Here is a 144,083-nt window from a genome sequence, read left to right as displayed (position 1 = left end):
TACAAGGACTGACCATCCATGATATCAAAAGTATAGTTTGAAACATGTTTTGAGGCTATACTGTGTTTGTTTACAATTACGTTGTTTATAAACAGAGGGGTAAAACAGTTTATAATTTGAGTTCTGATGGGGTACGACAGATGAACTTAGCTCACCGACCCACTGAGCACACGTCTAATTTTGATTTACATTTGGTTGAGTTGCCAACTAACGTGAGTTCAACGTGAAATCAACCAACCATTTCACAATGTCATTGGATTTAGGTTAAAAGCTGTGTGAAATTAAATTCCCATACGTTGATGCCTTTTTTAGGTTGAAATGACGTCGAAACGGCATTGATACAACCAGCTTTCGCCTAGTGGAGAGTCATCTGTAGGTTATATTCTTCAAAAATCACATCGCTAATTTGAAAGTTTAAAAAAATGTATCTAAGAAGTGTATCTAGAAGTGCTGCAGTGTAACTAATATAACTAAAGTGTAACCCACAAGGTTCCATGATTGGAAGATTTTAGAAAATGCTTTCGAGTTAATTAATAGCAATGACTGTATCATAGAGCAAGGCAGGAGGAGAAGCCCAGGGAGAGACATGTATGCAGGAGGTCATAGAGGGAATCATGGAACAAGAACAGGAATATTGGGACAGGGTCACAGAAACGTGGATTTCTGAGGGGCAATGGGGGCCGAAAAAGAGGCAGAGGAGGTTTGAAGAGAATGAGGAAAGAAGAGGTCGGTTTTGAATCTGGGGAAGATGGCGTTAAAAATGGAGATGGGATGTCGAAGAAGATTGGTGTCGAGTGCAAACGGAATGAGAAGACGGTGAATGAGGGCGAGTTAAATGAGGTGGAAGGTGTGGTGAAGAGCTCGGAACCCGAGCTTGGCATCGTTGAACATGATAAAGAAATCAACGACAACGTCGTGTTAAGATATATTAGTTATTCCGTTAGAACTTTTTTGTTGCTGACTTTAATGGTCATGTCGCAGAAGTGTGTAGCAGGGGTGGTCGGAAGTGTGCAGGAGGGCATGGGACAGAGGATTGTGTAGTTTCAGTGGATAAAGTTGTGTGTGTCAACTGTAGGGGCGCCCATGTTGCTGGGGATCGGAAGTGTCCGGTGCGAGAGAGGCAGGTTGAAGTGGCCAGAGTCAGAGTAGTGCTGAAGGTTTTGTATGCTGAGGCAATGAAGAAAGTAGAGGAGGATGGGTCAAGGGGGAGGGATGCTGAGAGGATCCCAGTGAGCAGTATATTTGAGGGAGTGATTTATGCTTCAGTAAGGTTTGCTTCTTAGCGCTCATAGCAATGGTTATCAACTGTACTGCAGAAATGGAACGTAAAATCACAGAATATAGATGTTGTGGTGGCAGCTGTAGAGAAGTACTTTGGTATATCAGATTTGACTTCAGAAGAGTTACAGGGTGTCTTGAAGGATGGTGTCCCGTCCTCCCAGGCCGGTGCAGGAGCAGATAGTGTCAAAGTAGTGGAATGGGGTAGTGGGTTTTTAATGAGTGTACGTGGCAGCTGCAGAGAACTACATGGGTGTATGAGATTTTACTACAGAAGAGTTATAAGATATTTTGAGATTTGTATTTCTGGGAAATAGTGGTATATACTGTAGGTTTGGTGGTACAATTTTTGATTTTTTTCACCCTATTTTATTTTTGTATCACAAATATAATGTGATTGAACACACTACCTCACAGAAGGTGGCGACATGCACAAATAAAATGTGCTAATTCCATGTTGCCAAAGAAGAAGAACGTTTCATGATTCCTTGAGTGTGTATAGGCTGTGGGCTATACACACTCACTTCCTGGTTTGAGTCACTTCCTGGTTTGAGTTGATATAGGATGTGGGTGTGTCAGGTAAGGGGGAGCCATTTTCGACTGCATGCGGTAGAGAGAATATTTGTGACAAGAAAACAGTTAGTAGTTTAAAGGTTAAAGGCCTAGTTTTCTAACGCCATACAAGTGAGACTTTTCTAAAAGACTTAAAAGAGTCTAGCTGACTTCTAAGGATTGAAGTTTGGAAGGCGATTTCTAAGACTAGCCCAGTGTCTCGATTTGGATCTCCTTCTAGCAGTATAAAACTAGCCCACAGTGCAACTTATTTACCAACTTGTGTCTTTGCCTGTTTGATGACGCTTTTCCCACTTCGGAGGGTATATTCGGACAGCTCTGATAAAGAATGCCTTGTTTGCATCGCTGAGTGGTGCTTCCTTGTCCACGAGGCTGATTAGCTAGGACAAACAGGTGTGAAACACAGACAGGTGTGCGAACAAAGTGGGAACACAACATGGAATCCATGTTTGGTTTTGATTTGGAGGGAGGTGGTAGCAATTAACAATTTGATTGAATTATTTCTTGGGCACTGCTCAGTGATGCAAACATACATCTTCCTGATCTTTGACTTCCTTTTTAGACTGAGTACCTGCCCCACAAAATGTTACTGCAGAGGCCTCGTGTAGCCTACATGCTAGCGTGAATTTGTTTCCTTTATCTTCGCTCTTTGTCTGCATTACTTAGAAGAAGAGGATATCAAATACAGAGGTTCAAATCTGGGCCGTAAATTCATTGGGGCACAATGTCGCAAAACGATAAAAAAAATGTTGTGATAGGAAAGCGTAAATGAGTGTTTCTTATTGGACAAGTTCAGATAATGCCTCCTCGGTTTCGGCCCATTTTCTTCCGTTTCGTGTTGAGCACCACCCATGATTCTCTCCTGACTTGAGACTTCTAGCTCGTTCCCGTCCTAATCTCTTTTAATCTGGGGGGCGATGGAGAAAAGCAACAGAGCCTGCTGTGTCAACACTCCAACTCGAGCATCTCAAGCCTCGCATCAGGACACACACGTTGATGTGTTTACTCCTCTTTATGCATGCGAGAAAAGACCGAGATGAGAGAGGGGAAGACCAGGAGGGAGAGAGACATGGGGTGGTGAGTAAAGACAGGCGGAGAGAGAATGGAAGGCAGGGACACACACATGGGTGTGTTTGCGCCTCTCGTGGTGTCACGAGAGAAATTAAGAGAGAGATGACAACAGGCAGGTAAGGGGAAAGATAGAGAAGGAGAGCACTGAAAGAGAGGTGAGGGTCCAAGAGAGATGGAGGGTGAGGGAATGCACTGTATGCGCAAGTTTGACGTCCCAGTGCCAACCCGGGACGCGAACCCTTGTCAACAACGGCTCGGTACTGCAGGAACTAGCATGCTAACCGTTACCCTACCGAAGACACACTGCAGGGACGTGCTAGTGAAACTGCAGGTACAGCCAGGTGTTTAAGTCTAATTTACAGCTCATAGAAATTGAAGCATCCACCGGGGGCCATATGTGCTCAACACCCTGTGTGCACATTCAAAACTTAAAGCTATGCCAAATACACCGTGTGGACGTTCCCATTCTGCTCTTCTGTGGTCTTTTATTTGTTGTTTCCGCATTTAAAAAAAATAAAAAAATAACAATAATAATCTCAACTATGCCATTGTATGATGATAAAATAGACTAGCAGCCTAGCGATAGATTTACGTCCTCTCCAGGGGGTGGACATGTACATCAAGCTGCCTGCCTTGTGGGTCATTCTGGCTCGGGCCAAGGACTTGATAATGATAATAAAATGGCAATTTCAATTAATTAGACCTAATCCCTGTGTTGTTCTAGCCCAGAACGACTAGCACACCTGATTCAACCAATCAACATATCATTAAAGCCGTTTAATAGTTGAATTGAGTGTGGTAGTTCTGGGCTGGGGGGTACTTGAGGTGACTTTGTCACAGGAGTAAAAGTTCCAATGCTAAAGTAAACAAAGCATTGGGGACATTCAGAATCAGAGGATAGTGGACAGCGTCAGTCTTCCTCTTTTTGCGTCCATTGTTTCCTCGTTTCATTCATTGAGGAAACAGGCCATTCCATTATACCCAGTGGTGCTGCCAGTAGGCCAGTCTGGCGATCTGGTTGTGTGTCTGCCTGTTTCGGAAATAACCAGAGTGTGGTTGTAATGTACTAATGAACAGCTGCCACTGAATTTCAACACATACACACTTACTCTGCCCCAACCCTGTCACACACACACACATGCACATGCATGCACACACATGCGCACCCACGAACACACATACACACATTCATTCATTCCTGAGACTGTTTGGCTGAACCCTGACTTGGCAACCACCTGCTCTTACAGAGAACAAAAACAATGCATTAGATCCTTTTTTGACACATTCTATCTAACCCGTCTCATTTCACTTCAGCAATGTTCCTCTGATGTTGTCTCACAATGTTCCTCCTAGGAGCCACACGTTGCCAGGTTGGAATGTTTCCTGGCTGACATTCGGGAAGTCTTCTTAACAATTCAAACGAAGGATATGCTCATCTGGACATACTACTCCGACAGTTCATCGTCGCAAATATAAAATCTACTCTTAATTGCTTTGCCATTTGAATTAAAGGTTAAATCAACAAAAGAGTTCAAACGGCCTCAGTCGGAGGCCATGATAATCTGTGATGTTTATTGATACCTTGCATAATTATAGGCTGAAACCTTGGCATAGATAATACATGAAAACTCATGAACATAGATTTATAGTAGATTGAAAAAATAACAAATCAGAGGATGTAAGAATAGCGTTGAAACATATTATTCATGTCATAGGCTAATGTTCCAGTTAAGAGCCAGCGAGAGAGAAAGTGTGTGGGAGTGTGTGCGTGCATACGATGTGCATATCTGCATACGTGACGTGTGAGCGAGGCCGACCGAGAAAGAAAGACAGAAAGAGAGAGAAAGAGACGGAAGAGACGGAAGAGGGGGAGAGTAAGAGAGGATAGGAGAGGGCAATGAGCTGGATGCGATGCCATCTGACAGGTCCAGCTGGGAGGCTGCCCGCCCCACAGCACCACAAACTGGTCAATATGGGGGCCAATTACTGGCTGCCTGCGTGACCACCGTGGCATGGCTTCGTCAGAGCTGCCCACCCCTCTCCTCTACCGCCCCCCCCCCCCGAAAAATCACTCCCACCATCTGTGCAGACCAGCAACAACCTCTATTCTATACCCTCCCATGCACATAATACACTGTATACACACACTCCTGATGTATAAACACACACAAATATCACAGGCACACGCAGCGTACCTGCGATATGGTCCACACGTGTCCACCCCATCAATACGAAGACACTTGACAGAATGAACTTACATGGGTCTACGATATTGACAGCTTAATCGGACTGAATTGGGAATCTGAGATATGCAGGCTGAGGTGAAGTGGCACAATAATGTTGAAGCACACATGGTATGGGTATACTGTAGCATACAGGACCACACACATGGTATGGGTATACTGTAGCATACAGGACCACACACATGGTATGGGTATACTGTAGCATACAGGACCACACACATGGTATGGGTATACTGTAGCATACAGGACCACACACATGGTATGGGTATACTGTAGCATACAGGACCACACACATGGTATGGGTATACTGTAGCATACAGGACCACACACATGGTATGGGTATACTGTAGCATACAGGACCACACACATGGTATGGGTATACTGTAGCATACAGGACCACACACATGGTATGGGTATACTGTAGCATACAGGACCACACACATGGTATGGGTATACTGTAGCATACAGGACCACACACATGGTATGGGTATACTGTAGCATACAGGACCACACACATGGTATGGGTATACTGTAGCATACAGGACCACACACATGAGAGAACTCCCCGCGTTGTCTCCTGTGAGCGTTTGAGCATTTGAGAGTCACACACCTCCATTGTGCACTGATGCAGTGGAATTCTGTTCCTCACTGGGCACTGGGCACTGGGCGTGGCGTACAGTCTGGCAGAGTGAGATGGCCGGGCAGGCGGATGGGCAGAGCTGAGGAGGCAGCCAGTACCCACTGCGGAGGAGACTGACCTCTGTGGGTGTAGTCAGTCTCAATGCAGTGCCCATGTCGTTTATATTGGTTTAATACTTCGTACTAACTTTATACAGTTTATTTGTGTGTGTGTGTGTGTGTGTGTGTGTGTGTGTGTGTGTGTGTGTGTGTGTGTGTGTGTGTGTGTGTGTGTGTGTGTGTGTGTGTGTGTGTGTGTGTGTGTGTGTGTGTGTGTGTGTGTGTGTGCGTGTCTCACACAGGAGGGGCATATGGGCCGGAGTATCCACAGGAGGCATTGCTTGAGTGATGATGGTCTCATGACAAGATATTGTCACTCACCTTTTACTATTGAAATTGTGATTTCGACTACTTATCCGTTTTAGAAACCAGAGGCATGTGCTGCATATGTAACCTAGCATATGCCTCTTCATTATGACGACTGCTCTTTTACATAGCAAGCTAAATGTGGGATAGATGTTTTGTGCTTCGAAGGTATTATGAAAATGATTAACCATAGTGATAATTTAGCGCCGAGATTATTTAATCCCAAAATAATTAAGACATTAATCCGACAAATGTTTAATCTGATAAATTGAAATAAAACTACACAGATGGGGAGTGTGCATTTTAAATCCAATTTGGAACGCAGTGTCCCAATCCTCACGTGGCGTAATTTCAGTGGATCACGGATAGAGTGACCGATTAGTGAAAATTGGCAGCAGTTGCAAAATAGTTAGTTAGGCCAGATTAAAACAGGTCTATTCGCTGAAATGAATACGTTTTGTTTCTGGATAATGACAATTTTAACGAAATTATACAAGCACACAGTTACTTATGCCTGTACATGTATAGGCATTTTCGTTTGGGTTATTTTGCTGTCATCTGGCTTCAGGTGTAAAACTAAAAACACGTTTATTTAGTATAAGGATTAGGCTACTAGAGATGTGTCATTCCATTAATCAATATTCTCTGGAACTAGAATAAAGTAAGCCCACTTAGTTACCTTATAGTCTATCCACTCACATTTTCTTAGTTATCTCCTCTCAAAAGTGTATCGCACCCTGCTTATAACTATATATATATATATTACTGGTTTGGTATTATATTTCATACCTTTAGTTATAAGCAGGATGCGATACACTTTTGCTTAAAGTAATTATAACATCTAATTTGGTTCCCACAAGGGCTGGTTAAAAACAAATGAATGGTTTTATAATGACCATATACGTTTTATTGGTAGGCCTAGATCTACACCAACATCAATATAGTTGATAATTAATAGCAAAGATAATAATCATATTACATATTGGATGTCAGCAATAATGTATTATTATTTTAATCATTATGAGTATCCTATTCGTATTTGATCTGTTTCTCTGCAAATCTTCCGGCTTCCTTGTTTATATCACTTTAACATTAATATCAGTTAATGTAGGTCTAATTTATGTATTTAAAAAAAAAACTTGATATTTTGGTTATGTTAACCTGTCATGAAGGCTATGCACAGCAAAATGGGGTTGGTTGTATTTTATCAGGCCCCATAGGCCTACTGAGAGAACCCCATATGGCTACGGAACACATCTCTTTCTCCCTTTCAGAAATTCCCAGACAACTATTCTGCCGTTTACAGTGAAAGGTGCAAGGACGTCATTTTTTTTTTTTTATAATTAAAAATTAAAATTAAGGTCACTTTTGTTCGGGAACGCGCACATGAACCATTCTTAAAGCCTATAACGTTTGAGAATAATGAACAGATGCCGCTGAATTAGGAAAGAAATACTCGCCCCTCCCAGAAGTACCACTTTGGCCGGGCGCGCTGGCTGGCACGTGGCACAGCTGGCAGAGCCAGGGCGAGCTCCTCTTCCCGTGCTTAGCCTACTGGTGCTGAGACATTTAGCGTTTTGGCAGCGGTCGCCACCACCCAATGCCAACCACCCGCCCCCAAAACTGTATCCTACCATTACAGTTAAAGTGAAGGGATAGCACAAAAAGGGGTGCACGCCCCGCTCCTTCCTTATGTGTCCTATATGGTCCGACCTTCACCCTCGACCGTGGAATGAATCTTCACTTCACTGAATTCCAAATGACGCCGACCTTCACCCTCGACCGTGGAATGAAACTTCACTTCACTGAATTCCAAATGACGAGACCGTTATAGAGTATTTGTTAGAAGCTAGCCCCAGGCATAGGCCTATAGGTTGCGGTGGCTATCGAAATGATAGTTGAGTTCAGCATTTAGCCCATAGGATAGGCCTCAAGTTTAGATTCAAATTGGTCGGGGCCTCTTTTCCCAGAGCCATATCATATCGTTAAGATCGTTAGAACCGTCTTGTGGTGTATCATTAGTGGCCTGGCGGATCTGTTTCCCAGAGCTTTCGTCATTAACGTTGCTCTTAAAAACCTTAGCACATCTACGAGTGATCCAGACCAGTCCTAGACCAGCCAAAGTGCATCGTTTTTTTTGTTGCCATTCCGCTTCTTTTTATTCACAGAAGATCTCTGCTAAACATAGAATCGATATGTTTAGGCTGTTATTCATGTGACTGACCGCCGATAACTTCACAAGGAAGTTGACAACAAATAAAAAGTGGCCAGAGTGTTTGCCAATCTTACAAACAAGTGAAAGATACAACGAAGCTTCAAATGAAAACCGATATGACTGTTTTCAAAGAGAAATAGGCAACATGGGAATGTGTATTTCAATCATATTGTTCGATTTTGCCAGTAGGCTACTCTCTGTCATTTTTTAATCAATATGTTTCATGATGTGTGACAATATCTGCGTAATAATATGACAAATCTGTGATTTAGTGCCCTAATATTAGGTAAGCATAATAAGACGCCTCAATATTTGCAGCCATAGGTGGTTATGTCTCTCTAGGAGCTGATCCGTCGTCAGTATCCTGGAATCAATAGTGTTCAGGTAAGATTTTCTTTTCTTTCGATCCCATCAGAATCGACACATGGTGTAAAGACGCACTTAAGAGAACGTTCTCTCTCTCTCTCTCTCTCTCTCTCTCTCTCTCTCTCTCTCTCTCTCTCTCTCTCTCTCGACGTGCTTGTTTGAGAAACACTTCGACATTTAACACTTAGTAATTAACGAAGCAACTGGTACGATCATCATAATGCTCACATCGCAACTGGGAAAGGAGGCCCAGGTCATTAGGCTGGCAATATTGTTGTAATTCATCGCAGTTTGATATTTTTTTTCACTTTATACGACTGTAAGTTGGGGAATGTATAAAGATAACAACATACTTTAGATAGGCCTATTGAAATCACACCCTTTCATTCGCGACCTAATCAGCGTGCAACCTGTGGCCCGCCGCACGCCCTTCTCATTGTTGAGGACGTTCAGTGAATTCTTCTCAATAGTGAAAGGTGAAAGGCACATCGACGACAAGTATGCCTGTAAATATGGTTATTCTATAAAGTCATTGTAAATGAATATAATTAAATTACTATTCATATCTGTTGGTGGGAGTGCGATATTTTTGTTTGGTCCAGACACTTACATTTGAGGACCTGCCAATTTGTAGCATTGCAAGCTGTTTTCTCGAATGTGGTGGGCCTTTGCCTCGCCAAAGTGCCTTTGACCCCTCTGATGTTAAAACGCTAAAATATTAGGCACGAAAAAATATATGTTTTGTTTCAGGCAAATATAATTTTCCAGAGGTAGACCGAGGCGAGCTCTCACACATAGGCTACTAAAGGCTATTGGACTTCTTATTTGATCGTTTTAATGCCTGAACAGGCCCACATTTGCCTGTTATTTCAGGCCATTATTTTAGCATGTATCACCTCTATTTATCTGCATATTCTGAGCAATCGGACTATTGTATTTGATATAAACAAATAAAATAAAAACTTTAGGTGCTAGATTTTGAACAGAAAATAAGTTACAAAGAAATATATCTGTGCAACACAGTCTATTAGGCTAATTATTCCCTTTTTGTTTAAGGGGCAGTCCTTGATGGGCCAGACCCCTCTTCGTGCTCCCCAGTGCCCGCTGCTTATCATACGGACGGACGGTGGAACATATGGGTCCCGGGGCAGCGGTCCAAAGTGACGGGTCCTTTCAGTAAGTCAGCACCGCTGATAATATTAAATCCAACATGCTTATAAAGGACTAACCATCTACAAACACACATGGTTCTATGCTGTAAAATGGGAATATTGTAAGCAATATTATATCATTCGCATTGGCCACCACATTTCTAAAGAAAAATATAGCCTACATGTTGTCATAAATGTGTCTTGCATTTGTTATCTCGGCGAGAATGCTACGTTTTTAGAAGCTGAGCATGATGTTTAATTTTGTTCAAATAAAATTATTCGTTACAACTGGTGTTAAAATATATATAATCCATAAAATACAAGCATTTCGCGGCACCTGCTTTAACATCTACTGATCTGTGTATGCGACAAATAAACGTTGATTAGATTTGACTCATCTTATTTTCAAATATGCAAATAAACGTAGGTCTGCAATGAATTGCATATATTAAATTAACTGGGGAAATAAGTTTGTTTGAAATATATTAAACATGTGTTTTTTAAAGTTTTTTTGTTATCCCTAAACCAAAAATAGTAGAGGAAAGGCGTAACATTTCTCCACATCTATATGCTGAGAGCAATTTGCGACATGTCTTTATGTCCCATAAAGAAAAGATAAACATGAAAAAGGCGAAGGGGGGCATTAGGCAGCTGACCAAGTATTGTAATGTGATAACGTTTAGAAATAAATATTGGGTTGAGTTTGTTTTGCAGTAGGTCTAATAGTGTAGCAATTTCTCGTCTAACACTAGGCTCCAAGTATATATCATAGGCCTATCAGCCATTTTTCTTCCTCGACTCAATCAGTTTCCTATTTCATTTCCTCTCCTTAAATGATCCAAAAATGGTACTTGTTCTATTTTGTTCCCATCATAAATGTGTGTTATATGATTAATAGGCTACTATCATTTATATCCCATGTCGTATCATCGTGTAGCCAGACCACATTGATTCTAAAATAATCATCATATTGGAACTCAAAGCCTAAATTAAGCATTAGTCAAATTTCCATCGGTCAACTTATAAGTAACTTAGTATGGCTTCTCTAGTTTAGAGGGATAGGCATATACAATTTGGCGATTAACCGTATTTAGAATGCGGCGAGTGGCTCAAAATTGGTACCAAAATTAGTTCCAAGAAAATTGAAAGTTACACGGACAGTCTCCATAGCTATAGGTTCAGGCGTGAATCGGGATGTTTGTGAATGCTTATTTGCCTGAGAGCAATTGACTTGTAAGTGGTCAAATTAAAAGATTAAGCCACAGACAGTATACAAAAATGTGTCTAACTGAATAACGTTTACATATGAAGGGTTGGTCGAATCTCTCGTTCATTAAACTTGAGGGGGAAAACACAGATGGCAAAAAAAAACTAGATGAAAACGAGGTTAGACTATAGGCCTATTCCTTAAACAGGGATTTCAAGTTTGGTCAGTTGAATGATAAATTGTTATTCGTTTCAATAATGGATTTGGAAACGAATCTGCTGCAGAAAGTGGTTGTTGTCACTGAAATAATGTTTTGATTAACTCAGTTCTTATGAATTAGTCTACTCACGTGGAATACCCTGTGTACCCCCAAATCATTTATTTGGGACGATACCATTATGGAGCCCTTGCCCTTCAGTTTACCCCACCCCGCAATGTATCAAGTCAGAAATAACTTCTTTGGTCAATCACCGCATGTCAGACAGTTATAAAATATCGTTTTATTTTTTTTTCATCATAGCATGTTTCGTTCATGTAGGCCTATACATCATTTGTTTTGATTGCACTCATATTCTGCATACAGGTCGACATTTGATTGGAGATATTGATTTCTGACACACCTTAAAATGTACATGATGATAGTTCAGGAATGACATCAATAAAACAGAGGACCAACATTGACAATATAGGGCTTTTTCTCTCAATTCCTGCCACCTCATCTCCCATCCTCTAAAAAACCTCATCCAGTGTCAAAATGGGTAGACTATTAATACCATTAGGATTGTCATTTGGGTATTTAGGGGTCCGCTAGGTTTGTTCGGGTTTTGGAGGATTCAGTTGTGAAAGAAGGCGTTCAGTTCCTCGTACACGGGCGCCCTGTCATGGTGTAAGTGAACGTCATGAAACGGCGGCGGCACGTTTTCAGAGTGCGCGGAACCGCTGCGCGCTCCTGAGGGGCCGAACGCTAGGCCGTGGGCAGCAGGTGCCCGAGATGCAGACAGTCCAGAATAGTGCATAGCATAGTGATAGTTCCTGTCTGCATCCGGTGACACAGACTCCTGTTGCCTCACGGAAAAGTTGCCGTTGACGCACACAGGCGGACTGTGATGGCCCTCGTAGTCAGGGCTGTTGTACTCCGGGGAGACGGCCCCTGGGTAGACCGCGTCGCCATAGCCGTAGTTATGGGTCCTCATATGCCCACTGGAGCCGGGTTGGCACTGAGGGCTAGACAGACGGGGACACGGGTAGGAGTAAGGGTGCACGGAGAAAGAGGAGTTGGGGACATGGAACCGGGCCCCGTCAGGACACTGCTCTGTCAAGAAGTTCCGAGAGTTGAGCTGCAGACAACCAGCAACTAGATTCGTGGTGGGCTGGGATAGGCCCTTGCACAGTGTCTGCACGTAGGATACCACATCTGGCCTTTTACCGTTGCGCAATATCTCTCCGAGCGCCCAAATGTAATTCTTAGCCAGTCTCAGCGTCTCTATCTTGGAGAGTTTTTGCGTTTTGGAATAACATGGGACTACTTTACGCAAATTGTCCAGTGCAGAGTTCAAATCGTGCATGCGCGTTCTCTCTCGTGCATTGGCTTTTTGACGCCGCACTTTGGAGCGCTCAATCCTTGCTGGCGTCATCTTGCGTTTCTTTGGGCCGCGCTTTTTGGGTTTGTCTCCCCCCTCGTTCTCATCCCCGCAGTCCTCATCGTCGACGTCATCGTCGTCGTCGTCGTCATCCCCAGCCATCTCGGACTGATCCCGGCTGCTTCCCTCTCTGGCGTCGCCGTCATCCAAGTCGTCGTCTTCCAGGTGACCCAGGTCGTCCTCCTTGGTTTTGGAGTCCTCGCCCTCGCTGTCGTCCACCCAACCCGAGAGCTTCTGGACATCCGGCAGAACCTCGCTGAATAGCCTTGTCAACATGGTGGCACTGGAAAACATCGCAAGACAGATGAGAACTAAAGGCCTAGAGAAGCAGTTTCAGACAGTGCATAGGTGTATAGGCTATGTATTATCCGAATATAGATTTTTGTTTATACAAATGTTGATTTTGATTGACAGACGAGATGCAACAAAAAAAGTAAATGGATTGAATAAAAATACTGTGAGAGAATAAGGGTTATAGGCATATAAGCTATAATAGTTGAATGCAAAGTTCTAAATTCCTTTAGACCTAAGTGTGCACTTGAGCCAACTTCTATAGGCCTGTAATATAATATGCCAATGTAATAATAAGAATACAATGTATTTGCATAAAAACAATACTTTTAGACATCTTGTTCATTCATAAGTGTAAAATTACTTTGATTACTCGTCAAAAATAACATATTATTAAATATTTCAATCTTAGTTGCCTAATTAATTTTGTTCGTCCTGTAGGCTAATTAAAGTTGTGGGCTAACAGCTGTAGCCTACATTCACACATTTGGGGGGTTTCTGTTGCTATAGAGGGGCGACAGACGCGACCCAACGAAAGCTCTTCCCCAATTCCCCGTGCACGTGCCTTGGCGTGCCCTCTCACAGCATGTTTCTGCGGTGCTGGTCCTATTATAAGGTCCCATGGGTCACATTGGGCGTCGGGTAGACCCATTCACCCCATTCCGCATCCCCCCACTATTTCTGGCCACATTCCAACACAGGCAGAATAAATTGTGGAATTTTCAAATATACTCATATATGAACGCTAATTTCTGATAATAGTCACGCTTTACTTAATTGTTATTTGCATTAAGTTAGAACCATTTCCACGCATATGTGACTATCAAGCAGATTCCGTTTTCAAAAAGATTTGTGGAGGAGGGTATCAGGATTGGGAAAAAGAGGATAAAATCAGCTGGGGAAAACTACGCTAAGAGTTAGGCCTAATTACAATTAACATGTTAATTATGTGTAAGAATACAGATTTTCTACTGATCGAAATAAATAGAAAATCACGATGCTCCTCAATGAATTGATAGACTGAAAAGTAATTCTACTTCAAAACAAGAAGCTTCCATTTCAACTGATTTATTATATTGGTCTTGTCACAACAGGCTCCAAGTCCACAATACATCATGCCAAATAAATTCATGAATCTATCAATCTATTTGAGATAAATCATTCAACCTTGATATTAGAAAATAGTTCTTAAATCACTTTTAGAGCTCCAAATATTGTGATCATGTTAAGAAAAACGTAATGCCTCTTGTAGATTAATGAGCCCAGCTGTGCATGTTAGTGCGTGGATTTATTTTTCTAACCATATAAGTACAATGTAATTAACGCAAACCAATACCTGTCAATTAACCTACATGTAACTCTATAGAGAATCACTCCCATAGTGCTCTGCATGGACACACACACACGCACGCACGCACGCACACACACACACACACACACACACACACACCATGGTTTCCTTTTATTTCGATTTTAGGTTCTGTCCCGAAATGTCTACATTTCAAACGGAGATAAGATTTGAGGGTCTTTAAAGTGTCCCAACCCCCTCTCAAAGCAAATGACACTGCTCCATCGATACGCCTGCGATATGAGTAGAATAATGCGTGTAGATCTTTAGGAGAATGTATGTCGAATTGATAGTTTATTAAATGCTTAGCTAGGTTATTAAATACAGTCTTCCGCGCTGTGGGATCAATCCCCTCCCGTGTTCGCATTAAATGATAGCTCCAATAAAGAAAGAGCTGGGAGCAGGATTAAATTGTATCTTTGATTAGATCTGCCACACTAGATAGGAGATAAAACAACGAGGAGAGCAGCCTTATATCGCTGAACAATATAATTCGATTAATGCCCAAGATAATCAGTTGTTTCTCTAACGATCAATTATATGAAATAACAAATGTTCCATTCGACATTTGTGTAAATTCTCTCGTTGGTGTTAATTCCATAATTCGTTTCGGACCATCCCAAAATATGCAACCTACCGCCGTCTTGGAGCTCGGTGAGGGGCGAAAGCGCGTTTGTTTACACCATCTCCGGGTGGCCAGTCCAAGTCCACACCCCTCCTGCACGGACACTCCAATAGGTGCGGCTGTAGCCTAGCTTGATGCTTCTTCGCTGTGCTATCCCTACCCCAAACGCACAGAGACAGTAGTGTGGCATCCTCTACCAGGGCTGGGTGGGTTACATACCAGTTATGATGCCAGGCCATATGGCTGGCACGTCATTGGCAAGAGCCATCACATGAGCGCGGGTGATTGACATGCGCCCGCATTCACAGAGATTGCATTCCCGAGGGAAGAGGGATTCGCCATCTGTCACTGCGCTCGCGCTCACACAGCCAGAAAGAGAAGGAGAGGCAATGAAAATGGAAGGAGAAAGAGAGTAACAAAAACGGAGAGAGAGAAGGAAGGAAATGTTCTCGTTTGATGTCGTTTTGAAGACCGATTTCACTTCTATCACAGCATAACAATCAATGGACACCCATTTATTAATCTATTTAGGCCTAGCTATGAATTTAGGCTAAATAACAGGGATTTTATATATCACTGCTTCTTAAAATCAGATAAAATATAGAATCAATGTGAATTGAACACCAAACCAAAGAGTAAACCATATTGACCACCAAGGTACAATTACTTAAATTAGTCAATTGAACCAAGATAATCAGGGCTGTGCTCTGAGAGAGCCCCCTAGCTTAGAGATACCCACACGCCTGGCAGGGCTAGTGGGCATGGATACTGATGGGTGGTGCCCAAGGTGACACAGACAGACTCACCAGAGTGCAGATGGAGGACAAGGTGGAATGAAAGAGGGGCAAAAAGAAGACTGAGCCAAGATGGAGCGAGAAGTCGACCATTCTGTCAGCGTTGTCACTCAATGACAGGGCACTTAGAGACTGATGTGTGGCTTTAATTTCTCATCGCCAATGCAGTTCATTTGAAGAATATATATTGAGAAAAGATTAAGATCTTCAATAGCCACGCATTCTTTGTGATCGTTCAAACTCTGAACCGGGCAGGGCATCCATCTTGAATTGGGGAGGGAGACATGCGAACCCAGGTGTCCAATATGTGGCAGCATGCATGGCGTAGTGAGTGAAAAAACAATGCAACAATAGCTCTATTCATTTCAATGTGATAATATTGTATGTGCTGTGTTGTATTAGCCATGGCCTATATACTTTTCATGATAGCATGTCACAGAGCATAATAAATAAGAAGCATCGATGCAGGACACTCAGGAAGTGCTACGCTAATGTTGACATGAAATATTTTCAAAGGAAATCATATGAATGCCAAAATGATCTGGTTTATAGCTATTGTCAAATGTTCTCAGATACAGGCTTTGAGGACCACAGCACTGCTGGTTTTCAATCTTCCCCTCTATTATGGGACTGATACAGGCCTGTATGGAAAACCAGGTGAGTGGACCCTGGACAATCAAAGACATTCAATCAATCAATTAACGACCAGACAATAAGGACATAGAGCAGTACTGCAGACCACAAGGCTGGGAGTCCAGAGCAAAAAAGAAAAGAAAATGAGAAACCTGTCCACAGCAGTGTGTCTAGATCCAGATGCTGGTTTTGGCAGGAATCACTAAGTATGGAAAACAAGTGACATGTTGTTAATCTATACTCTTCAATGGGGAAAGAACCAAATAAAGCGAAATCAAGCTTGATCGTCTTTTATGACTAGTGAGCATTTCTTATGCTCCAGGACTCCCTGGAAAACAGTGGCAATTGTTACTGAGTGGACCATCCTGGCTAAATAACTCAAATCAAATGAAACGATGAATGCTTGTTTTAGATACTTGGGGTAGGCCTATATCTGTCCTGGTATATATATATATTAATTCAGTCTGCCCAAAAGTGGATTACTCTGCGGCTGCCAGCTTTAGGATACTTTTTCTTAGAATAAAATAGAATATATACTTCCTTGTCCATTTGAGAAATTGCATAACCAAACCTCCTCAAATATACACACATGGGGTGGCACAGGGTCAGCCACAGAGCAGCACTCAAGGATGTAGAGCAGTTTCAGTGCTTAAGTGCCTTGCTCAAGTCCACCACGGCAGGAGATGGTACATGGTATCTGAGACCAGCAGCCCTCAGGTTCCCAGAGTTCAGCTTTTAAGCTCGGTCCTTTAATTTTAAATTTTTAAACATTTATTTAACTAGGCAAGTCAGTAAGAATAAATTATTATTTTCAATGACGGCCTAGGAACAGTGGGTTAGCTGCCTGTTCAGGGGCAGAACGACAGATTTGTACCTTCTCAGCTCGGGGGTTTGAACTTGCAACCTTCCAGTTACTAGTCCAACGGTTAACCTCTTGGCAGGTGGTTCTCAACCTTTTCTGTTCCGAGGCCCTCATAAAATGCTTTCAGAAAATCTGGGGAACCCCTACTTCAGAGATGACATTTTTATGTAAGAGTAAATTGTGATCGGTATTCGTTGTCAATATTCAAAATATCAAAATGAACATAGCTTTTAATTTGGTTATACCTGTTAAACAGTACTCTCCTATCAAATGTGAGATATTTCAGGCTTACTGCTGTTATTTTCTACTTGTTAGTTTTCTACCTGGCTTTTCAGAGACCACCTGAAAGCTCTCTGAGGCCCTCTTGGGATCCTAGGCCCCCTAGTTGAGAACCTATCCTGCAAACCCATTATCACCAACGCTAAAATAAGATACAGTTGATGTCGGAAGTTTACGTACACCGTAGCCAAATACATTTAAACTCAGTTTTTCCACAATTCCTGACATTTAATCCTAGTAAAAATTCCCTGTTTAAGATCAGTTACGACCACCACTTTATTTTAAGAATGTGAAATGTCAGAATAATAATAGAGAGAATGATTTATTTCAGATTTGATTTCTTTCATCACATTCCCAGTAGTTCAAGAAGTTTACATACACTCAATTAGTATTTAGTAGCATTGCCTTAACTTGTTTAACTTGGGTCAAATGTTTTGGGTAGCCTTCCACAAGCTTCCCACAATATGTTGGGTGAATTGTGGCCCATTCCTCCTGACAGAGCTGGTGTAACTGAGTCAGGTTTGTAGGCCTCCTTGCTTTCACACGCTTTTTCAGTTCTGCCCACAAATTTTCTATAGGATGAGGTCGGGGCTTTGTGATGGCCACTCTAATACCTTGACTTTGTTGCCCTTAAGCCATTTTTCACAACTTTGGAAGTATGCTTGGGGTCATTGTCCATTTTGTATGAACCATTTGCAACCAAGCTTTAACTGATGTCTTGAGATGTTGCTTCAAAATATCCACATCATTTTCCTACCTCATGATGCCATCTATTTTGTGAAGTGCAACAGTCCCTCCTGCAGCAAAGAACCCCCAAAACAGGATGCTCCCATCCCTGTGTTTCATGGTTGGGATGGTGTTCTTCGGCTTGCAAGCCTCCCCCTTTTCCCTCCAAATGTAACGATGGTCATTATGGCCAAATAGTTATATTTTTGTTTCATCAGACCAGAGGACATTTTCCAAAAAGTACGATCTTTGTCCCCATGTGCAGTTGCAAACCGTAGTCTGGCTTTTTTTTATGGCGGTTTTTGAGCAGTGGCTTCTTCCTTGTTGAGCAGCCTTTCAGGTTATGTCGATATAGGACTCGTTTTATTGTGGATATAGATACTTTTGAACCTGTTTCCTCCAGCATCTTCACAAGGTCCTTTGCTGTTGTTCTGGGATTGATTTGCACTTTTCGCACCAAAGTGTGTTCATCTCTAGGAGACAGAACACGTCTTCTTCCTGAGTGGTATGACGGCTGCATGGTCCCATGGTGTTTATACTTGCATACTATTGTTTGTACAGATGAACGTGGTACCTTCAGGCATTTGGAAATTGCGCCCAAGGATGAACCAGACTTGTGGATGTCTCCAATTTTTTTGGAGGTCTTGGCTGATTTCTTTTGATTTTCCCATGATGTTAAGCAAAGAGGCACATAATTTGAAGGTAGGCCTGGAAATACATCCACAGGTACACCTCCAATTGAAGCTTCTAAAGCCATGACATAATTTTCTGGAATTTTCCAAGCTGTTTAAAGGCACAGTCAACTTAGTGTATGCAAACTTCTGACCCACTGGAATTGTGATACAGTGAATTGTAAGTGAAATAATCTGTCTGTAAACAATTGTTGGAAAAATGACTTGTGTCATGCACAAAGTAGATGTCCTAAACGACTTGCCAAAACTATAGATTGTTAACAAGAAATGTGGAGAGTGGTTGAAAAACGAGTTTTAATGAATGCAATCTAAGTGTATGTAAACTTCTGACTTCAACTGTATGTGGCGCTAATAGTCTATGACTCTAATAGCCTATGAATGCATTAAAGTGTAATATGCCAGTTGGTGTTCACTGAGTATACCAAACATTAAGAACATCTTCCTAATATTGAGTTGCAGAGCTCCTCCCCTTTAGCCCTCAAAACAGTCACAATTCGTCAGAGCATGGGGTCTACAAGGTGTCAAAACCGTTCCACAGGGATGCTGGCCCATGTTGACTCCAATGCTATCCCACAGTTATATAGAGTTGGCTGGATGTCCTTTGGGTGGTGGACCATTCTTGATACACACCTGGAAACTGTAGAGTGTGAAAAACCCAGCAGCGTTGCAGTTCCTGACACAAACCGGTGTGCGCTGGCACCTACAACCATACCCCGTTCAAAGGCACTTAAATGTGTTGTCTTGCCCATTCACCCTCTGAATGGCACACGTACACAATCCACGTCTCAATTACCATAAGGCTTAAAAACACTTCTTTAACCTGTCTCCCCTTCATTTACACTGATTGAAGTGGATTTAACAAGTGACATCAATAAGGGATGATAGCTTTCACCTGGATTCACCAGTTCATTCTACGTCGTGGAAAGAGCAGGTGTTCTTAATGTTTTGTGCACTCAGTGTTTAAATCAGCACATTTGAGCACTGACTCTGTATATGATGCATGGGTGACATCTAGTGGTCCTATACAGGTACTTTAGTAGTATACCTACACACCCATCTCTGTGAGGCCCTTTTTTACATTGGCAACAAGACTGGTTGATACCACCACCAGGTTTGGGGTTAACTGAAATTTCAATTCCACATTTTTCTCATACAGAAGCATTGAGGATAATTGGAATTGGAATTTCGGTTTATTTCATGAATTGACTGAATTGAAATGAAATTGAACCCAACCATGACCATGACTAACAGCGGTTCAATTCTTCTGCATGGTGAATTGTATAGGCCTAAATGTTCATAAACACAAACCGAACACATGATTTTTAAACATTGTTCTCTCTCTCTCTCTCCTCTCTTTTCCTCTCTCTCTCTCTTGCTCTCTCTCTCTCTCTCTCTCCCTCTCCCTCTCCCCCTCCCTCTCCCCCTCTCTCTCCCAACCCTTATCTTTCACCCCCTTTCCATCTCCCCCCCCCCCCCTTCTCTCTGTGGATTAATCCCATCAATTTGTGGCCTCTCTCCTCTCCTGTCCTCATTCAGCAGAGTCTGTGAATCTGTGAAAATCACCATGGTTGCATCCCAAATGGCACCCTATTCCCTATGTAGTGCACTGAATTTGACTTGAGCCCTATGGGACCTGGTCAGAAGTAGAACACTTCATGGGGAATAGGGTGCCATTTGGGACGCAGAACCATCATAATCACAGGACTGACAGAGGAGGAGGAGCAGTGTCAGCAGTGGGGTAATCTCTGTATTTGGCCATTAGTTTAGAGTGATGAGAGAGACCTGCTCATCGTGCCCCCACGTTAACCTCGGTGCCTGCTCTTATCAGCTTATGTCATATCCTGGGTGTGGGTTAAGGGAGGAGGGGTGGGGGGAGGAGGGGTGGGGGAGGGGCTATTTGGAGGGAGGGGGGAGGGGGTTGTGTGTGTGTGTGTGTGTGTGTGTGCATGCTTATTACATATTGTTTGGGTGTACACACCTCCCCCCTGGCCCTGGCATGTGTGTTGTGCCAATCTTAGTTATGAAAATGGCAATCCTCTACTCTTGAAAGGTAGAGGGCGCCATCTATATTACAGTAGCATAGCTTCACGATCCTCTCAAATTCTTCAGCTTTTCCCATGGCAGTCCGTTCCACATTTACTGTAGAAATGAAGACACCTTGAAATGTGTTTGGAACTGCAATAATCACAGTGCATCTCAATCCCATGGGAGTAGTTTGAATCCCGGGCCTGGCAATAGTACTGTTAGGTGAACTGGCAACCCGAAGGCTGCTCCCAGCTACCATCACCTGCCGTTGGTAGAGATGCAGAAGATGGCTATGTCCCAAATGGAGCCCTATCCCCTACATAGTGCATTACTTTTGACCAGAGCCTATAGCGGATGAAGCCGAAAACTGCAGATAGAATAATACAGTATTGTGCATTCTTGGAGTCTCTGGTGCCCCAGTTAAGTCCACTGGCTGTGTTCACACCCTATTTCCCAGGTGGAGCCTCCACCAGCAAAGAACTGTTCACATCTGCATCTTTACCTGTGTGATTTATCTGCATGTAGTGCAGGTCAAAACACTAGATTCTGCTTTAATTTGCATTAAATTACAAGTGTATTAACAATGTATCACCCCTCCCCCATATAATTACTATTTCTCTCTCACCCACTCACCCTCTCTCTCTCCCCCTCATTTATTTTTTCACCTTTCTTTCCCTTTTTGCATCCATCCCTCCCTCTCCACCCCTCTCTTTCCTCCCTCCTTCCTGCTTCTCTCTTCTACTCTCCACCTCCCTCCCTCCATTTACCTCTCTGTCCCTCCCTCCCTCCCACTCCCTCCCTCACTCACTTTATGTGTAGCTAGTGCTGCGCGTCAGTAAGCAGCCCAGTGCCCTGCTGACCCCCTGCCCTGTCCAGCTCCGGCTGGCACTAGGCTCAGACAGACAGACACAGACAGACAGACAGACAGACAGACAGACAGACAGACAGACAGACAGACAGACAGACAGACAGACAGACAGGGCGAGGCCACTCCAACTGCACACAGCTGTTTGTGTTTACATGTGAGCTGTGATTCCTCTCCTCCTCCTTCCGTTCTCCCTCTCACAACCTGCCCTCCAATCCTTTCGCCCTGTCTCCTATACATCCCTCCCTGTTTTCCCCATTCCCTCCCTCTCTCCTTTCCACCCCCGCCCTCTCTCCCTTCCTCCCTCTCTCCATACCCCCCCATCTCCCTTCCTCCCTCCCTCCATCCCTCCCTCTGGGCACTAGGACTGGCCGCTGTAACACTAATACACAACACAGTGTGTACAGTAATAGTTGCCATGGCAATAGGTTTTTCCATTGCAATTCCATTTTTTTTTATTACTATGCTGTGTGTATAAGGGATTTTGTCCAAGCATTTCTTGAAATGCAATGATGAAGGTTGAAAAAAGACAATGAAGATTTAAAACTGAATAAAATGATTGGTTTATGTATTGACTAGGGTTTGTTTGAGGTGCCCTGCTCACATTTTCATTATCACAACATGCATGCAATGTGAACATTTCAAACCTTTAGACTAAATCTTATTCCATCAATGTTGTATCAGCCAGTGGCAACATTCTGTTATTCTGTAGCATGTTGAACAGTATCAGGATTTTAACTTAGTCATTTAGTGACAGGCTCAATGTACGTTTTGTTTCCTGGAGAGTTTTTAAGTTGGACTTTTGATACATTACTGAGGTGGTGTTTTGACTTTAGTATTTCATTAACGGTCCTCATCAGATATGCCGTGGAAGCTTGTTTTTTCCCTACGTCACTACAGTACATGCATCTTTTCCAGCACACACATGCACACACACGCACACACACACATACACGCAGAGCAACGCACATGCGCACACGCACGCACACACACACACACACACACAGACTGAATAGCAAGGGTCAAGGACACGAAACACTACAGCAGCACATGGCGAGATTATGTTTTATACTGAGCTCCAATCATCTTCAGTTCAACATCGCGCACTCACACACTCAATTCCCCCCTCTCTCTCTCTCCAACCACTCACAGAGAGGCAGACCTAGTTGACAGCCTCAACACAGGCAGACAAATAGAGAGAGCGTGTGAGCACGAGTCAGGAAGGAGCGCGAAAGAAGGAGCACCAAAGACCACACGCCCAAATAAAAGAGAAAAACTGTTGCAGAGGAGAGAGGAGGGAAAATTCAAAGTCAAAGCCCAGTGCATGGTCAATGAGATCAATTGAACTTGCAGTCCTGCGTTTGTTTTCTCAAGGGATACCATCAGGCTTCAGTGAATTGCCAGTGGAGTGAACAAGCGAGCAGCCATCCAAGTTGTTCTACCTTTGCCATCTGTGGCTCGGCTCCTTGTCGAAACGGTCAGACTGTCAGAGCTGCAAAAGACCCGGTGCTGCCTGCAGAGATGGACGCAGATGCCAAGGACAAGGAGAGGAAAACCAAGATCCAGTTCTCAGTCCCGTCCGCTGTGCCCCTTCAGCTGGACCCGCGACAGGTGGAGATGGTGAGTGTGTGTGTGTGTGTGTGTGTGTGTGTGTGTGTGTGTGTGAGGGGAAAAAGTACCCAATTGTCATACTTAATTCAATTAAAGATACCGTAATAGAAGTAAAAGTGAAAGTCACCCAGTGAAATGCAACTTGAGGAAAAGTCTAAAAGTATTTGGTTTTTAACATAGCCTACTCAAAAGTAAATGTAATTACTCAGTTATACTTAAGCATCAGAAGTAAAAGTAATTTCACATTCCTTAGATTAAGCAAACCAGATGGTACAATTGTCATGTTTAAAAACAAAAAACGGATACCCAGGGGCACACTCCAACACTCAGCATAATTTAAAAATGAATCATTTGTGTTTAGTGAGTCCGTAAGATCAGAGGCGGTAGGAATAACAAGGGATGTCCTCTTGATAAGTGTGTGAATTGGACCATTTTCCTGTAACGAGTACTTTTGGATGTCTGTGAAAATGTATGCAGTAAAAAGTACATTATTTTCTGTAGGAATGTAGTGAAGTATAAGTAAACATTTTCTAAAATAAAAATAGTAAAGTTAAGATATAGTGCCTTGAGTAGGTATTCCTACTCCTTGACCCCTTGATTTTGTTGTGTTGCAGCCTGAATTGAACATTTATTAAATATATTTTATTCTCACCCATCTACACACAATTCCCCATAATGGCAAAGTGAAAACATGTTTTTAGAAATTTTGCAAATTTATTAAAAATTAAATAGAGGAATATGTAATTTATGTAAGTATTCACACCCCCCGAGTCAATACATGTTAGGATCTAAGCCACTCAGGAAGATTCAATGTCGTCTTTTTATGCAACTCCAGTGTATATTTGGCCTTGTGTTTAAGGTTATTGTCCTGCTGAAAGGTGAATTCATCTCCCAGTGTCTGGTGGAAAGCAGACTGAACCAGATTTTCCTCTAGGATTTTGCCTGTGCTCAGCTCCATTCCGTTACTTTTTTTATTCTGAAAAAAATCAACAATTCTTCACGATTACAAGCATACCCATACCATGATGCAGCCAACACTATGCTTGAAAATATGGAGAGTGGTACTCAGTAATGTGTTGTATTGGATTTGCTCCAAACATAATACTTTGTATTCAGGACCAAAAGTGAATTGCTTTGCTACATTATGTGCGGTATTACTTTAGTGACTTGTTGCAAACAGGATGCATGTTTTGGAATATTTTTTATTCTGTACAAGCTTCCTTCTTTTCACTGTCAATTAGGTTAGCATTGTGGAGTAACTGCAATGTTGTTAATCGATCCTCAGTTTTCTGCTGTCGCAGCCATTAAACTCTGTAACTGTTTTAAAGTCACCATTGGCCTCATGGTTAAATCCCTGAGTGGTTTCCTTCCTCTCCGGCAACTGAGTTAGGAAGGACACCCATATATTTGTAGTGACTGGTTGTATTGATCAATATTAATTAATAGCTTCACCATGCTTAAAAGTATATTCAAATGTTTGCAAATGTATTAAAACAATAAATAGCTTCTTTACATAAGTATTCAGACCCTATGCTATGAGACTCAAAATTGAGCTCAGGTGCATCCTGTTTCCATTGATCATCCTTGAGATGTTTCTACAATTTGATTGGAGTCTACCTGCGGGAAATTCAATTAATTGGACATTTGTAATTGTATTTATTACAGATGACAATTTACAATCCAGGGTTACTCCAAGCAGTTTAGTCACCTCAACGTGCTCACTTTCCACATGATTTATTACAAGATTTAGTTGAGGTTTAGGGTTTAGTGAATGATTTGTCTTAAATACAATGCTTTTAGTTGAATAAATATTTAGGATTAACTTATTCCTTGTCACCCACTCTGAAACTCTCTGCAGCTCTCTGTTAAGTGTTGCAGCTATTTCAGTCACTGTAGTAGCTGATGTGTATAGGGTTGAGTTATCCGCATACATAGACACACTGGCTTTACTCAAAGCAAGTGGCATGTCATTAGTAAAGATTGAAAAAATCAAGGGCCCTAGACAGCTGCCCTGGGGAATTCCTGATTCTACCTGGATTATGTTGGAGAGGCTTCCATTAAATAACATCCTCTGTGTTCTGTTAGACAGGCAACTCTTTATCCACAATATAGCAGGGGGTGTAAAGCCATAACACATACGTTTTGGAAAGATACACACCTGTCTATATAAGGTCCCACAGTTGACAGTGCATGTCAGAGAAAAAAACAGGGCATTAAGTCGAAGGAATTGTCCGTAGAGCTCCAAGACAGGATTGTGTTGAGGCACAGATCTGGGGAAGGGTACCAAAAAATGTCTGCAGTATTGAAGCTCCCCAAGAACACAGTGGCCTCCATCATACTTAAATGAGAAAAGTTTGGAACCACCAAGACTCTTCCTATGGCTGGCTGCCTGACCAAACTGAGCAATTGGGGGAGAAGGGCCTTGGTCAGGGAGGTTACCAAGAACCCGATGGTCACTCTGACAGAGCTCCAGAGTTGCTCTGCAGCACTCCACCAATCAGGCCTTTATGGTAGAGTGGCCAGATGGAAGCCACTCCTCAGTAAAAGGCCGATGACAGCCCATTTGGGGTTTGCCAAAAGGCACCTCAGACCATGAAAAACAAGATTCTCTGGTCTGATGAAACCAAGAGTGAACTCTTTGGCCTGAATGCCAATCATCACATCTTGAGGAAATCTGGCACCATCCCTACTGTGATCATGATGGTGGCAGCATCATGCTGTGGAGATTTTTCTGCGGCAGGGACTGGAAGACTAGTCAGGATTGAAGGAAAGATGAACGGAGCAAAGTACAGAGAGATGCTTGATGAAAACCTTCTCCAGAGTGCTTGGGGAGAAGTTTCACCTTCCAACAGGACACATCAAATCAAATCAAATGTATTTATATAGCCCTTCGTACATCAGCTGATGTCTCAAAGTGCTGTACAGAAACCCAGCCTAAAACTCCAAACAGCAAGCAATGCAGGTGTTGAAGCACGTTGGCTAGGAAAAACTCCCTAGAAAGGCCAAAACCTAGAGAGGAACCAGGCTATGAGGGACCAGGCTATGAGGGGTGGCCAGTCCTCTTCTGGCTGTGCCGGGTGGAGATTATAACAGAACATGGCCAAGATGTTCAAATGTTCATAAATGACCAGCATGGTCAAATAATAGGTCTGGGAGAGGTAGCACGTCCGGTGAACAGGTCAGGATTCCATAGCCGCAGGCAGAACAGTTGAAACTGGAGCAGCAGCACGGCCAGGTGGACTGGGGACAGCATGGAGTCATCATGCCAGGTAGTCCTGACGCATGGTCCTAGGGCTCAGGTCCTCCGAGAGAGAGAAAGAAAGAGAGAAAGAGAGAATTAGAGAGAGCATACTTAAATTCACACAGGACACCGGATAAGACAGGAGAAGTACTCCAGATATAACAAACTGACCCTAGCCCCCCGACACATAAACTACTGCAACATAAATACTGGCGGCTGAGACAGGAAGGGTCAGGAGACACTGTGGCCCCATCCAATGATACACCCGGACAGGGCCAAACAGGAAGGATATAACCCCACCCACTTTGCCAAAGCACAGCCCCCACACCACTAGAGGGATATCTTCAACTACCAACTTACCATCCTGAGACATGCCGAGTATAGCCCACAAAGATCTCCGCCACGGCACAACCCAAGGGGGGGCGCCAACCCAGACAGGAAGATCACATCAGTGACTCAACCCACTCAAGTGACGCACCCCTCCTAGGGACGGCATGAAAGAGCACCAGTGAGCCAGTGACTCAGCCCCTGTAATAGGGTTAGAGGCAGAGAATCTCAGTGGAAAGAGGGGAACCGGCCAGGCAGAGACAGCAATGGCGGTTCGTTGCTTCAGAGCCTTTCCGTTCACCTTCACACTCCTGGGCTAGACTACACTCAATCATATGACCCACTGAAGAGATGAGTCTTCAGGAAAGACTTAAAGGTTGAGACCGAGTTTGCGTCTCTCACATGGGTATGCAGACCATTCCATAAAAATGGAGCTCTATAGGAGAAAGCCCTGCCTCCAGCTGTTTGCTTAGAAATTCTAGGGACAATTAGGAGGCCTGCGTCTTGTGACCGTAGCATACGTGTTGGTATGTACTGCAGGACCAAATCAGAGAGATAGGTAGGAGCAAGCCCATGTAATGCTTTGTAGGTTAGCAGTAAAACCTTGAAATCAGCCCTTTCCTTGACAGGAAGCCAGTGTAGGGAGGTTAGCACTGGAGTAATATGATCACATTTTTTGGTTCTAGTCAGGATTCTAGCAGCCGTATTTAGCACTAACTGAAGTTTATTTAGTGCTTTATCCGGGTAGCCGGAAAGTAGAGCATTGCAGTAGTCTAACCTAGAAGTAACAAAAGCATGGATCAATTTTTCTGCATCATTTTTGGACAGAACATTTCTGATTTTTGCAATGTTACGTAGATGGAAAAAAGCTGTCCTTGAAACAGTCTTGATATGTTCGTCAAAAGAGAGATCAGGGCTGAGGTCCTTCACAGTTTTATTTGAGACGACTGTACAACCATTAAGATTAATTGTCAGATTCAACAGAAGATCTCTTTGTTTCTTGGGACCTAGAACAAGAATCTCTGTTTTGTCCGAGTTTAAAAGTAGAACGTTTGCAGCCATCCACTTCCTTATGTCTGAAACATAGGCTTTTAGCGAGGGCAATTTTGGGGCTTCATTGAAATGTACAGCTGTGTGTCATCCGCATAGCAGTGAAAGTTAACATTATGTTTTGAATGACAACCCCAAGAGGTAAAATATATAATGAAAACAATAGTGATCCTAAAACGGAACCTTGAGGAACACCGAAATTTACAGTTGATTTGTCAGAGGACAAGCCATTCACAGAGACAAACTGATATCTTTCCGACAGATAAGATCTAAACTAGGCCAGAACTTGTCCGTGTAGACCAATTTGGGTTTCCAATCTCTCCAAAAGAATGTGGTGATCGATGGTATCAAAAGCAGCACTAAGGTCTAGGAGCACAGGGACAGATGCAGAGCCTCGGTCTGATGCCATTAAAAGGTCATTTACCACCTTCACAAGTGCAGTCTCAGTGCTATGATGGGGTCTAAAACCAGACTGAAGCATTTCGTATACATTGTTTGTCTTCAGGAAGGCAGTGAGTTGCTGCGCAACAGCCTTTTCTAAACATTTTGAGAGGAATGGAAGATTCGATATAGGCCGATAGTTTTTTATATTTTCTGGGTTTGGCTTTTTCAAGAAAGGCTTTATTACTGCCACTTTTAGTGAATTTGGTACACATCCAGTGGATAGAGAGCCGTTTATTATGTTCAACATAGGAGGGCCAAGCACAGGAAGCAGCTCTTTCAGTAGTTTAGTTGGAATAGGGTCCAGTATGCAGCTTGAAGGTTTAGAGACCATGATTATGGACAACTCCCTTAAGCACACAGCCAAGACAATGCAGGAGGAGCCCAGACTTGAACCCGATCATACATCTCTGGAGAAACCTGAAGATATCTGTGCAGCAACGCTCCCCATCCAACCCGTTGGAGCTTGAGAGGATCAGAGAAGAAAGGGAGAAACTCCTCAAATACAGGTGTGCCAAGTTTGTAGCGTCATACCCAAGAAGACTTGAGGCTGTAATTGTCGCCAAATGTGCTTCAACAACGTACTGAGTAAAAGGGTCTGAATACTTATGTAAATGTAATATTTCCATTTTTTATTTTGAATAAATGTGCAACATTTTCAGAAAAACTATTTTGTCTTTGCCATTATGTAGTATTGTGTGTAGATTGATGCTGGGGGGGGGGACAATTTAATCCATTTCAAAAGTAATCCATTTTAGAATAAGGCTGTAACTTAACAAAATGTGGGAAAAGTTAAGGGGTCTGAGTACTTTCCAAATGCACTGTATGTGTGGGGCATAGAGAGGAGGTAGTCAATCAAAAATCATGTTAAACACTATTATTGCACACAGAGTGAGTCCATGCAACTTATTATACGATCACATTATGAAATGTGCTAGACTAGTGAGAGGGAGAGAGAGCTGTTCAAGTTCAAAAGAGTTAATCAAAGCAAGTCATATTTGTCTTAGTTTGTTTACCCACAACAGGGTACCTTACACCAAGAGCACAATGCTCACTCAATGCCTTCCTCAATACACACATTTCACTGTGCCTCTTCCCCTGGTATCTGCAGTCTAGCTACTAGATACCCCATCATAATATCAGTGTGTTGACAGACAGTTATATAACTGAGCGAGCATGACTTTTTGTTTTCATTGTGTGCATATTTTTCAGCTGGGCAGAGGGGTACTGAGGTGCTGCTGCTACTTTAGCTGACAGCTGCAGGTTCAGTGCCCAGAAACTGACGAGGCAACTATGTCCCCGGAAAATGTTGAAGAGACAAAAGAGAAAGACAGGGAGGGAGAGAAAGGGAAAAGGTCAAAGATGACACCATCGAAATGTAGGATGACTCGTGACGTTAGGAGTAAATGGTTGGAGAAGAGAGAGAGTTAAGAGAGCGTTCAGAATCCAGTTCTCACCATCAGCTAGGAGTATTACCTAGTATTTACCTTTGACATATGGGAGTCAAGGGAGAAGACGTATTCCTCCAATCTTCTCCGCCTCTCCTTGGATGCCCTCTCGCTCTGAGCGAAGGGTCATCTTCGGAACTAATTTACACCCAGATGTTCAGTGAGAGATGTCCATTTGGTCTATGCTGTGTGGGGAATCCACTGGGTAGACATGCATGACTAACTACGTATGATGTCAAGAACAGAAATTCCCCCATCTCAAATGCTAAGCTAACACCCGGAACATAAAAATTTGTACACATCTGCTGTTTACGGTTCAGATTGCCCGAGGCTTTACAAAACAACTAGCTGCCTGTTGGCATCTCTGCCCCCATCAGAAATGCTTGAGAGCTGTTTATCTGGAGTCTAGCACGTAGTTTGTTGTCGAGGCAATGTCCAGCGTGGAGAATAACCATTAGCATATGAATGGGGTGTTCTGTGTAACTCCGCAAAGGATGTCAAAAGGCAGTGGTCACCTCTTTTAGGATGACGTACGGTGGTTAAACCCTGATGTATAGTGGCACTGTAATGGACCATAACGTTTGGGAAGAGTCCCTTCATGAATTTCAATGGGAACACTCCAAACCACAGAACACCCATCTGAAAGCTACATGTATAAAATATGCACATGTGGAGCATCCAAGGCCTGTGTACAACTATACGAAAAAACACGGCCACACCTCATTAGCATAGAGATGTGGTCTGCTATTTTGGAGGGAGGTGAGGGAGAGAGGGGAAGGAGAGAGGGATTGAGGTAGATCGAGAAGCATGACCTTTATAGTGTGGCGGTGGGAAATTATAAAAGAGAGAAGAGAGGTTATTGGGGACTGACAAACAAATAAGGAGAAAACAAATGAGGAAAAGGACAGATTAAATCAAAAGTAGATTTGTTTTGAGTGTATGAAATTATGATAGAATAGTGAGGTCTGTGCCAGTCCTCTGAGCTAAAGCCTAGGCATCACCTTAGGGAGCTAATGCAAGTCTTCTGGTCTGCAGGCAAGGATATTCATCACTCAAGTGTGGATACAACACAGTCTACAATTGACACAAAATAACATTTAAAAACACCTTGCAAATTTCTCATTCATGAATTGGATTGATATTAATCTTCTAGATTGACATGGAATTGACCCCGACCCTAAACTACAGACAATAGATTTAGCTTCAGACCTATAGATTTTTTATGTTGGGATTGTATGTACCGTATAAGGGGATTATGAGGGAAAAAGCCGCTGTCAAGGGTTATGTCATGCTCACGTTAGTATTATATGCACTATACAATATATGGACCCTTAAATGAATGAAATGAACACACATATTTAACAAGTGAAGGGGTCATCGTGTGGTCATTGAGACGATTACCACAGTCTGTTTGTCGATAAACATTCTGATTTTATGATCATTTAGTCATGCGACTACAACAATTCCATTGCTGAGATACTCCATTAATTGCAGCCAGAGAATACCGAATTCATCCTCAATTTGCACGACTCGCTCATTACACAGTCAGATAGACACTGTATGAATGACTGTCATTTGAATGTATGTGTTAAGATGCCATCCACAGTGTGTTCCTGAACAGATAAGAGCTCCTCCAGCGTAAACGCCACCCACATCAGTTCTGTGCGTGATTGGATTGGCAAGCACTTCTCTCTCTCACACAGGCCTCGCAAGCATACGATAGAAACATGGGGTAAAGGAAACAGACCGGTGTAATTATCATGTATACATTCAACATGTTGCTCGCCAACCTGTTGTTACTAGTGAACAAGTGGGTGGAGACATTATTGGGGCGGCAGGTAGCCTAGGGGTTAGAGCGTTGGGCCTGTAACCGAAAGGTTGCTGGATTGAATCCCAGAGCTGACAAGGTAAAGAAATATGTTATTCTGCCCCTGAACAAGGCAGTTAAACCACTGATCCCCGGTAGGCCGACATTGCAAATAAGTGGGTAGTGTATGAGAGAGTGTGCGGGTCCTTCTCAACACTGTGAGGGGCAGAAGTTATGATGTAAATATATCTAAATGGAGTAAACATGTACACACAACAGTATACTGTGTTTCAACAAAAGCAACCCTGTTTCATTTGCTACTGCACACCTTCATGTTCTGACATCTACATTCACATCTTGATTGAATCAGTTCATCCGATGTGAGGCATGATAACTGTAAATGGCAGTCCAAAGAATTCCCTTTTAGTACAGGGTTGAGTCTATACTTTACCCTTTTGGGAAAATGTCACCAGCAAAAGCGAAACAAATAGCATCTTGTCCTAATTAAATTATCTTTGGCATTTTAAGAAATGCCACCTATTGTACTACTTATGATCAAAGCCAGAAGATTACTTTGAAGTTCTATATTTCTGGAGTTCAACAGTATGATAAGTACAAGTTATTATTAGACTTTTATGCAAACAAATGAACGCCACAGCAACCCAAACAGATCCCAAAAGTCAGGGCACTGAGGAAAAAAGTGGTAATTTGCTTGCTATTTCCTCTTTTTTTTAACACATTATTTGTAGTTTTCTTAGTTATTTCCTGGCAGGTTGTCCATCCCCTTTTAATCCCAATCAATCCCCTGCCAGATATATTTTTGCAGTCTTGGCAACAACCATAGGAGTTAATTATAGAGCACAAACAGATCTGGCACCAGGCTACAGATGTTCACTGTTTGTTTTGGACTATGGACTCAGTCGGTGGTCTCCGACCTGGCATGACCTCTCATGACAATCTCGGTCGCTTGAATAAAAGTTTAATCTGTTCTTACATCTCTTATACACCGTCTCCGATCCTCTCCATCGTGACGCATGGGTTACCTAATCTGGCCCTCCAGATTCCATCTACCCAATCAATCATCCTCATGTAATGGCTCCCTGGCCACTCTGGCTGATTGGTGACTACAGCAAGCCACCGCCGCCTCAAGAAAAGGAGGGCTACACAACATCGATGTCATACCCGTTTTTCATCACTTACACATGTATATTGTCCTCTGTATGATGTACAAGTAATCCATAAAAAATCTTTCAAAAAGGTTGTTAAAATGCAGGGCCGTGTTCATTGGGCACCAAACGAACCGTGTTCAAATGTGCTGAAACAGGGAGGGGCTACCTTGGACTTTGTCCAACTAGAAACACTCATTTCCATTTTCTGTTGCAGAATGTTTGAAAAAGTTTTCCGTTGTGTGCCCTAATGAACACAACCCTTGTTTTATAGGGTAATTCTGTATATGGGTCATTAAGATCAATGATCAGAGGATGCATGTCTTGTCTCCATCACATTTTGGGGAGTGGCTCAGGTATATCCATATACATACACTATATATACAAAAGAATGTGGACACACCTTCAAATTAGTGGATTTTGATATTTCATCCACACCTGTTGCTGATAGGTGTATAAAATTGAGCACACGGCCATGCAATCTCCATAGACAAACACTGGCAATACATTGGCCTTACTGAAGAGCTCAGTGATATTCAGTGTGGCACTGTCATAGGATGCCACCTTCCCAACAATTCATTTTGTAAGCTTTCTGCCCTGCTAGAGCTGCCCTTCTCAACTGTAAGTGCTGTTATTGTGAAGTGGAAACATCTAGGAGCATCAACGGCTAAGCTGCAAAGTGGTAGGCAACACAAGCTCACAGAATGTGACAGCGAGTGCTGAAGCACGTAAAAATTGCCTATCCTTGGTTGCATCACTCACTACAGAGTTCCAAGCTGCCTCTCGAAGCAACGTCAGCACAAGAACTGGTCATCGGGAACTTCATGAATGGGTTTTCATAGCCGAGCAGTCGCACACAAGCCTAAGATCACCATGAGCAATGCCAAGCGTCTGCTGGAGTGATGTAAAGCTCGCCTCCATTGAACTCTGGAGCAATGGAAACATTCTCTGGAGTGATGAATCACACTTCACCGTCTGGCAGTACGACGGACCAATATGGGTTTGGTGGATGCCAGGAGAAGAATCTGCTCGAATGCATATTGCTAACTGTAAAGTTTGTTAGAGGATGAATAATGGTCTGGGCTGTTTTTCATGGTTTGGGCTAGGCCCCTTAGTTCCTGTGAAGTGAAATCTTAACGCTACAGCATACAATGACCTTCTAGATGATTCTGTGCATTCAACTTTGTGGCAAAAGTTTGGGGAAGGCCCTTTCCTGTTTCAGCATGACAATGCCCCGTGCACAAAGCGAGGTCCATACAGAAATTATTTGCTGAGATCGGTGTGGAAGAACTTGACTGGCCTTCACAGAGCCCTGACCTCAACTCCATCAAACACCTTTGGGATGAATTGGAATGCCGACTGCGAGCCAGGCCTAATCACCCAACATTCATGCCCGACCTCACTAATGCTTTTATCGCTGAATGGAAGCAATGTTCCAACATCTAGTGGAAAGCCTTCCCAGAAGAGTGGAGGCTGTTATAGCAGCAAAGGGGGGACCAACTTCATATTAATGCCCATGATTTTGGAATGAGATGTTTGACGTTTTGAGTTGGGGGGGGGGGTCCCTTTATAATTGAGAATTGCATGCATCTATAATCGCATTTGTGAAGTGGCATACAGATGAGCAGACACGTTTTTAGGATTTCCACACATGGGTATATTTCTTTAGCAGGGTCATGAGGGAAAATGGGCCTTTTATAAACAGATTTCATGCAATGCTACGTAATTTACATGATAGAAGACATTAGCAGAATATGTTTAATACCACACAAGTTGCAACTAGCTATTCAGGTAGAAAAATTATTTAAAGAAAAATATTTGGCCAAATTAATTTCCAACTATAATGTTGTGTTTGCTGCGACATAATATCTTGCTTGTATTTTCCTTATCAACAATGGCTTGATACTTTTGATATTACCCTAATAAAGTTTTGAAACTTTTGTGAAGGCTTGGTGTGGCTGTTAGCCTTTTATACTGCAGGCCTATGTTATGAAGGCAGTGCGCACCAGTGCTCCAGCTGACTCTTTCAGTTGAACTTGAGGTGAGGAAGAATGTTTTAGGCCTTCCGGAGTTACTCTTATAATCTAACATTATAATACTTATCCTTATTTAAAAAGATTCTGATAGAACAATACACTGTTTTGCAATGAAGATCTACAGTAGCCTCAACAGTACTCTATAGGGTAGCACCATGGTGTAGCCAGAGGACAGCTAGTTTCTGTCCTCCTCTGGGTACTTTGACTTCAATACAAATCCAGGAGGCTCAAGGTTCTCACCCCCTTCCATAGACTTCCGGAGGACCACCTCCAACCTATCAGAGCTATTGCAGCATGAACTGACATGTGTTCCACCCAATCAATGGATCAGAAAATGAATCTAGCACTGAAGCATACGCTACAGCTAGCGCTGCAGTGCATAAAATGTGGTAAGTAGTTGACTCAAAGAGAGAGAAAGACATTAGTTGAACAGTTTTGAACAAATTCATTTCTTCAAAAATGAAGGCGAAGAAAGAGAGAAAGCTATATTTTGTATTGTTTTCACTTTCACTTACTTAGCTAGCCAACGCAGATAGCCAATTTAGCCTACTCAAGCACACGCCTTAAACAGAGAGGGATGCTGTGCTACCAAGCAGGCTATCGCTACCCAACACTGGAACTCCCAAGTCAAGGTGTGCTTTTGGTTTTATGAGATTATTGCCACCTGACCTGGGCCCGCCGATGTAACTGAAAAATTGCTTGCTAACCGTACACTGTACTACATGACTGTAGCGGGTTTACTGACGCGTTAGTTCTAGTAGCTATGTTGACTTGACGTTAGCTAATATGATGCCAATGATGATGGCTGTATGTAGCGGTTAGCAGTTATAATATGAAGGTTTGGCTTGGAAAGTTTTTTTTGGTAGGTCACAGACAGCTGATGTGTTGTGCAATAAAGTCCATAAGCAAAGGGAAAAGGTGAGAGGAGGAATTATCCAACAGTCATAGGGATCGTGCTGTTTCTATGTGACTGCTATGAAAGTGAACTGTGTTGCCTGTGAGCAGAGGTGTACTCATTCCGCCGATTCTGTTGAAAAACATTTCTTAAACGGAAGCAAATGGAACGAAACGGGGATAAACATACCTAGATTTGTCCAATAGAAACTCTTGTTTGCAACTGTTGGACTAATGATTACACTCTAGATCAGCTAGATGCAGGTAAGATTGTGCAAGGTGGTATTGAATGCGTCAATGTCTGTCAGGTTGATCACTCAAATTTCTCTTGACCTGTGCACCTATGTGGTAAACTTTCATTCGATGGCCAGGTTGTAGCAACCTCATGATGGGTGTAGGGAAGATTTGAGTATCATGTAGTAGCCTAAACTTATCAACGTTACATTGAGCTGGGAGAATGGAATATGAATGACCGCCATCCAATAATGCTGTAATAGAAATAAGGCAATAAAAATAAATTATCGTCCTCCCTCATCTTAAATGGCACCGACTGCCACTGCTGTATAGCAGACTCAGTAGCCTATCTGATAGGAATAAAGAAATGCATGTTGGTGTAATTGCATGCCACCGACATCTCTCTCTCTCTCTCTCACTCCCTCTGGGGTTAGGCCTAAGCTTCTTCTTGTGGCTCATTTGGCCAATATCCCTCGTTTATTGATGATGCTGGCTGCATGGGTGCTGCATGGGTGCTGGCCGCCCCAATGGGTTACGCACCCAATACATATGGATGACTGGTGCATTTCTCAAATGTCCGATAAATGTCAATCTTCCCAGTCACTTGTCCGGTGCCAAATTTTCCTGACAGAAACCCTGTTATATAGTATACACTGAGTGTACAAGACGTTAGGAACACCTGCTCTTTCCATGACATAGAGTAGCCAGGTGAATCCAGGTGAAAGCTATGATCCCTTATTGATGTCACTTGTTAAATTCTCCTTAATCAGTGTAGATGAAGGGGAGGAGACAGGTTAAAGAAGGATTTTCAAGCCTTGAGACATTTTTTTATTTAACTTTATTTAACTAGGCAAGTCAGTTAAGAACAAATTCTTATTTTCAATGACGGCCTAGGAAAAGTGGGTCAACTGCCTGCTCAGGGGTAGAACGACAGATTTGTACCCTGTCAGCTCAGGGATATGAACTTGCAACCTTTCAGTTACTAGTCCAACGCTCTAACCACTAGGCTACCCTCCCGCCCCAAGAATGAATTGTGTATGTGTGCCATTCAGAATATGGTAGTAGGTGCCAGGCGCACTGGTTTGAATGTGTCAAGAACTGCAATGCTGCTGGGTTTTTCATGCTCAACAGTTTCCCGTGTGCATCGACAATGGTCCACCACCCAAGGGACATCCAGCCAACTTGACACAACCGTGGGAAGCATTGGAGTCAACATGCTGCGCCGCTGTGGAACACTTTCGACACCTTGTAGAGTCCACGCCCCAACAAATTGAGGCTCTTCAGAAGGCAAAAGGGGGTGCAACTACATTTTCAGAACGTGTTCCTAATGTTTTGTACACACTCAGTGTATCGTATCGGCTACAGTTGGCTACAAAATAAACGTTCCAGGGACACTGACTGACACTCAATGATGAAGATGAAGAATAGGCTTCCCACTGGTGATGGCTGATGCACTTGTGTCGATATCTGTAAATAAGCTAGCCAACTTACCCTGCTGGTTTTATTTATTTAATTTATTTAAACTTTTATTTAACCAGGTAGGCTAGTTGAGAACAAGTTCTCATTTGCAACTGCGACCTGGCCAAGATAAAGCAAAGCAGTTCGACACATACAACACAGAGTTACACATGGAATAAAGAAACATACGGTCAATAATACAGTAGAAAAGGTCTATATACAGCGTGTGCAAATGAGGTAGGATAAGAGAGGTAAGGCCATAAATAGGCCGTGGTGGCGAAGTAATTACAATATAGCAATTAAACACTTGAATGGTAGAATTTGCAGAAGATGAAAGGTAAGTGGTAAGAATAAGAAGGGGGGTTAAAACAGCCAGAATCTCAATTGGTGGGAATGAAATGGACCAGGTTTCATCCATCAGACACCGTGGTGTTCTAGTTGATGAAAAGTTGTCCTGGAAAGAACATATTCACTTTGTCTGCAGCAAAGTGATGAAGTCCGTTGGTATCATCAGAAAGATTATTGCTTTGGTTCCTAACACTATACTACAGCCTAATTTAGCCATATCTCATTTACTGCAATACTGTCTGGGACACTACACACAGTATTCTTCCTAGCTACACAAATGACTCAGTTACTCTTACAATCTAACATTATAATACTTATCTTTATTTAAAAAGATTCTGATAGAACAATACACTGTTTTGCAATGAAGATCTACAGTAGCCTCAACAGTACTCTATAGGGTAGCACCATGGTGTAGCCAGAGGACAGCTAGTTTCTGTCCTCCTCTGGGTACTTTGACTTCAATACAAACCCAGGAGGCTCGGGGTTCTCACCCCCTTCCATAGACTTCCGGAGGACCACCTCCAACCTATCAGAGCTATTGCAGCATGAACTGACATGTGTTCCACCCAATCAATGGATCAGAAAATTAACCTAGCACTGAAGCATAAGCTACAGCTAGCGCTGCAGTGCATAAAATGTGGTAAGTAGTTGACTCAAAGAGAGAGAAAGACAATAGTTGAACAGTTTTGAACAAATTCATTTCTTCAAAAATGAAGGCGAAGAAAGAGAGAAAGCTATATTTTGTATTGTTTTCACTTTCACTTACTTAGCTAGCCAACGCAGATAGCCAATTTAGCCTACTCAAGCACACGCCTTAAACAGAGAGGGATGCTGTGCTACCAAGCAGGCTATCGCTACCCAACACTGGAACTCCCAAGTCAAGGTGTGCTTTTGGTTTTATGAGATTATTGCCACCTGACCTGGGCCCGCCGATGTAACTGAAAAATTGCTTGCTAACCGTACACTGTACTACATGACTGTAGCGGGTTTACTGACGCGTTAGTTCCAGTAGCTATGTTGACTTGACGTTAGCTAATATGGTGACAATGATGAAGGCTGTATGTAGCGGTTAGCAGTTATAATATGAAGGTTTGGCTTGGAAAGTTTTTTTTGGTAGGTCACAGACAGCTGATGTGTTGTGCACTAAAGTCCACAAGCAAAGGGAAAAGGTGAGAGGAGGAATTATCCAACGGTCATAGGGATCGTGCTGTTTCTATGAGACTGCTATGAAAGTGAACTGTCTTGCCTGTGAGCAGAGGTGTACTCATTCCGCCGATTCTGTTGAAAAACATTTCTTAAACGGAAGCAAATGGAACGAAACGGGGATAAACATACCTAGATTTGTCCAATGGAAACTCTTGTTTGCCACTGTTGGACTAATGATTACACTCTAGATCAGCTAGATGCAGGTAAGATTGTGCAAGGTGGTATTGAATGCGTCAATGTCTGTCAGGTTGATCACTCAAATTTCTCTTGACCTGTGCACCTATGTGGTAAACTTTCATTCGAAGGCCAGGTTGTAGCAACCTCATGATGGGTGTAGGGAAGATTTGAGTATCATGTAGTAGCCTAAACTTATCAACGTTACATTGAGCTGGGAGAATGGAATATGAATGACCGCCATCCAATAATGCTGTAATAGAAATAAGGCAATAAAAATAAATTATCGTCCTCCCTCATCTTAAATGGCACCGACTGCCACTGCTGTATAGCAGACTCAGTAGCCTATCTGATAGAAATAAAGAAATGCATGTTGGTGTAATTGCACGCCACCGACATCTCTCTCTCTCTCTCTCTCTCACTCCCTCTGGGGTTAGGCCTAAGCTTCTTCTTGTGGCTCATTTGGCCAATATCCCTCGTTTATTGATGATGCTGGCTGCATGGGTGCTGCATGGGTGCTGGCCACCCCAATTGGTTACGCACCCAATAAATATGGATGACTGGTGCATTTCTCAAATGTCCGATAAATGTCAATCTTCCCAGTCACTTGTCCGGTGCCAAATTTTCCTGACAGAAACCCTGTTATATAGTATACACTGAGTGTACAAGACGTTAGGAACACCTGCTCTTTCCATGACATAGAGTAGCCAGGTGAATCCAGGTGAAAGCTATGATCCCTTATTGATGTCACTTGTTAAATTCTCCTTAATCAGTGTAGATGAAGGGGAGGAGACAGGTTAAAGAAGGATTTTCAAGCCTTGAGACATTTTTTTATTTAACTTTATTTAACTAGGCAAGTCAGTTAAGAACAAATTCTTATTTTCAATGACGGCCTAGGAAAAGTGGGTCAACTGCCTGCTCAAGGGTAGAACGACAGATTTGTACCCTGTCAGCTCAGGGATATGAACTTGCAACCTTTCAGTTACTAGTCCAACGCTCTAACCACTAGGCTACCCTCCCGCCCCAAGAATGAATTGTGTATGTGTGCCATTCAGAATATGGTAGTAGGTGCCAGGCGCACTGGTTTGAATGTGTCAAGAACTGCAATGCTGCTGGGTTTTTCATGCTCAACAGTTTCCCGTGTGCATCGACAATGGTCCACCACCCAAGGGACATCCAGCCAACTTGACACAACCGTGGGAAGCATTGGAGTCAACATGCTGCGCCGCTGTGGAACACTTTCGACACCTTGTAGAGTCCACGCCCCAACAAATTGAGGCACTTCAGAAGGCAAAAGGGGGTGCAACTACATTTTCAGAACGTGTTCCTAATGTTTTGTACACACTCAGTGTATCGTATCGGCTACAGTTGGCTACAAAATAAACGTTCCAGGGACACTGACTGACACTCAATGATGAAGATGAAGAATAGGCTTCCCACTGGTGATGGCTGATGCACTTGTGTCGATATCTGTAAATAAGCTAGCCAACTTACCCTGCTGGTTTTATTTATTTAATTTATTTAAACTTTTATTTAACCAGGTAGGCTAGTTGAGAACAAGTTCTCATTTGCAACTGCGACCTGGCCAAGATAAAGCAAAGCAGTTCGACACATACAACACAGAGTTACACATGGAATAAAGAAACATACGGTCAATAATACAGTAGAAAAGGTCTATATACAGCGTGTGCAAATGAGGTAGGATAAGAGAGGTAAGGCCATAAATAGGCCGTGGTGGCGAAGTAATTACAATATAGCAATTAAACACTTGAATGGTAGAATTTGCAGAAGATGAAAGGTAAGTGGTAAGAATAAGAAGGGGGGTTAAAACAGCCAGAATCTCAATTGGTGGGAATGAAATGGACCAGGTTTCATCCATCAGACACCGTGGTGTTCTAGTTGATGAAAAGTTGTCCTGGAAAGAACATATTCACTTTGTCTGCAGCAAAGTGATGAAGTCCGTTGGTATCATCAGAAAGATTATTGCTTTGGTTCCTAACACTATACTACAGCCTAATTTAGCCATATCTCATTTACTGCAATACTGTCTGGGACACTACACACAGTATTCTTCCTACCTACACAAATGACTCATCACACAGAATAAATGAGAGGTGGCTACACCTTCTCTAACTTCTTGGCTCCATCTTCCCCTCTGTTTAAGAAACTCAATATACTGTCTATCTACAACATTAATATACTCCAATTATGCACCTTTATCTACAAATATACATACAAAACCTCCCAGATAGCCCACCCAAACCCTTCAATGGATTCCTCCTGGTTAATTCTCAAATCCATGCATACAACAAAAGGCAAAATCAAATCAAATCAAATTGTATTTGTCACATGCTCCGAAAACACAACAGGTGTTCACCTTACACTGAAATGCTTACTTACAAGCCCTTAACCAGCAATGCAGTTTTAAGAAAAAGTGTTTAGAAAGTATTTCCTAATATAAACTGAAGTAAAAAATATTAATAAAAAATATTAAAAAATAATAATAATTAAGGAGCAACAATAGTAACAGTAGCGAGGCTATATACAGGGGGTACCGGTACAGAGACAATGTGCGGGGGCACCGGTTAATCCAGGTAATTGAGGTAATATGTACATTTAGGTAGAGGTAGAAGTGAATATGCATGGATAATGAACAGAGAGTAGCAGCAGCATGAAAATGGGGGGTGGGGTGGGGACAGTGCAAATAGTCCAGGTAGCCATTTGATTAGCTGTTCAGGAGTCTTATGGATTGGGGCTAGAAGCGTTTAAGAAGCCTTTTGGACCTAGACTTGGCGCTCCAGTACCGCTTGACGTGTGATAGCAGAGAGAACAGTCTATGACTAGGGTGGCTGGAGTCTTTGGCAATTTTTTGGGCCTTCCTCTGACACCGCTTGGTATAGAGGTCCTGGATGGCAGGAATCTTGGCCCACTACGCACTACCCTCTGTAGTGCCTTGCAGTCGGAGGTCGAGCAGTTGCAATACCAGGCTGTGATGGTACTAGTCAGGATGCTCTCAATGGTGCAGCTGTAGATGTTTTTGAGGATCTGAGGACCCATGCCAAATCTTTTCAGTCTCCTGTGGGGGAATAGGTGTTGTCATGCCCTCTTCATGACTGTCTTGGTGTGTTTGGACCATGATAGTTTGTTGGTGATGAGAATGGGGGTGTGCTCTGTCCTCCTTTTTCTGTAGTCCACAATCATCTCCTCTATCTTGATCACATTGAGGGAGGGGTTGTTATCCTGGCAACACACTGCCAGGTCTCTGACCTCCTCCCTGTAGGCTGTTTCATCGTTGTCGGTGATCAGGCTATGTTGTGTCGTCGGCAAACTTAACGATGGTGTTGGAGTCATGCCTGGCCATGCAGTGATGGGTGAACAGGGAGTACAGGAGGGGACTGAGCATGCACCCCTGAGGGAACCCTATGTTGAGGATCAGCGTGACAGATGTGTTGTTATCTACCCTTACAACCTGGGGGCAGCCCGTCGTTGATCCAGTTGCACAGGGAAGTGTTTAGTCCCAGGGTTCTTATGAGCTTTAAGGGCACTATGGTGTTGAACTCTGAGCTGTGGTCAATGAATACCATTCTTACGTGGGTGTTCCTTTTGTCCAGGTGGGAAAGGGCAGTGTGGAGTCATCTGTGGATCCGTTGAGGTGGTATGCAAATTGGAGTGGGTCTAGGATTTCTGGGATGATGGTGTTGTGAGCCATGACCAGCCTTTCAAAGCACTTCATGGCTACAGATGTGAGTGCTACGGGTCGGTAGTCATTTAGGCAGGTTACCTTAGTGTTATTGGGCAGAGTTTTTTTCCCTCTGGTTACACATTTAACATGCTGGTAGAAATGAAGTAAAACAGATTTCAGTTTCCCTGCATTAAAGTCCCCGGCCAGTAGGAGCGCCGCCTCCTATACAGCTCGTTGAGTTCCGTCTTATTGCCAGAATCGGTTTGTGGTGGTAAATAGACAGCTACGAAAAATATAGATGAAAACTCTCTTGGTAAATAGTGTGGTCTACAGCTTATCATGAGATACTCTACCTTAGGCGAGCAAAACCTAGAGACTTCCTTAGTATTAGATTTCGTGCACCAGCTGGTATTTACAAATAGACACAGACTGCCACTGCCACCTGGAGGCAGATGTTCTATCTTGACAATGGACCGAAAACCCCGCCAGCTGTATATTATCCAAGTTGTTTAGCCATGACTCAGTGAAACATAATATATTACCATTTTTAATGACCCGTTGGTAGGATAGTCGTGAACGGAGCTCATCCATTGTGTTATCCAATGATTCCACGTTGGCTAATAGGACTGATGGTAGAGGGGGATTACTCACTCGCAGTCGGATCCTTACAAGGCACCCCAACCTATGCCCCCGATATCTCAGTCTCTTCTTCATGCGAATGATAGGGAAAAATCTTCATCCACTACGAGGTAAGTAATCGCTATCCTGAGATCCAGAAGCTCTTTTCGGTCCTAAGAGACGGTGGCAGAAACATGTCCAAAATAAGTTACAAATAACGCGAAAAAAATCAAGACACTGATAACCTTCACCCTCCCCATTGCCACATAGTCAATTCTCTTTCAGATATGAGGTTTGATACTCTGGAATTCCTATCTTCACATGGCCAAAACATCCCTCAACTTCATACGTAGACTAGGGGTCATCCTGATAAACCAAACTACCCAGTAGTCTCCACACACATAATCAAATGCGTTTTATTTTATGTATACTGAGTATGTGAGGTACATCTGTTTGAACACTTTAAAACTTTTTGTGTGGTTTTCATTTAATCCCTTTAGGGTTTCCAACTCACCTGCAATGTTTTAGCATTTTAAAAAAAAAGTACTGTTTAGTATTTCACTCGTTTTCTTTTGGTGAGGAATAAATAAAACCTTACAAAAATACACTAAAATGGCATTTATAGACATGAACAGTGGATAACCATTCTATCGTTATCTCTATTATAGTAGGCCAATGTTTCAATTGACACGTGGGTAGTGAATGTGTTCCCTTGGAAATGTTGCTGAATGCAAGTGTCACAAGGTGGATAAGGACAGGTTATAGGTTTGTGATTGAGCAGGCAGCGTGAAGCAGAGAATACACAAAATACCATTTAACGTTTATTTTGTAAGGCATGGTTTACATCATAACATCAGCGCATTTAGTTTCAGCCATTTCTCAATTCAGTTCCACAATTGTTACGCTTCATCCCCATATCAATTTCTTGATTTTTTTTTTTTACTCTTAAAACCATGCTACTTAAAATTACAGGACAAATATACAAACCAAACAAAGGGGTACAGGAAGCAACTTAGTCCAGCAGGAATGTATCATTTTCTTTTCTCAGAATGTATTCACAACAGCACAACTCCATTAACCATGTGTGCTCACCAAACATATCGGCTACACACTCTCTCACTCGCACACACACACACACACACACACACACACACACACACACACACACACACACACACACACACACACACACACACACACACACACACACACACACACACACACACACACACACACACACACACACACACACACACACACACACACACACACACACACACACACACACACACACACACACACACACACACACACACACACACACAAGGCGCCACCTTACTGCATTCACTTCCTGTGGTTGGCCACCTGGAACACAAAAACAGGGGGTTTAAATATGCTAAAATAAAGTCACATGCTCTGTCAATTAACCAATAGGAATTGTATCGTCAATCCAATAACTGAATAACATCTGTACCATTTTAGTAACTTCAAAGTAACTCCAATTAGCTTCAATAAGCCCACTGCAGTATATTATATTACTACCACTTAGCACATATCGACGTAGCAATATTGGTGGAATTGCACATCATCTTGACAGTTGTCTTGCGTGGCCATCTGAAACCTGGGCTCTCGAGGCTACCATGACTGTAGACTGCAGACTAGTTGTGAGGAGAAGGAGGGGAGTTTAAATTGATGCCCTTCAGTTCTGGCCTCCTACCCATATAAAAATAATACTACAGTTTACCATAGATTACTATAGTACTTACCATAGAATGATATAGAATTCTGTAGTAAACTGTAGAATCTTATACCGATAGAACCCTCTATTGTGTAGTGCTTACTATAGACTTTTGAAGTATACTGTAGAATACCATACTACACACTGTACTATCCCTTGATCATTCTAACTTTAGAATTTTGTAGTATAATGTAAAATACTATTGTCACGTGTGCTCCCTCTCTGGCCTCTAGGTCACCAGGCTGCTGATCATTAAGCACACCTGTCACTATCGTTACGCGCACCTGCGCCTCATGACACTCACCTGGACTCCATCACCTCCTTGATTACCTTCCTTATAGTTGTCGCTCGTCTTGGTTCTTTCCTCACGTGTTATTGACTCTGTTTCATGTCAGTGCGTTGTTTGTGTTTCTTGGTTTTATGTACCATTTATTTATTTATTAAACACTCACTTCCTGAACTTGCTTCCCAACTCTCAGTGTACATCGTTACAGAATAACACCTCACCTAAGGTAAGCATCAAGGAGTGTTTTTTTGTGTTGGAAGGTATGTCTGGTCCAGGTGTCAGTACCAGAGCTACCAGGGAGGCCTCAGCCGGCACGTCGGGCTCTCACGCCCCAGGCCAGGTTCGTCGGGCTCTCACGCCCCAGGCCAGGTTCGTCGGGCTCTCACGCCCCAGGCCAGGTTCGTCGGGCTCTCACGCCCCAGGCCAGGTTCGTCGGGCTCTCACGCCCCAGGCCAGGTTCATCGGGGTCTCACGCCCCAGGCCAGGTTCGTCCGGCTCTCACGTCCCAGGCCAGGTTCGTCCGGCTCTCACGTCCCAGGCCAGGTTCGTCGGGGTCTCACGCCCCAGGGCAGGTTCGTTGGGGTCTCACGCCCCAGGCCAGGTTCGTCCGGCTCTCACGCCCCGGCCAGGTTCGTCGGGCTCTCACGCCCCGGCCAGGTTCGTGAGATGCCTCTCACGCCCCGGTCAAGCCTCGGTGGAAGCGACCGCTCCGCTCCTGGTCCCCGGGATCGTCCCTTTGGTCGGCGTCCTGCGGCTGGAGCCGCACGTCAGGGAGGGAGTACTGTCACGTGTGTTCCCTCTCTGGCCTCCAGGTCACCAGGCTGCTGATTATTGTGCACACCTGTCACACGCACCTGGACTCCATCACCTCCTTGATTATCTACCCTATATCTGTCACTCTTAGTTCTTTCCTCAGGTGTTATTGACTGTTTCATGCCAGTGCGTTGTTTGTTTCTCAGCGTACATCGTTACAACTATATTAAACACTGTAATATCCCCCTCGATCATGTAGTGCTTACTATAGAATTTTGTAGTATACTGGAGAATTCTATACTACACTGTAATATCCTTAAATCATGTCGTGCTTGCTATAGAATTTTGTAGTATATTGGATACTTATACACTACACACTTTATATCACTTGATCGTGTAGTGCTTACTATAATATTTGAGTATACTGTAGAATACTATACTACACTGTAATATCCCTTGATCATGTAGTGTTTACTTTAGAAAGTATACTGTACTACACACTGTAATGCTTGCTTTAGATTTTTTTTTGATCGATTGGACTGTCAATGCTGTTTTGATTGTAATGTACTGTCCTTGGGGAGCTCCTGCCAAGGATTTCCAGACGTTCCTCTTCAATTGTGAAGCGCTTACTATAGAATGTTCAAGTATACTCCACACTGTAGTATCCCTTGATTTATTTTATTTGACTATTTAAAAACACAGTACAACCACACATGTGGATACAATGCATTTAGACATTTTTTGAGAATAATTGCCATTGTGGTCCCAGTTTAAACATGTTACACATTTACAGCTAACCCACATGAAGAAATACAAACGTATACTATGGTCAAAGTAAATGTATATACTACTAGTAATCATTGTAGTGTTTCTGCTGACTTTATTGTAGTGTTCACTGTAGTGTTTTTGCAGACGTGTTTAACATACTATATACTCATTCATTGTTTTTGCGGGCATGTCTAGTATACGGTAGTATTCATTGTTGTCACGCCCTGACCTTAGAGAGACGTTTTATTGCTCTATTTGGTTAGGTCAGGGTGTGATTTGGGTGGGCATTCTATGTTTTCTATTTCTTTGTTTTTGGACAAGTGTGGTTCCCAATCAGAGGCAGCTGTCTATCGTTGTCTCTGACTGGGAATCATACTTAGGCAGCCTTTTTCCCACCAAATGTTGTGGGTAATTATTTTCTGTGTGCGTTTGTATGCACCACGGTTGCGTCACGGTCGGTTTCTGTTTACCTGTTTTTTTGTGAAGGTTTCACTTTATAAAAAAAATATGGAATTACATGCACGCTGCGCCTTGGCTCATCTATGACAGGAAGTTTGAAGACAGTGAACGTGACAATTGTACTATTTTTCCGGACATGACTGTAGTAAACTACGTTTTTTGTGGACATGACTTGTGTATTATAGTAACACCTGCTATATAGCTTTAACCATTTATATGCTTATTTAATTTGCATTTTGACTTTGATTATTTCCATTAAATATATTCATTGCTGTTTTTGACCGTTATCTTCACCTTTCTGTGTCTCCTTTTAGATAAACCCTACTCCATACAAAGCCAATCAAGTTTCAATTCAAGACAAGTTTCATGTCAACTGTCAATCATTCCCTGCTATGTATCATTTCCATTACCTGAATCTATAAAGACTCCGCCAGCACTTTAACTGGATTCCCACAGTAGATGGGCATCACCACAACCTCAACCTCAATCAGTTAAAATCTTGTAATTGAAAAATATTGTGTGACAGGCTAGGAAACAAACTTTTGGTCAGTGTTTCCCTGGGCACACTTATTAGGGGAGGACATGCAGGAAATGGATAAAAGCACCCGTTTGTCATGTTCGATGGTGCAGCTGTATAACGTTTTGAGGATTGGAGGGCCCATGCCAAATCTTTTCAGCCTCCTGATGGGGAATAGGTATTGTAGTGCCCCCTTCACTACTGTGTTGGCATGTCTGGACCATGGGTCTTTAGTGATGTGGTCACCGAGGAACATGAAGCTCTCGACCCGCTCTATTACAGCCCTGTCGATGTGAATGTGGCATGCTCGGACCTCCATTTCCTGTAGTCCACTATCAGCTCCTTTGTCTTGCTCATGTTAAGGGAGATATTATTGTCCTGGCACCACACTGCCAAGTTTCTGTCCTCCTCCCTATAGGCTGTTTCTTTTTTTTATTTTTATTTTTTAAATTTTTACCCCTTTTTCTCCCCAATTTTTGTGGTATCCAATTATTGTAGTAGCTACTATCTTGTCTCATCGCTACAACTCCCGTACGGGCTCGGGAGAGACGTTGAATGTCATGCGTCCTCCGATACACAACCCAACCAGCCGTACTGCTTCTTAACACAGCACGCATCCAACCCGGAAGCCAGCCGCACCAATGTGTCGGAGGCTACACCGTGCACCCGGCAACCTTGGTTAGCGCGCACTGCGCCCGGCCCGCTACAGGAGTCGCTGGTGCGCGATGAGACAAGGACATCCCTACCGACCAAGCCCTCCCTAACCCGGACGACGCTAGGGCCCATAATGTAATTCTTCAGGAAATGGGCATGGCTTCACATCGTTTTCAGATTTGAAGAAAATGGAGGAAAATATGCAGCCGAAGTCCAACGAGAGCACGGATACAAATGAACTGCTTTAACCTGTTGCTCCTACCCTCTACTTTTTTGAACATTCTGTAAAAATCGCGTAACATTTCAGCGCCCTGCTACTCATGCCAGGAATATAGTACGTTCATATGGTTAGAATGTGTGGATAGAAAACACTCAGACGTTTCTAAAACTGGTTAAATCCCTCTCACCCCCCCCCCCCCCCCCCCCCCCCCCCCCCCCTTAAAAGATTTAGATGCACTACTGTTCCACTGGATGTCATAAGGTGAATGCACCAATTTGTAAGTCGCTCTGGATAAGAGCGTCTGCTAAATGACTTAAATGTAAATGTAAAATGTTCAAGAGAGGGCTTTGTACATGGAAGGCCGTGTGTGTGTGAAATGTTTACTTACAAGCCCTTAACCAACAATGCAGTTTTAAGAAAATATTTAATAAATAAATAAACTAAAGTAGAAAAAGTAACACAATAAAACAACAACGAGCCTATATCAAATCTCATTTTATTAGTCGCATGCTGAATACAACAGGTGTAGACGTAGACCTTACAGTGAAATGCTTACTTACGAGCCCCTAACCAACAGTGCAGTTTAAAAAAAATACAGATAAGGATAAGAGATAAAAGTAACAAGTAATTAAAGAACAGCAGTAAAATAACAGTAGCGAGACTATATACAGGGGGAACCAATACAGAGTCAATGTGCGGGGGCACTGGTTAGTTGAGGTAGTATGTACATGTAGGTAGAGTTATTAAAGTGACTATGCATAGATGACAACAGAGAGTAGCAACGGTTTAAAGAGGGGGTGAGAGGGGGGGGGGGGGGGCACTGCAAATAGTCGTAGCCATTTGGGTAGCCATTTGACTAGATGTTCGGGAGACATATGGCTTGGGGGAAGAAGCTGTTTAGAAGCCTCTTGGACCTAGACTTGGCGCTCCTGTACCGCTTGCCGTGCGGTAGCAGAGAGAACAGTCTATGACTAGGGTGGCTGGAGGCTTTGACAATTTTTAGGGCCTTCCTCTGACACTGGCTGGTATAGAAGTCCTGGATGGCAGGAAGCTTGGCCCCAGTGATGTACTGGGTCGTTCGCACTACCCTCTGTAGCGCCTTGAGGTCGGAGGCCGAGCAGTTGTCATAACGGTGTAGAGAGGGGGGGGGGGGGGGGCAATGCAGTTGCCATACCTGGCACTAATACAATCAGTCAGATTGCTCTCGATGGTGCAGCTGTAAAACCTTTTGAGGATCTGAGGACCCATGCCAAATCTTTTCAGTCTCCTGAGGGGGAATAGGTTTGTCGTGCCCTCTTCACGACTGTATTGGTGTGCATAGGCCTTCTTCCTTTGTTGGTGATGACCAAGCAACTTGAAGCTCTCAACCTGCTCCACGTCGATGAGAATGGGGGTGTGCTCGGTCTTCCTTTTTCCTGTAGTCCACAATCATCTCCTTTGTCTTGATCACGCTGAGGGAGAGGATGTTATCCTGGCACCACACGGCCAGGTCTCTGACCTCCTCCCTATAAAAAATATATTTGCTAATGTGTTGTCTGGTCCGTTGCATTGCTCAGAACTGTTGACCCAACTCAATAGGCGGTCTATCACGAACGGTCTTCTATTCTGGTTGAGGTGTTCCCTCACTTAACAGTAGGCTTAGTCTGGTAGTTGTGCCATTTTAGCTAAACCTAGTCGGCAGGTGTTACTATAATATACTACTCATGTCCGCAAAAACACTTTAGTAAATACTACAGTCATGTCTGCAAAAACATTACAGTAAATAATATAGTATACTACAGTCATGTCTGCAAAAACACTACAGTAAATACTACATTAATTTCTTCAAACACTAACATAAACTACAGTCATGTCTGCAAAAACACTACGGTAAATACTACAGTATACTAGTCATGTCCGCAAAAACACTATGGTAAATATAGTATACTACAGCCATGTCTGCAAAATCACTACAATGAATACTATAGTATATAAATGTAATAACAAAAGAGTATTTAGACCATAGTATAAGTATTTTTTATGTGTACTCTCCTTCCTCCACCAGCTCTTCCCCTGGGCTAGGTCAGGAGGAGAGTCGGTGGATACAGCATGTATGAGGGAGGGAGATGGAGCAGGCAAGTGAGACAGCAATGGATGTAGACTGGACTTGAAATGAGTGGATGAGAGTTGACTGACTATCTGTCTGCCTGTCTGACTAAAGAACAGGGGGAGAGGCTGTAAGATTGTCCAAGACTATTTGTGAAGAGAACTGGAAGTGCATCAGAGGAGGGAAGGAACAGCCAGGATTAGGCTGTGGTGGAAAAAGCACAAGATTACAGAGGCTGAGGATAAGGAAATAAAGCAAAATTAGTGGAGGGAGCTGTAATCCGGCTATCTCGATCCCAGCAAGACTCATAAACCAGGACGTGCATTTTCAACATGATGTAATCCTGATTTTGGACAATCCAGGGCCCAAATTTCTGAATAGTTTTACATCACGGGCTGGCATGCCTTGTCTCGTTCACTACTACAGAACTACAGTAGTTGGTCACTCAAATTTTCACTTGATCATGCATTGCCAATTAAATGAAAATTGGAATGAGGTGGAAGTTAGGATTCACCCATAAGCAGTTTGAGAGATTGAATCCAAACAAATGCTTTCACTTTTGTTCAGATTCGGAGGCGGAGACCAACACCCGCTACGCTATTCCGTTTGACAGACCAACCGTCTCCCGAGGAGGAAAACGACAATCACCAGGTAAAACAGCACCACCTTAAATGCCTGCAAGTACTATCACACCACTAAACCTACATGCAGTCCTTGAAGTACTAACCACAGCATTCAATTACATTATGTCAGCAGTGGTCCCCCAATTCTTGTCCTGGAGAGCAATGGGTTGTGCAGGATTTTTGATCAAGCCCAGCTCTATCGCACCTGTTAAAACTGGTACAGATGTAGGATCTTAATTTGCTACAACAGGAAAATAATCCTGAATCTAAAACAGGAGGGGGGGGGGGGTTCTCCTCAAACTAACATATGGAATTGTTTTAAGATCCTTTAGCTATTTGATTATGAATTTTAGGACCCATTTAGCCCATAGAAACACTTTGAATAGCTGATTCACACATGGAATAACAGATACTGGAAAAATACATCAAAAGAAGTTATGTTTTAAAGTGTCTGTCCTATATCTGAGAGGTATAAGAAAGATTGGGAAGTATTTTTTGCTACTTTTTGACCCATATTTAAATAAAACATTTGGGCACTAAACTACTTCCATATACACTTCCATAAATGTTTGACACTAGTACCGGGCTACCTTCAGACAAGCAAAATGGACACCATCGTGTTCGTGAGAGTCTTATCTTTCCATATTGGTCATATTAGTTTTGTAGGCCAAACCATTTGTTTTCGTGAGAATATTTCTCAAGGTCTGACAAACACCACTGTAGTTCGGCCACCTTCCACCGCATTGGCGGATGTGGATGCAAAAAGACATCTGCATCTTAAAACGGATTTTGATGGGGATTGTTGTATTATGCTAATTCGATTTCTGTGAGCACGCACATCGACTCTATGGACATTTTTGTAGTTTTTGATACATTTATCGTATCAAAATCAAGTCTGAAATTTCAAAGTGGAAATTACAAACGTCAGAAGCCTTTTTAAACTTCAAATACACTGCAACAGGGCGATCAAATGAAGATCCTACATCTGTACATGTCTTATCAAGACTGATTACTTGAATTAGGTGTTGGACTGTAACTAATGTCTGCACACTTTGTGGCTCTCAAGAACCAGGTGTGAAGACCCTTGCATGATGTGACAATCTGTTGTGGTTGTCTCAGCTTTCATTTGAGAGCAAGGCACCGTTTTCTTAGAGCAATGTGTTGGATGTGCAGTGAGTTAGTCTGATGCAGCCTAAATGGCACCCTGATCCCTATATTGCACACTACTTTTGGCCAGTAGTGCCTTACATAGGGAATAGTGGGCCTTTGTAGATTTGACATTGTTTTTCTCTTTACCTGCATAGTGGGTCATTGGGGAAAATGGCGTCCTCACCAAGAACATCAATGCGCATGTGTACCAGCCTCCATCACTCAAAGGTAGGTTGACTATCCATCATCTTATTATGTAAACAGTGACCCATAAAGCATTTGGGAGAGTTGAGGAAACCACTTCCTGTCTGTAGCCATGTTTTCTGGCCTGGGATTAGTCTATATCTGTCTTGACTGAAAGGGTTTTAAGTGGAAATGGCTTAATCATGAGGTGGGTGTGTGTTGGGTTAGTTTGTGTGTGTGCGTGTGTGTAAGTGAACGTGTGTGTGAACGTGTGGGTGTTGTGAGATTAGGGGCAGAGACAGCTGTGAGTCTCCACTGCTCTGGATCATCCAGGATTATAGGATGGGGCACACAGCTGCAGTGCAGACAGGCAACATCGCACACACTCTCACATGACCCGTTCCTTATGATATAGTATATTTACTATTAGCAATACCTGAAGCCGTGTATTAAGTCTCGTGTCCCGATCTGTTTGTCCGTCCATTTCTTTCTGTGGCTGCATACTAAAGTACAATTTGGCATTTTTGGCATAGCTGATCTTAAAACTGTTTTGGTTCTAAAAACTATTACCCTCTTTTCTGTGCCTGTCTGTCTGTCTGTCGTTCTGTCTGTCTGCCTGTTTGTCTGTGTGGGTTTCACAGCTGTACAGAGGATGGCTCAAGCCCGTATGAAGTCTCTGGGAACCTGTGGCCCTGAAGAGACAGATGACTTCTCTGGGGAGGAAAGCGTGGACTGTGAGGAGAGCCTGGATATATCCCCTGTCTCCACCACTGGTGAGAGAAGCACAACATGGGTGTTATGTCCCAAGTCCCACGCAGTGTGCACTTGTGCACCCCTCCCCACACTCGCCAATTTCAAAGCATTGGATTGGTGTAAGCATGGGATAGAGGGAGTTTCCACAACTTCCACACCAGTGCTTTATTTTTAAATGCAGCAAGTGAACAAGTGTACACTTAAGGCTGAAGGGTAGAGAATTGGAACGCAGAGGTGTATCAGCAGAAATACTCTATCGCTCGCTTGCACGCATGCACTCACACACAAATACATGCTCTAGCTCACTCACTCACTCACTCACTCACTCACTCACTCACTCACTCACTCACTCACTCACTCACTCACTCACTCACTCACTCACTCACACTCACTCACTCTCTCATTTACTCACTCTTGAAGGTGCAATCTGTTAGTTACTACAAAAACATTTGGCTAAGAAGCAAAACAAACAACATTTGACAGTACACCTTTAACAATAGCCTATTCCTCTTCCCAGGGTCAAGGGTCAATTCAGAGGGAAGAATTGCCCACTTTCTTCACCTGAGAGTTCCACACGGAGAGGAGGAAGAGGAGCTGGATGATGAGGAGAAGAGGGGAAAAGATGGACCAAGGAGGACAAAGAAGAAGGGAGAATAACAGAGCGCTGTGTGTTACAGAGAGGAGATTCAGATTCTGTGGCAAAAGATGATTGACGATCCAGAGTGATGTTTTCTAATTATTATATAAAGAGTGTGGAGAAAATATCTAAATACGTGTGTGTGCGTGCGTGTGTGCGTTTGTGCAGTTGTGTGTATGCTTGCTTGCATTTGTGTGTGTGTGTGTGTGTCAGTGGAGGCTCCTCAGAGGAGGAAGGGGAGGACCATCCTCTTCAGTGAATTTCATAAAAATGTAAATTGTAAAACATTCAAAACGTTTGTATTTTTAGATAAAACAATACTAAATACAATCACGTCACCGAACAATTGATTAAAACACACTATTTTGCCAAGAAGGTCTCCAGTAGCCTCAACAGCACTCTGTAGGGTAGCACCATGGTATAGCTGGAGGACAGTTAGCTTCAGTCCTCCTCTAGGTACATTGACTTCAATACAAAACCCAGGAGGCACGAGGTTCAACCCACCCATAGACTTACACAGTAATTATGACAACTTCCGGAGGACATCCTCCAGCCTATCAGATTTCTTGCAGCATGAACTGACATGTTGTCCACCCAATAAAATAATCAGATAATTAATCTAGTACTGAAATCATAAGCTACAGCTAGCTAGCACTGCAGTGTATAAAATGTGGTGAGTAGTTGACTCAAAGAGAGAGAAAAGACAATAGTTGAAACAGGTATGAAAAAATGTATTTCTTCCAAAATGAAGGAGAAGCAAAAGAGAAATAGAGAGAGATTTTGTCATTTTTTTGTTCACTTTCAATTTCACTTAGTTAGCAAATGCAGCTAGCTAATTTAGCCTACTGAAACACACTGTTCAAACAGAGGGATGCTATGTTAGCTAGCTGGCTATGACTATCCAATACAAGACTGGAACTCTTACAAGTCAAGGTAAGCTTTTGGTATTACTAATTTATTGCCACCAGGGCCCTGTACACTAACGTTACTGTGTGATTGTAGCGGGTTTACTAATGGGTTGGTTCTATTAACTATGCTGACTATGACGCTACTTTAGCTAATATGGTAACAACGATGTAGGCTGTGTGTAGCGGTACAGCTTGGAAAGGTTTTTTACTGTTGTGCATTGAAGTCCATAGGCGAAGGGACAAGATTAGAGGAGGAGAGCGCGGACTATAACGTGGCTGCTATGAAAGTGAACTGTGTTTACGCGTGTAATTCGTTCTGCCGATTCTGTTGAAATATGCTTATTAAACGGAAGCAAACGGAAAAAAACGGGGATAGACATACTTGAATTTGTCCAATAGAAACTCTTGTTTGCAACTGTTGGACTAATGATTACACCCTATATCAGCTGGTATGCTGATATAGGTGGTATTGTGCAAGGTGGTATTGATGTCACTGTCTGTTGCCTCAAATTTGTCTCTCAACCTGTGTGCAGCTACGTTATAAACATTCATTCATAGGCTAGGTTGTAGCAACGTCATGATGGGTATAGGGAAAAATAGTCTAGTATCACGTAGTGGCCTAAACCTATTGCTGTTACATTGAACTAGGTGAATGGAATATGAACGAGAGTCATCCAATATGCTGTGATATAAATAAATCGTCCTCCCTCATCTTAAACGGTACTGACCGCCACTGGTGTGTGTGTGTATGTATGCCTATCTTTGTGTGTCTGTTTGTATGCATGTGAGAAAGAGAGAGACACAGTGAGAGAGAAATAAAACGAGAGAGAGAAAAAGAGAGAGCGTTCTAAAGTGTTTAAGCTGAATGGTAGTGTTCCAGACAGCACTTCCTTATGAATTCCAGATTGCAGACATCACTGTCTGAGGAACAGTCTTCACTGTCTGAGGAACAGTCTTGGTGGCTGTGCAGCCACGGAGGGGAGACGATGCTTATCATTGAGCGAGTTCCAGATTGTAGGTTTTTCTGCAGGCGCGCTGTGCATCTCATGCTTAGGTCCATGCTTTTTGTCGTGGAAATGAAGGCACTGTGATTTGACCTGTATTCCCAGCATTATCCTCTAGTTGTTGCAGGTATAAAATCCTAGGAAATGTTCTGTAATTGACACAAGCTGTCTCGAATCAATCAACCAATCAATGTCTGGTTGTGCATGTGTGTTTGGCAGGGGATGGCCTGAGCCAGGGGAGGCGTGGCTCTGTGAATCTCAATCACACAAAACCTATTATTTGTCAGGGAATACTGTTTGTAGATCAGTAATTCTATTAAACTGATCCTCTCAAATGGACTCGGAAGTTGTAGCTAAAAATTGGTCAGTTAAGAGAAGTAGACAATTTAACCAAACATGGAAGTATATTGGGGCCAATTTTAGGTGTGGCCCAGTCCGGGACTCGAACCCGGGTCCAGCAATTGTTAAGCCAACAATTTAACAGTTAAGGTGTTAGCTTGACAGTCGCTGAACACAGGTTTGAATCCGAGGCAGGGTTACGCCCAGAATTCACAATTCATTTCAATTTCACTCATTCATTTACTCCACCAATAAGCACGGGATTGAGCTGCTTGCTATGGAACAGGTAAACTAGTTGTTTACATGTTTGATTGTTAAGTGCAGGCACGAGAAGTGACTGATATTTCATGGGTGGGGAGAGAGAGCGAGAGAAAAGGGTGGACATGGAGGGGGTTTTGCTTGAAGCACTGAACATCATGACATGACGTGAAAAGGATTGTGTTTAGTCTATTACAGGCATCATCACTTCACTGACTTACGAATTCTACACTAGACATTAGGAATATACTCTATTTGGAACAAAAAATAATAACCGGTTCTCAAGAGATGAAAGTATCGGTTCTGTTGCAGAACACTGGAGATCACTCTTGTTTGCTAAAGTGGTAAGGTTAATCATTTGGCTGACAATTAAAGTTTTTTTATTTACATTTACTAACACCAATGACACTTGGTATTTAGACACACCAAATGATCAATGAAATCCTCAAATGTATGACATACTAAAAGGGTGTGATTAACTAATAATTTAATTTAATTTAGACCCCTCCCCCAATAACAGTTTGCCACTGGAGGGAATGCTCAAGGTTCTTGTATATCTTTGTAATGAGTGATATTCAAGGCAGTAACACCAATGAAATAAAACTTAGGGACACATATTATATTGGTTTTAATATCATTCTTATAAAAGTATTCTAATAGCATTCTTTGTTTTTATTGATCTATACAATATTTAAATAATTTTGTTTACTTTCTAGCATTTAAAATGATTGATAGATATCTCTAAATCCCCAAAACATGTCACTACTACTCATCGCTACTGGGACAAGCCAATTTGCTTGCCCTAACGACTTTAAACAATGCATACATTCGGGAAAGCATTCAGGCCCCTTGACTTTTTCCACATTTTGTTACATTACACATTAATGACAGAGGCCAGCCTCCCGGGTGGTGCAGTGGTTAAGGGCGCTGTACTGCAGCGCCAGCTGTGCCACCAGAGACCCTGGGTTCGCGCCCAGGCTCTGTTGTAACCGGCCATGACCAGGAGGTCCGTGGGGCAACGCACAATTTGCTTAGCGTCAGTAGGGATATCCTTGTCTCATCAGGAAGCACCAGTGACTCCTGTGGTGGTGGGCTGGGCGCAGTGCACACTAACCAAGGTTGCCAGGTGCACAGTGTTTCCTCTGACACATTGGTGCGGCTGGCTTCCGGGTTGGATGCACGCTGTGTTAAGAAGCAGTGTGGCTTGGTTGGGTTGTGTATCGGAGGACGCATGACTTTCAACCTTCGTCTCTCCTGAGCCCGTACGGGATTGTAGTGATGAGACAACATAGTAACTACTAAAAAAACAATTGGATACCATGAAATTGGGGAGAAAAAGGGCAAAAAAAAAAAAAAGTAGTGACCTTCAATACTGCAGACATATTTTGGTACCCTTCCCCAGATCTGTTTTGCTCTGACATGCACTATTAAATGTGGGACCTTATATTGACAAGTGTGTGCCTTTCCAAATCATGTCCAATCAATTGAATTTACCACAGGTGGACTCAATCAAGTTGTAGGAGCATCTCAATGATGATCAATGGAAACAGGGTGCACTTGAGCTCAATTTCGAGTCTCATAGCAGAGTCCAAATACTTATTTAAATAAGGTTTTTCTGTTTTTTATTATTATACATTTGCAAAAATTTCTAAAACCTGTTTTTCGCTGTGTCATTATGGGGTATTGTGTGTAGTTTGAAGAGGAAATGTTTTTATTTAATCCATTTTAGAATAAGGCTGTAATATAACACTGTGGAAAAAGTCAAGGGGTCTGAATACTTTCCGAATGCAGTATATGTTTATCATTGATAAACAGCTCGTGATAAACAAAAAAACATGTATGATGTGTAACTATTTGACATTTTTAAAGTATTTTTCATGGTTTCAAACGCGGGGGGACACGACACAATTCAAGAAAGACGCAATTCAAGCAAGACCCTTCTCCGGGCTTTGTGAGGTCTGATTTTCTGCACAGTGCAGATGCAATAAACATGGCCTAGATCGCGACCATTACATTGAGGGCTAGTTTCATCTGCTTTGATATGTAGAAGTTGTTTTGTAGAAGTTGTTTTGAAAGGGGTACTGAACTCACAGTGCATGCTCTGTGCACAGTTAGCATGTAGCCTAGCGTGTTGTGCATGGTACTGAAGAAAAGTGAAAGTCATGTTTTGTTTAACCATGTCTGCATATTTAAAGTATATGGATACTCCAATGTCTGTTAACAATACAATTTCTATGTTACTATAATGTGTGTGGGTGTGGGTGCTTTACATTCCCAGCACAGTCTGTATTATATTACTGTTGGCCACTAGATGTCAGTCTACGTTGGTAGCAGGACAAATAATTGACACTATACTCCCCCTCTTCTCAAGTCAGTGCATCTGATTTTCGGTGTAGGGTGAAGTTGCCCCTATGCACTGATCTTGGGTCAGTTTTGCATTTACTTCACTAATGGTTAAGGTTAGGATTAGTGGAGGGGAAGCTGATCCTAGATATGTACCTGGGGGAAACTTCAGCCTGGGACATTATTGTCTCTAATCAGGGACTGATTCAGACCTGGGACACCAGGGCTGCGTTCACACAGGCTGCACAATTCTGTCATGTTTTTTTCACAAATCTGCCTTTTGACCAATCAGATCGGCTCTGAAAAAGATCTGATATGATTTGTCAAAATACCAGTTAGTGGGGAAAAAATATAATAATTGTGCGGCCTGCCTCTCATACAGTATGACTAATAAAACCTTACCTTGAACTTACACGTGTATAAAGCAGCCTATGTGATTGGAATCTGGCCAATCAGTGATATTAAAGGAATAATTCAGCCAAATTACACATTTACAGATTTGTTTCCTTACCTATAGTCAGGGAGAGACTGCAATTGGTTTTGCAGAACAAGTAACTGCCAGCAACTGATAATATTTAGGAAAACTAATATTCAAAAACCACTAAGTCAATGTCCCACCAGTGAGCATGTGTTACGTTTCATACCCAAATCATCTCAAAGTAACTTCAAAGTCATTGAGCTGCACATACATTTCGGGAATGAATTTGACGTCTGCTTTCAGGTCATTGAGTCTAATTAACGTCCATTATTTCTTTATCTGTCCTCTCTTTTTCATCTGTCCATTTCTGCTCTATTATCATTGTATGCCTGTTTCTTATCTTCCTCCTTTCTCTACCTCCCTACCGCTCGCTGTCTATCTCTCCATCTCCCTCTGTCCTAAGGGGAACCCAACTCGTACCTGGCTCTGTGTGTGTGTGTACGTGTGCACAGAGCCTCCTCTTCCTATAGGCAGACTAAGCGCTGTGTGTAGGGCCCCTAACCACTAGGGAGCCAGACCATTTAAAAAAATATATATATAGGATTTTTAAGCAATAAGGCCCGAGGAGGTGTGGTATATGGTCAATATACCATGGCTAAAGGCTGTTCTTATGAACAACGCAACCCGGAGTGCCTGGAAACAGCCCTTAGCTGTGGTATAGTGGCCATAAACCACAAATCCCCAAAGTGCCTTATTGCTTCATACACTGGTTACCAATGTAATTAGAGCAGTAAAAATACATGTTTTGTCATACCTGTGGTATACGGTCTGTTATAAACTGGGTGGTTGGTTGGCTGATAGGCTGACAGCTGTGGTATATTATACCGTATACCACAGGGCACTAATGCAGAGTTGTAATGTACTGTGGCTGGAGGGTATTTTGGAAGGATTTGGTCTCCCCCATTGTCATCTCTTGTGTGTGTGTGTGTGTGTGTGTGTGTGTGTGTGTGTGTGTGTGTGTGTGTGTGTGTGTGTGTGTGTGTGTGTGTGTGTGTGTGTGTGTGTGTGCGTGCGTGCGTGCGTATGACAGCGAGTTCTCCGTCTTTGCTGGTTTCCCCTTTCCCCAACATCTCTCTTATTATCTCTGGTTTGTGAGTTCCAACTTTTTAAATTGGTGTACAGTGTCACCAATCCCAGGGTGTGCATTGTGCCCCTCTAAAATAGCAGCAGAGGGGTATATAATCCTCTCAGTACTCATAGCTAGCACACACACACACACACACAGCTGACAAAGTTCTCCATCCACACATCTACAGTGGGGAGAACAAGTATTTGATACACTGACGATTTTGCAGGTTTTCCTACTTACAAAGCATGTAGAGGTCTGTAATTTTTTATCATAGGTACACTTCAACTGTGAGAGACGGAATCTAAAACAAAAATCCAGAAAATCGCATTGTATTATTTTTAAGTAATTAATTTGCATTTTATTGGTATATAGCCAGCCGGCCAGCAAGAACTAGGGACAGACCGACAGACAGAGACAAAGAGACAGACAGACGTAAGGAAGGACAGACGAACAAACTGAGCGACAGACAGACATTGTGACAGACAGACGGAGACGGACGGACAGACAGACCAGCAGACAGAGACAGACAGATAGACGAAGTGGGAGAATGCAGAGCGTCAGCATGCTGATGGGTAAGGCAGGGGGCAGTGTGCGGGTGACCAAGCTGGACTGCAGTGTTCAGGAGGACTGGGAGAGCTATAGCATTCATTGGCACAGCCTCAGCCTCATCTCGCACCCACAGGACAGGTAAGTGGCAGCTTCCATGCACACACACTAGCCTAGTGGTTAGAGCATTGGTCCAGTAACCGGAAGGTTGCTGGATCAAATCCCCGAGCTGACAAGGTAAGAATCTGTTGTTCTTCTCCTGAGCAAGGTGCATAACCCACTGTTCCCTGGGTGCTGTGGATGTCAATGAAGGCAGCCCCCCGCACCTCTCTGATTCAGAGGGGTTGGGTTCAATGCAGCAGACACATTTCAGTTGAATACATTCAGTTGGACATCTGACTAGGTATCCTTTCTACTGCAGGCACACCCACTCATGTTTTTCTATATAAATGTTATGCTCTTTGCTTGTCAGTTTTCCAAATAGGACATTATTATGTATTTTTACCTAAACATTTAAAAGCCATCAGATAGAAAGCAAGCAGTGCACTGGGTTAGTCAGATTTGATGAAATGTAACAGAAAAGATGACCTGGAATGACATTCACTCTCACTGGATGGGTTGCCAAAAATAACTAACTGAAAGGCATATGTCACTGTGCTCCTATGGCTATATGCACCATGCCACTGACTACTTCATTTGTTCATTTAGCAAACAAGACAGCTCATAATCCAGTGCCTGTATCGCAGTCAACACACCTACTGTATATTTTAGCTTTAATTAGCTTTATAAATGCTAAATGTTCACAGCCTCATGGCAAATTGTGTAGAATAGCATGAGATGAGCAATAAAACTGCACATTTTCCACTCTGCCCCATGGCAAAATGTGTAGAATTGCAGGAAATTTGCTTAAAAATGGCAACATTATATTTCAGCCTAAATGGCAAAATGTGTAGAATAGCTATAAAAGCCATACACATTTCTGCAGGCCCACCCAACTAACACATTTCTGGCTACGTCACTGGGAGGAGGGAAGTCTTTGATAGAAGACAGTGTATCTTCTCTATTTTATTTTACTAGGCAAGTCAGTTAAGTACGAAATCTTATTTTCAGTGATGGCCTAGGAACAGTGGGTTAACTTCCTGTTCAGGGGCAGAAGGACAGTTTTGTACCTTGTCAGCTCCGGGATTTGAACTTGCAACCTTCTGTTTATTAGTGTAACACTAACCACTAGGCTACCCTGCCGCCCCTGTCAGTGAGGATGCAGCGCCAGGGCGGCTCTGGCAGTGAGGATACAGAGCCAGTTCTATGCTGTGTCTAAGCATTTAAGTGGTCAACATAAATGTGCATTGCACCCCACAGTGTTATGACATGTCATGTAATATTCTAAATTGTACATAACTTCCTCAATGTTGCTGGACCCCAGGAGGAGTAGCTGCTGCCTTGGGTGCAGCAAATACTTTTTCACTATAGACCCAGATTTGTATTGTTTCATATACCCCCCCCCCACCATAATTTGCAAATAAATTCATAAAAAATCCTACATTGTGATTTTCTGGATTTTTTTCCTCATTTTGTCTGTCATAGTTGAAGTGTACCTATGATGAAAATTACAGGCCTCTCTCATCTTTTTGAGTGGGAGAACTTGCACAATTGGTGTCTGTTACGTGACTAAATACTAAATACTTTTTCGCCCCACTGTATTTGACATTTTCTTGTGTTAGAAGGTACAGTATCATGTAAGTAGCAGAACGTATCATTACACTCAAAGTGGGTTGGTGATTAAAAAAAAGCCTATTGTGTGTTTATTGTATTTCCAGTCGCCATGAGCAAAGGCAATACACTACTAGCACAGCTGTCCCATGTTATGCAAGTGGAATGTTTTTGCAGATAGAGCTTTAGAGCCTTATCAGCCATGCTAAAAATGGCAGACATGCAGTTGTACTGTGCCAACCACTTAGTTCAAGGGTTTAAGCCGGCATCTGTTTCAAGAGTGTATATTGTTCTACTGTACGATTGGGTATCAGTAACTTGCAATACACTTCAATCAGCCTTTAATATAGTAAGGTTTAGCTTATTTTTATGATGTACAACATTGGCGGGTAAAAGCTGATTTGCAGTGTTATAGCCTTTTATTTTGTATTACTGTGATAACCTTTTGATAGCAACTTTCATCTGCCATCGTAAAACAAATAAACAAGCTAACGTTAAGCACTTTTCAAGAATGGTTTGCTGTAGGACTGTTTCAGGCGAATGAAGCATGTCTTCACTCGGAAAAGGTCTGATATTCTGCACGGTGCATGTAATAAACACAGCCTGGAACGTGACCACGACATTGAGGGCTAGTTTCGTCTGCTTTGATATGTGGAAGTACTATTTTTTTTGTAACGTTGATGAAACAGTTAGCATGTAGCTTGTTGCGCAGGGTACTAAAGAAAAGTAAAAGTTCGTTTTTTGTTTAACCATGTGCATTGTCTGCATTTTTTAAAAGTATATGGATACTCCCATGTTTGTTAATAAAACAATTGCTATGATACTAATATGTGTGTGTGCGTGCGTGCGTGCGTGCGTGTGCATGCGTAACATTCACAGGACAAAGTATGTGCGATATCACTGTTGGCCACTAGATGTCAGTATAGGACAGTAGCAGGACAAATGACTGACACTGTACGCCCCCCCCCCCCTCTTCTCAAGTCAGTGCAGCTGATTTTCGGTGTTGGGTGAAGTTGCCCCGAGACACTGATCTTGGGTTCATTCACCGCACTAAGGTTTAAGGTTAGGATAGGTGGAGGGGAAGCTGATCCTAGATCTGTACCTAGGGGAAATGTCACCACGGACCATTGTTCTCTCTAATCAGGGATTGATTCAGACTTCGGACACAAGGGCTGCGGTCCAAACACTTAAAAGACACCCTCGTCCACTTACCTTGGGGGAAATCCCTGTCGCCATCTTGGAGGGTGGTCTAAATGATTAGCCAAGCAAGGGAAGTTTGCAACGTAAGCCCCATATCCCTAATTTTTTGTCGGTTTTACGAGTGTACAATTATGTTCACTCCGGGGCCTGAAACTCTGCAGAGATAATCTTCAGAGATATAGCCAGTGGTGGAAAAATGACTTAATGTCGTACTTTAGTGAAAGTAAAGATACCTTAATAAAAAAGACTCAAGAAAAAATGGAAGTCACCAGGTAAAATACTACTTAAGTAAAAGTATTTGGTTTTAAATATTCTTAAGTATCAAAAGTAAATGTAATTGCTAAAATATACTTAAAGAATCAAAAGTAAAAGTATAATTATAAATAATTTCACATTCCTTATATTAAGCAAACCAGACAGCACGATTTTCTTGTTTTTTTAAATTTACGGATAGCCAGGGGCACACTCCAACACTCCGACATAAACATTTTGTTTTCGTCCGCCAGATCTGAGGCAGTAGGAATGAACAGGGACATTATTTTGATAAGTGTGCAAATTGGACCATTTTCCTGTCCTGCTAATCATTCTAAATGTAACGAGTACTTTTGGGTGTCAGGGAAAATGTAAGGAGTAAAAAGTACATTGTTTTCTTTAGTAATGTAGTGAAGTAAAAGTAAAAGTTGTCAAAAATATAAATAGTAGAGTACAGATACCCCAACAAACTACTGAAGTTGTACTTTAAAGTATTTTTACTTAAGTACTTTACACCACTGGTTAGCATGGGTTACATTTCATACCCAAATCATCTCAAAGTAACTTCAAAGTCATTGAGCTGCACAATCCCTTTCAGAAGAAATGAATTTGACGTCTGCTTTCAGGTCATTGAGTCTAATTAACGTCCATTATTTCTTTATCTGCCCTCTCTTTTTCATCTGTCCATTTCTGCTCTATTCTCATTGTCTGCCTGTTTCTTATCTTCCTCCTTTCTCTACCTCCCTACCGCTCGCTGTCTATCTCTCCATCTCCCTCTGTCCTAAGGGGAACCCAACTCGTACCTGGCACTGTTAGTGTGTGTGTGTGTGTGTGTGTGTGTGTGTGTGTGTGTGTGTGTGTGTGTGTGTGTGTGTGTATGTGTGTGTGTGTGTGTGTGTGTGTGTGTGTGTGTGTGTGTGTGTGTGTGTGTGTGTGTGTGTGTGTGTGTGTGTGCAGAGCCGCTGCTTCCAATATGCAGACCACACACTGTACATTGTGTAACTAACTGATGGTCCTTAACCTGCCCCATAGGGATATTGAATTCCTAACCAAATTGACCATGGGCATTACATTTGGGTTGCATGCAGCTGTGCTCCGAATTGACGATTACTTGGGTGCTGCCACTGCCAGCTGTGGGCATGTGAGAAGGATTGAAATAAACCCAACCCAAGGAAAACTGTTACGGTGTCACGTCCTGACCTTAGATCCTTTTTTATGTCTCTATTTTAGTTTGGTCAGGGCGTGATTTGGGATGGGCATTCTATGTTTTGTTCTGTGTGTTATATTTCTATGTGTTTGGCCTGGTATGGTTCCCAATCAGAGGCAGCTGTCAATTGTTGTCTCTGATTGAGGACCATACTTAGGTAGCCTGTTTTCCCACTTTTGTTTGTGGGTGGTTATTTTCTGTTAAGTGTGTGTTGCACCTGACGGATCTGTTTCGGTTGTTCTCGTTTGTTACTTTGTATTTAGTGTTCAGTAAAGTTTATTAAAATGATTAACGCTTACCACGCTGCACCTTGGTCCTCATCTTCTTCTCCCGACAACAGCCGTTACTTACGGTGCCCTTCCTTACGTGACAGACTGACGTTATGACCAAAATAATACTATTTACATTTTGTAGTCAATTTTTGACATTAGAATAAATGTTTCTGACTCATATCGATGCAACATAGGTCATTTGTAAACAAGAAGTTGATTTTTAGGGGCAGTCGCTCAACAAAGGTTTAGCCCCCCTTAGGTGGGGGGGCCCCCAACCAAATCTCACTTAGGGCCGGCCCTGAATTGGTGGCTGTGTAAATATGGATTCAAAAGCAAAATGTATAATACAGCTCTCATTAAAACCTTACCTCTCCCATTCAAAATAGTATTGTGATCCTACACTAAATATTCTAATATCATCTATCATGTTCCGAACTCCACCCGACATGCCCTGATTGGACGCTGGCTGTGGCACGTTTGGATGTGTTCATTGGGACACTCAGTGGTGTGTTTGATAGAAGCTTATCCCAGCACAGATTCTGGGTCAGACACTAAGGATGAGAGAGGTGTTAGAACTACTTTGCTGAGACTGGTTTAAAATAAATGACCAATTCAACTACCATTCTATAAACGGTATGCTGCGGGTGTCCTAGAATGGACACAGTACAGGAGCTAGATCAGGGATGGGCAGTTCTGAAGGGGGTGGGGGCCACAAAAACTCATGAGGAGCCACTATGGTTTGTGGGTCTGCATCCATACCCACACATGCAGTCAGACCAGGCCCTAGCCTTTTGGGGGCCCTAAGCAAAATTTTGTTGGGGCCCACCCCACCTTGCGAGCCAAACATTTTAGCGGCTCTCCTCTTGAGAGCGAAGAGAAAAAAAGCAAGTTTGCTGCAATTCTACCAAATTTTCCATGGGGTGCAAAATATAACTAATTTCATGCAATTCTACTAATTTTGCCATCCCTGAGCTAAAGGAACTAACCAGGGTCATATTCATTAGTGCACAACGTAGCGAAACATAGAAGAAGAAAAAATATATGCAAAATGAAAACAAGTGTTTCTTAAAGGGGCAATCTGCACATGAAACAATAGCAAAGCGGGCACCCCACCACAGTTTTAGTGAAAGCCAAGGGATGGGGCTGGAGAAATGTAACCACTCTCAATTTCATTGACAGAGCTCTGGATGCAAGGACTGACCATCCATGATATCAACATTATAGTTGTAACCATGTTTTCAGGCTATACAGTGTTTGTTTACATTGTGAACTAACATTAAAGTAGATCAAGATTATATTTTGGGTTGTGATGGGATACGACAGTTGGTCAGGTAGTCCTTCCTTCTTTCAGTATGTTTTCGTCCGTTTTGGTGCCTAATGAATACGACCCTGGATCTCTTCTTTGATATATAAAACAGATTTAGGAGAAAGCCTGCATTTATGCCTAATGGCTCTCAACTGTTGTGTACTTTGGGCTGGATTCAATCGTCTATCTGTGTTTTCCACTGTTCAGGCGGTGAAAACCTTCATATCAAACAGAAGTAAGTACATGTGCTTGCGTGCTTGTGTACATGTGCATACGTGGATGTGTACTCCTTTCACTCTGCCCCTTGTCTACAGTATGTTTATGGCTAGTTTCATACCCGGATCTTTGTAAGCTTTATGTTTTGACAAGACACTCAATCTATACAAAAAAGAATGCACACGCATTGACCTCTCTATGATCTGACCTCATACCATTGGAGCCCAGAGTAAGCCCTTTAAATTGGATCTCTGTGGCATCTGACTGAGGGGGAAAATGTGGAGACAGTACCATCGTTGACTGTGGTGCAAATTGAATAAGCTGTGCACATTTTTCCTGTCGTGCTTTGATGCCCTCGCACTGTTGTCTTTCATAGCGTTGCTAAATTCATGTCAATAGAGTCCCTGTGTGTGTGCGTGCGTGCGTGCGTGTGTGTGTGTTTGGCGTGTGTGTGAGACAAAGAGACCGTCTCAGTGCCGATGAGATTGGAGAGGGAAGCAGGTGTTATTTATTGCTTTAAATGCATTTATTGCAAGTTTATTCAAATACTGTAACAGTAATCCATAAATTGCAACATTTACGAGCCTTTGAATTTTACTACCTAGCAACAGACGTTTGTAATATGTCACATGCCTTCATATTAGCATTTTTTTAAAGCTTTAGAATGGCAGTGTACAAGCGTTCCACATTTACTGGCGTCATACAACAGAAAACTTCAACTGGAACACTCTTAGTAACTAGCGCACAAAAAAACTCTTTGCAAACTACGCCACCAAATTTGAATGAACCCCGACCACTACAAGTGAGTGGAACAGCATAAAACACTTTCCCCCATTGGGACGATGCTATTCTACCTGCACACGCTTGGTCCAATGAGGGCCCCATAACCGTTGAACCAGCATGGACGAGCCCGTGTTTGGCTTGGTGTGGACTAGCCTGTGACGAGCTAGCCCGTGTTGGGCTGGTGTGGGCTTGGTGTGGGCTTGGTGTGGGCTAGCTTGTGATGAGCTAGCCCGTGTTGGGCTGGTGTGGGCTTGGTGTGGGCTAGCCTGTGATGAGCTAGCCCGTGTTGGGCTGGTGTGGGCTTGGTGTGGGCTTGGTGTGGGCTAGCCTGTGATGAGCTAGCCCGTGTTGGGCTGGTGTGGGCTTGGTATGGGCTAGCCTGTGATGAGCTAGCCCATTTTGGACTGGTGTGGGCTTCCATGAGATCACAGTAATGATAGTTTTAACCATATTTTGAGGCTGTATATGTTATGTTTACAATCCTCTTCTTTGTAAACAATGAATAAAACCTTATATTTGGGGTTATGATAAAGATAGACGGTTAAACTAAGCTCATGAGTTGAGTTACAGTATATCCTTCAAAATATAAATGGGCAAATATCAAGGATGATTGAACAGCTTCCCAAAACCCAGACCGTAGCTTTATTATGATGTAGTTATTGGATGGGACTGGGATTGTGTTACGAGGCTTTGGACCTTTAAAACCAATTATCTCAGAATCATCTTTTTGCAGAACCTTATCATCCCCTCTCTCATAATGACTGACCAAGCTCTACCGTGTGTAGAATAAAAGGAAGCCTTTACCGTAGCATTGCTATCACCAAATACCAAATGCACCACATAATTTTATAACCAAGGACACCGCCATATTTGACATAGATTACTTCAATGTAGATTTTTCACTATTGATATTTCAAAAACTTTTAACAAAATTAGCACAATAATGTCAATGAAGCTGCAATGGTAGATTGTAAAATAAATAAATTCAGCTTTTTTAACCTTTAAGAAAAATAATTTATTCATCTACTGTATTTTCCTTACAGTTCTTCTTTATCCTAACCCTTTCGAAAGATTTACACACACACACACACACACACACACACACACACACACACACACACACACACACACACACACACACACACACACACACACACACACACACACACACACACACACACACACACACACACACACACACACACAGCCTGGAGGTTAGAGTGTTTGGCCAGTAACCAAAAGGTTGCTGGATTGAATCCCCGAGCTGACAGGACACAACTCAGTGGTTTTGCCCCTGAGCAAGGCCGTTAACCCAGCCCAGGCGCAATTTCGATTTTGGCCACTAGATGGCAGCAGTGTATGTGCAAAGTTTTAGACTGATCCAATGAACCATTGCATATCTGTTCAAACTGTTGTATCAAGACTGCCCAAATGTGCCTAATTCGTTTATTAATACATTTTCAAGTTCATAATTGTGCACTCCTCAAACAATAGCATGGCATTCTTTCACTGTAATAGCTACTGTAAATTGGACAGTGCAGTTAGATTAACACGAATTTAAGCTTTCTGCCCATATCAAATATGTATTTTTTTTGTTACTTACAACCTCATGCTAATCACATTAGCCTGCGTTAGCTCAACCATGCCATGGGGCGGGGGCACCGATCCCCTAGAGGTTGAAGTGACTATGCATAGATTATAAACAGAGAATAGCAGCAGAGTAAAAGAGGGGGGTGGGGGGCAATGCAAACAGTCTGGGTAGCCATTTGATTAGCTGTTCAGGAGTCCTATGGCTTGGGGGTAGAAGCTGTTGAGAAGCCCTTTGGACCTAGACTTGGTGCTCAGGTATCGCTTGCGGATGCAGTAGCAGAGAGAACAGTCTATGACTAGGGTGGCTGGAGTCTTTGACAATTTTTAGGGCCTTCCTCTGACACCGCTTGGTATAGAGGTCCTGGATGGCAGGAAGCTTGGCCCCAGTGATGTATTGGGCCATACGCACTACCCTTTGTAGTGCCTTGCGGTCGGAGTCCAAGCAGTTGCCATAACAGGCAGTGATGCAACCAATCACCTTTGGGGTAATTTTGTGCCTAGCACTTAATTGCTCCCAACATGTAATTGCGCCCATAATGATTTGGTAGAAAGGTGCAGTTCTCTATTCCTTCAAAGACCAGATAGACAGATAATCTGCAGAGATATAACAAGTGGTAGAAAAATGACTCGATATCATACTTGAGTGAAAGTAAAGATACCTTAAAAGAAAATGACTCAAATAAAAAGGAAAGTCACCCAGTAAAATACTACTTGAGTAAAAGTCAAATAGTATTTAGTTTTAAATATATTTAAGTATCAAAAGTAAACGTAATTGCTCAAATATACAGTGCCTTGCGAAAGTATTCGGCCCCCTTGAACTTTGCGACCTTTTGCCACATTTCAGGCTTCAAACATAAAGATATAAAACTGTATTTTTTTGTGAAGAATCAACAACAAGTGGGACACAATCATGAAGTGGAACGATATTTATTGGATATTTCAAACTTTTTTAACAAATCAAAAACTGCAAAATTATTCAGCCCCCTTAAGTTAATACTTGGTAGCACCACCTTTTGCTGCGATTACAGCTGTAAGTCGCTTGGGGTATGTCTCTATCAGTTTTGCACATCGAAAGACTGAAATTTTTTCCCATTCCTCCTTGCAAAACAGCTCGAGCTCAGTGAGGTTGGATGGAGAGCATTTGTGAACAGCAGTTTTCAGTTCTTTCCACAGATTCTCGATTGGATTCAGGTCTGGACTTTGACATGGCCATTCTAACACCTGGATATGTTTATTTTTGAACCATTCCATTGTAGATTTTGCTTTATGTTTTGGATCATTGTCTTGTTGGAAGACAAATCTCCATCTCAGTCTCAGGTCTTTTGCAGACTCCATCAGGTTTTCTTCCAGAATGGTCCTGTATTTGGCTCCATCCATCTTCCCTGTCCCTGCTGAAGAAAAGCAGGCCCAAACCATGATGCTGCCACCACCATGTTTGACAGTGGGGATGGTGTGTTCAGGGTGATGAGCTGTGTTGCTTTTACGCCAAACATAACGTTTTGCATTGTTGCCAAAAAGTTCAATTTTGGTATCATCTGACCAGAGCACCTTCTTCCACATGTTTGGTGTGTCTCCCAGGTGGCTTGTGGCAAACTTTAAACAACACTTTTTATGGATATCTTTAAGAAATGTCTTTCTTCTTGCCACTCTTCCATAAAGGCCAGATTTGTGCAATATACGACTGATTGTTGTCCTATGGACAGAGTCTCCCACCTCAGCTGTAGATCTCTGCAGTTAATCCAGAGTGATCATGGGCCTCTTGGCTGCATCTCTGATCAGTCTTCTCCTTGTATGAGCTGAAAGTTTAGAGGGACGGCCAGGTCTTGGTAGATTTGCAGTGGTCTGATACTCCTTCCATTTCAATATTATCGCTTGCACAGTGCTCCTTGGGATGTTTAAAGCTTGGGAAATCTTTTTGTATCCAAATCCGGCTTTAAACTTCTTCACAACAGTATCTCAGACCTGCCTGGTGTGTTCCTTGTTCTTCATGATGCTCTCTGCGCTTTTAACGGACCTCTGAGACTATCACAGTGCAGGTGCATTTATACGGAGACTTGATTACACACAGGTGGATTGTATTTATCATCATTAGTCATTTAGGTCAACATTGGATCATTCAGAGATCCTCACTGAACTTCTGGAGAGAGTTTGCTGCACTGAAAGTAAAGGGGCTGAATAATTTTGCACGCCCAATTTTTCAGTTTTTGATTTGTTAAAAAAGTTTGAAATATCCAATAAATGTCGTTCCACTTCATGATTGTGTCCCACTTGTTGTTGATTCTTCACAAAAAAATACAGTTTTATATCTTTATGTTTGAAGCCTGAAATGTGGCAAAAGGTCGCAAAGTTCAAGGGGGCCGAATACTTTCGCAAGGCACTGTATATGCGTATTTTTATGGGATTTGGGTTGCTATACCATTTGGTTTTAAGTGTTTTTTGAGGATAGGTCCCGCCCTACCATTCCCATTATATCACTAGCAGCGATGCTAATGCTGGCTGTGGGGTAAGTAAATAAAGAAAACAAAGACATATTTTTGGTCATTGTCTCTCAGGATCACTTTTTGTCAGTAAAATTACATATATTTCAAAATTAGATGTACAGTGGGGCAAAAAAGTATTTAGTCAGCCACCAATTGTGTCAGGGTTTTCCTGTGGTGAAGTAGAGGCGGACCAAAACGCAGCATGGTTATATTGATTCATGTTTAATAAAAACAGATAAACATGAACACTACAAAACAATAAACGTGGAAAACCAAAAACAGCCCTATCTGGTGCAAAACACAGAGACAGGAACAATCACCCACAAACACACAGTGAAACCCAGGCTACCTAAGTATGATTCTCAATCAGAGACAACTAATGACACCTGCCTCTGATTGAGAACCATACTAGGCCGAAACATAGAAATACCCCAAAACATAGAAAAACAAACATAGACTGCCCACCCAATTCACGCCCTGACCATACTAAATAATGACAAAACAAAGGAAATAAAGGTCAGAACGTGAGAAATTGTGCATGTTCTCCCACTTAAAAAGATGAGAGAGGCCTGTAATTTTCATCATAGGTACACTTCAACTATGCCAGACAAAATGAGAAAAAAAATCCAGAAAATCCCATTGTAGGATTTTTTATGAATTTATTTGCAAATTATGGTGGAAAATACGTATTTGGTCAATAACAAAAGTTTATCTCAATACTTTGTTATATACCCTTTGTTGGCAATGACAGAGGTCAAATGTTTTCAAGGTTTTCACACACTGTTGCTGGTATTTTGGCCCATTCATTCATGCAGATCTCCTCTAGAGCAGTGATGTTTTGGGGCTGTTGCTGGGCAACACAGACTTTCAACTTCCTCCAAAGATCTTCTATGGGGTTGAGATCTGGAGACTGGCTAGGCCACTCTAAGACCTTGAAATGCTTCTTACGAAGCCACTCCTTCGTTGCCCGTGTGTTTGGGATCATTGTTATGCTGAAAGACCCAGCCACGTTTCATCTTCAATGCCCTTGCTGATGAAAGGAGGTTTTCACTCAAAATCTCATGATACAAGGCCCCATTCATTCTTTCCTTTACACGGATCAGTCGTCCTGGTCCCTTTGCAGAAAAACAGCCCCAAAGCATGATGTTTCCACCCCCATGCTTCACAGTAGGTATGGTGTTCTTTGGATGCAACTCAGCATTCTTTGTCCTCCAAACACGACGCGTTGAGTTTTTACCAAAAAGTTATATTTTGGTTTCATCTGACCATATGACATTCTCCCAATCTTCTTCTGGATCATCCAAATGCTCTCTAGCAAACTTCAGTTGGGCCTAGACATGTACTGGCTTAAGCAGGGGGACACGTCTGGCACTGCAGGATTTGAGTCCCTGGCGGCGTAGTGTGTTACTGATGGTAGGCTTTGTTACTTTGGTCCCAGCTCTCTGCAGGTCATTCACTAGGTCCCCCCGTGTGGTTCTGGGATCATTGCGTGGAGCCCCAGATCGAGGGAGAATATCAGTGGTCTTGTATGTCTTCCATTTCCTAATAATTGCTCCCACAGTTGATTTCTTCAAACCAAGCTGCTTACCTAATGCAGATTCAGTCTTCCCAGCCTGGTGCAGGTCTACAATTTTGTTTCTAGTGTCCTTTGACAGCTCTTTGGTCTTGGCCATAGTGGAGTTTGGAGTGTGACTGTTTGAGGTTGTGGACAGGTGTCTTTTATACTGATAACAAGCTCAAACATGTGCCATTAATACAGGTAACGAGTGGAGGACAGAGGAGCCTCTTAAAGAAGAAGTTACAGGTCTGTGAGAGCCAGAAATCTTGCTTGTTTGTAGGTGACCAAATACTTATTTTCCACCATAATTTGCAAATAAATTCATAAAATATCCTACCATGAGATTTTCTGGATTAAAAAAAAATTGTCGGTATTAGTTGAAGTGTACCTAATACATAATGATGAAAATTACAGGCCTCTCATCTTTTTAAGTGGGAGAACTTGGTGGCTGACTAAATACTTTTTTGCCCCACTGTACCTCCCCTTTATATGGCAGTCGTTTTTAATACATAAATATTAAATATTGAAAATGTACTTCAAAATTCTCAAAACTAAGTGATACTACAACAAATTATGGTAAATCAGCTTTTTAGTACTAATGTGGACTGTACTTTGAAAAAAGCTGCACATTATTTAAGGGAAACATTTATAACTTTGTTTTATGGAATATGCAAATTAACTTTAATTTTGCTAAAATAACAGTCTTTTGGGGTATTTGTTTTTATTTCAGATTACATTAATTATATGAATATTTATGTTTTGATAAGAATTAAGTTAATATTTTGCTATGATTGTTGCTTTTTCTAATAGTTTCTTCTTGGTGTCAAAATGACCCCCGTTGGTAATCCATGTATGTAAAATATGTTGGTAGGATGAGGGTTAAATGGACACAACATTTCTCTAGACATTTTTCATTTGAGTTGTAGAAGTCTTAAGTGACATTTCTTACCTCATCCATACAACAATCCTTGCCTTCCACTTCAATATCTCTCCAAACAGCCCAAATTTCCTCTCGGTCTCCCCCTGTACAGCAAAACAAAATGGCCATCTGACTGATAATTCACAGTGATTAAACCTCTATGTTTGTTTTTTGCCTGAGAGCTCTTTTTTACGATGGGGGAGATAAGAGAGTCTATAAGAGCAGGGATTGCTGGCCTTGAAGTGCTTGTGTGGGCAGCCATTAGTGGATTTCCTTGGGGAGAAAGCCCTCTGTATGATGGTATCAGTACCCCGTGCTAGGAGAAGTGGAATAGTGGATTGCCCAAAGGTATCAGGTGGTCACACCGTCCGAGAAAGAGGCAGAGGGGATCACTATCTCGTCTGATAAGAAAGAAAGAGAGAGAGAGAGAGAGAGAGAGAGAGACTACCCCAAAGCATAGGAACACAGACAGACATAGACAAAGCACACGCACAGACTGACCACACACACACAACACGACACACAGGTATTAATACTGGGGGAGACAGAGACCGTTTTCCACCCACCTTCCCTGACCCACTGATAGAAAGGCAGAAAAGGGAGAACAGGAAAGGAGTGGCACGAGTGGGAAAGAGGGGTTCTGATAGAGAGAAAAAGGCATGGACAGGGAGGCAAAAAATGAAAAAGAAGAGAACGATAGAGAGAGAGAGAAGGGGGTGGCGGCGATGGTAGCTTGTTACCAAGGCTTTGATCCAGCAGCCTATCTACAGTATAACTACATGCCACCGCGGGCGGACTTTGACCGGCAAGACAGCATCGTACCCTGGAAACTAGGATGTCTGCACAGAGCTTTTACCGAGGGTGAGTGAGAGTGTGTGTGTCTAACGGGATCAGTGTGCTGATAACAGCTTTTTTATTTGAGTTTATTTCACCTTTATTTAACCAGGTGTCCAGGTTGAGAACAAGTTCTCATTTGCAAATACGACCTGGCCAAGATAAAGCAAAGCAGTTCGACACATACAACAACACACAGAGTTACACACGGGATAAACAAACATGCGGTCAATAATACAGTAGAAAAAGTTTATATACAGCATGTGCAAATGAGGTAGGATAAGGGAGGTAAGGCAATAAATAGGCCGTGGAGGCGAAGTAATTACAATCTAGCAATTAAACACTGGAATGATAGATATGCAGAAGATGAACGTGCAAGTAGAGATACTGGGGTGCAAAGGAGCAAGATAAATAAATAAATACAGTATGGGGATGAGGTAGTTGGATGGGCTATTTACAGGTGGGCTATGTACAGGTGCAGTGATCTGTGAGCTGCTCTGACAGCTGGTGCTTAAAGCTAGTGAGGGAGATATGAGTCTCCAGCTTCAGTGACTTTTGCAGTTCTTTCCAGTCATTGGCAGCAGAGAACTGGAAGGAAAGGCGGCCAAAGTAAGAATTGGCTTTGGGGGTGTCCAGTGAGATATACCTGCTGGAGCGCGTGCTACGGGTGGGTGCTGCTATGGTGACCAGTGAGCTGAGATAAGGCGGGGCTTTGCCTAGCAGAGACTTGTAGATGACCTGGAGCCAATGGGTAAGCTTAGCTTACTCTACTGTCTGACTGCCCCATACTGGGCTCGAATCAGTGATCCTCTTCTTCACAAACACACTTGACCGCCCTCCTTGTCAATGTTCCAAAGGCTTGAGCCACAGAAAAATAATCTATCTCGATAGCTCGATCCGCGACATTTCAAGCTTGATGTGGTACGTTCTTAACTCCGTTACACTCACCCCTTCTTAACTCGCCACACAGTGAGCTACTCCAGCCGTTGAGTTGAGCCCAACTGCCAAGCCATGCCACGGTACCACTGTCTGTACCAGGGGTCAGTCAGCATGTTGCTAACAGCTTCCTACATGTTCCAACTGCCCCATACTGGGCTCAAACCAGTGAGCCTCTGCTTCACAAACACACGTGACCGCTCTCCTTGACAACATTGCAACGGTTTGAGCTGTCGGAAAAAATATCTAATTCGATTGCTCCTCGACATTTTAAGCTTATACGTGCTTGTTTGCGTCATTGTGTTTGTGGAAGAAAACTGTTTCAGTCAGTTTTATTCCATTTGGTGCCGATACAATTTGAGGTGTTAAACTCAACTTGTGTGTGTGTGTGTGTGTGTGTGTGTGTGTGTGTGTGTGTGTGTGTGTGTGTGTGTGTGTGTGTGTGTGTGTGTGTGTGTGTGTGTGTGTGTGCGTGCGCTTGTGTTTGTGTGCATCAGTCTGTCTGTCTATGAGCGACTGTATGAATAACATTTTTCAGGGTGGGTGTGATATTTGAAATATGTACAATATCTGTGTTTTTGTGTATGTAAAGTAGATTTGTAAATGGGAAGGGTGAGTATGTTTAATGTTGTATCACTTCTCTCTCTACTCCTCTGTCTGTCGACTTCTTCGGTCATCTCCCTCTCTCTCCCACCATTACTTCCCTGTCCTCTCCCTCTCTCTCCCACCCTTACTCTCTCTATTTCCTCCCCTACTCTCCTCTCCCTCTCTCTCCCACCCTCTTATCTCTACCCTCCTCTACCCCCCTTCCCTGCCTCTCCCTCCCTTTCTATCTCCCCCTCCTCTACCTCCCTTTCTCCCCTCCTTCTCTCTACCCCCCTTCCCCCAATCCTCAATCTCTTTTCCTCTTCCCCCTCACTTCCCCGCCCTCTCTGTCAGGTGACGTGGGAGGTGACGTGTTGGTGGACGTGGGTTCAGGGCCCACTCTATACCAGGTGTTGAGCGGCTGTGAGGTGTTCGACACTGTGTTTCTCACAGACTTCCTGGAGGTGAACAGGCAGGAGCTGAGGCGTTGGCTGCAGGGTGAGGGCTACAGCAGCCTGGACTGGACCCCCTACCTGCAGCATGTCTGCAAGCTGGAGGGCCGACGGTGGGTGCTGATGTTAGTGTTAGACCAGGGTCGTACTCATTAGTGCGTACCGTCGCAAAACGTTTTGCAACGGAAAACAAAGGCAAGCGTTTCATATTGGACAAGTTAAACAGGTTGAACAGGTTGTCCCTTCCTGTTTCAGTCACTTTTCTTCCATTTGGTGCCTAATGAATATGATTTGAGGAGTTAAACTCAACTCCTTGAGGGGCGCATCCACAGAGTCTGCTGCTTTTCACTCTTGCCTATAAACTCTCTAACAGATTTAGACCTGGGGAACCAGGTGCGGGGACTGACTTCCTAGCATATATTGATTGGTCAAGTAAGTGCTGGCTTTTGAGGACAGACATTAAATAATGTATGTTTATTGTTTTTAATTGTTTGTATTGTTTGTTGTTTTATTGTCCTGATCAGCCCTTCAGCGTGGACCGAGAAAGCCGCGCGCCTGCGTTCTGTTGTCTCCGACATTCTCCCCATCGACGTGCATCTCCCCCGCCCCCTGCACCCTGACTCCCAGCTCCCCACTGCCGGCGCCGACTGCCTGGTGTCCTGCTTCTGCCTGGAAAGCGTCAGTCCTGACCTGGCCTCCTTCACCCGGGCCCTGGGCCACATCAGGGGCCTTCTCCGGCCCGGGGGCCACCTGCTCCTCATCGGGGCCCTGGGTGAGAGCTACTACATGGGGGGGCCCGGTGTGCGCATCCCTGTGGTGCCCCTGGATGAGGCCCAGGTGTGTGCCAGCGTGAGGGCCAGTGGGTACACGTTGGTGAGGCTGGAGGTGTACACGCTGCCCCAGGGCATGATGGTGGGGGTGGACGACGTGACGGGCGTGTTCTTTGTGAAGGCCAGGAAGCCATAGAGGAGAAGGATGAGGAAAGGAGAGGAGGAAAGGAGAGGAGGAGGAAGGTGGGTGAAGGTGGGAGGGGAGGGAGAGTAGTGGAAGTAGGAGGAGGAGGAGGATGTGAGAGGTTGGAAGAGACTAGGATAAGTAGAAGTCTAAAAGAGATGAGGTCAGAAAGGAAACAATAGATGATGAGGAAGATACGGAGTTCAAAAAGAGAGGAAGAGGTAGAGGTAGAGGATGTTGGAATATTGAGCAGGCAAACTGTATTTAAAAAGAGGAGAAGGAGAGAGGGGAAAGATTGGAACAGAACAGTGAGGAAGTAAACAATAATATGAGATTAAAAACACATAAAGAAAATAGTATTTTTAATGCGAGAAGTGAAAGGGAGAAAGAGTAGGAGAGGAAGATTGCTAACAATTTCCACAATAGAAATCCAAATAACATTTATGGCCCTTCACTGACATTTGACTTAAAGAATAAATGGTCTACTTCTGCCCCCTACTGTTGAAATGAACTCACTGACGCGTCATGATCTTAGTCTTGATCCCACTGGTTACATTTACATAGGCAGTCAAAGGCAATTACTTCATAGAGCCTGAATTGGACTAGCTTGGTGGAAGACCTACGTATGTTTTCATACTTGAACTTCGACCCGATAAGTCATGTAAATCTAACAGTGAAGTTATTTTCTATCAGGATTATGATTAGCCTTTTAGGGTTAGTCAGCGATTGGCCATGTTGTTAGCTGTTAAAAAAAATGTGTTAGTTTGTCACAGAAAGGACTAAATAGGCTTTTAGTCTCAATTGAGTTCGTTTTTTTTTTTTTTTTTTTACATCAATGTTCCATGCTCTCAAAACCATTAACCAATCCTTTTGTATGTTTAAAATATATATTTTTATTGTTGTCTCTTATTGTGTTATGTGTTATTTTCTCTGGCTACTTTTGGCTTGTTGGTCAATGTTAACTTGGCTTGTGGCTTCACTGACTTTGCCTGAAGTGAAATAAAAACATTGAACTGTTACCTGTTTCTGACTGTCCCATTTCATTCCAGTCTGTTCTCAACTACTACAAAGAACTTGTATATTCCACTTAATTTATACTCCGGAGCAGTGGTTCCAAAACTGTGGGTTCGGGGCCACACGTGGGTAGCAGCAGAGGTCCAGGTAGATACAGGGGATGAAATGTGTTGTGGGTTGTAACAAAAAATGTGCTCAAAACACTCAAATCTACATTCAGTTGGATGTTTTGAATAAGAGGGTTCATTATTTGTATGATTTTTTGGGTCTTAGTTTGTGTTTTCACCGCTCAACCCTTTACGGTGGGTCACGACTACATAGAGACCTAAATTGGTTGGGTCACGAAGCAAAACAGTTTAGGAAACCCTGCACTAGAGAGCGCTATATGTTGGGTCAAGAACTGCTGAATACTGTTGGCTGAGATGTTTCTGGATACAATACTGCCTCCTAGTAGTACTGCCTCTTATTGGAGCTGTCGCCGATTCCAAGGCAGAGGTCATCTTTTGAACAACAGGTGGTCTAGCGGTCGGTCTGACATTGGTCTATAGCAGTCACCGCCGATGCCCACAGCACATCTATGTCTGTTTTGGCGTGCTCTCGAATCCCAGCCCCACCGCTCATCCGCTCTGTCCAGCTCCTCCTGCCTGTCTGTCTGTCTGTCCTGTCTGTCTGCTCAATCAAAAAGAGTGGTAATTTCCAGACAGACCTAGGTCCCTTGGTGCATCACACCACGGATCGCTTCACGTAGCCAGCCAGTACAGTGCCTTTGAGCCGGTGCTTGGTGGAGTCATAGACCCCCCGTCTAGAGCTCTTGGAGGAGAGCTTGGCACAGATCTCACTGTGTTTCTCCAGGCGACTAGGATCAAAGCACCGGCCGCAGTGCTCACACTGCTTCAGCTTGGAGTTGGCTGCACTCATCCCAAATCTAAGTTTTGTGTCCACCTGAATGAAGGAATTCATTTGTTTATATATGTGGCAAATTGAAAACAGGCTACATTGAGTTGCTTCAGCCATTGTGAATACAACACTACTCACATTAAAATTCTCAAGGACAAAAAACACAAAGTTAAAAGGCATTTCCGTTGTGGTACTCCTCATTATCAGATGGACACATGATTGCACAGCTCATGCCAGATGGTATATTGGGCACTCTAAAGGTACCATGCATCTAATTAAATTGGAAACATACATACAATATACAGTATGTAATACAAATAAGCCTAAAACATGATCACAACACTGAACTAGATCAGCAGTGCACTAATTTACCTCTCTGTCCTTCATTGTCTCATCCTCCTCTTTCACACTCTTCTCGACTTGGACCCTGTCCTTGCTCACGTTTCTCCTGGCTGCTGTCTTCTTCGGCTTACTTGCTATGCTGCCCTCTTCCCCTCCGTTTTCCATCACCTCTTTCTTCCTCTCTTCCTCCTCTTCGTTATCTCTTATCATCTCCCATAGGTCAGAATCCACCTTCATCAGGCAGTTCTCCTGGATGAACTTCTTCACCTTGACCTTGAACTGCTCCTTTGCTTTCCTCTCCTCCAAAGCCTGAGCATCCATGTTGGCCCCACTTTTGATCAGGTTTAATTCCTGGGTGACACAGATATTCCATCACCTGCTCAGCCTCCAAGTTGAAGACAACTCATACCATCTTATCAGGGCATGGCGATAGATCCTGTACAGTTAGGGTCTGAGTCTTGAACTGGACGTGTTTCTTCACAACCTGCCTTCTGAACTTTGAAGCAGGACAAGGGCTTACCTCTGGTCTGACAGTCCATAATGACTCCTTCTTGGCATCATTGTTTGGCACAGTGACTATGACTCTAATGGGAGGCAGTGGCATCTTGGTGGCCATATTGGCTCCATGGACTGCCTTCAATGGCTTGGCGCTATGGAGGTAGATGTCTTTCACCACGCAGGTTTGATCTCTCTTGGTCCGGATGGGTTGCAGTGGCTTCCGGATGGGAGGAACAGTAGCCTTCCCTGACTGCTGAGATGTTGGAGCTACATGCAGTCCTTGACTCTTCCCATTGCAGATGGACCTCTTCTTCTGCAGTACTGGGATTCTGGAGGGAGGATGGGGCCTATTTTCCTCAGTCTCAACCTTTTCCACAGGCTCCAAACTGGATGGGCCATATCATAAAGTAGCTTCATAATCAACACCTTATCATACTGACTCAATGTGACCATGTCAGCAGAATTAACTGATGACTGTGTTCACTATGGGATATTGTTCTGACTGTAAACTTTTTAAACTAGGTATCGCTCTGTTATACTAGAATGATTTGTAGCAACACTGTCGGTAATAACTTTACAATATTAGTTGACTTGAGTAAACCGAAGAAAATTCACATTTTAGAGTCATACAGTCAGTGACTCACACCATCTCCAACTTCAAAGCCAACCATTTAAAACCTAGCTAACTTAGTATCACGTTACTCTATATGTTTCATACATGTATTGTAATCGTATTTAAACAACTTTATTTAATATAACAAGACATAATAATAGCTATTATTTTATTATAGCTATGATATAGGCCTAATACAAATATTCAACATATTCAATACAAAAACTTTTTTTAAAGCTTAAACATGAAAACATAGTGTTCTAAAAACGTGCTTAAACAACTGTATATTGACTGATAGGCCTACATTCGGATTAATATTATTTTAGGATAAGAAAGGGGCAGGAAACGCTCGTGATTTTGTTTGCTCTAAAGACCCCCTCCCCCTTATAAACGCCACACCTCGTTGTAGGCTATGACTTTCCGGACAGAGGAAAACAGTGCTTTTGAGTTTACTCTATTTGGAGTTGTGTCAGATCGCAGACTGAGCGAAGGCGGAAGGGAGGGGGGGTATTTAAACTAGTCACAAAGAAATGTCTTGCCAAACGTCTGCGCCGTGCGTCCTGACAAAGTACCCACGCCAAGATGGGTAGGCCTACTCACATAACGCAAAGGATTCAACTTTGGATAGGTTATTTCGTTTTATTTGCAGTTACTGATGTTTTGGGTAAGTTTGAAATATATGATGTAAATGTGCTACTTCTAGCGGTGTGCGGTTGCTGCATCTTGAACATCGGTGAAATAATTAATCATTGTTGAGAGAGGGCGCAAAACGCAGTTCAGACAGGGAAATAGACTACAGCTAGAAATACACGTTAGACACTGTAGTTTCTTTAATGGTCGCATGAAATGGTAATATCGCTACAAATAAGGACATTTAATACATGCAGTATCATCAGTTTGGCTTTTATTATAGAAAATCATTGTAGTTTTTATTAAACTAAGTTAATCATAACTGGATAAATGGATAAAAAATGTTAACTCCAAACTCGTTTTGTTGTAATCTGTCAAAATCTGTCCACGTAGCTCCCCGTGCTCCCCCCAGACTGTTTGAGACTGGCCTCCAGTTTCCATCTTTCCCCTTATGACTCCTTACCACCTGATGAGATGACAAAGGGGAATTATAGGCTTAGCATTCTGCTAGTAAGAGGACCATGTTAATTGTGTGTGTGTGTGTGTGTGTGTGTGTGTGTGTGTGTGTGTGTGTGTCTGTGTGTACATGCGAGCGCGTGTGCAGGTGTGTCCCATTACTTGAGGTTCAATAAGCATGTCAAAAGTGATTCGTTTGATTGACAAGAATAATCACTATTTATTAAAAAGGTGACTTAAGTCATAAACACACATGTACACACCAAATTATTGTAGGCTATCTACACCCTTACAAAAAAAGTCTTACAGGAACCCTGCATGAAGAATCCTACAGGATTCCTGCAGGATATTTATTCTGCAGGATTCCTGCAGGATTTTTGGGACCAGTTTCCTGTAGAAATCATGCAGGAAGTCCTTCAAGTAAATAATCCTGCATGAATCCTGCAGATAGTCGTTTTCCTGAAGGACAACCCGCAGGAATTGTCCTACAGCAAAATGGCCCCAAAATCCTTTTGATATCCTGTAGATAAGATTCCTGAAGGTAATTCTAAAATATTTTCAGGGCCATTTTCCTGTAGGACAGACAACCTGTGGGATCTCTTCCTCATCCTTTAAAAATAATGGACATAAAGCATAAGATATCTGATTGCATGGGAATGGTATTATTCAATGCAGCAACAGCGGGCGTGTTTGATTGTCCGTTTCACCAGCACTGCATTGAAAACATGATTCCTAGGAGAAAGAAAATGAGATTCTGAATAAATATGGCAGAAGCATAGGTAGAAGAGTGAGAGTAATGGTGACGTCACATGAACAGCTTGTGTGTATTGGTGTAAAGGGAAACAAATGTCTGCAATGGTAAACTTGGTGATAGTTGGTTTTAATATGGCTGGTACCAACAACATCTGTGAGTACTGCTATGCGTGTGTGTTAGGCTCCATTTGAAAGGGAGAAATGAGAGGCTGAAACTATGTGCGGTGGTACCTTTGCCTGCAGGACTGTCGAGTGCTGCTTTCTGTGGTAGTCAGTCTCACTTGTTTATAGGCTCTGTCTTAACTGGGGAGGGGAGGAGAGAGATGAGAGCGAGAGAGTTCCGAATATAACTGCAGAACTGTGTGTGTGTGTGTGTGTGTGTGTGTGTGTGTGTGTGTGTGTGTGTGTGTGTGTGTGTGTGTTACATGAAAAACAGCAACAAAATAGTACAAATTATATACTGTAGTAGTAAAGGAAACCGTATCACCTTTAAATAGAAGACTACTGGACTAATGGAGCTGCAAATGAGACAAAGATTCAGAAACAGAAACATTATTTTATTATAGCTATTATAGCTATGATATAGGCCTAATACAAATATTCAACATACTCAATACAAAAACTATTTTAAAAGCTTAAACATGAAAACATTGTGTTCTAAAATGTGTTTAACAACTGTATATTGACTGGTAGAACTACATTCGGATGAATATTATTTAAGGATAAGAAAAGGGCATAAAATGCTTGTGCTTTTTTGTTGCTCTAAAGCCCTTATAAACGCCATACCTCGTTGTACAGTAGGCTATGACTTTCCGGACAGAGGAAAACAGAGTTTACTGTATTTGGAGTTGTGTCAGATCGCAGACTGAGCGAAGGCGGAAGGGAGGGTGTGGTATTTAAACTAGTCACAAAGAAATGTCTTGCCTGCGCCGTGCGTCCTGACAAAGTACCCACGCCAAGATGGGTAGGCCTACTCACATAACGCAAAGGATTCAACTTTGGATAGGTTATTTCGTTTTATTTGCAGTTACTGATGTTTTGGGTAAGTTTGAACTATATGATGTAAATGTGCTACTTCTAGCGGTGTGCGGTTGCTGCATCTTGAACATCGGTGTAATAATTAATCATTGTTGAGAGAGGACGCAAAACGCAGTTCAGACAGGGAAATAGACTACAGCTAGAAATACACATTAGACACTGTAGTTTCTTTAATGGTCGCATGAAATGGTAATATCGCTACAAATAAGGACATTTTAATACATGCAGTAATATCATTTTGGTTTTTATTATAGAAAATAATAATATTTTTAATTAAACTAAATTCAACATAACTGGATAAATGGATAAAAAATGTTAACTCCAAACTCGTTTTGTTGTAATCTGTCAAAATCTGTCCACATCGCTCCCCGTGCTCTCCCCAGACTGTTTGAGACTGGCCTCTAGTTTCCATCTTTCCCCTTATGACTCCTTATCACCTGATGAGATGACAAAGGGGAATTATAGGCTTAGCATTCTGCTAGTAAGAGGACCATAAGTCATAACATTTAGATTTTACATTTAAGTCATTTAGCAGACGCTCTTATCCAGAGCGACTTACAAATTGGTGCATTCACCTTATGACATCCAGTGGAACAGCCACTTTACAATAGTGCATCTAAATATTTTAAGGGGGGTGAGAAGGATTACTTTATCCTATCCTAGGTATTCCTTAAAGAGGTGGGGTTTCAGGTGTCTCCGGAAGGTGGTGATTGACTCCGCTGTCCTGGCGTCGTGAGGGAGTTTGTTCCACCATTGGGGGGCCAGAGCAGCGAACAGTTTTGACTGGGCTGAGCGGGAACTGTACTTCCTCAGTGGTAGGGAGGCGAGCAGGCCAGAGGTGGATGAACGCAGTGCCCTTGTTTGGGTGTAGGGCCTGATCAGAGCCTGGAGGTACTGAGGTGCCGTTCCCCTCACAGCTCCGTAGGCAAGCACCATGGTCTTGTAGCGGATGCGAGCTTCAACTGGAAGCCAGTGGAGAGAGCGGAGGAGCGGGGTGACGTGAGAGAACTTGGGAAGGTTGAACACCAGACAGGCTGCGGCGTTCTGGATGAGTTGTAGGGGTTTAATGGCACAGGCAGGGAGCCCAGCCAACAGCAAGTTGCAGTAATCCAGACGGGAGATGACAAGTGCCTGGATTAGGACCTGCGCCGCTTCCTGTGTGAGGCAGGGTCGTACTCTGCGGATGTTGTAGAGCATGAACCTACAGGAACGGGCCACCGCCTTGATGTTATTTGAAAACGACAGGGTGTTGTCCAGGATCACGCCAAGGTTCTTAGCGCTCTGGGAGGAGGACACAATGGAGTTGTCAACCGTGATGGCGAGATCATGGAACGGGCAGTCCTTCCCCGGGAGGAAGAGCAGCTCCGTCTTGCCGAGGTTCAGCTTGAGGTGGTGATCCGTCATCCACACTGATATGTCTGCCAGACATGCAGAGATGCGATTCGCCACCTGGTCATCAGAAGGGGGAAAGGAGAAGATTAATTGTGTGTCGTCTGCATAGCAATGATAGGAGAGACCATGTGAGGTTATGACAGAGCCAAGTGACTTGGTGTATAGCGAGAATAGGAGAGGGCCTAGAACAGAGCCCTGGGGGACATCAGTGGTGAGAGCACGTGGTGAGGAGACAGATTCTCGCCACGCCACCTGGTAGGATCGACCTGTCAGGTAGGACGCAATCCAAGCGTGGGCCGCGCCGGAGATGCCCAACTCGGAGAGGGTGGAGAGGAGGATCTGATGGTTCACAGTATCGAAGGCAGCCGATAGGTCTAGAAGGATGAGAGCAGAGGAGAGAGAGTTAGCTTTAGCAGTGCGGAGCGCCTCCGTGATACAGAGAAGAGCAGTCTCAGTTGAATGACTAGTCTTGAAACCTGACTGATTTGGATCAAGAAGGTCATTCTGAGAGAGATAGCGGGAGAGCTGGCCAAGGACGGCACGTTCAAGAGTTTTGGAGAGAAAAGAAAGAAGGGATACTGGTCTGTAGTTGTTGACATCGGAGGGATCGAGTGTAGGTTTTTTCAGAAGGGGTGCAACTCTCGCTCTCTTGAAGACGGAAGGGACGTAGCCAGCGGTCAGGGATGAGTTGATGAGCGAGGTGAGGTAAGGGAGAAGGTCTCCGGAAATGGTCTGGAGAAGAGAGGAGGGGATAGGGTCAAGCGGGCAGGTTGTTGGGCGGCCGGACGTCACAAGACGCGAGATTTCATCTGGAGAGAGAGGGGAGAAAGAGGTCAGAGCACAGGGTAGGGCAGTGTGAGCAGAACCAGCGGTGTCGTTTGACTTAGCAAACGAGGATCGGATGTCGTCGACCTTCTTTTCAAAATGGTTGACGAAGTCATCTGCAGAGAGGGAGGAGGGGGAGGGGGAGGAGGATTCAGGAGGGAGGAGAAGGTGGCAAAGCGCTTCCTAGGGTTAGAGGCAGATGCTTGGAATTTAGAGTGGTAGAAAGTGGCTTTAGCAGCAGAGACAGAAGAGGAAAATGTAGAGAGGAGGGAGTGAAATGATGCCAGGTCCGCAGGGAGGCGAGTTTTCCTCCATTTCCGCTCGGCTGCCCGGAGCCCTGTTCTGTGAGCTCGCAATGAGTCGTCGAGCCACGGAGCGGGAGGGGAGGACCGAGCCGGCCTGGAGGATAGGGGACATAGAGAGTCAAAGGATGCAGTAAGGTAGGAGAGGAGGGTTAAGGAGGCAGAATCAGGAGGTTGGAGAAGGTTTGAGCAGAGGGAAGAGATGATAGGATGGAAGAGGAGAGAGTAGCGGGGGAGAGAGAGCGAAGGTTGGGACGGCGCGATACCATCCGAGTAGGGGCAGTGTGGGAAGTGTTGGATGAGAGCGAGAGGGAAAAGGATACAAGGTAGTGGTCGGAGACTTGGAGGGGAGTTGCAATGAGGTTAGTGGAAGAACAGCATCTAGTAAAGATGAGGTCGAGCGTATTGCCTGCCTTGTGAGTAGGGGGGAAGGTGAGAGGGTGAGGTCAAAAGAGGAGAGGAGTGGAAAGAAGGAGGCAGAGAGGAATGAGTCAAAGGTAGACGTGGGGAGGTTAAAGTCGCCCAGAACTGTGAGAGGTGAGCCGTCCTCAGGAAAGGAGCTTATCAAGGCATCAAGCTCATTGATGAACTCTCAGAGGGAACCTGGAGGGCGATAAATGATAAGGATGTTAAGCTTGAAAGGGCTGGTAACTGTGACAGCATGGAATTCAAAGGAGGCGATAGACAGATGGGTAAGGGGAGAAAGAGAGAATGACCACTTGGGAGAGATGAGGATCCCGGTGCCACCACCCCGCTGACCAGAAGCTCTCGGGGTGTGCGAGAACACGTGGGCGGACGAAGAGAGAGCAGTAGGAGTAGCAGTGTTATCTGTGGTGATCCATGTTTCCGTCAGTGCCAAGAAGTCGAGGGACTGGAGGGAGGCATAGGCTGAGATGAACTCTGCCTTGTTGGCCGCAGATCGGCAGTTCCAGAGGCTACCGGAGACCTGGAACTCCACGTGGGTCGTGCGCGCTGGGACCACCAGATTAGGTGGCCGCGGCCACGCGGTGTGGAGCGTTTGTATGGTCTGTGCAGAGAGGAGAGAACAGGGATAGACAGACACATAGTTGACAGGCTACAGAAGAGGCTACGCTAATGCAAAGGAGATTGGAATGACAAGTGGGCTACACGTCTCGAATGTTCAGAAAGTTAAGCTTACGTAGCAAGAATCTTATTGACTAAAATGATTAAAATGATACAGTACTGCTGAAGTAGGCTAGCTGGCAGTGGCTGCGTTGTTGACTTTGTAGGCTAGCTGGCAGTGGCTGCGTTGTTGACACTACACTAATCAAGTCGTTCCGTTGAGTGTAATAGTTTCTACAGTGCTGCTATTCGGGGCTAGCTGGCTAGCTAGCAGTGTTGATTACGTTACGTTGCGTTAAAAGAACGACAATAGCTGGCTAGCTAACCTAGAAAATCGCTCTAGACTACACAATTATCTTTGATACAAAGACGGCTATGTAGCTAGCTATGTAGCTAGCTACGATCAAACAAATCAAACCGTTGTACTGTAATGAAATGAAATGAAAATGTGATACTACCTGTGGAGCGAAGCGGAATGCGACCGGGTTGTTGAGTGCGGAAGTTCTATTCGGTAGACGTTGGCTAGCTGTTGGCTAGCTAGCAGTGTCTCCTACGTTAAGGACGACAAATAGCTGGCTAGCTAACCTCGGTAAATTAAGATAATCACTCTAAAACTACACACTCTAAACTACACAATTATCTTGGATATGAAGACAGCAAAGACAACTATGTAGCTAGCTAACACTACACTAATCAAGTCGTTCAGTTGAGTGTAATAGTTTCTACAGTGCTGCTATTCGGTAGACGGTGGACGTTTGCTAGCTGGCTAGCTGCTGGGCAGATAGCAGTGTAGACTACGTTAGGACGACGAAATACGATAATTACGCAATTATCTTTGATACAATGACGGCTATGTAGCTAGCTAAGAAGAAATTGCTAAGATTAGACAAATCAAACCGTTGTACTATAATGAAATGTAATGAAATGTAATGAAAAGTTATACTACCTGCGGACCGAAGTGCGGATGCGACCGCTCGCTCCAACCCGGAAGTACGACTCATAAGTAGCTGTACCGTGTGTGTGTGTGTGTGTGTGTGTGTGTGTGTGTGTGTGTGTGTGTGTGTGTGTGTGTGTGTGTGTGTGTACATGCGAGACTGTGTGCAGGTGTGTCCCATTACTTGAGGTTCAATAAGCATGCCAAAGTTATTCGATTGATCGCCAAGAATAACCACTATTTATTAAAAAGGTCATACACACACCAAATTACTGTAGGCTATCTACACCCTAACAAAGAAGTCTTACAGGAATCCTGCATGTAAAATCCTACAGGAATCCTGCAGGATTCCTGTACGATTTTCGGGGCCAGTTTCCTGTAGGACAATTCCTGCATGAATGCTGCAGGATCCTGTAGGAATCATGCAGGTAGTCTTTCAAGAAAGCTTTTCCTGAAGGACTACCAGAAGGAATTGTCCTAGAGCAAAATGGCCCCAAAATCCTTTTGATATCCTGTAGATATGATTCCTGAAGGTAATTCTAAAATATTTTCAGGCCCTTTTCCTATAGGACAACCTGTGGGATCTCTTCCTCATCCTTTAAAATAATGGACATGAAGCATAAGATATCTGATTGCATAGGAATGTTATTATTCAATGCAGCAACAGCGGGTGTGTTTGATTGTCCATTTCACCATCACTGCATAAAATATGAATAAATATGGTAAAAGCATAGGTAAAAGAATGAGTCAGTCATTGGCTTAATCAATAAGTGCATCGATGACGTCCCCCCCACAGTGACCTGAAGCCATGAATTACAGGCAACATCCACTCTGAGCTTAAGGCTTGGGCTGCTGCTTTCAACGTGCGGGACTCATGCAAAGCATCAATACAGGACTAAGATCGAATCGTACTACACAGGTTCTGATGTTCGCCGGATGTGGCAGGGCTTGCAAACCATTACAGACTACAAAGGGAAGCACATCCGAGAGCTGCCCAGTGACAAAAGCCTATCAGACGAGCTAAACTACTTCTATGCTTGCTTCGAGGCAAATAACACTGAAACATGCATGAGAGTACAAGCTGTTCTGGAAGACTGTGTGATCACGCTCTCTGCAGCCGATGTGAGTAAGACCTTTAAACAGGTCAACATTCACAAGGCCGCAGGGACAGACGGATTACCAGGACGTGTACTACAAGCATGCACTGACCAACTAGCAAGTGTCTTCACTGACATTTTCCACCTTTCTCTGTCCGAGTCTGTAATACCAACATATTTTAAGCAGACCACCATAGTGACTGTGCCCAAGGACACTAAGGTAACCTGCCTAAATGACTACTGACCCGTAGCACTCACGTCTGTAGCCATGAAGTGCTTTGAAAGGCTGGTCATGGCTCACATCAACACCATTATCCCAGAAACCCTAGACCCACTCCAATTTGCATACCGCCCCAACAGATCCACACATGATCCACAGATGACTTTGTCTTGCAGGAATTGTCATGGTCCTGCAGGAATTTCAACATTTCTGTAGGACGTCATGCTCCTGCAGGAGTCCTGCAGGAGCATTGGAGATTTTGTCAATCCTACAGGATTCCTGCAGGACACCTTCACAAAGGGTAGAATTCCTGCATGATTCCTGTAGGACAATTTGTTTGTGTGCGCCCTTGCACATTTAAATATGTATGATTGCTGTATGTATACTATGCATATGTGGGTGCACGTGTGCGCATGTGTGTCTACATGCTATGTTTACGTAGAGTTTGGTGAGTGACTCTACTGTCATTTCAGGTTCCAACATCTGTACATCCCGAGGGGCCAGCACATGTAAGCAGTGTCTGGCTGTACATCCTACCTGTGCGTGGTGTTCCCAAGAGGTGTGTCTAAATTCTCCCTGATATCTCCTTCAATTCTCTTTTCCTGAGGGATCACTGATCCGTGTAACAGAGGTGGTTTGCCTATGACCTAAATATGTGCGCTAGCTCCCCTGAGCTAATGCCTAGGCTTAGCTCAGAAGGCTAACACAGTCTTGTGGCACCACAGACGACTCCTGTTTGGACATGTTGTAATCAATCTGATGATTGACATCAAGGAAATTGGGCCACAGAATAGTGTTGTAATTGTAGTTAATGGCAATGGATGGGGACTGCACTTTGGCAATTCTCTGGCATGTGTTACTCCCTTCCTCCCCGAAATGTTTATTAATTTTCTCCACGTATTCATCCATATGGTTATATTTCTGGGTTGCTCCACCAATTCTGTGTTTTTTGAGAAGTGTAACTTGGTCAAAAAGACTTGAATTGACCTAATTTTTACAAATTTACAATTATTATTTTTTAAATAGAAAAATGACTATAGTAAGTGCCTATTAAGTGCCAAATAAAGTAACAGGGTTGACCGTAACAGGGTTAACGATTTCTTCTTAAATCAACCATGAATCCACTTGTGACAGGGGGAATTTAAGCTTGTTGTGTGCAGCAGGTAGTGGCAATTGAATCCAAGCTAAAAGAAAATACATGTGAAATTGTTGAATCAATTTTAGCCTGTCTATTTCTAGGTAACAGGGTTGATGTGCTATGCTCGGCCCACTCAGTTTTCCACCACAAACAATCAGAAATGGCCAAAAAGAGTTCACTTTTACTCTATGATTTTGATTATTAGATGTTCATATTTAAAAATATTTAAAAAGGAATCGTTTCACTGTATCAAAGAGATACTTCAGGATTTTGGCAATAAAGCCCTTTATCTACTTCCCCAGAGTCAGATGAACTCATGGATAACGTTTTTTATTTCTCTGTTTGAAGGAAGTTGCTAACTAGGGTTAGCGCAATTGATAACTAGCGTGAGCACAATGACTGGAAGTCTATGGTAACTGCTAGCATGCTAGTTAGTTTTGACTCACAAAACTACCTCTAACTTCCTTCATACCAGATGCAGAAACATAAAACATGTATTCATGAGTTTCTGGCTCTGGGGAACTAGATAAATAACTTCATTGCCAAAATCCCGAAATATCCCTTTAAAACGAGAGTTCAGTTCATGTAAGAGGGTTGACCTTAAAATGAGAAACAGAAGTAAATAATTCACTAATCACATGAAATAAATTGTCATCTTCAGAAATGACTTTGTCAAAGCAACAAAATAAATAGGGCCTTACAAAGATGGTGAAATTTTGAGACACTTTGGGATTAAGTGGGTTAAAATCTTCTTAGAAGTGATACAGGTTGACTTAGGGACATGTCAAAATGAAGAATTTTGGCACTTTAGCAAGCATTTATTCATATAAAAAATATGATTTTTGGAATTCTCCATATGGTCTATATTAAGTAGCAAATCATTTACTATAACAGGCTTTTAAATTCAATATTGGTCCACAATTTCTAATCCAAATATTAAAGTGGAACGACCCTTCTATGGCATGGGGCATGTCAGACATTTACATTTACATTTAAGTCATTTAGCAGACGCTCTTATCCAGAGTGACTTACAAATTGGTGCATTCACCTTATGACATCCAGTGGAACAGTAGTGCATCTAAATCTTTTAAGGGGGGTGAGAGGGATTACTTTATCCTATCCTAGGTATTCCTTAAAGAGGTGGGGTTTCAGGTGTCTCCGGAAGGTGGTGATTGACTCCGCTGTCCTGGCGTCGTGAGGGAGTTTGTTCCACCATTGGGGGGCCAGAGCAGCAAACAGTTTTGACTGGGCTGAGCGGGAACTGTACTTCCTCAGTGGTAGGGAGGCGAGCAGGCCAGAGGTGGATGAACGCAGTGCCCTTGTTTGGGTGTAGGGCCTGATCAGAGCCTGGAGGTACTGAGGTGCCGTTCCCCTCACAGCTCCGTAGGCAAGCACCATGGTCTTGTAGCGGATGCGAGCTTCAACTGGAAGCCACCTCCATGGCCTGGCCAAAAACAAGATGGCCTACCCCAAATAACACATAGGCTGTGTTAGAACTGCTACTTCTAGCTTTTTTGAAGGGAATGGTAGAGATGATTAACACTTCCTGTTTCTCTCACTAACTTCCTGAATTGTTCCATCAGGACTTTGGGCAGGGTGTGGCAGGCTCGTCTCGTTGTGACCTGAAGCGTAACCTATTGGTGGCGGGCTGTGCTCCTCCGACCGCCCTTGAGTTCCCCACCAGCAAGCTGCAGGTGAAGGAGGACCGGCCCCTCAGCAACAAGGCAGCCGGAGACACGGCCGACGCCACGCAGATCCAACCTCAGAGACTCCACATCACCCTCAGACCAGGTAAGATTATTAGACCAACACCAGGTGAGATTATTACACATAGATCAAAAGAGATTATGCCTATTACATTTAGGCAAAGTGGGATTAACACAATGAAACCAGGTGGGATTATTACACTCAGACCAGGTGATATTATTATACCCTCAGACCAGGTGAGATTATTACACGGACAACAAGTGAGATTATTACACTGGTGGGATTATTGCACTCAAAACAGGTGAGATTATTACACATTCAGACCAAGTGAGACTTCATGTCACCCTCAGACCAGGTGAGATTATTAGACTGATACCACATCACCCTCAGACCAGGTGATATTATTACATGAGACCCGATGAGGTTATTACATGCAGACAGCTCATCCCAAATTTCCACCTCTCCCCCTGTCAGATGACTCCAAGCGATTCACAGTGAAGGTGCGCCAGGTGGAGGACTACCCGGTGGACCTGTATTACCTCATGGACCTGTCCTTCTCCATGAACGATGACCTGTTCCGCCTCCGCACCCTGGGGAAAGGCCTGGCCAAGGAAATGGGACGCACCACCAGCAACCTGCGCATGGGCTTCGGAGCCTTCGTGGACAAGCCACTGTCACCTTACATGTACATCTCCCCCAAGGAGGCCCTGCTCAACCCCTGTCACGGGTAAGCCAGGGTTATTAAACCAGGGATAACTTTGTTTGAATTTTTGTTTATCCTTAATGACATTAAAATGGGGAATATACCTGTATATCCACATTGACACCAAATTTGCACCCTTCTCTCAATAAAACACCAAGAACTATCAGTCCTTGTATGACTTCCTCTTTAAACTTGAGAGTGGTCACATTTTCCCAGCCCCATCCTTCTTCTCACCAAACAGTGGCAAGGTCAGGCTATTGAAATTGTAGGTTGTGCCTTTAAACTGTCATGTATACAAGCTAGCTGTTGGTGTTGAGTCATTCTAAGACTCTGTGGGTGATGATGCTTAGTCAGCGTGTAGGAGTCAGACACAAGTAATCCAGAGATCTCGACGGGGGTTTAAGGAGCGAATACAAGATTGGCTGTCTCCACCCTGGTTTAGCTGAACTTTTCACTGGTTTGAGGTTTTGCTCCCTCACACTCCTGTTATCTTTTTCTCTCTCTCACTCTCTCTCTCCCTCCCTCACGTCATCTCTCTCTCTCTCCCTCACTCACACACACACATCTCTCTCTCTCTCTCTCTCTCTCTCTCTCTCTCCCTCACTCACACAAGTCATCTCTCTCTCTCTCCCTCACTCACACAAGTCATCTCTCTCTCTCCCTCACTCACACAAGTCATCTCTCCCTCCCTCACTCACACACACCATCTCTCTCTCTCTCTCCCTCACTCACACACACCATCTCTCTCTCTCCCTCACTCACACACGTCATCTCTCTCTCCCTCACTCACACACGTCATCTCTCTCTCTCTTTCTCTCTCACTCACACACATCATCTCTCTCTCTCTCTCTCTCTCTCTCTCTCTCTCTCTCTCTCTCTCTCTCTCTCTACTAGAACAGTACTGTATACAGTGCATATGTACAGTGCTTTTTCTACATTTTGTTACGTTACAGCCTTATTCTAAAATGGATACAATATTTTTTTTCCGTCATCAATCTACACACAATACCTCATAATGACAAAGCACGAACAGGTTTTTAGAATTTTTTGCAAATGTATTCAAAATAAAAAACACAAGACCCTTTACTATGAGACTTCGAAATTGAGCTCAGGTGCATCCTGTATCCATTGATCATCTTGGAGATGTTTCTACAACTTGATTGGAGTCCACCTGTGGTAAATTCAATTGATTGGACATGATAAGGTCCCACAGTTGACAGTGCGTGTCAGAGCAAAAACCAAGCCATGAGGTCGAAAGGATTGCCCGTAGAGCTCCGAGACAGGATTGTGTTGAGGCAGAGATCTGGGGAAGGATACCAAAACATTTCTGCACCATTGAAAGACAACGACTCTAAGCACACAGCCAAGACAACGCCGAAGTGGCTTCGGGAGAAGTCTCTGAATGTCCTTGAGTGGCCCAGAGGCCCAGAGCACGGACCTGAACCCAATCGAACATCTCTGGAGAGACCTGAAAATAGCTGTGCAGCAACACTGCTCTTCCAAACTGACAGAGTTTGAGAGGATCTGCAGAGAAGAATTGGAGAAACTCCCCAAATACAGGTCTCCCATGCTTGTAGCACCATACCCAAGAAGACTCGAGGCACACTTACAAAGGTGCTTCAACAAAGTACTGAGTAAATGGTCTGAATACTTAAGGAAATGTGATATTTCAGTTTTGTATGTTTAATACATTTGCAAAAATGCCTAAAAACCTGTTTTTGCTTTGTCGATATGGACTATTGTGAGTTGGTTGGATGAGGGTAAAAAACTATTTAACTAAGGCATAACAAAATGTGGAAAAAGTCAAGGGGTCTGAATACATTTCGAATGCACTGTAAATCAATTTATTTTTATTTACCTTTATTTAGACTGTAAATCAATGAGATGATAGAGGACGCCATTTTTTTATGAGCATGGCCTTATTTCTATTGTAGCATATTGGATGACTGTCATTCATATTCCATTCACATTGATAGGTTTATGATACTAACATTTTCCCTATACCCATCATGAGGTCGTTACAATCTAGCATATCAATGAACTTTTACAACGTAGGTGCACAGGTCGTGAGAAATGTGAGTAATTAAGGTGACAGAGAGTGACACGTTTAATACCGCCTTGCACACTCTTGCCTGCATCAACAGAATTGGCGGAATGAATACACCTCTGATCACACGGAAACACAGTTCACTTTCATAGCAGCCACATACTTACAGCATGAACATTTTGCTCGTTGCATAATTCCTTCTCGCATCTACACACTCTCCTCCTCTCACCTTCTCCCTTTGCATGTGGACTTCAGTACACAACAAATCATCTGTCCGTGACCAGACTAAAAAAACATTTCAAGACAAACCATATCATAACTGCTACGCATAGCCTACATCGTTGTCACCCTATTAGATAATAACGTCATAGTTAACATACAGTGGCTTGCGACAGTATTCACCCCCCTTGGCATTTTTCCTATTTTGTTGCCTTACAACCTGGAATTAAAATATATTTTTTGGGGGGGGTTTGTATAATTTAATTTACACAACATGCCTACCACTTTGAAGATGCAAAATATTTTTTATTGTGAAACAAACAAGAAATAAGACAAAAAAATGAAACTTGAGCTTGCATAACTATTCACCCCCCCAAAGTCAATACTTTGTAGAGCCACCTTTTGTAGCAATTACAACTGCAAGTCTCCTGGGGTATGTCTCTATAAGCTAGGCACATCTAGCCACTGGGATTTTTGCCCATTGTTCAAGGCAAAACTGCTCCAGCTCCTTCAAGTTGGATTGTTTCTGCTGGTGTACAGCCATCTTTAAGTCATACCACAGATTATCAATTGGATTGAGGTCTGGGCTTTGACTAGGCCATTCCAAGACATTTAAATGTTTCCCCTTAAACCACTTGAGTGTTGCTTTAGCAGTATGCTTAGGGTCATTGTACTGCTGGAAGATGAACATCTGTCCCAGTCTCAAATCTCTGGAAGACTGAAACAGGTTTCCCACAAGAATTTCCCTGTATTTAGCGCCATCCATCATTCCTTCAATTCTGACCAGTTTCCCAGTCCCTGCCAATGAAAACATCCCCACAGCATGATGCTACCACCAGCATGCTTCCCTGTGGGAATGGTGTTCTTGGGGTGATAAGAGGTGTTGGGTTTGTGCCAGACATAGCGTTCTCCTTGACCATCTGACCAGAGTACCTTCTTCCATATGTTTGGGGAGCCTCCCACATGCCTTATGGCGAACACCAAATGTGTTTGCTTATTTTTTTCTTTAAGCAATGTTTTTTTTCTGGCCACTCTTCCGTAAAGCCCAGCTCTGTGGAGTGTACTGCTTATATTCTTTCAATTTTTAATAATGCTCTGTAGGATGTTCAAAGTTTGGGATATTTTTATAACCCAACCCTGATCTGTACTTCTCCACAACTTTGTTGCTGACCTGTTTGGAGAGATCCTTGGACCTCATGGTGCCACTTGCTTGGTGGTACCCCTTTCTTAGTGTTGTTGCAGACTCTGGGGCCTTTCAGAACAGGTGTATATAAACTGAGATCATGTGACGCTTAGATTGCACACAAGTGGTCTTTATTTAACTAATTATGTGACTTCTGAAGGTAATTGGTTGCACCAGATCTTATTTAGGGGCTTCATATCAAAGGGGGTGAATACATAAGCACGCACCACTTTCAAAAAAATATTAGAACTCTTTAAAACAAGTTATTTTTTTCATATCACCAATTTGGACTATTTTGTGTATGTCCATTTTTTAAAAATCTGTTATTTTACCAGGTAAGTTGACTGAGAACACATTCTCATTTACAGCAACGACCTGGGGAATAGTTACAGGGGAGAGGAGGGGGATGAATGAGCCAATTGTAAACTGGGGATTATTAGGTGACTGTGATGGTTTGAGTGCCAGATTGGGAATTTGGCCAGGACACCAGGGTTAACACCCCTACTCTTACGACAACTGCCATGGGATCTTTAATGACCTCAGAAAGTCAGGACACCTGTTTAATGTTGAAAGACGGCACCCTACACAGGGCAGTATCCCCACTCACTATCCTGGGGAATTGGGATATTCTTTAGACCAGAGGAAAGAGTGCCTCCTACTGGCCCTCCAACACCACTTCCAGCAAAATTACATGAAATCGAAATTAAAAGGAATTAAAATTACAGGTTGTAATGCAACAAAATAGGAAAATACCTTGATTTGGAAGATTTCCAGTATTGAAAAGCCATAGCCAGCTAGCTAACATAGCATCCCTCTCTATTTGAGCCGGGTGTTTGAGTAGGCTTAACTAGCTAGCTGGATTCACTAGCTAAGTGAAAGTGATAAAAATACAACAAAATATAGCTAGCTCTCTCTCTATCTCTCTCTCTTGCTTCTCCTTCATTTTGTAAAATGTATTTGTTCAAAACTGTTTCAATATTGTCTTTATCTTTGAGTTAACTACTCACCACATTTGCACAGCAGGGATAGTGTCACGTGTGCTTCCTCTCAGGCCTCTAAGTCATCAGGCTGCTAGTTATGGCGCACACCTGTCACCATCGCTATGTGCACCTCCGCTTCATTAGACTTACCTGGACTCCATCACTTCCCTGATTACCTTCCCTATGCAGTTGATGTCAGAAGTTTACATACACCTTAGCCAAATACATTTAAACTCAGTTTTTCAACAATTCCTGACATTTAATCCGAGTAAAGATTCCCTGTTTTAGGTCAGTTAGGGTCACAACTTTATTTTAAGAATGTGAAATGTCAGAATAATGGTAGAGAGAATGATTTATTTCAGCTTTTATTTCTTTCATCACATTCCCAGTGGTTCAGAAGTTTACATACACTCAATTAGTATTTGGTAGCATTGCCTTTAATTTGTTTAACTTGGGTCAAACATTTCGGGTAGCCTTCCACAAGCTTCCCACAATAAGTTGGGTGAATTTTGGCCCATTCCTCCTGACAGAGCTGGTGTAACTGAGTCAGGTTTGTAGGGCTCCTTCCTTACACACATTCTTTCAGTTCTACCCTCAAATGTTCTATAGGGTTTTGTGATGGCCACTCCAATACCTTGACCTTGTCCTTAAGCCATTTTGCCACAACTTTGGAAGTATGCTTGGGGTCATTGTCCATTTGGAAGACCCATTTGCGACCAAGCTGTAACAAGACTGATGTCTTGTCTTGAGATGTTGCTTAAATATGTCCACATCATCTTCTTTCCTCATGATGCCATCTATTTTGTGAAGTGCACCAGTCCCTCCTGCAGCAAAGCACCCCCACAATATGATGCTGCCGCCCCATGCATCATGGTTGCGATGGTGTTCTTTGGCTTGCAAGCCACCCCCTTTTTCCTCCAAACATAACAATGATCATTATGGCCAAACAGTTTTATTTTTGTTTCATCAGACCAGAGAACATTTCTCCAAAAAGTATGATATTTGTCCCCATGTGCAGTTGCAAACCATCGTCTGGCTTTTTTAATGTTGGTTTTGGAGCAGTGGCTTCTTCCTTGCTGAGCAGCCTTTCAGGTTATGTCGATATAGGACTCGTTTTACTGTGGATATAGATACTTTTGTACATGTTTCCTCCAGCATCTTCACAAGGTCCTTTGCTGTTGTTCTGGGATTGATTTGCACTTTTCGCACCAAAGTACATTCATCTCTAGGGGACAGAACACGTCTCCTTCCTGAGCGGTATGACGGCTGTGTGGTCCCATGGTGTTTATACTTGCGTACTATTGTTTGTACAGATGAACATGGTACCTTGAGGCATTTGGAAATTGCTCGTAAGGATGAACCAGACTTGTGGAGATCTACAATTTTTTCTGAGGTCTTTGCTGATTTCTTTTGATTTTCCCATGATGTCAAGCAAAGAGGCACTGAGTTTGAAGGTTGGCCTTGAAATACATACACAGGTACACCTCCAATTCACTCAAATGATGTCAATTAGCCTATCAGAAGCTTCTAAAGCCATTACATCATTTTCTGGAATTTTCTAAGCTGTTTAAGGGCACAATCAACTTCTGACACACTGGAATTGTGATTATAGTGAATTATAAGTGAAATAATCTGTCTGTAAACAATTGTTGGAAAATGTACTTGTGTCATGCACAAAGTAGATGTCCTAACCGACTTGCCAAAATTAGAGTTTGTTAACAAGAAATTTGTGGAATGGTTGAAAAACGAGTTTTAATCACTCCAACCTAAGTGTATGCAAACTTCCGACTTTAACTGTATATGTCACTCCCTTTGGTTCATTCCCCAGGCGTTGTTGCCTCTCTCATCCTCACTCAATGCCTAGGTTTACCTCCACTGTACTCGCACCCTACCATGCCCTTGTCTGTGCATTATGCCCTGAATCTATCCTACCACGTCCAGAAGTCTGCTCCTTTTACTCTCTGTTCCGAACGCACTAGACGACCAGTTCTTATAGCATTTAGCCGTACTCTTATCCTACTCCTCTGTTCCTGTGGTGATGTTAAGATTAACCCAGGCCCTGTGTGTCCCCAGGTGCTCTCATGTGTTAACTTCTGTAACCAGAAAAGCCTTGGGTTCATACATGTTAACATCAGAAGCCTCCTCCCTAAGTTTGCTTTATTCACTGCTTTAGCACACTCCGCCAACCCTGATGTCCTCGCTGTGTCTGAATCCTGGCTTAGGAAAGCCTCCAAAAATCAGAAATTTCCATCCCCAATTACAACATTTACCGACAAGATAGAACTTCTAAAGGGGGCAGAGTTGCAATCTGTCCTACTATCCAGGTCTATGCCCAAACAGTTCGAGCTACTACTTTTAAAAATCAATTTCTCCAGAAATAAGTCTCTCACTGTTTCCACGTGTTATTGACCCCCTCAGCTCCCAGCTGTGCCCTGGACACCATATGTGAATTGATTGCCCCCCCCCCATCTACTGTCAGAGTTCGTACTGTTAGGTGACCTAAACTGGGATATGCTTAACACCCCGGCCGTCCTACAATCTAATATAAATGCCCTCAATCTCACACAAATTATCAAGAAACCTACCAGGTACAACCCCAAATCCGTAAACGTGGGCACCCTCATAGATATCATCCTGACCAACTTGCCCTCTAAATACACCTCTGCTGTTTTCATCCAGTATCTCAGCGATCACTGCCTCATTGCCTGCATCCGTTATGTGTCCGCGGTCAAACGACCACCCCTCATCACTGTCAAACGCTCCCTAAACACTTCTGAGAGCAGGCCTTTCTAATCGACCTGGCCCGGGTATCCTGGAAGGATATTGGCCTCATCCTGCCGGTAGAGGATGCCTGGTTGTTCTTCAAAAGTGCCTTACTCACCATCTTAAATAAGCATGCCCCTTTCAAAAAATGTAGAACTAAGGACCGATATAGCCCTTGGTATATTCCAAACTTGACTGCCCTTGACCAGCACAAAAACATCCTGTGGCGCACTGCACCGCACTGCACTGAGGCTAGGAATCACTGTCACCACCAATAAATCCACGATAATCGAGAATTTCAATAAGCATTTCTCCACGGCTGGCCATGCTTTCCACCTGGCTACCCCAACCCCGGGCAACAGCTCTGCACCCCCGGCAGCAACTGGCCCAAGCCCCCCCCCCCCCCCCCCCGCTTCTCCTTCACCCAAATCCAGACAGTTGATGTCCTGAAAGAGCTGCAGAATCTAGATCCCTACAAATCAGCTGGGCAAGACAATCTGGACCCTCTCTTCCTCAAATTATCCGCTGCCATTGTCGCAACCCCTATTACTAGTCTGTTCAACCTCTCTTTCGTATCGTCTGAGATTCCTAAAGATTGGAAAGTGGCCGCGGTCATTCCCCTCTTCAAAGGGGGAGACACTCTAGACCCAAACTGTTACAGACCTATATCCATCCTGCCCTGCCTTTCTAAAGTATTCAAAAGCCAAGTGAACAAACAGATCACTGGCCATCTCGAATTCCACCGTACCTTCTCCGCTATGCAATCCGGTTTCCGAGCTGGTCACAGGTGCATCTCAGCCACGCTCAAGGTCCTAAACGATATCATAACGACCATCGATAAAAAACAGCACTGTGCAGCCGTCTTCATCGACATGGCCAAGGCTTTCGACTCTGTCAATCACCGTATTCTTATCGGCAGACTCGACAGCCTTGGTTTCTCTAATAACTGCCTTGCCTGGTTCACTAACTACTTCTCAGATAGAGTTTAGTGTGTCAAATTGGGGGGCCTGTTGTCTGGACCTCTGGCAGTCTCTATGGGGGTACCACAGGGTTAAATTCTCGGGCAGACTCTTTTCTCTGTATATATCAATGATGTCTCTCTTTGCTGCTGGTGATTCTTTGATCCACCTCTACGCAGACGACACCATTCTGTGTACATCTGGCCCTTCTTTGGACACAGTGTTAACAAACCTCCAAACGAGCTTCAATGCCATACAACACTCCTTCCGTGGCCTCCAACTGCTCTTAATTGCCAGAAAAACTAAATGCATGCTCTTCAAATGATCAATGCCAGCACCCGCCCGCCTGCCTAGCATCACTACGCTGGACGGTTCTGACTTAGAATATGTGGACAACTACAAATATCTAGGTGTATGGCTAGACTGCAAACTCTTCTTCCAGACTCACATTAAGCATCTCCAATCCAAAGTTAAATCGATAATTGGCTTCCTATTTTGCAACAAAGCCTCCTTGCCTCCTTCACCCATGCTGCCAAACATACCCTCATAAAACTAACTATCCTGCCAGTCCTTGACTTCAGCGATGTCATTTACAAAATAGCTTCCAACACTACTCAGCAAATTGGATGCAGCCTATCACAATGCCATCCGTTTTGTCACCAAAGCCCCATATACTACCCATCGTTGTGACCTGTATGCTCTCGTTGGCTGGTCCTCGCCACATATTAGTCACCAAACCCACTGGCTCCAGGTCATCTATAAGTCTTTGCTAGGTAAAGCCCCGCCTTATCTCAGCTCACTGGTCACCATAGCAACACCCACCAGTAGCACACACTCCAGCAGGTATATTTCACTGGTCATCCCCAAAGCCAACACTTCCTTTGGACGCATTTCCTTCCATTTCTCTGCTGCCAATGACTGGAACGAATTGCAAAAACTGAAGTTGGAGACTTATATCTCCCTCACTAACTTCAAGCATTGGCTGTCAGAGCAGCTTACCGATCGCTGCAGCTGTACACAGCCCATCTGTAAAAGCCCATCCTACCACCTACCTACATCATCCCCATATTTGTTTTTGGTTTTCCTCTGCTCTTTTGCAAACCAGTATTTCTACTTACACATCCTCATCTGCACATCTATCACTCCAGTGTTAATTGCTAAATTGTAATTACTTTGCCACTATGACCTATTTATTGCCTTACCTCCTTACTTCATTTGCACACACTGTATACAGATGTTCTGTTGTGTCATTGACTGTATGTTTGTTTTTGTCGCACTATTTTGCTTTATCTTGTTCTCAACTGGCCCTACATGGTCAAATAAAGGTGAAATATATATTTTTTAAATTAATTGTTTCTGTTCCTGTATCATGTCTGTGCATTGTTTGTCTTTCTTATTTTGTATTATGTTGTATTTATTTATTAAAACACTCACTCCCTGAACTTGCTTCCAGACTCTCAACGCACATCATTACAGAATAACGCCTCACCTAAGGGAAGCATCAGGGAGTTTTTTCGGTGGGAATGACGTCGGGTCTGGGAGCTGCTACAGGCTCTCATGCCTCAGACAGATCGCCAGGCTCCCCTGCTTCTGCCGGTTCGTCAGACTCTCATGCCTCAGCCGGATCGCCAGACGCCCCTGCCTCAGCTGGCTCGTCGGGCTTCCATACCTTCACCGGATCGCCAGGCTCGTCTGCTTCCACCGGCTCTCATGCCTCAGCCGGATCACCAGGCTCTCCTGCCTCAGCCGGTTTGTCAGGTTCCCGCACTCCAGCCAGCGACAGGTTCCCACGCATCAGCAGGGGTGACTGGTCTGCTCCTGATCTCCGGGATCGTCCATTTGGTTGGGGTTCCGTCACGTATGCTCTCTCTCCGGCACTCTAGGTCGCCATGCTGCGCGTCTCAGACGGACTGACAGGTTTCCTGCGCCTCAGAAGAGGTGACCATTCCGCTCCTGATCCTGGGATCGTCATTTTGGTCGGCGTCCTGTGGCAGTAGCCGCACGTCGGTGAAGGGGTACTGTCACGTGTGCTCCCTCTCGGGCCTCTATATCACTAGGCTGCTTGTTATGGCGCACACCTGTCACCATCATTATGCGCACCTGCACTTCATCAGACTCACCTGGACTCCCTCACATCCCTGATTACCTTCCCTATATATATGTCACTCCCTTTGGTTCCTTCCCCAGGCGTTATTGTTTCTGTTCCTGTGTCATGTCTGTGCGTTGTTCGTGTTTCTTATTTTGTATTATGTTGTGTTTATTTATTAAAACACTCACTCCTTAAACTTGCTTCCTACTCTCACTGCACATCGTTACAACTAGCTAGCTGTAGCTTATGCTCTCAGTACTAGATTCATTCTCTGATTCTTTGATTGGGTGGACAACATGTCAGTTCATGCTGCAAGAACTTTGATAGGTTGGAGGACGTCCTCCGGAAGTTGTCATAATTACTGTGTAAGTGTATGGAAGGGGGTGAGAACCATGAACCTCCTAGGTTTTGTACCCAGAGGAGGACTGAAGCTAGCTGTCCTCCGTCTACACCATGGTATTACCCTACAGAGTTCTGTTGAGGCTACTGTAGACCTTCATTGCAAAACAGTGGGTTTTACTCAATTATTTAGTGACATGAATATACTTAATATAGTTTTATTTAAAAATGATACATTTTTAATGTTTCACTATTATTTTTTAATGAATATCACTGAGGATGGTCATCCCTTTCATCCTCTGAGGAGCCTCCACTGATGTAAATGTAAATCATTTTCCCCTCTTTGTATAACTAGAACAGTGGGGTGAATGGATGGATGGATGGATGGATTGATTCATTAATTGATTCACTGATGGATTATTTAATGAATTCATTAATTGGCAGGATCAACACCACCTGCCTGCCCCAGTTTGGCTACAAGCATGTGCTGTCTCTGACTGAGGAGGTGGGCCGCTTCACTGAGGAGGTGAAGAAACAAATTGTGTCCAGGAACAGAGATGCCCCCGAGGGAGGCTTCGACGCCATTATACAGGCTGCCGTGTGTAATGTGAGGCCAGTGTAACGTCACGCACACCCACAGTGTCTTACTCTTTATCTTTCTACCATTTTTGTTCACTCACCCTTCCTTTGTTGGTCAACCTCAGGAGAAGATCGGTTGGCGTCAGGGTGCCTCTCACCTCCTGATCTTCACCACCGATGCCAAGACCCACGTGGCGCTTGATGGGCGCCTGGCGGGTATCGTACAGCCCAATGACGGGAAGTGCCACCTCAACTCAGAGAACATGTACAGCATGTCTACTATCATGGTCAGTCGGGTGGGCGGATCATGTGTTGCTTGTGTGTATTTGTTCGTGTGTGTGTGTGTGCTCATGTGTTTGAAACTCCTCACTCTGCTCTTCCTCTTCCAGGACTACCCGTCACTGGCTCTGATCACAGAGAAGATGTCAGAGAACAACATCAACCTCATCTTTGCCGTCACCAGTCCTGTGGTGCCCCTCTACCAGGTCAGTAACAATTTATTGAGCCATCCAACCAACCAATCAATCAGTGTCTTTGGAAAGTTTGCACCAATTTTCACGTTCACATGTTTTGACTTACAATGGAATTCAAATGTATTGAATGATTTCTTTGTTTGACAGAACTACAGTGAGCTAATTCCTGGGACCACTGTGGGCACCCTGTCCAATGACTCAGGCAATGTCATCCAGCTCATATTAAATGCCTATGCGGTGAGTGGACCTGCGTGTGTGTGTATGTGTCTATCTGTGTGTGTGTCTTTGTGTCTGTGTGTGGGTAGGTGCTACCATGAGTCTGTGTGTCTTTATATCTATAGTATTCACACCCCTTGACTTTTTCCACATTTTGTTGTTACAGCCTGAAATTCTGATTTTTTTTTTCTACACACAATACCCCATAATGTGAAATGGAATTATGTTTTTAGACATTTTTACAAATTAATAAAAAATGAAAAGCTGAAATGTCTGTCAATAAGGATTCAACTCCTTTGTTATGGCCAGCCTAAAGAAGTTCAGTAAACATGTGCTTAACGAGTCACATCATAAGTTGCATGGACTCACTCTGTGCGCAATAATAGTGTTTAACATGATTTTGTAATACTACCTCATCTCTGTACCCCACACATACAATTATCTGTAAGGTCCCTCAGTCAAGCAGTGAATTTTAAACACAGATTCAATCACAAAGACCAGGGAGGTTTTTCAATGCCTCGCAAAGGAGGGCACCTATTGGTAGATGGTTAAAAAAAAGCAGGCATTAAATATCCCGTTGAGCATGGTGAAGTTATTAATTACACTTTGGATGGTGTATCAATACACCAAATCACAGATAGAGGCGCCCTTCCTAACTCAGTTGCTGGAGATTAAGGAAACCGCTCAGGGATTTCGCCATGAGGCCAATGGTGACTTTAACACAGTTCTAGAGTTTAATGGCTGTGATATGAGAACACTGAGAATGGATCAGTAACCTTGTAGTTAATAATACTAACCTAATTGACAGAGTGAAAAGAAGGAAGCCTGTACAGAAAACAAATATTCCAAAACATGCATCCTGTTTGCAGCAAGGCACTAAAGTAATACTAAAAAAAAAATTCACTTTTTGTCCTGAATACAAAATGTTATGTTTTGGGGAAAATCTAATACAACACATTACTGAGTACCACTCTCCATATTTTCAAGCATAGTGTTGGCTGCATCATGCTATCAAATCAAAATCAAATCAAAAATTATTTATCACATGCGCTGAATACAACTGGTATAGACTTTACAGTGAAATGCTTGCTTACGAAACTTTCCCAATGATGCAGAGTTGAAAAAAATATATACAGCATTTTAAAATAGTAACCAACACAAGAGGAATAAAATAGAATACACAAGAATGGAGCTATATATAGTACCAGCTATATACCAGTACCAGATCAATGTACAGAGGTACCTGAGGTAGATATGTACATAAAGGCAGGGTAAAGTGGCTACGCATCCGGATAGATAATAGTAAAATAAAATAAAGAACAGAGTAGCAGCAGCAAATTATGAGTGTGTGTGCATGTTTGTTTGTGTTGTGTGTGTGTGTGCGTGTGTGCGTATGTAGTGTTTGAATGTGTGAGGGATTTGTGTGGGAGTGACAGTGTAGTGTGTGTGAGTGTCTATGTATATATGATATGTATATAATGCCTACTGAGTGTGTGTAGGGTCAGTGCAAGATAGTTTGGGTACCATTCATTGACTATTGACTATTGAGCAGTCTGGCTATTTAACGGTCTTATGGCTTGGGGGTAGACGCTGTATTGGAGCCTGTTGTACCGAGCACCGATGCTCTGGTACTGTTTACCGGACAGTAGCAGAGTGAACAGTTTATGGCTTGGGTGGCTTGAGACTTTTGTCGGGCCTTCCTCTGACACCGCCTGATATAGAGGTCCTGGATGGCAGGTTTGGGAGTTCTGCGTCGCTGGTCAGCTCCTGGCTGGGTTTCCCTTCATAATCCGTTATCGTCTGCAAGCCCTGTCACATACAGTGAGCATCGTAGCCGGTGTAATAGGTTTCCACCGTCCTCCTATAGTGTCCTTTTGCATGTTTGATGTCTCGTCGGAGATCGTAGTCGGATTTCTTGTATGTGTCCATGTCAGTGTCCTGTTTAGTGTAAGTGGATAGCTCTAGCCTTTAGCCAAAAGTGGATGTTGCCTGTAGTCATGGTTTTTGGTTGGAACACGTTCTTATTGTCATTGTGGGGATGACATCGTCTATGCAGTTATTGATGAAACCCGTGACTGTTGTGGTAAACTCCTCAATGTTATTTTTTTAATATGTTTTTTATTTAACCTTTATTTAACTAGGCAAGTCAGTTAAGAACAAATGATCAGATGAATCTTGTTTGAACTTTTGTTTGTAAACAGTATGCAGGAGAATGGAGTCATGGTCAGATTTGCCGAAGGGAGGGCCTTGTACGCGTTTCTATGGGCGACCCTAGTGACGCAAAACCCTAGTGACCCTAGTGGCGCAAGAGACGTGTTGGTATGCTTGTAATCGTTAAGGACTGGAGAGTTTTTCAGGAGAAAATTAAATGGAAAGGAGCTAAGCAGAGGCAACATCCTAGAAGAAAACCCGGTTCAGTCTGCTTTCCATCAGACAATGGGAGATGAATTCACCTTTCAGCAGGACAATAACCTAAAACACAAGGTCAAATCTACACTGGAGTCACTTTCCAAGAAGACAGTGAATGTTCCCGGCTGGCCACGTTGCTTGAAAATCTATGGCAAGACATGACAATGGTTGTCTAGCAATGATCAACAACCAATTTGACAGAGCTTGAAGAATTTTGAAAAGAATAATGGGCAAATGTTGCACAATCCAGGTGTGGAAAGCTCTTAGAGTTTTACCCAGAAAGACTCACAGCTGTAATAGCTGCAAAGGTGATTCTAACATGTATTGGCTCAGGGGGTTGAATTCTTATCCAATGAAGATTATTTAGTGTTTTATCTTTCATGTGTGTGTTTTATGGCTTGTTTCATCTGTGTGTAATTCTGTGGACAGAAAATCCGCTCAGTGATTGACATGGAGACACAGGGGGTTCCTGAGGAGCTGTCTCTCTCCTTCAACGCCACCTGTCTCAATGGAGAGGTCATCCCTGGCATAAAATCCTGCTCTGGACTCAAAATAGGAGACACGGTAAGAGGGCTTTTTCTCAGATCACTTCATCTTTCCTTATATTTTCTACTTTTCCTGAGAGGTCATCCCTAGCCTATACGCTCCTGCTCTAGACTTCAAACAGGAGACACGGTCTCCGGGCCCTTACCAAATGATGTTGTTTTTTAAGCCATCCCCAATCCCCACTTTACTGATGACCTCATATGGGAGAAATTTCTCTCTCTCTCTCTCTCTCTCTGTGTGTGTGTGTTCTGCATCTTTGTTCTGCCCAGGGCTACCCTGTTTGAATTCTTAAACAATGCACCTTTCCTTCCTCCCTTCCTTGAACTATTCACTGATCTAACCCAAATTGATAGACTAGGAAGGGTTCCATTAAAACACTTTCACCTATCTAGTAATGTCAGATCAACGATTACTTCAAGGAAGGGATGAAGGAAGGGTGTATTTTGTAAGTAGTCAAATAGGGTCAAGGACCCCTATACTCTCTTGTATCACTCCGCCTTCTTCTTATTATTATTTCACTTTCTTGAGAGGTCATTTCGGATCTGCATGCACTCCTCCAGGGAGCTTGCTTCCTTCCCACTTCTATTCTCTCTACTTGTTTTATTTGTTTATTCATATTATGAGGGAGGGGGTACTTTGCTCTCTTTCCCCTTTTCTTTTGATGGGTGTGTTACTAACGGGTGTGTCTGTGTGTGTCTGTGTGTGTGTCTGGGCCTGGCACCAGCCCGTTTCCTGTACACTTCCCCATTGCTCTGATTCACTCGTGCCAGCCTCATGATCCATGTCCAACTGTCTAGCTTGGAACAGTCACACACGCACACTCGCATGTGGAGGGGGTCCGTCATATGCACACAGAAAACATCTGAAAAGAGAAATGTGTGCGTACACACTGCTCATATACTCATAGACACCCTCAGTCCCACACCCAATACCAGGGTTGGGGAGTAACAGATGACATGTAATCCGTAACATGTAAGGGATTACAAAAAATCTGTAAACAGATTACAGATACTTTTGAAAAACTAGATTACTTCGAGGATTACTTTTAAATTCAGAAAGGAGGTTTGACACTTCTCTGTTTTCTCAATGACATTCAAATCAGCATTGAAAAAAGGTGCAAGTTTAAGTTTGTTCCACCTGAGCGAGTCTGACCACAAGTCAGACACCACTATAGTGACACACCAAATGGGTTTGATCGATCGAGGGAAAAGAGCAGGAATAGGGTTTTGTAGGCTACAGTCCAAGCTATGTCTTCCAATGGTGCGACTGCTGTCAGCATCCAAAGATTATCCAACTTGAATAAACGCTTGGAGGTAAGGATGACAGCAGTGGTGTAGTCTACGGAGATACGGATATCACTTATTATTGTTATCTACATTGCAAATTGATGTGAATCACACTGCTGCTCTCTCATTTAGCTATTTGCCCCTTACGGATTGTGGTTGTTCTGGATGGCTGTTCACAAATCTAAATGTGTATTTGAACCCAATAGTGGTTGATTTCAAGAGGTTTAACAATCATTGTTTTTGAAACCAGTGAACAGCCAGTGAAAAATGTACTCTTGCAACAGATGCACAGTGTGGAACCCAGCCTATGGAATAAAATTGTGGCTTTTATTGCTCAATCTAAGTCATGCTGACAAAAAAATGACATCCATAGGCCTAACGGACACATGCTCAAACTCGCACACTTAAGGGGCAGTCTGTAGTTGCGTCATCCATTTTTGTACATACAGTGGAAGTCGTAAGTTTACATATACCTTAGCCAAATAGATTTAAACTCAGTTTTTCACAATTACTGACATTTTTTTTTTTTTTATAAAGTAAAAATTCCCCGTTTTAGGTCAGGTAGGATCACCACTTTATTTTAAGAAATGTCAGAATAATAGTGGAGAGAATGATTTATTTAAGCTTTTATTTCTTTCATCACATTCCCAGTGGGTCAGAAGTTTACATACACTCAATTAGTATTTGGTAGCATTGCCTTGAAATTGTTTAACTTGGGTCAAACGTTTCGGGTAGCCTTCCACAAGCTTCCACAATAAGTTGGGTGAATTTTTGTTCATTCTTCCTGACATAGCTGGTGCAACTGAGTCAGGTTTGTAGGCCTCCTTGCTCGCACACGCTTTTTCTGCCCACAAATGTTCTATAGGATTGAGGTCAGGGTTTTGTGATGGCCACTCCAATACCTTGACTTTGTTGTCCTTAATCCATTTTGCCACAACTTTGGAAGTATGCTTGGGGTCATTGTCCATTTGGAAGACCCATTTGCGACCAAGCTTTAACTTCCTGACTGATGTCTTGAGACGTTGCTTGTGATACACTGAATTATAAGTGAAATAATCTGTCTGTAAACACTTGTTGGAAAAATGACTTGTGTCATGCACAAAGTAGATGTCCTAACCGACTTGCCAAAACTATAGTTTGTTTACAAGACATTTGTGGAGTGGTTGAAAAACGAGTTTTAATGACTCCAATCCAAGTGTATGTAAACTTCTGACTTCAACTGTGTGTGTATATATATATATATATATATATCCATTGATTCTTGAAGAATATAACTTAGAAATGCCTCATGATTTTAGTTGAACTGTCACACTCCATAAGAACCCAAAATGTAAGCTTGTTTTTCTCCAATGTTTGTAAACATTGTAAATGTAAACAAACACTGTGTAGCCTCATAACATGGTTAAAACAATCATTTTAATATCATGGATGGTCAGTCCTTGCATCCAGAGCCCTGTCTATTAATCTGAGAGTGGTTACATTTCTCCAGGCCCATGCCTCAGCATTTATCAAAACAGAGGCGGGGTGTCCTTTTGTTTCATCTGTGGATTGCCCTTTAAACAGCTGCATATTATCAAGATATCAAAGTGTCACCAACAAAAAGGTAAACATGCCTATTGCAAATGTAGCATATGGCACTTTCAGTAGTGCTCAATGCATGCCATTCCATGAGCACAGCATTTATTTTTCAACTCGAATCAATGAGCCCAATCTGTCCTCCATGACAACAAAATCATAAACAACAGAGTAGGGCTGAATAAAAAAAATCCTTAGTTTTGGGGTTATGCTCAGGTTAAACAATTTGGCTAATCTATACTTCCATATTTCCAAATATAGCATCCATATATGGCCAGCTATGTAAACTTAAAAATGGATTAATCCTGCAATAGATGTGGTTCAATTGATAACATACATTTTTACTTCTTCTAATGCCTCTTAAGGGGAAAGTAATCTAAAAGTAACTGGGGCCTGGGGCCACGGTGTAATCAGATTACATTACTGCGTTTGGGTAATCCAAAAGTTATGTTACTGATTACAATTTTGGACAGGTAACTAGTAACTGTAACAGATTACATTTAGAAAGTAACCTACCAAAACCCTGCCCAAGACACACACTTTACTGACCTACATTCCCCATCTCTAGAACCACATATTCACATTACACATTCCTCCTGTGTGCTACCCATCTACTCACTGCACTAACCTCTTCTACCTCCACACCTCCACCCTTCTACTCCTCCACCCAGGTCTCCTTCAGCGTGGAGGCGCGGGCGCGTGGCTGCCCCAAGGACAAGCGCAAGACGTTCGTCATCAAGCCTGTGGGCTTCAAGGACTCTCTGACCGTCACTGTCACCTTCGAGTGCGAGTGCAAGTGCCAGGCCCGCGCCGAGCCACTTAGCCCTGTCTGTAACAATGGCAACGGCACCTACGAGTGTGGCATCTGCCTGTGTCACCCGGGGCGACTGGGGCCGCGGTGCGAGTGTGCCGAGGGTGACTACAGCACCACGGAACAGGACCGGTGTAGTGTCCCCTCCACCGTGGGCATTGGGGGTGCAGGGGGTCCTGGGGCAGCGGTGTGCACTGGGAGGGGCGACTGCGTGTGCGGGCAATGCGTGTGCCACAGCAGCGACTTTGGCAAGGTGTGGGGCAAGTTGTGCGAGTGCGATGACTTCAACTGCCTGCGCTACAAGGGCGAGCTGTGCTCAGGTGAGAGGAGAGGGAAGGAGGGAGGGGTTTCAAAGTGCTTAGTGCCTATAACTACAGCCCAGACTTGTTGCTGGTCTGGTCTGGCCACATGTTTACATTTCAGTTAGCTGGAAAATTATTTCTGGCAAGTTCTATAAATGTATAGGTTTTTCAGTGTTTGTGGCCTACAATCTTTCATCACAATCTTCTGACCTTTAAAAATTACATTTAGACAACTTATAACACTTTTTATCCCAAGATGAACTTAGACATCCTCAAAACAAATTCAGTTGTTTCTGTCAGAGTTTCTGGGGAAAAATCAGTGAGCTTTTTCCAGGCCAGTACTAGCCATCCTCAATCCTCATCTTACTGAAGACCTCATATGGGAGGAATTACCAACCATAACAGCCAGCCAGACTCTCTCTCACTCTCTCGCTCTCTCTCTGTCTGCCTCTGTTATGCCCAGGGCTAAGGGCTAGCTCCATTCACAACAAACATGTGGCTCTGTGCTGTGAGCTGCGGCTGTGTGGGCTAAGACATGCGTTTGACTGGTGTGTTTGGGTTTGAGCTGAGCTACTGAGGTAATGATAGAACAAGTGCCTACCAAGCTCCGACTTTGCATTTGTCACGTAGAAAGAACAAGTAGTTAAAGGTTTATTGTTTGTGTGTACGTAGTTAGTGTGGGTTGGGTGTTAGCTGATAAGGCTAATCAGGCGGTCTTACATGCTTATGTATACATTATAACTGCACCACAAGTTGAAGTAAGCTTTAAAAAATGTGTTAACAGTAGTTCTTACAGTAAGTAGTTAGTGCGGTGTGAATTTGAGCTCAAGTTTGGGTGGTTCAGCGAAAGCAAATGTCTAGTGTATGACCATCCTTAGAGTTTAGCTCTAATGCTAGAGGTCATTCACTGTAAGCGATGCCAGAGTGGGTGCAACAAGGCTGCTGAACACAGGGAACACATGTAAAGCCTGCATTATCTGTGCCCCTGTCAAATAGTGGATTAAGGCCTTCTGTAATGCTGGATTTTGGGTACTGTAAATCTATTCACTTAGTGCTCTGATAACGCTTAATTCAAAGCGTTGCATTCACTGAAATCCACTCACAAGCACTATGTCACTAGCTTGTATCCCATATTCCTGTATCCCCTCATAACCAACATCATCACTGCAAGACATGTACCCTGCCTGCTTCGTTGTACATTTGCCCTCTCCAATCCAATCCTCACAACCTTATTTGCTCTATTCCCCAAAGTGCAATGATGATTGAGGAAAATACCTCTCTGCTTTGTCATTGGCTGATGCTGTCATAGAGCTAAAAATAAACCTGGTCTGGTAAAAGGGGCCTGAGGTAACGAGCTGGAAATGCAGTTGATGTGTATGTGTGTGTGTGTGTGTTATGTATTGTTCAGGGTGGGAAACAATGCCCACATAACACAGTTTTAGAGAGAAGCAGTTAGAGAATGGCATAATGACAGGAGAGTGGTGGTTGGAAGGCTTGTGGCTTCCTTAATGTTTGTTTTTGACAAGTCATTTTGTTATCCAGGCGGTTCACTCACTTTTCCTGTCCTATTGTTTATCTGGAGTCTGGTCTGTGGTGATAAACCAACAACAGCAGATGTATGTTCTGCACTGTAACTGTCTTACTGGCAAGGGGTCCAAAACAACACACACATATACATGCACGCGCACACACACTCATGCACACACAGGCTAAAAAAGCACCCAGACACCGCTGACACCATATTTTATGTTCTAGAGAAACAACAATGGAATTAGTTCCACTTCCAGCGCTACAACTATTACAGAAACAGGACTTGCTACTTCCCAGTATTTGGCTTAAAATTCCTGGAATTCCTCACCATTCCAATACCTGTTTTTTTTCCAGACGGATTTAGGGTGGATTAGCAATTTTTGATAACACCCAAGTATGCTTTATAGGGTTCAATGCACTTCGTCCAAAATGGTACCCTATTCCCTATTGAGTGCACTACTTTTGACCAGTGCCCACTTTTGACCGGGGCCCATAGGGCTCTGATGAAAAGTCGTGCACTATATAGGGAATAGGCTGCCATTTGGAAAAAAAGACAATGTGTGTGGAATGTATGGCAAATCTCCTTATGTAACCAATGATTTATCAAATATGTTATCAAGAGATTGGAAATGCAAATAGATTGTTGATGAAATGACTGTATTCAACATTACATTTACATTTAAGTCATTTAGCAGACGCTCTTATCCAGAGCGACTTACAAATTGGTGCGTTCACCTTAAGACATCCAGTGGAACAGCCACTTTACAATAGTGCATCTAAATCTTTTAAGGGGGGGGTGAGAAGGATTACTTTATCCTATCCTAGGTATTCCTGAAAGAGGTGGGGTTTCAGGTGTCTCCGGAAGGTGGTGATTGACTCCGCTGTCCTGGCGTCGTGAGGGAGTTTGTTCCACCATTGGGGGGCCAGAGCAGCGAACAGTTTTGACTGGGCTGCGCGGGAACTGTACTTCCTCAGTGGTAGGGAGGCGAGCAGGCCAGAGGTGGATGAACGCAGTGCCCTTGTTTGGGTGTAGGGCCTGATCAGAGCCTGGAGGTACTGAGGTGCCGTTCCCCTCACAGCTCCGTAGGCAAGCACCATGGTCTTGTAGCGGATGCGAGCTTCAACTGGAAGCCAGTGGAGAGAGCGGAGGAGCGGGGTTATGTGAGAGAACTTGGGAAGGTTGAACACCAGACGGGCTGCGGCGTTCTGGATGAGTTGTAGGGGTTTAATGGCACAGGCAGGGAGCCCAGCCAACAGCGAGTTGCAGTAATCCAGACGGGAGATGACAAGTGCCTGGATTAGGACCTGCGCTGCTTCCTGTGTGAGGCAGGGTCGTACTCTGCGGATGTTGTAGAGCATGAACCTACAAGAACGGGCCACCGCCTTGATGTTAGTTGAGAACGACAGGGTGTTGTCCAGGATCACGCCAAGGTTCTTAGCGCTCTGAGAGGAGGACACAATGGAGTTGTCAACCGTGATGGCGAGATCATGGAACGGGCAGTCCTTCCCTGGGAGGAAGAGCAGCTCCGTCTTGCCGAGGTTCAGCTTGAGGTGGTGATCCGTCATCCACACTGATATGTCTGCCAGACATGCAGAGATGCGATTCGCCATCTGGTCATCAGAAGGGGGAAAGGAGAAGATTAATTGTGTGTCGTCTGCATAGCAATGATAGGAGAGACCATGTGAGGTTATGACAGAGCCAAGTGACTTGGTGTATAGCGAGAATAGGAGAGGGCCTAGAACAGAGCCCTGGGGACGCCAGTGGTGAGAGCGCGTGGTGAGGAGACAGATTCTCGCCACGCCACCTGGTAGGAGCGACCTGTCAGGTAGGACGCAATCCAAGCGTGGGCCGCGCCGGAGATGCCCAACTCGGAGAGGGTGGAGAGGAGGATCTGATGGTTCACAGTATCGAAGGCAGCCGATAGGTCTAGAAGGATGAGAGCAGAGGAGAGAGAGTTAGCTTTAGCAGTGCGGAGGGCCTCCGTGATACAGAGAAGAGCAGTCTCAGTTGAATGACTAGTCTTGAAACCTGACTGATTTGGATCAAGAAGGTCATTCTGAGAGAGATAGCGGGAGAGCTGGCCAAGGACGGCACGTTCAAGAGTTTTGGAGAGAAAAGAAAGAAGGGATACTGGTCTGTAGTTGTTGACATCGGAGGGATCGAGTGTAGGTTTTTTCAGAAGGGGTGCAACTCTCGCTCTCTTGAAGACAGAAGGGACGTAGCCAGCGGTCAGGGATGAGTTGATGAGCGAGGTGAGGTAAGGGAGAAGGTCTCCGGAAATGGTCTGGAGAAGAGAGGAGGGAATAGGGTCAAGCGGGCAGGTTGTTGGGCGGCCGGCCGTCACAAGACGCGAGATTTCATCTGGAGAGAGAGGGAGAAAGAGGTCAGAGCACAGGGTAGGGCAGTGTGAGCAGAACCAGCGGTGCCATTTGACTTAGCAAACGAGGATCGGATGTCGTCGACCTTCTTTTCAAAATGGTTGACGAAGTCATCTGCAGAGAGGGGGAGGAGGGGGAGGGGGAGGAGGATTCAGGAGGGAGGAGAAGGTGGCAAAGAGCTTCCTAGGGTTAGAGGCAGATGCTTGGACTTTAGAGTGGTAGAAAGTGGCTTTAGCAGCAGAGACAGAAGAGGAAAATGTAGAGAGGAGGGAGTGAAAGGATGCCAGGTCCGCAGGGAGGCGAGTTTTCCTCCATTTCCGCTCGGCTGCCCGGAGCCCTGTTCTGTGAGCTCGCAATGAGTCGTCGAGCCACGGAGCAGGAGGGGAGGACCGAGCCGGCCTGGAGGATAGGGGACATAGAGAATCAAGGGATGCAGAAAGGGAGGAGAGGAGGGTTGAGGAGGCAGAATCAGGAGATAGGTTGGAGAAGGTTTGAGCAGAGGGAAGAGATGATAGGATGGAAGAGGAGAGAGTAGCGGGGGAGAGAGAGCGAAGATTGGGACGGCGCGATACCATCCGAGTAGGGGCAGTGTGGGAAGTGTTGGATGAGAGCAAGAGGGAAAAGGATACAAGGTAGTGGTCGGAGACTTGGAGGGGAGTTGCAGTGAGGTTAGTGGAAGAACAGCATCTAGTAAAGATGAGGTCGAGCGTATTGCCTGCCTTGTGAGTAGAGGGGGAAGGTGAGAGGGTGAGGTCAAAAGAGGAGAGGAGTGGAAAGAAGGAGGCAGAGAGGAATGAGTCAAAGGTAGACGTGGGGAGGTTAAAGTCGCCCAGAACTGTGAGAGGTGAGCCATCCTCAGGAAAGGAGCTTATCAAGGCATCAAGCTCATTGATGAACTCTCCGAGGGAACCTGGAGGGCGATAAATGATAAGGATGTTAAGCTTGAAAGGGCTGGTAACTGTGACAGCATGGAATTCAAAGGAGGCGATAGACAGATGGGTAAGGGGAGAAAGAGAGAATGACCACTTGGGAGAGATGAGGATCCCGGTGCCACCACCCCGCTGACCAGAAGCTCTCGGGGTGTGCGAGAACACGTGGGCGGACGAAGAGAGAGCAGTAGGAGTAGCAGTGTTATCTGTGGTGATCCATGTTTCCGTCAGTGCCAAGAAGTCGAGGGACTGGAGGGAGGCATAGGCTGAGATGAACTCTGCCTTGTTGGCCGCAGATCTACAGTTCCAGAGGCTACCGGAGACCTGGAACTCCACGTGGGTCGTGCGCGCTGGGACCACCAGATTAGAGTGGCCGCGGCCACGCGGTGTGGAGCGTTTGTATGGTCTGTGCAGAGAGGAGAGAACAGGGATAGACAGACACATAGTTGACAGGCTACAGAAGAGGCTACGCTAATGCAAAGAAGATTGGAATGACAAATGGACTACACGTCTCGAATGTTCAGAAAGTTAAGCTTACGTAGCAGGAATCTTATTGACTAAAATAATTCAAATGATACAGTACTGCTGAAGTAGGCTAGCTGGCAGTGGTTGCGTTGTTGTTGTTCTATCTCTCTATAGTGCTGTTTCTTGTATTATGGTCTCTTGTTTCTTTAGAGGTTTCACTTTGTTGTCCTTTTTCTTTTCCTTTTTCTTCTGTCCTTATTTTGTCTTCCTTTCTTCTGTTAACTAGATATTTTTTGTTGTTATTCTTTGTAAGCTAGCTAGCTTCTTCCAGGAGAGTCCCTAGCAACTGCTTAGCAACAAGTAAACAATTCAGCTAGCAATTCAGCTAGCTAAGATAACTGTACAATTTTATGAAAAATAGTTACTTCTTCAAAAGCCTGTCTTTTTGGTTTGTTCCTTGTTTTGTCTTCTATTGAGTCTTGCAGTTTTCTCTTGATTTTTTCGATGTACTTCACTCTAAAAAAACATTTAAATCTCAATATATACAGCTCATTTTTCAGCAGCTGCTCAATTTGGAACTCCGGAACAGCCAACTGAACATGGTTCAGAAATAGTGTTCATTCGTACCAATCTCTAATGTCACATTCACTGGGATTCATCAAAAAGTGCACCGAAATATTATGAACTTCTGTAAATATATTATAGGAAGAACACATTTGAGACTATAGTCACCTGAACGACTACCCATGTTTTGACTTTCTCCGCCCCCTCTCAACGTTCCACCCTTCCTTCTCCCTCAACCCTACTCACCTTACTCCCCTCTCCTCGTCTCCCTCTCCTCTCTCACCTTCCTGTCTTTGCTATACCCTCTTCTTCTTCTCCTCTTCCCTCTATTCTTCCCTCACCCCATCACCCATATTTCTGCATCCTCTCTCTCCTCCTCCCCTCTTCCTTACTTCCTTCCTTCCCTCTGGCTCTCTCCTCCCCCAGGCCACGGCACCTGTGACTGTGGGTTCTGCCAGTGTGACTCGGACTGGCAGGGGGAGAACTGTAACTGCTCCCGCCGTACTGACACCTGTATGTCCAGCCTTGGCCTGCTGTGTAGTGGCCGGGGCCAGTGTGTGTGCGGGGCCTGCGAGTGCACCCAGCCGGGGGCCTATGGGGCCACCTGCGACAAGTGCCCCACCTGCCCCGATGCCTGCACCATGAAGAAGTGAGTGTGGTATCCACACACACACAGACAGACAGACACACACACACACACACACACACACACACACACACACACACACACACTCTCACACAGAGAAAAGGTCTACAGTGTTGTACCTAAGAAAAAGTACTGTACAGTTCAATTCAGACTAGACTGACTCACAGACAGTTGAGTCATTGAATAATGTAATTACCTCATGTTGAGAAGAACATGAGTAATAGATGCTGACGTGTGTGTGTGTGTGTGTGTGTGTGTGTGTGTGTGTGTGTGCGCACCTGGACTGGTACAGAGAGTGTGTGGAATGTAAGCATTTCAAGCGAGGGAAGCTGTTTGATGACAACACCTGCACCCGCATCTGCAGAGACGAGATTCAGCTGGTGGACGACCTTGGTAAGACAAATCCATTTCAAATCCCATTTGATTTAAGTATCCCTTTTTACAGCTACATTCACAAAGTACTTTACAGTAACCCAACCTTGACCCCCAAAGCAAGCAGCAGTACAGTAGTAAGGCAAAACTCCCTAGAAGGAAGAAACCATGAGTGGAACCAGACTCGGAGGTGGGGCCCATCCTCCTCTGACTGTGCCAGGTCGAAGTTTGGAGTACAAATGACCGTCTAGTCCACACAGTTCACAGCATATGTGACCAACAAAGCCAAATGGTTGTCCATTTATGCAAATAAGACGCCAAATATTTGACTGAAAAACACGCTTCAAACCACCTCTGTTTAATATCCAACATGAATACCCAAATGAACATCATGACGCTGTCTTGAGATTGTCATTAGCATGACACTATTTACAGTCAAGATGGCTGACATTGTATCAAATGATAGGACTATTTTGTGTAAAGAAAAGAGAAAGATGATTCCCTACTCCTTCTCTCTGCCTCCCAGAGTTCCATGATAAAAATGCTGTGAACTGCACCTATAAGGATGAGGATGACTGTGTGGAGCGCTTCCAGTATTATGAGGACGCCAGTGGCAAGTCCATCCTATTTGTGGTCAAAGAGCCCGGTAAGAATCATACAAACACACGCACACAAATGCACACACACCTTTTTGAGGACATATTTTGTGTCCGCAAAATGCTAAATGGTATTTTCCAAAATGCTAAACTTCAGATTTTAGTAGAAGTGTGTTTGAACAAAAAAAACTAATGGCTGTTGTTATTTTATTTACCAAATGTAAAAGTCACCACAAGACACTACAACCACAAAGCAACACATCCATGCCCACTCTCTTTGGAGCCTCATGTTCAATCAGTGCTCCCTTTTGATCCCACCTACCCCCATCCATCGCCATCCATCCCCATCCATCCATCTGCTTGTTAAGCAGCCATGTTGAAAGAGTCGTCGGTTGCAAAAAGCTGTTAACAGCCAGCGCCCGCAGAGAAAGCCTGTCCCTGGGCCTGCTTTTAGTGGACCCACGTGTGGACCCTACCTTGTAAAAAGACGCTCGTAAACAAGCACCCGGCTCCCGAGGAACCCGCTGACGCTTCACAATCCTCTGGGGAGGATTGGGGGGGGGGGGGGGGGAGAACACTAAACAGAAACAGCCATGTTGAACCTGCCTCAAATAGTCGACAAAAGTATTTGGGGTTGTATTAGGTTTAGTTGATGTGTAGGGCCTGCCAGAACTGGAATTCCTGAAGTCCAACTCACATAAGCAGAGGTAGAATAAACAAACCTTTGGTTAGCACAAAATTACTATATCCTTCACTTTCTATGTGTACACTCAAAAAGGTGCTATCTAGAACCTAAAAGGGTTCTATAGCTGTCCCCATAGGAGAACCCTTTGAAGAACCCTTTTTGGTTAACGGTAGAACCCTTTTGGTTCCAGATAGAACCCTATTGGGTTCAATGTAGAACCCTTTCTCCAGAGGGTTCTACATGGAAGCCAAAAGAGTTCGACCTGTAACCATAAAGTGTTCTCCTATGGGGACAGCTGAAGAACCCTTTTGGAACCCTTTTTTTTCTAAGATTGTATACTCATACGGTACATATTGCCATAAACAAGGCGTGTTTACAATCTGAAACATCATCCCATACACAATCGGTACAGACTCATACGTTTCATCAACAGACACTAATGAAACCCGAGCCTGGTCGCAGATCTGCTTGTGCTGTGTAGCAACGCCTATGTCAATAGCGTAGGAGTTGGCCCGACAGCACAGACCAGGCTAAATAAAACCAACTTGTGGAATCAAAATGTATTCTGATGAGGAGACGGGGATCATATCACCCATTCAAAGACACTTGAAATGCTAGAATGGGGTAAGACTTACTTCTTTAAGTCGTGACTCGGCACCATAAAAAAAGATCACTTTTAACCAGTGTAACTGTTGTCCAATATTTAAAATCATATCCTATAACCATATCCTAACAGTGTCCAGGCTCATCTTATTCAGCCGTGAAGATGGGAGGATGGATAGAGCATGAGAGAAGTGAGTAGGAAAGGTAGAGCGACAGGAAATTGAGTTAGAGCGAGGGAGGTATAGAATGAGAAGAATGATGCATAAGAGGGGAGGGAAATCGGAAAGGTGGGAGAAAAGGAGTTGCTTTGATGTAGCTGTAAAAGTACACCCCTGCCTGCTTCCTCGAGAATGTTGCGCAACAAACGCACGCACACACACACACACCCACAAACAAACGCACAGACACACACGGTTGGACCCAAACGAGGGACCAGAATGAGGGAGAGTAGGTATAACTCATCTGGTATAGGTCATCCCTTCCTCATGTTCATCACTAGCCGTTTCCCTATGTAAGGGATAATCAAGAAGGGGCGTTCTATGGAATATAATGCACGACGTGGAAGGTGTGTTCCACGAGGCGCTAGGGTAGTGGCACTAACCTTACACGGAGTTGCATTATTTTCCAGAGAACGCATAGAGCCACGAGTTGATTATCCCCGGGTATAATTTAACACATTTGCTGCTAGAAATGTGTTCAGTTGCCGGTAGAAATGTGTTCAACATCCACTGAAGTAGCTAACCTGCAAGTTTACTAGATCGCTACAATAGTTGCCTTGGTAACCAAACAAACAGACTTGCTAGTTTAGCTAACTAAACCATAAATCCTAGCTCAATCAAAGAACATGTAAGAATGAACTTCATAGCCATTGAATTAGACCCTGCATGATTTAAGTGATAATGCCTGAGAAGCTGGTGTTTGGGGGATATACAGTGCATTCAGAAAGTATTCAGACCCCTTGACTTTTTCCACATTTTGTTACGTTACAGCCTTATTCTAAAATTGATTAAATCTTTTTTTTCATCAGCCTACATTTTACATTTTACATTTAAGTCATTTAGCAGACGCTCTTATCCAGAGCGACTTACAAACACAATACCAAATAATGAAAAAGCAAAAACAGGTTTTTAGAAATGTTTGCACATTTATTTAAAAAATAATAATTTTTAAATGGAAATATCTCATTTACAGAAATATTTACTTTGTTGAAGAACCTTTAGCAGCAAATACAGCCTCGGGTCTTCTTGGGTATGATGCTATAAATTTGGCACACTTGTATTTGGGGGGTTTCTCCCATTCAACTCTGCAGATCCTCTCAAGCTCTGTCAGGTTGAATGGCTAGCGTCATAGCTATTTTCAGGTCTCTCCAGAGATGTTCGATGATCGGGTTCAAGTCCGGGCTCTGGCTGGGCCACTCAAGGACATTCAGAGACTTGTCATGAAGACACTCCTGCGTTGTCTTAGCTGTGTGCTTAGGGTTGTTGTCCTGTTGTAAAATGAACCTTCACCCCAGTCTGAGGTCCTGAGTGCTCTGGGGCAGGTTTTCATCAAGGATCTTTCTGTACTTTGCTCCATTCATCTTTCCCCTGATCCTCACTAGCCTCCCAGTCCCTGCTGCTGAAAAACATCCCCAAGGTATGATGCTGGCACCACCATGCTTCACCATAGGGATGGTGGCAGGATTCCTCCAGACATGACGCTTGGAATTCAGGCCAAAGAGTTCAGTTTTCGTTTCATCAGACCAGAGAATCTTGTTTCTCATGGTCAGAGTCCTTTAGGTGCCTTTTGGCAAACTCTAAGCGGGCTGTCATGTGCCTTTTACTGAAGAATGGCTTCTCTACCATAACGACCTGATTGGTGGAGTGCTGCAGAGATGGTTGTCCTTCTGGAAGGTTCTCCCATCTCCACAAAGGAACCCTGGAGCTCTGTCAGAGTGACCATCGGATTCTTGGTAACCTCCCTGACCAAGGCACTTCTCCCCCGATGGCTCAGTTTAGTCAGGTGGACAGCTCTAGGAATAGTCTTGGTGGTTCCAAACTTCTTCCATTTAAAAATGATGGAGGCCACTGTGTTCTTGGGGACCTTAAATGCTGCAGGAATATTTTTGGTACCTTTCCCCATATCTGTGCCTCGACACAATCCTGTCTCAGAGTTCTACGGACAATTCCTTCGACCTCATGGCTTGCTTTTTGCTCTAGCGTGCACTGTCAACTGTTGGACCTTTATATAGACAGGTGTGTGCCTTTCCAAATCATATCCAATCAATTGAATTTACCACAGGTTGACTCCAATCAAGTTGTAGAAAGAGCTCAGGGATGATCTATGGAAACAGGTTGCACCTGAACTCAATGTCGAGTCTCATAGCAAAGTGTTTGAATACTTATGCATAGAAGGTTTTTATTTATTTTTTATTTATAAAATTGCAAACATTTCTAAACCTGTTTTTGCTTTGTCATTACGGGGTATGTTAGAGTTGCGTAAATTCGAATCTGGTATCAGGATAAATATGACAATGAGTCACCGATTGTATACTATGTATTTTTTATTAACTAAGCAATAAATGGCAAATGCAACTTTCGTATATACGGGCTCACTGTAATACCACGCAGGGCAGAACAGGGAACTGACAGGATGTACGTAAACAGTGTTCTTATACTGTGATAGACATAGTTCCAACCCATCTGTTGGCCTATCACAGTAGAGGCTGAGCGTGGTTTAGACTTGCTCAGCCTATCGCAGGCGCTCAGGCTGGTCCCCGCCTCTTGACGCTTCTTGGAGTCCTCCCTCCGTCGATGTATAGATTCTTACTGTTCTGGTATCGCAGCCTAGTTATAACAGTTGCTCAGTTCCTGCTATTGTGTTGTTCAGTATTTCTCCATCTCAGTTAGACCTCATGATGACCACCCCTCCCTATACCTGATTAACCACAACTTTGTAAGATACAGCAAGTCACACCATGTGCTCAATATTGTTACATACAAACACAAGGACAAAGCATCTGCTGGGCTGTTATCTACAGTTTTGCAACATGCATGTCCCACCATGTTACTCAGTTCTTGTCACACACACAAACAGGGAAGTAGATGTAGCAAGCAGTTGTTTAATCTCATGATGATGCTCAAGTGCACAAAATGCAGATACTTCACACAGCCAACATCAGATCATATTTAATCATATGTGTATGGTAATGGCTATAATGTAAAACACAGAATCCCACAGGTATTGTGTGTAGATTGATGAGGGAAAAAAAGATTGAATGAATATTAGAATAAGGCTGTAATGTAACAAAATGTGGAAAAAGGGAAAGGGTCTCAATACTTTCCGAATGCACTGTATTGGCAAGGGTGTTGCGGGAAACCGTGCCAATATATCCACCTAACACCGGCTTCGAGAGCATTATCACTTTTATACAACGAGTTACCAACGTATTCAAATTATGATTTACATAGTTTCATTCAAAACTTTATTTTGATTAATTTATTCATACTATTTCATCCTTCCACAAGATATAGTCCCGACACAAACCTAGGGGTGCTACCCAAGTCTGCTGGTTGTTCTATTGATTCAGTTGCCAGAGACGCGACCCAGTCATTCATTCTTTTTGTTCTTTATCTATGGACGCGACCCAGTCGTTCGTTCTAAATGTTCCATTGCCATACTGGCTGGCAACTATCTTATCCCTTGCATGTTAGCTAGCCAACTATGGCTAACTTACAGTCACGTCAAACAGTGCAGCCAGAATAACAACAGTAGCTGCGTTTGCATTTGTTTAATCTGTTTTCTAGTGACATTTATTTGGATACACCCATAACAATGAGCTAATGAGGATGTACTTGAGCTCAATTTCAAATCTCATAGCAAAGGGTCTGAATACTTATGTAAATAAGGTATTCCTGTTTTTTTCCCTAAAAACCTGTTTTCGCTTTGTCATTATGTGGTATTGTGTGTACATTGATGAGGAAAAAAAGTAATTTAATCAATTTTATAATAAGGCTGTTATGTAACACAATGTGGAAAAAGTCAAGGGGTAGTCCGGGTAGCTATTTGATAGTCCGGGTAGCTATTTGATAGTCCGGGTAGCTATTTGATAGTCCGGGTAGCTATTTGATAGTCTGGGTAGCTATTTGATAGTCTGGGTAGCTATTTGGTTAACCATTTAACAAACTATTTAGCAGTTAGTTCAGTATCATAAACGAGTATTCAACAAAGCCATGGTATAAAATATCTTACAGTTCCTCTTGTCGTTCCTTATAATGCCTTAATAATGCCTTTATAATGTAAACATATTTAGACCAGATACACTAACAGAATCATTATTACCAGCTCTCACACTCCAACAGAGTTATTGGAGACATTTGGTATTGTTTTCAGCCTGATCTAAGAACAGCTTCTCCTAACCAAATCCCAATCCTAACCATATGCGCAAAGCGTAAAACTTACTTGCGAACAGTGCTTAGGGACAATAGGCTTTGTGAAGGGCTCAAATGTTAAAAGCTTGTCTTTCTGTGCTTCTGGCAACTGATGTTTGAAGTCTTGCCCTCATGTGTTGCTGTATTGTGTTATGTGGAAGTTTGCTGACATTTTATTATTGTAGACAGGGCTCTCTCACAAAGGAGATTCCTATCTCAATTCGATTTCACCTGAATAAAGGATAAATAAAATAAGCATCCCTTGGTTGCCCCTCTTCCCCCAGACTGCCCTAAGGGTCCAGACATCCTGGTGGTGCTGCTGTCCGTAGCCGGGGCCATCTTGGTTCTGGGTCTGGCCGGCCTGCTCATCTGGAAGCTGCTGGTCACCATTCATGACCGCCGTGAGTTCGCCAAGTTTGAGGAGGAGCGTGCTCGCGCCAAGTGGGATACGGTAAGAGGCTGCATCACATCCGACCGTGAGTCCCATAGGGCGGCGCACAATTGGCCCAGCGTCGTCCGGGTTTGGCCGGGGTAGGCCGTCATTGTAAATAAGAATTTGTTCTTAACTGACTTGCTTAGTTAAGTAAAGGTTCAATTCAAAGAAAAAAGGAAAAGAGGGCACACACACATTCTTGGCTTGCTAGGCTGAAACCAACCCGTAGTCCATGGGTGGCCAACAACGCCAGTCCTGGGGAGCTACAACCATTCAACTGGACACAATCTTCCATTTAGAACACAAGTAGATTCATCGGATGTGGGATTCAATTAATCAGCCAGCTTTCTATGCTTAATTTTGAATTTGAGGGTGTCACAGTGCAAGGCTATGAACTACCAGGTATACCATGGTGTCTACTGCTCTCCTACCATACAAAGCAATGTATTAAAGAAGGCAAAAAGATCATAAATATTTGTTCATTTGTGTTGTTGAAACATCTATTGTTTGGTTGGAAGCAGAGGGGTCTCTCTCTCTCTCTCTCTAGAAAAAAAAAAAAAAAAAAGCAGCCTCCACTCCCCAGGGGTGGCTTGGTTGGCACTGAAATTAGCTAACGCTAATTAGCTTTTACAGGCAGGGGCTGCCTCACACACACACACACTCTTCCCATCAGACATCCCGTCCTGAGCTCATCTGGAGTCCCTAATCCTGCGCATGGGATGCCAGAACTCCCATCATCCTCCTTGCTTAAATGTGCTCAATTTGTTGTAACTCGAGTGCCGGGCGGCATGTGAGCCACAGGAGTGATAGGTGTACCATGTGTCTGAAGTAAGGCTACTCCTCATAACTCGTCATAGAGCTCCTGAATTGAAGCCCACGTTCAACTCACAACCCACATTCAGGTCAATTCAGGAATGGGTGGATCTTGAAATCTAATGTACGCTAATAAATTCCAGTTCATCAACTGAATTGACTTGAGCTGAATTGCAGTTGACCCCATAACATTCATTCTGAAACTCTCTGTTTTGAACTGTAGGTCCATAACCCCCTGTACAAAGGAGCCACCTCAACCTTCACAAACATCACATACAGAGGCAACAAGGAGTGATGGCAACCAGGATCACCGACATGACTGCATCATTTGAAGGATCACTGAAATGACTGCATCATTTGAAGGATCATTACAATAACTGCATCCCATTGGATTCTCTCAATTTCCTCTGGAATGTTACGATTTCATGTGCTGGCTCTACTGTCACAAGACGAAGATGTAATATTTGTGTAGTGATTTGTTGTACATATGTATTTAAACGATACCAAAATGTGTTTTTCGGAGGCATTTCAACATTAACTACCAACAAGTTCATTCGAAATCCATAAATATAACTTAGGCTGTCCATTAATGAAAGTAGAGTCGGCTACATTGAGAGAAATGTACGACAGTAGACGTGACTCGAGTTAGGCACATTACTTTCTTTAGTGACAGAGGAGAAGCGAAGGACAAATAGAAGAGGACGGCCAACCCTCAGAGTCTGGTTCCTCTCTTGGTTTCTTCCTAGGTTCCTGCCTTTGTAGGGAGTTTTTCCTAGCCACTATGCTTCTACATCTGCGTTGCTTGCCGTTTGGGGTTTTAGGCTGGGTTTCTGTACAGCACTTTGTGACATCAGCTGATGTAAAAAGGGCTTTATAAATACATTTGATTGATTGACTGATAATGATACTCATAGCATACGCATGACATCACTTACTCATCAGCGTGCTGTAATTTCCTGTTTGTAAGAGTCTGGCATGATAAGCACATTGTCCAAATAACATTTCTGAGACATGTGGTTTAGCGATCTGTCACTTTGCTAAAACAAAAAAAAGCCTTTGGGTTCTCCCGCGTTCTCATTTCACAGATAAACAGTTTCCTTCAGCTGTTGGCATTGACTTCTCTCAGATATGCAAAACAATGATGCTTAAATGTTTTTACGCCAGCCGTGTTGTATATTATGATTCTATGTACCGCACATTGCCCCATATCCATAGCGTATTAGAGTAGGAGTGCTGCTCTAGGATCAGATCATAATGAATAAGATTACATGGATATGGGGAACCTGATCCTAGATCAGGACTCCAACTCTGAAATGACCTATTGGTAGAGGTGTGGAGTCTTTGTTTGTATGTGAAACCAGCATTCCCTTCTTACATTCCCAGTTATTGTCAATATAATGTTCAGGTATACCATTCTTCAGACACAACACAACAAATCATCTCTCAATAACATGAATACATTCACTCCTTTAGTGGAAGCATCATTGTCGGTGTCTTGTATTCATAAATGTGATGTGTTATTAAGATATTTGCTCACTGTATATATTGTTGCACTTGTTTCCTTTAAATCAACTGCCCTTGTGGATTATGGGCCAGTTAAGCTGTCAATCATTTGTAAGACTCAACTTTAACTGGACCTCCAGCCAAGATGTCACTGATGACAGGTTTCACTGACTCCGGACACCGTTTTTATTTGCTCAAAACAGCCCCATTACCAGAAAAGGAAGGAAGCTCTTACAATGATGACATCATTCCATATCAAATTCAAAGGGTCTGCATTGTAAAAAAAAAAGTTTGATTCTTTTACATTGTTTTTCATATCCACTTTTGCAAGGGACACATTTAAATAAATACATAAATAATGGGTTTAAATGGATACTGACTTTGTCTGATATGTATTTCTTATTATAAACTGGGCCGTTCGAGCCCTCGAATGCTGATTGGCTGAAAGCTGTGGTATATTAGACTGTATACCACGGGTGTGACATACCATTTATTTTTACTGTTCTAATTACATTTATAACTAGTTTATAATAGCAATAAGGCACCTCGGGGGTTTGTGGTATATGGCTAAGGGCTGTAGCCAGGCACTCTGCGTTGCATCATGTGGTAGAACCGCCCTTAGCTGTAGTATATTGGCCATATACCACACCCCCTCGGTCATTATTGCTTAAGTAATTGTTGTAAAGTTAAATATAGCAGAACACTGCATGCAAAATGATTGGCTACTGGGTTTTAAAGTTAAAAACAACTTCCATATTGCGCTGTGAGAGTGCATGATTGGAATACTTAACAAAATAGTGTTTACAGGGTAAAACTAAATTAATATATTAGAAATATATTAGGTTGACTATGGTTTCTTGCAGTGTGTGAAGACTGTTGTCTAGTTTACCCCTGAAAGCGTGTTAGCAGTTTTGGTTAAATAAACCCCTCAATATTTTTACTTGTGAGAGGGGCTTGTCAAAGAGCCTTTCCTCCTCTTTGGGCTTCTGTTTCAGGGGCCAAAGCGAGGAGGCCAAGGGCCAGTTTGTTTAGCATATTATTCATATTGTGTAGAACAATGCTTCCCTCTTCTGGCCTGTATGCAAATTGCAGGCCTTTTGGTAGACATGTCATGCACGACAGATAATTGCAATGACTGGTGACCACCCCAAACCCTGGAATTAGTGACGTACTCAGTCCCATCCCCTGGAATCGATGTAATTAGTTAGTGACCACATTTACATGCACGCCAATATCCCGTTATTACTCAGGATAGGCCTACTCAAGTATTCTGTTTTGAGTTTACACATAAACATAATATCCCGTTTACAATAAAAGGCTTGTATCCCGGTTATCAGAAACCGGGATAAAATGCCTGAGATATGCAGATTTTTCTACGGGATACTGTGGCATGTAAACATCTTATCCCGTTTCCTTTTGTTTTTCGCGATTTGCGCAGAATCGGTTTCGCATATCGTGGGTGTTGTGTGATGATATTTTCATCTGATTGTCAAAAGAATCACTTAAAAAACATTTGGTAGGACATTTGTTTTTCAACTAAAGTTAGATACATGGGGCTTCCCTTCTGTCATAACTTGTTGCCCCAGAAGACTAAATAAAGTAGTGCTCACCAGAATAATGTCTTACATTGATGTTCACCCGACCTAGAATACTTCACAATCAAATGCCGATCGTACTATTTCCCATTAGAATTCTCTTCGATTATGGCACTCTGCAGTGCCAGTGTTCTCCACCATGGTCACAATGGACCCCTGCATCACCGCCTGGTATGGCAACTGCACCGCCCACAACCGCAGGGTCCTCCAGGGGGTGGTGTGGTCTGCACAACGAATCACCGGGGGCAAACTACCTGCCCTCCAGGACACCTACAGCATCCGATGTCACAGGAAAGCCAAAAACATAATCAAGGACAACAACCACCCCCCGAGCCAGTGCCTGTTCACCCCACTATCATCCAGAAGGTGAGGTCAGTACAGGTGCATCAAAGATGGGACCGAGAGACTGAAAAACAGCTTCTATCTTAAGGCCGTCAGACTGTTAAATAGCCATCACCAGCACAGAGAGGCTGCTGCCTACATACACAGACTTGAAACCACTGGCCACTTTAATAAATGGAACACTTTAATCACTTTAATCATGTTTACATATCTTGCATTACTCATCTCATATGTCTATACTGTATTCTATACCATGTACTGTATCTTAGTCTATGCCACTCTGATATTGCTCATCCATATATTTATATATTTTAAATTCCATTCCTTTACTTAGATTTGTGTGTATTAGGTATTTGTTGTGAAATTGTTAGATATTGCTGCACTGTCGGAACTAGAAGCACAAGCATTTCGCTACACCCACAATAATATCAGCTAAACACGTGTATGAGATCAATACAATTGTATTTTATTATTTAATTATGTTGTCTATGTGATATTTAAACAGCCTCAGACTCGACATCACCTCAATGAAATCAATCAAACGCTTATTTTATGTGATGTTACTGCAGGACATAACTGGACGAGGACCAGTCAACCCAGACTGACCTGAAGTTGAACACTAAAGTTGCTACCTGACCTTGACCACAGCACAATGGCTGCAGAGGGTCTGACCACAGAGAATCGTCAGGCGTTGACAGTCATAACCATTATAAACTTCTCTTGAACATGCACAGCCGTTATCTCTCACGGTGGTCTCGGTCTGTTACTAGTCACTCACAAAGACAACCAAGACACCTAACAACCAGTGGTACAAAGTACTTAAGTAGAAAATACTTTAAAGTACTACTTAAGTAGTATTTTGGGGTATCTATACTTTACTATTTATATTTTTGACAATTATTTTTGAGAAAATAATTTACTTTTTACTCCATACATTTTACCTGACACCCAAAAGCACTTGTTACATTTTGAATGCTAACAGGACAGGAAAATGGTCCAATTCACGCACTTATCAAGACAACACATGGTTATCCCTTCTGCCTCTGATCTGGTGGACTCACTAAACACAAATGCATCTTTTGTAAATGAGTGTTGGAGTGTGCCCCTGGCTATCCATACATTTTTAAAACAAGAAAATGGTGCCACCTACTTTGTTTATAGAAGGAATTTGAAATGATTTATACTTTTACTTTTGATACTTAAGTATATTTAGAACCAAATACTTTTAGACTTTTACTCAAATGTATTTTACTGTGTGACTTTTACTTCTACTTGAGTAACTTTCTATTAAGGTATCTATACTTTTACTCAAGTATGAGCACATCATAACACCATGGAATGTCTAGGGGTGTTATGTTGTGCTAGCTGTCATTCAGATGCGAGGGGCTGAAGCTCATTGGCTAGAACTCAAATTGCTAGGGGGCTGGCTGGCCTATGTAGGGAGAAATTTAGAGAAAAATGGCACAGCACAGCTTCAAGAAACCATTCCACTGAATCTACTCCAGCCATTACTACTAACCCGTCCTCCCCAATTAATGAGCCATGAACTTACTATGAAATTGACGGATTTTGATATTATGTTAGATTGAGGCACCAGTGTGTAAATCAACTCTAGGGGTTAGCAGGATATGAGCTACTATCCGGAATTCCTTGCACATGTAGACATGGTCACTGTGAGGTGAAACGTTACATTTCTATGTGCAAAGTTAACAAATAGATCTGACACGATTCCCTATTCTGCAAGACAGACAAGCATATCTGCTCTATGTAATAATATATTGTTCAAATCAAATCAAATGTATTTATATAGCCCTTCGTACATCAGTTGATATCTCAAAGTGCTGTACAGAAACCCAGCCTAAAACCCCAAACAGCAAGCAATGCAGGTGTAGAAGCACGGTGGCTAGGAAAAACTCCCTAGAAAGGCCAAAACCTAGGAAGAAACCTAGAGAGGAACCAGGCTATGTGGGGTGGCCAGTCCTCTTCTGGCTGTGCCGGGTGGAGATTATAACAGAACATGGCCAAGATGTTCAAATGTTCATAAATGACCAGCATGGTCGAATAATAATAAGGCAGAACAGTTGAAACTGGAGCAGCAGCACAGTCAGGTGGACTGGGGACAGCAAGGAGTCATCATGTCAGGTAGTCCTGGGGCACGGTCCTAGGGCTCAGGTCCTCCGAGAGAGAGAAAGAAAGAATTAGAGAGAGCATATGTGGGGTGGCCAGTCCTCTTCTGGCTGTGCCGGGTGGAGATTATAACAGAACATGGCCAAGATGTACAAATGTTCATAAATGACCAGCATGGTCGAATAATAGTAAGGCAGAACAGTTGAAACTGGAGCAGCAGCACGGCCAGGTGGACTGGGGACAGCAAGGAGTCATCATGTCAGGTAGTCCTGGGGCATGGTCCTAGGGCTCAGGTCAGTTGAAACTGGAGCAGCAGCATGGCCAGGTGGACTGGGGACAGCAAGGAGTCATGTCAGATAGTCCTGGGGCATGGTCCTAGGGCTCAGGTCCTCCGAGAGAGAGAAAGAAAGAGAGAAGGAGAGAATTAGAGAACGCACACTTAGATTCACACAGGACACCGAATAGGACAGGAGAAGTACTCCAGATATAACAAACTGACCCTAGCCCCCCGACACAAACTACTGCAGCATAAATACTGGAGGCTGAGACAGGAGGGGTCAGGAGACACTGTGGCCCCATCCATAAGTTCCGTAACGTTGCATTGTCCTGAATGAGACCCTGCTCCAGTAGCCTACAGACCTGCACACCTGTATTTACATTATGCCCTTAACTGTGAGCACAGGAAATCAAATCAAATTGCATTGGTCACATACATATATTTAGCAGATGTTATTGCAGTGTAGCGAAATGCTTGTGTTCCTAGCGCCAACAGTGCAGCAATTCACAACAATACATACAAATCAATGTCAGAGTGGCATTGACTAAAATACAGTGGAATAGAATACAGTATATACATATGAAATGGGTAAAGCAGCATGTAAACATTATTAAAGTGACCAGTGATTCCATGTCTATGTACAGTTGAAGTCAGAAGCTTACATATACTTAGGTTGGAGTCATTAAAACTCATTTTTCAACCACTCCACAAATTTCTTGTTAACAAACTACAGTTTTGGCAAATCGGTTTGGACATCTACTTTGTGCATGACAAGTCATTTTTCCAACAATTGTTTACAAACAGATTATTTCACTTAGAATTCACTGTATCACAATTCCAGTGGGTCAGAAGTTTACATTCACTAAGTTGACTGTGCCTTTAAACAAGCGTACTTCCAACGTTGTGGCAAATGGCTTAAGGACAAAAAAGTCAAGGTATTGGAGTGGCCATCACAAAGCCCTGACCTCAATCCCATAGAAAATTTGTGGGCAGAACTGAAAAAGCAAGCAAGGGGGCATACAAACCTGACTCAGTTACACCAGCTATGTCAGGAGGAATGGGCCAAAATTCACCCAACTTATTGTGGGAAGCTTGTGGAAGACTACCCGCAACATTTGACCGAAGTTAAACAATTTAAAGGCAATGCTACCAAATACTATCTGTATGTAAACTTCTGACCCACTGGGAATGTGATGAAAGAAATAAAACTGAAATAAATAGGATTCTAATTCTTCACAATGTCTTCATAAAAGCACAGACTAATGAAGAGGATTTATTATATGGAGATAAGCAGGGGGCTCCTTCACAAATGGGAGAGATCCTTCACAGGTGTAGCGACAGGAGGGGGTTCTAGGTGATAGTGAGTAGGTGGACCCAGGTGCTCCGCCATTTTCTGCCACTGCAATGAAAACAACAAAATGAACAAACCACATCAAAAGATAGGTCAAGTGGAAGAATTCAATAAATAACCTTTGTTAGAATACATAACTTACATACTCCTCTGTTTTGGGACACTGGTGCATATGACAGAGGTGCGAGTGAATGCACAAATGGAGGGGTGAGGGAAGAGACATATTATTTCAGTCATCCTTCATTTTATTCTTAAACCTGATAGAATGGTCATGTATTTTAGTAATTGCCTCAAACATAGCAATACATGCTGTTGAAAACTTAGTCAACTTTCACGGTCATTGCTGGTACGATAACAAACAACTAAGATAATGTGCTATACTATAGAGATGACAACCTACACTCGCATTGTGGACAGTGGAGACAAAGAAAATAGATAGGTCCATGTACCTTTGCACTTCTTCAGTTCGGTCTTTTCTGGCACTCTGCAGTGCCAGTGTTCTCCACCATGGTCACAATGGACCCCTGCATCTTTTCCAATGTGAACGTCAACCTCAATGAACACACACAGACATGATTGGTATTGAAACTCTTAGGTGGCACATACACATCATTTACTGGTCCAAATTCACTCCCTACCCCTCCTCCTTGGCCCTGACCTAACCTTTAGATTTTTCTGAAGGGTTTGGATAGGTATAATCAGGAACGTGGTGGAGCTGACACCATATTGCTTACACCTTACACATATACAAACATTGAAGTGTTAGGGCCAAGGGAAAGAGTTAGGGAGTGAACTGGGATTAGCTGATTCACTAATGGGTAAAGCCCAAATCACAGGGGAAGCCTTTTTTATAGTGCATGAATGAGCATGCTTACACTGGGAACAGAATACATGTGAGTAAATTAGAGAAAAACAGACAGGCTGTGAGCGTCAACGGCATCAGAAGTATACAGTGCATTCAGAAAGTATTCAGACCCTTTGACTTTTTCCACATTTTGTTACGTTACCGCCTTATTCTAAAAATGGATTAATACATTTCTTTACTCATCAATCTACACACAATACCCCATAATGACAAAGCAGGTTTAGAATTTTTTGCAAATTTATAAAAAACAAAAAACAGAAATACCTTATTTACTTAAGTATTCACACCCTTTGCAATGAGACTCAAAATTGAGCTCAGGTGTATGCGGTTTCCATTGATCATCCTTAAGAAGTTTCTACAACTTGAACGGAGTAAACCTTAATTGGACATGATTTGGAAAGGCATATACCTGTCTATATAAAGGTCCCACAGTTGACAGTGCATGACAGAGCAAAAACTAAGCCATGAAGTCTAAATAATTGTCTGTAGAGCCCCGAGACAGGATTGTGTAGAGGCACAGATCTGGGAAAGAGTACCAAAACATTTCCTGCAGCATTGAAGGTCCCCAAGAACACATTGGCCTCCTTCATTCTTAAAATGGAAGAAGTTTGGAACCACCAAGACTCTTCCTAGAGCTGGCCCGGCCAAACTGAGCAATCAGAGGAGAAGGGCCTTGATCAGGGAGGTGACCAATAACCCGATGGTCACTCTGACAGACCTCCAGAGTTCCTCTGTGGAGATGGGAGAACCTTCCAGAAAGACAACCATCTCTGCAACCCTCCACCAATCAGGCCTTTATGGTAGAGTGGCCAAACAGAAGCCACTCCTCAGTAAAAGGCACATGACAGCCCGCTTGGAGTTTGCCAAAAGGCACCTAAAGGACTCACACCATGATAAACAAGATTCTCTGGTCTGATGAAACTAAGATTGAACTCTTTGGCCTGAATGCCAAGTGTCACGTCTGAAGGAAACCTGGCACCATCCCTACGAAGCATGGTGGTGGCAGAGTCATGCTGTGGGAAAGTCTTTCAGCGGCTGGGACTGTGAGACTTGGCAGGATCGAGTTAAAGATGAACGGAGCAAAGTACAGAGAGATCCTTGATGAAAACCTGCTCCAGAGCACTCAGGACCTCAGACTGGGGCAAAGGTCCACCTTCCTAAGCACACAGCCAAGACAATGCAGGAGTGGCTTCAGGAAAAGTGTCTGAATGTCCTCGTGTGGCCCAGCCAGAGCCTGGACTTGAACCCAATCGAACATCTCTGGAGAGACCTAAAAATAGCTGTGTAGCGATGCTCCCCATCCAACCTGACAGAGATTGAAAGAATCTGCAGAGAAGAATGGGATAAACTCCCCAAATACAGGTGTGCCAAGCTTGTAGCATCATACCAAAGAAGATTCGAGGCTGTAATCGCTGACAACGGTTCTTCAACAAAGTACTGAATAAAGGGTCTGAATACTTATGTAAATGTGATTTCAGTTTTTTATTTGTAATAAAACTTGCAAAAATGTCTAAACACCTGTGTGTGCTTTGTCATTATCGAGTAGTGTGTAGATGTGTGATGGGGAACAAAAACAATTTAATCAACTTTCGAGTATGGCTGTAACGTAAGAAAATGTGGAAAAAGTCAAGGGGTCTGAATACTTTCGAATGCACCATATATAGAGCACCAAAGTAGTATGATATTTTTCAAGACTAAAGACAAACAGTGGGGCAAAAAAGTATTTAGTCAGCCACCAATTGTGCAAGTTCTCACACTTAAAAAGATTAGGCCTGTAATTTTCATCATAGGTACACTTCAACTATGACAGACAAAATGAGAAAAAAAGTCCAGAAAATCACATTGTAGGATTTTTAATAAATGTATTTGCAAATTCTGGTGAAAAATAAGTATTTGGTCACCTACAAACAAGCAAGATTTCTGGCTCTCGAAGACCTGTATCTTATTCTTCAAGAGGCTCCTCTGTCCTCCACTCGTTACCTGTATTAATGGCACCGGTTTGAACTTGTTATCAGTATAAAAGACACCTGTCCACAACATCAAACAGTCACACTCCAAACTCCACTATGGCCAAGACCAAAGAGCTGTCAAAGGACACCAGAAACAAAATTGTAGACCTGCACCAGGCTGGGAAGACAATCTGCAATAGCTAAGCAGCTTGGTTTGAAGAAATCAACAGTGGGAGCAATTATTAGGAAATGGAAGACATACAAGACCACTGATAATCTCCCTCGATCTGGGGCTCCACGCAAGATCTCATCCTGTGGGGTCAAAATGATCACAAGAACAGTGAGCAAAAATCCAGGACCACACGGGGGGACCTAGTGAATGACCTGCAGAGAGCTGGGACCAAAGTAACAAAGCCTACCATCAGTAACACACTACGCCGCCAAACATGCTTTTTTCCAGAAAGATACTTCACTCATGCTCTGCTTATTCGGCTAGAGTAGTCATTGGTTACAAATGAAGAAAATAATATGTTAATCTGCATCCATCTCTTATGGAACTTTATTTGACTCCCTTATAGTCATATGATGTTGTTTGTAAAATGCTATGTTCTCATTGCAATATGACACTAAGTTGCATATAAAACATTGAGAACACCTTCCTAATATTGAGTTGCACTTGCACTAGCTCCCCACCCCTCCCTCCTTTGCCCTCAAAACAGCCTCAATTTGTCGGGACGTGGATTCTACAAGGTGTCGAAAGAGTTCCACTGGGATACTGGTCCATGTTGTCACCAATGCTTCCCACAGTTGTGTCAAGTTGGCTAGATGTTGTTTAGGTGGTGGACCATTGATACACACAGGAAACTGTTGAGTGTGAAAAACCCAGCAGCGTTGCAGTTCTTGACACACTCAAACCGGTGCTCCTGTCACCCACTACCATATCCCATTCAAAGGCACTTACATATTTTGTCTTGCCCATTCACCCTTAATGGCACACATTCATACACAATCCACGTCTCAATTGTCTCAAGGCTTAATAATCCTTCTTATTTAACAAGTGACATACAAACACACTATACACACACGTACACCTTGATTCTGCTGTAGTAGAGTAGCGGCCGGAGGGCTGACAGTTAATGTATTGTGCAGTTTGTTGTAAAATTGATTTTAATGTTACAATTTCTAATTATATTGTTCATTACTACCTTAATGTTTTGGTGGACACCAGGAAGAGTAGCTGCTGCCTTGGAAGGAAATAATGGAGTTCCATAATAAATACAATTACATCAATAAGGGATCATAGCTTTCACTTGGTCAGTCTATGACATGGAACGAGCAGGTGTTCATAATGTTTTGTGCATTCAGAATATATCAATCAAGTATGAGTACAGTAGAGTAACAGTAGAATAACTTTTCAAACACAAATCTAAAGGCAGTGTGATCCACCGTCTCCTCCTCTGACAGGTTCCTAGAGGGGGAGAGAACCTGGGCTTTAAACCCCCCCCAATCTTATTTTTCCCGAGAAGCAGGATGGGGACATACCCTGCTGCCTTTAGACTAACAAGCTGAAACCACAAAGTATGTAATGGTCATTATTTCTGTACAATTTCAAAGGAAAGTCACAAGTCTCCTTAATTACAGTCTGCCTCAACAAAGAAAATATCACCCGCTATGCTTGTGACGACAATATTTTCCCTCATATGGAGGTATGCATTATCCACAGTCTGACGAATTTAGGGTTAGTCAGTCCTGGGAACCTTGTTAGACACCCCCCCCCCCCCCCTATTCTTTCAAACCTCAAGCTGTGGTGCCCCACAGAACTTACTTTTTTTTGCCCTCACCAAGGGTTTGGGCACAGTTTGGACATGTTTCTTTTTGTTGATCTCGCCATTTCGGAAATTGTAGATAATGTGCATCTTTATAATATGTCAATATGAACACAAAAGCCTAGGCTAATTGTTTAATATCATACTTATACCATCATGTCATATTATGTGAATCATAATTCCAGACTGAGGTAGTAAGGGTTATTTTGGATATTACATTAAGAAGGCTGATTCAGTTATTAGAGTTAGTTATTGGCCTCACTCCAGACTCTCTGGAGGTCATGACTGAGTAGAGAACCAGACAGAAACTGGATATCTGCATAGTACTTCCAATGACCCTATGTGTACTTGTAGCAACTGGCTTGTAATGCCAAAGTGCTCAACATAAATATTTAGGAGGTCCATTATACCGAAAGCAACAGTTTAAAAAAAAACATTGTCCTATGACCGTACTTGAGGAGTAGCCTACTTAGACTGAGTTAGACAGTGAGCTGTGGGACAATGAATAATCTACACTCAAAAATAAAGAGTTTTATCTAATCTTAAATTATTATTATTTTTAAAGAGGGTTGCCTTACAGGTACAAGTGGTGTAGTGTGAATAACATCTCAATATACTGTCAACAATGTTTCACTGAGCAACTACTACGGCACAAAATAACTACACTATCACAGAACTAATTCAAATGAAAAATACAATTGTTCTTGGGGAAGCTCTAAAAAGCTTCCTCATGCTTTCACCCAGTCTTCCCCTTTAGGTCCCAGGACCCGAGAGGTGTTCCCAAGTCATGTCATTTTCACTTTGTTCCCCATCTCCTCCATTTCAACTGATAAGCACATCACCGGATATGCAAGTACGTATCCCTAATCCACGTCCCATCCTCTTGAGGTAACTCAACACTATACATGCTTTCGCATCAATGCCTTCAACATTCTGTTCACAGTACAATTACCCCTCTATCCTCCATCATTATGATGCATAACCAATAAAGCAGCTAAACCCCAAACCAACTATGATGTTTATAGTAGCTCCCAGACCCAACCCATCTGTATGTCTTACAGTGGACTCTAGTCTCTCTCTCGCTCCGCTTCCTCTGTCTTGGTGTCTTCACTCACCCATTTAGCAGTTGGACTTCACTTCACGTGAAAACTATGCACCCCCCAAGGAGAGACATTACGATCTTTACCGCTGCAGGTAGTGTACGGAGTAGTCTCTCTCAAACCAATGCTGTCCCAACACCCCCGCCTGGTGTCTCTTGATGTACACTCAATCTCCAGAATTCAACCCGTGCCCTTGGTTTATTCTCTGCTTCCACCTGAGGATATACACACTGCAACACATGGGTCATTTCCTGACAACATAATTTGTGATATTTGAATAACCACATCCTCTGTCCTCCCATTGGTCCCCTAGTTACCAGTAACCAATCCATGTGACATGAGTTTGTCATAAACTGCTATCCCAACAATGCTACTAAAGTAACCATTGCTACTTCCAACATAGCCCATGACTATAGTCTAACAATACCCCTCATTTGCGCAGTAGTCCAATTCCATGCTATCAATATAGCATCCTTCGCTACTAGTACTGCGCCTTCAGTTACTGTCCCTATAGCGCCTCTGCCATGAGAATACCTCCTGCATGTAATCTGCCAAATGTTCGCCGGCGGTTAGAAATTGGAGAAAAACCAAACGAGTTGGGAATAATATCCAACCTAACAAAACTCTGAGTCACAGGTGTCCTGAAAGTTTACCATAGTGTCTGAAATGCCACCACTATCTCTTCTACTCTCACCATGATCTAGGTAGGTGTAATGTTCAATTAAATCCCCATATTGTGTACAGTTAGCTCATAGAAGAGGGAGAGCAGCTATCTCCTGCAACAATATACAGTCTCTGGGGAATGATACTCCTCTATCATTACATCTAACCCATAACACACTATACTCCTAATGCATTTTCTAGTTATAAACATACTAACACATTCTCAAATCAGTTAGTCAATATACATCATTCCCTCCTCTGGAACAATGAACACCGTCATGTTCCACCAAACCTAAAAACATATTGACTTGAATAGAAAAGAGAAACAAAGTACATGTTTAATAACTTAGCACCACTCATTGATGCGATGTAACATAAAAAAAACTGAATACAGGGTAAAACAAAAACAACGTTCATGGTTGTCCCACGCTATCATCCAGTGATTCCCCCAAACAAACCGCTTCCCCTCCGGATAACACTTAGAGATAAGAGTCTGGAGACGCTCTCGGCTACATAAATGTTAGCAGTGCCCCCACCCCTCATCGTGCTTTATCAATTCTCTCTCGCTGTATCCCAATCACAACAAAAACATTTAATAAATTATCCAACTCGAATTTAGAATGACTGACCTTAGTGCTTACTCTGAGACTAAGGCTCAAATTCCAGTTGATCAATTTCGCACACTTCATCCCAACTTTTTATTGCCGGTCATTACTTTTCTCATTACAGCCTCCTTTTATCCGTTTCCCTGTCCTGAGTGGCCTGGTAAAGAAAGATCAGTATCTCAATGCATTCTTAGTTTAAATAGTTAGCAGGGCGCAACCTTTTCTTTATAACATATCTAAGACAAATGTCAAAGAGCATAACAATGTTACTGCTAAAAAACATTTTCTGAATTAGTCTGTACTCCCTTATTCTACTGGCGACCTCTAGGAAGTTACCAAATCATGAAGATAACAACCGAACCCCTCACAGAATTCCCACACACACGATCCCAATATGGTGAAATGTGTATCAAAACAAAAACACAACATGAAATCAGCAATACATATATCACAATCCATGTGAAGTAACTGTCATCCCTTATTAACATATTTTCCTTCCTATATGCAGCCTGAACACAGTACCACTGTACAAGTACCCCAAAGACCAGGATAACAAGGAACTGGTCATTTTCCCCTTTTAAACACGTGATTAAAACAAACAAGTTAAATCAAAAATAAACCAATTCGAATAACTAATCAACTTAGAATTACTACTCTTTATAACTCCCTACGGAAATAATACTAATCTCCTAAAGTAATGGTACAATTTGGATAGAGAATGGTGTTTCTCATGATTTGATACTGAAATCCCCCGTCTATTTAATTCATAATGAAGTTGCGTCTATTTAATTCATAATGAGGATCATTCTTTAAGAATTTTTCATATTCAGGGCTTTCGATACCATTCAAATGTTTCCTCTCCCTTTCTTTCCCTGTCCTTCGAAAACCATTTAAATACCTCTTCAAAACATTTCATCTTCCTGCTGGTTCTCCATAACCATCAGACCACATAAAAAAAACAAGTTAATTTTAGGTTTGGTAACCCCAATGCTAATTCCTCGTGAACCATCCACCCTTTCGTCCATTCTAGGATCCCATTCCAGAATAAGACGACATCAAACGTAAATGCATTTAAAAATAAAACCACATAACATATCTAATGATTTAAACAAATCCTAAGGCCTTCTGCATTTGCAAGGAGTGTTTGGCCATATAATTTAAAATGTGTTACCTTTAGAATCCATTCCCCTGGCATTTCACCTAGAATCTTCAACCCAAAATACGTTTTTGTGCGGCAAATTTAGCCAATTTCTCATCGTAAGGAATCCGCAATATATACATGCCGTTTTCTAACACTTTCTCTCCCCAAGGCAGCCGCCTTAGCCATTCAGTCTGCTAATCTAAACTTCACATTTCACCAATGCTAATTTACTGGGTAATTGACATGGTTCTAATAATACCTCTCTCTACCTCCAGATAATTTTTATTGGTGTTCCTGTCACTGTTAACATGCCCGGTGGTGACCACAATGTACCGAAATCATGAACTACTCCAAATGCATTTTCACGTTCTGACCTTAGTTCCTTTGTTATGTCTTTGTTTTAGTTGGGTCAGGGCGTGAGTTGGGGTGGGTAGTCTATGTTCTTTTTTCTATGTTGTGTTTATGTGTTTGGCCTGGTATGGTTCTCATTCAGAGGCAGGTGTCGTTCGTTGTCTCTGATTGAAAATCATACTTAGGTAGCCTTTTCCCACCTGTGTTTTGTGGGTGATTGTTTTCTGTTTAGGTTGTTTCCCTGACAGAACTGTGCGCTTTAGTTGAACGTTTCTTTTTATGAACAATTTCCACGCTGCGCTTTGGTCTCATTCCAACGACGATCGTTACATGCATACCACACACAGCGTACCCCTTTCACTCTATTCCCTTCTGTGTTCATGTAACTAGAGCCATCTGTATACAATCATTTTCCCAATTCCAATGCTGTCTCTTGCAAATCAGGCCTAGGTTTTAGAGTACTCTGATCTGGGTCACATCTATGCGATTCACCCTCCCCATGCAACGGCATTAACGACGCAGTATTCAAAGCACCAATCTTTTTTTTTTAAATGTAGATTTTCCCCATTTATTGTTAACTTCCATTTGGTCCATCTTGCACTAGTAACACGTGCTTTCGTGCTGTTCACGATGGTTGCTACTGCGTGTGGAACATACACATCTACTTTTTTACCCATCGTGATGGAAGCCGTGTTGTGCAACACCATTTCAGTCGCCTGTACCACCGAGTCTAGCGATTTACTCCAGTACATTACTTGTCTCTCTCCACCCTCATGATTTTGCGTAACCATCGTGCTACTATGTCCCTCTTGTTCATGAACAACATTTTTAAAATGTCCTTTTAAAGTTTGG

General features: G+C 43.1%; 4 protein-coding genes across 5 annotated transcripts; 3 read left to right on the top strand and 1 right to left on the bottom strand.

Annotated features, from left to right (window-relative positions):
- Positions 1-11,639: 11,639 nt before the first annotated feature.
- On the bottom strand, positions 11,640-15,291 carry LOC115106203 (neurogenic differentiation factor 2-like). The gene is made up of 2 exons (XM_029628771.2): positions 15,065-15,291; positions 11,640-13,071 (listed from the first exon to the last, which is right to left on the bottom strand). Exons 1-2 carry the CDS (start codon positions 15,289-15,291, stop codon positions 11,982-11,984), a joined length of 1,317 nt encoding a protein of 438 aa, XP_029484631.1. The 3' UTR covers positions 11,640-11,981.
- Positions 15,292-23,108: 7,817 nt separating this feature from the next.
- Positions 23,109-59,250, top strand: LOC115106202 (protein phosphatase 1 regulatory subunit 1B-like). The gene is made up of 5 exons (XM_029628770.2): positions 23,109-23,548; positions 51,718-51,801; positions 53,078-53,150; positions 53,747-53,878; positions 54,376-59,250. The coding sequence occupies exons 1-5, from the start codon at positions 23,450-23,452 to the stop codon at positions 54,513-54,515; spliced, it is 528 nt and encodes a 175-aa protein (XP_029484630.1). The 5' UTR covers positions 23,109-23,449; the 3' UTR covers positions 54,516-59,250.
- A 16,135-nt stretch (positions 59,251-75,385) lies between these two features.
- On the top strand, positions 75,386-79,713 carry LOC115106201 (phenylethanolamine N-methyltransferase). Its single transcript, XM_029628769.2, has 3 exons — positions 75,386-75,794; positions 77,643-77,853; positions 78,265-79,713. The coding sequence occupies exons 1-3, from the start codon at positions 75,593-75,595 to the stop codon at positions 78,704-78,706; spliced, it is 855 nt and encodes a 284-aa protein (XP_029484629.2). The 5' UTR covers positions 75,386-75,592; the 3' UTR covers positions 78,707-79,713.
- Positions 79,714-84,802: 5,089 nt separating this feature from the next.
- On the top strand, positions 84,803-129,412 carry LOC115106636 (integrin beta-3-like). Of its 2 annotated transcripts, XM_029629557.2 has the most exons (15): positions 84,803-84,939; positions 91,262-91,347; positions 93,510-93,717; positions 94,108-94,360; positions 105,360-105,522; positions 105,620-105,781; positions 105,884-105,979; positions 106,115-106,204; positions 109,022-109,156; positions 112,671-113,130; positions 119,406-119,628; positions 119,918-120,018; positions 120,524-120,643; positions 126,575-126,741; positions 127,760-129,412. In XM_029629557.2, exons 1-15 carry the CDS (start codon positions 84,858-84,860, stop codon positions 127,829-127,831), a joined length of 2,418 nt encoding a protein of 805 aa, XP_029485417.1. In that variant the 5' UTR covers positions 84,803-84,857; the 3' UTR covers positions 127,832-129,412. The 2 variants fall into 2 exon arrangements, with proteins under 2 accessions (XP_029485417.1, XP_064864092.1); XM_065008020.1 differs by lacking the exons at positions 84,803-84,939; positions 91,262-91,347; positions 93,510-93,717 and adding an exon at positions 94,015-94,028.
- Positions 129,413-144,083: the final 14,671 nt, after the last annotated feature.

The sequence above is a fragment of the Oncorhynchus nerka genome, linkage group LG23, assembly GCF_034236695.1.
Source record: "Oncorhynchus nerka isolate Pitt River linkage group LG23, Oner_Uvic_2.0, whole genome shotgun sequence".
NCBI classification, from domain to species: Eukaryota; Metazoa; Chordata; class Actinopteri; order Salmoniformes; family Salmonidae; genus Oncorhynchus; species Oncorhynchus nerka.
Note: the sequence above shows the minus strand (reverse complement) of the source record. Positions and strands in the feature narration are given on the sequence as shown.

Coding starts and splice junctions, on each gene's coding strand:
- LOC115106203 (XM_029628771.2), bottom strand. CDS start 15,291: ATGGCCTGGCATCATAACTGGTATGTAACCCACCCAGCCCTGGTAGAG. Junction 13,072..15,064: donor CACCGAGCTCCAAGACGGCG/GTAGGTTGCATA, acceptor GATGTTTTCCAG/TGCCACCATGTTGACAAGGC.
- LOC115106202 (XM_029628770.2), top strand. CDS start 23,450: ATGGACGCAGATGCCAAGGACAAGGAGAGGAAAACCAAGATCCAGTTC. Junction 53,151..53,746: donor CCAGCCTCCATCACTCAAAG/GTAGGTTGACTA, acceptor TGGGTTTCACAG/CTGTACAGAGGATGGCTCAA. Junction 53,879..54,375: donor ATCCCCTGTCTCCACCACTG/GTGAGAGAAGCA, acceptor TCCTCTTCCCAG/GGTCAAGGGTCAATTCAGAG.
- LOC115106636 (XM_029629557.2), top strand. CDS start 84,858: ATGGGTAGGCCTACTCACATAACGCAAAGGATTCAACTTTGGATAGGT. Junction 84,940..91,261: donor TGCAGTTACTGATGTTTTGG/GTAAGTTTGAAC, acceptor CTGTCATTTCAG/GTTCCAACATCTGTACATCC. Junction 106,205..109,021: donor TCATATTAAATGCCTATGCG/GTGAGTGGACCT, acceptor TTCTGTGGACAG/AAAATCCGCTCAGTGATTGA.
- LOC115106201 (XM_029628769.2), top strand. CDS start 75,593: ATGGACAGGGAGGCAAAAAATGAAAAAGAAGAGAACGATAGAGAGAGA. Junction 75,795..77,642: donor GCACAGAGCTTTTACCGAGG/GTGAGTGAGAGT, acceptor CCTCTCTGTCAG/GTGACGTGGGAGGTGACGTG. Junction 77,854..78,264: donor TGCAAGCTGGAGGGCCGACG/GTGGGTGCTGAT, acceptor TGTCCTGATCAG/CCCTTCAGCGTGGACCGAGA.